The 135,802-nt window shown below is 32.4% G+C and overlaps 2 protein-coding genes across 5 annotated transcripts; one reads left to right on the forward strand and one right to left on the reverse strand.

Annotated features, from left to right (window-relative positions):
* The first annotated feature begins 592 nt into the window (after nt 1-592).
* Nucleotides 593-10,760, forward strand: LOC124532453 (leucine-rich repeat-containing G-protein coupled receptor 4). Of its 4 annotated transcripts, none has more exons than XM_047107373.1 (4): nt 593-781; nt 2,169-2,347; nt 3,361-4,644; nt 5,995-6,059. In XM_047107373.1, exons 1-4 carry the CDS (start codon nt 778-780, stop codon nt 5,995-5,997), a joined length of 1,470 nt encoding a protein of 489 aa, XP_046963329.1. In that variant the 5' UTR covers nt 593-777; the 3' UTR covers nt 5,998-6,059. The 4 variants fall into 4 exon arrangements, with proteins under 4 accessions (XP_046963329.1, XP_046963322.1, XP_046963336.1 ...); XM_047107358.1 differs by lacking the exons at nt 593-781; nt 2,169-2,347; nt 3,361-4,644 and adding exons at nt 4,656-5,578; nt 7,140-7,338; nt 7,761-10,760; XM_047107366.1 differs by lacking the exon at nt 5,995-6,059 and having other exon boundaries at nt 3,361-5,118.
* On the reverse strand, nt 10,388-58,772 carry LOC124532477 (protein windpipe). Its single transcript, XM_047107387.1, has 3 exons — nt 58,486-58,772; nt 34,151-34,197; nt 10,388-13,427 (listed from the first exon to the last, which is right to left on the reverse strand). Exon 3 carries the CDS (start codon nt 13,405-13,407, stop codon nt 11,308-11,310), a length of 2,100 nt encoding a protein of 699 aa, XP_046963343.1. The 5' UTR covers nt 13,408-13,427; nt 34,151-34,197; nt 58,486-58,772; the 3' UTR covers nt 10,388-11,307.
* Between the last annotated feature and the right edge of the window lie 77,030 nt (nt 58,773-135,802).

Consider the following 135,802-nt stretch of genomic DNA (forward strand, 5'->3'; position numbering starts at 1 on the left):
GAGCATAATAGTATGATTGAATTCCGGTTTTAAGTGTAAGTAAGCCAGCGTCACTACAGGCAAAATGTCATAGCTTTGTTTACAAGGTATTTGATGATGGCGATGTAAAGTATGATTATTATTATTATTATTTCTCATAGTATCGATATTCATGGGCGGTGGTATACATTATATACCTACATGTACAAACGTTCTTCCCCTCATCCTTCCGTCTTTCCTACAACAACAGCCTGTAAATTCCCACTGCTGGGCTAAAGGCCTCCTCTCCCTTTGATGAGAAGGTTTGGAACATATTCTACCACGCTGTTCCAATGGGTTGGTGGAATACACATGTGGCAGAATTTCTATCAAATTTGTCAAATGCATCCTCACGATGTTTTCCTACACCGCTGAGCACGAGATGAATTATAAAGACAAATTAAGCACATGAATCAGCGGTGCTTGCCTGGGCAATCTCAACTCGGCCATCCGTCTTACCTATATAACAATAATTAAAAAATAAATTCAATGAAATATCAATGTTATCAATGTATCGAAATCGTATCAGCCTGTATAAAGTAGTTGCTCTTTACACGGTGGTGCCCATCCGTTGACGTTTATAGATATGTATTCCAATGACGAATTAGTCAGGCACCTTCATACATGAAAATATTGCAAGGAAACGCTTGAAACATTAATGTAGACACCGAATAGTGTAGTTTGTGATTTCATCGTATTTGTGGTGATTTGTGATCATATGCGGAGCATGGGATGACATAATATGAAATAACTTCGCTAATGGGTAAGTACTCGATGTTAAGTTTATATATCGATTATATATCGTTACGCATTCGCTTCGTTTTAATCGATTATACATTCGAACGTCTAAATAGTTTACGTTTTATTAAATGTTTATGTAATGCGAATAGCTACTTGGATTAGAAAATGTTTTCGTGATTTTTATTATCTTATCAAGTTTCACGCATGTTTAAACAGTTTCAATTCGCTTTTTGTATATTTAATTTGATTTGTATTTTTGAGGAATTTTCTTTAATTTATTCTTGTTACCTATCATTACTGTTTAGGTTTTTCCATTATAATGTTACGATTAAAATTATAAGAAAGTGTTCATACTAAAATTTCACAACTTTTTGTGAAAATTTCCAAATCATTTTGATTTGATAATTAATACAATATTACTTATTTTCTACCAATGGTGATATTAAACAGTAAACGCTTTGTGTCAGTTTCCAAATAATCCACTGATTGTTCCACCGAGTTGGTCCACTGCAGTGTATTTAATGCAACACGAGACAAAGACGATGTTTTGCTTCACGGCCGAGTACGAGATTATTTATAAACACAAATTAAGTTCATGAAAATTAGTGTCTGAGTTTGGACTTCAAACCATTTACATCGGAAAAATGCGCCAAGCCAGGGCTTTCATTTTGGTAATGGTTTTATAGAAAAAATATTCCCATAGGATACACGGCGCGTTTACTAAATACAAAAATGTGTATACTTTTGAATACACAGTGTTCTAGACACTGTGTGTCAAAAAGACACACATAGCGCCTAAGGTGTTAAAATTCTTCAAATCAAACCAATCAACAATCTTAGCTCTTACTTTATATGGAAAGCAGAAGAATATTAATAGTATAAAACAAAGTCACTTACTGCTGTCTGTCCCTATGTATGATTAGATCATACATAGAGAATTGATTTTTTTTTTTAATTGATATTGATTGATTCGAGAGGAAAGTTTTTGTATATAATACATGGACAATACAGTAAAGAAAAACTGATAATTTTAGAAGTACATAATGTGTTGTCGTAAATAAACAAATTCTATAGTATATTTAGTAGCAGTTTTACACCCGTGCGAAGCCAGGCTGTCGCCAGTTATTTTACAACACAGTAGAAGCTCTATAAAAGAAACGTACTAACGTAATAATCAAAATAAGTCTTAGGACTTAAGGTACTAAAACTTATTTTAAGCATATAGTAAATATAATACTTTTTTGAAAATTATATTAATTTTTAATTCGATGTAAAATGGGTGTAATACATTCGTCGTTACGATGATATATTTAAGAATAAACAATATAAGACAATAACAAAATAATTTGTATTTTTCGTCTTAAAATTTGAAAAAAAAAATTAAGAATATTATTAATTTATGGTTGCAGGTCTATTAATAGTGTCGCTGTGGTTATGGCTGCTGCCAGCGATGGTTTTATCTGGAGTATCTCGGGAGATGGAGGAAGAGACGGAGGATTCTTGCAGGAGCTATATTCACGAGAACCTACTCCATATAGACTGTTCTGAGAGAGGTCTTAATGACCTGCCAGAGGGACTTGATATAAACGTAAGCCTATATAACTACATATACATATATTTAAAAAGAACTACCAACAAATTGTATTTTACAAATAGTACTACTCAACGCATATTGAGGAGTGTTGGTTTTCATGTTTTAGGCAAAAAAGTAGCCTTTGTCCTTTATTGGAGTTTATTATGTATAATTTGGGGGATAGAACAAGGTATCATAGTAGATCTAATCTTTAAATTCAGTTCAATCAGTCGAAAATCTAAGAAGATTTATACTAACTTTCATCTATTATATTTCATCGCCCTTTGGAATATATCAAAATTTGTTGCCTAAATCATAACAGCTGTGATTTCAGCCCGATCCTTCCACTGGTTTGGGCTGTGATATATATGTATTTAGATATGAATATTGACGATGACATGGAATTTATAGTACCGTACAAGAGGCTACATGTTAAATTTTTATGGTGTGCTCTAGTATGAGTGAATGATGTTCGTACAAGATGTCTTAATTGCGAGACGACTAAGAGTAAAACTGCAAAAGTAAGGACTTTATCTCTTACTTATATTTTATTAACGAATTTGAAATCAAATGCTTACTCGTGTAGATTAAAAATGCAGATATTTAGGGCTTTGTGCAAGCCCATCTGGGTAGGTACCACCCACACATAAGATATTCAACCACCAAACAACAATCCTCTATATTGTTGTGTCAAGGGGATAAGGGACATAACATCTTAGTTCCCTATTTTGGCGGTGCATTAGCTATGTAAGGAATGGTTAATATTTCTTGCAGCGCCAGTGTCTATGGGCGTTGGTGACCACTTAGCAATATGCACGGTCACTAACATACGCCATAAAAAATAGAAATAAATAAATAATAATAATGATAGGCAATTGTCAAAGCACATGAAAAGTAACTACAGGCCCTCTTATAACTTATAATATAATAAATAAGGCAACAGAAGAATAATATATGTAATTCCAATACTTAATTTTTGGGTTAAAGATATTTTTCTAAAACTGACGTTATATAATTCTCTGTTTCAGGCTCAAGTCTTGCTTCTGTCGAACAATAATTTCATTACGTACCCATCTCAGCTTGAGAAATTCACGAAAGTTGAAATTATGGATCTTTCTGGAAACCGTTTAACGGGTCCTTTGCCTCCTTATTACGAAAATTTTAAGGAATTGAAGATTCTTAACCTATCAAATAATAATTATGACTCTTGGTTAAGCAGCGATTACTCGCTCAGTATTAAGAAATTAGATCTATCCAAAAATAAGATAAATGCTATCGACGAAGATACTTTCTCAAAATTTCCACGATTGGCGATCTTGGATTTATCTGAGAATCGTATATATGATCTTCCCACTGGTTTATTTGAAAAGGCAACCAGTCTTGAAGTCTTAACGTTATGCAGGAACTATTTTTCTGAAGTGCCCAAGTTTCGGTCATCATCATTAAAAAATTTACGCCTAAGCAGTTGTCAGATAACGAATTTCGAAGCCGATTCATTGAGTGGAATGCAGTCTTTGCTCGAAATCAATTTATCTATAAATCAGATCGAATCGATTCCAGATAATTTGGCATCGAACTCTTTACAAGAATTAGATTTGAGCTACAACGAAATCGAGACGCTCACGGACTTGACGTTCTCGTCTCTACCGCACTTAGCGGTACTAGATTTGAGGTGTAACGAATTCAAAGAAGTATGGTCTACGTCACACTTCGCCTCAAACCCATTTTTGAGAGAAGTTCATGTGAAGGGAAACCGATGGAGCTGTGAGGGCTTTAACGTGAATCTACTTTTGACATATGAATATCTAACTAAAGAACCGCCAAAGGTTTATGATAAAGGTTCATTGATATGCTACTCGCCCTCGAACGTTACTCAAATGAGCTGGCAACAAGCTTACATAAGAACGTGGCATGCGGATGAAAAGACAATGTCTTCGTATACATTTATGGCTGTAGTCATCGGCATGATTATTGGCGTTATACTGACCTCGGTCGTATGCAGATTTCTTATATCTTCAAACAGACCTACTCCTCCACGCCCTACCCCTGAAACGACAGTTTTGAACGGTAATGCAACACAGGCAAGTACGGAATCTGTGGTTATGAGAATTCCACTTACAGAAGATTTGCCTCCAACGTATGATGAAGCTCTTTTAATGCCAAGACTGAATTCTTCCTTCCATTCACTTCCGGACTTCGTTGACGAGGATGAAGATGCTGATAGAAGAAATCGCAGATCTAGGTCAATTGGAGATTTAACCGAGACTAGACCAAGAGCTGGCGATAGACGATCAGTACGGCGAACAATAGAAGTTCGTATACACTGATTTTGTATTATTTCTTATATTTATTGTAAATTATATTCGTTAAATGTGTGTTAAGTACATAGTCGGCTTGGTTGAGTTAAATGATATTTTATAAATGACAATAATTCATTTAATTAAGACACTTATGTTAAGTATCTTAATAAATTAAAAGAAATATTAAAAAATTGTATTGCATTATTATTTCCTTATAGCCCATCTGAGTAATTATTGTTTTTGCAAGCAACTTTGCAAAATGTGTAAAATGTTTAATACTAGTAGCGCCATCTAGCGGATTATAGTGAAAATACTTTGCCCATTTATGAAATTGAATACGCATTTGAGCGCTTGTATTAGTTAAAGTGTCTGATCATAGATGTCGCTCATAATATGTTTGGAAAAATGTTTACTTAAATTTTAATTATGAATGTATATTGGTCATTAGATTTAAAGACTAGAATAGACTGTATTGTAATTTACGTAGTTAGTGTTTTTTATTTTATTAAAAGCCATTTTAATTTTATCATATAAAACAAACATGAAAATTAATTTGTCATAATATATAACACAATACTTATTGCACTAAACAATATAATCATCAATATCTAAGCTCACCATGCCTCATATTACAGACTCATATACTTATCATTATCAATGATAACACGTCATGTGTTTAATTCGGCTCATACAAGCTTATCTAACGGCTGAAGACACACGTACAATACTATTGTATTTGTTTTATTTATAAAATAGTTTTATAGTATCATATCTAGATTAAAGGTTTTTATTTATGTAATAGATTTGAAAGTGAAGTGGTTAATAAAAAAACTTAAAATATTTTTAAATTTCAGCAAGTTGCTCAAATTAAATTATGTACTAAATTATTATTAGTAATTAAATTTCATATAGATTTTTGACTTTGAAAACCACGTGACATATTATGGTAAGGACTATATTATTACTTTCTATTATAGTATATACATTACTTATATATGTGTTCATTAAGAGGTATTTTTATTTTGCTGATTCACACATCACATTTAAAATATTATAACATTTAATTAATATCCGTTTGAAGTGGTATTTACGTAACTATGTACCGAAATGTGTGTTGCAAATATATTTTTGACCAAATCAGTAAAGTAATCGATAGTAACCAAGGGAACGAACAAATCTATTACAAAATCTCTCGTCTTATAAATAACGAAATAGTTGTACAAACTGGAATTGAATACATTTCAACACCAAATAGAAGCTTACTTTACAAATATCGCTAGAAAATAATTCAAATAATACAAAATCGATATGATTTATCAGCATCTCTTAAGATAGTGACTCATGCTTTGTTATTTATTTCAGTGAAGATTTTCATTATCAATGGCCAGTGAGCGGGCGTTTCTTAAATTTGCAGTTTCAAACAGCAGGTATGTGCTAGATCGACCTAAATTAAAGTATTCCAGCACGTTTATCACGTAGATAACGATGATAAAATTGTTATATGTGTATACAGTACTATAACTGTTGATATTTGTTCTATAAAACTAGATTCACTAAACCAAAGGACGAACCTTTTTGGGTAATGCGATACGTGAGAGGAAAATTCGAGTGTCATTACTTACGAAATTAGTGCAGGTGTTCGATTCTGATTCATCAGTAGTGGTCATAGAATTGACCAATCAGATCCTTGCAAGATATTCCATTTTTAAAATCAACAACAATTAATAATTAAATCGTGTAAGAAACAAAGGAACAGTAACAGAAAAGGTTAGATTAGAATTCAGAAGAACATCAGTTTATTTGTTCACTCAACTAGTATTCGATAGAAATCATTGCGAAAGAACCTACATGTGTCAATAATATTCTGGCACATGTACGTAGAGAGCACGTAACTCCACTTATGTTGTTCTAGTGTCCTGCTTATAGGTTCAGCAATGAAACATACAGAGGTTTAGAAATTTTAAAAATTCTGTTATATTGTCCAAACGAAAAGATAAATCTAAGTACTTGTTACTCCACTAATATCTTCAGAATATCCTCTTACAGAACCATTTATAATACCACAAGGTTTTCGTTTTATTTTTAATTAAGTAAAATAATGGGAAAGGAAATAGGAAATATTATAAGCTTTTTAATTAACCCTTTGTGATTTTAAAGGAGCGGAGGTGAAGGAAAACATCGTGAGGAAACGGAATATGTCTTATTTCATATAAATTCTGGCACATGTGTATTCCACCATCCCGCATTGGGACAGCGTGGACAGGTGGAATATGTCCCAAACCTTTTCCTCAAAGGGAGTAGAGGCCTTAGCCCAGCAGTGGGAAATTTGTAGGCTGTTGTTGATTTTGATATTTTTTGTGAATTGTGGTATAAAATTCTCCTATATGCGTCCAAAGATATTCAAGATCATTCTTGTATAGCTGTTAGCTTTGCTACTCTCATTATGTAGATATTTCCAGAAGTAACTAATAAATGTATAAAATAATGTAAATAAAAAAAAATTACAGGCAGTTATGATAAAAAGTGATGATTCTGTCACGGATTTGGAGTCTACTCCTGCTGTTCTTAATAACAGAAGCCGAAATATTGGATTTTGATGACCACACAAATGAAGCTTGTTACACTTGCCACTGCAGCTCGGATTTGACGAGCGTGGATTGTTCACATAGAGGTTTAACCAATATTCCTAATGGCATCAGTTTGAAGGTTTGTAAAAATCTATCCTATCAATCTTAAATATCCAGCTATATTCTGCGATATTAGTATATATTAATGTCTTAGTACTTTTTGGTGAAAATTAAGACCACTACAATGTCTGTAACTAAAATTATACGAGAATCTTAAAGCAAGTTTGTTTTTGGAAATTGTTTACCGACCTAAGTTAGTTGGTACTATTAATTTTGGAAGTCACCTTTTTTTATAATAGTAGTACTAATTTAGTGATGATACTCTATAATAATCAGGAATAATGTAGTTTTCTACCGAGACGTTTTAAGAACCTTAAGATTTCAATCATGAGGTTCAGAGATTACCTCCTACAAAGAAAAAAAAAATATCTTTTTATAATATTTGTACAGATTATTTTATTTTTATACTTTCACTTAAATTCTCTTTACATTGAATTTCAGGTGACAAAACTCAACGTTTCAAACAATGATATTTCATCTTTTCCAAACAACCTAAGTAACCTCTACAATTTAAAATCGTTGGACCTAAGTGGGAACCAGTTAAATAGCCTACCAGAAAATGCATTACAGAACCTCACAGCATTGGAAGTATTAAATTTATCAAGAAATTATTTTGAATCATGGCTAAGCATAAATCCCAACGAAGTATTAAAACCAGCGACCAGTCTAAAAATTTTAGATTTGTCGAAGAATAAATTCACAACTTTGGCAAATCTTGCAAATCAAGAGCTTCTTATTAGCCCCTCGTTAGAAACATTGATATTGAACAGCTGTGAAATTAACTCTATTCATGGCAGATCGCCTCTTAGCGGACTAATTAGTATAAGAGTTCTGAAATTAAATAACAACCCTCTTTTAAGAATTCAAAATTTAATATCATCCACGCTGAAGAGTCTCTATGTAAGTAATTGTCAGTTGAGCTATATAAGTCACAATGAATTTGCTTATTTGCCTTCATTGGTGTATTTACAAATGTCTTATAACTACCGGTTAGAGTTATCATCAACAACGAATGCATTGTTTTCCAATTCTTTAAGATTTTTAGACATTTCATACTGCAATATATTTAGGCCCAACTTATACGGTTTTCCAAATTTAAGAAAAGCTATTATTAAAAACAACATGATACGATTCTTGAAGAGTATTGAATTTATAAACAATACGAAATTGGAATATTTAGATCTATCATATAATAATATAGGGTCCTTCAAAAGTGATACTTTTCGGGGGCTAAGTATGCTCAGATATTTGGATTTGTCTTGGAACGAGATAGCTCAAATACCTGAAGAAAGTTTTATAGAAACGCCATCATTGACGCAACTCAAGCTTGCTAGAAATTATCTGAATAGAGTGGGACACCTTAAATCTACGTCATTATCAATACTTGATATGAGTTCTTGTGAAATAAGCACAATCGGTAAAGATTCCTTAGAAGGACTTCCATCGCTTATAGATATAGACTTATCACACAATCTTTTATCATATATCCCGGATAGTATTTCATCGAATACGCTAAAATATTTAAATTTAAATTACAATAGAATTAGTTCTATCAGTAATGTGACCTTTTTTATGCTACCTCGATTGAGTGGATTGAGTGTAATTGGGAATAGGTTTACTAATATTTGGAGCAAAACCTATTTCAATTCAAATCTTTATTTGGAAAGACTCGATCTCAGCGACAATATGTGGAGATGTGACTGTATCGACGATAATATGTATGACTTTTATGAATTTGTTACCTTAGAACCAAATAAGAAAGAAGAATCTTTTAATTTAGTATGCAACAGTCCAATGAATGTTATTGGTCAAACATGGTTAGAGGCATGTTATTTTCATTGGAACCCCACCGAGAAAGCTAGAAACGTCGATAACTTGATTTGGTTCTTAATAGTCATGATTGTTGGATTAGCTCTGTGTATCTTACTAGTCAATACTATTAGAAGATCAATGAAACGACGTTTAGGAGCAATTCAAGCAGAAAGGGAAAGACAAGTCGAGGAAGCTAGAGACAGACTGAGACAGTTAAGAATACGAGCTGAACAAGAAGCGTTATGCAACACACCTGATCCAAGAGACTTAATTGCACCACCGTCCTATGATGAAGCTCTCTCAATGCCGAAGCTAAATGCTTCTTGTCACTCTCTAAATGAAACCGGAACAGGAAAAACCAAGCGAAGAAGAGGTAGAAGGAAAACGAAGTCGAGTGGAGATCTATTAGAGGAAACGGAAAGGAATGGTGATGCGCGTGTCTTCGATGATATAGAGCTTACAGAAACACCTAATGATAATAGTAGACAAAGACGTCGCCGAAATCGAAGATACGGTAGCCATGAAATAAATGAACTAGAGCAAAGTCCAGGTGCGAGAAGAAGAAGAATGTCAGAATATAACACCTTAGATGATAGTGTGACAGTTGAAATCGAAACGGAGTTAGAACGGCCTCTACGTCCAAGAAATCGAAGATATTCAGATGAAAATCAACCTAGGGAAAGCGATTTTTAAGTTATGTAGTTCTTGTTTAGTTTAAGTTAATATAAAATTTAGATAAAGTAGGTATGTTTTATATAATTTAATTTATAAAAAATGTAAATATCAAATAACATTTTTCTTTTTATAATATTTGTATTTTGTTGTACTATATTAGTCTTCTTTTGGTGATTTTCCAATGCAACTCAAGTATTTTTTTATGCATTTTCCAATAGTAGTTTTTTTGTAAATATTTTTATTTACCACCGAACTAAACCAATGTTTAATATAAAGATGAAATTGACAATTAAATAATATTAATGGATGGATTCATTTGCTAGACTCATAATAAGTTCATTTAATATAATAATTTTACAATCATCATGTAGCCAAAGTAAAGAAAAACTCTAGAAGATTAACTTTATATGTACCACCTAACAATGCTTATTAGTGTTCATTATTTAGTAAAATTTATTTTATTTTCAGTCTAATAAATAGCAAATAGGTATAAATATTGATTCAAATTATGACATATTTTTGATGATTTTATTATTCTGTGTGTATGTGTGGGTTTATAAAAGTTTGAAGAAGAAATAAAACAAGTTCAAACAAGGCTTTATATCGTTCGAAATAAAATACACGAATTATAAATCTCTTTACATTGAAATACTTTATTGTTCTATATTTTGATTCATAATATTGAAGAATGTTCGTTTCTAAAAAAATATATAAGTCGATAAATTATGGAAACATGAATTATAAGTCAGCAAAAGCAGAGTGATACAGCAATTAAAACATCTAATTACAATGTAAAATAATTTCAAATAAAACTAACTAAACAAATATACAATGAATTAATTATTTTCTGCATACATATTACCTTAATAGCATGGTTACTTAATATAAATGGTATCACAATCTTAGATAACTAATAATTTAATATAATTACTCATAAGGAACTTATGCATAGACCAAGAATGTATCTCTCTAAAGTAGGATGTTATAATATGATGGACGACAATCAGTAAAACCATTCTTTGTTCTACATTTCCGTTCGCATGCGATATTCAGAGTGATATAGGTAAGTACACAACCATTGACAACTCAAGAATTGTACCCAAAGTAACCAAAAACCTAGTAAAGAATACAATACAAGATTGTACAATTTGTGTTACCATAAAATGTTTTAAACGAGACGATTTTTTGTAACCATTTTAACAAATTTTATATCTATAATGAACATGGCAACATTTTTACACGTATAAAAATATTTTTACTTATCGCACAATATGCTCTCATAAATATATTTATACCACTAACAAAATTACAATAAAGGCACTGTCGACTACAAACACACTTTGGCAGTACTTAATACAGTCAAAATCTTCAGACCCTCAAAAACAAGAGTTCCCTCACTTACACATACGGAATAATCACAGAATTTCGCCAATAGTGAAAACTTTGCTAATTGACACTGATATCTACAAATTGTTCTTATCCTGTTCAATGAGGCAAAATTTCAAGTAGTTGATTTTGGCGCGTTTCCGTCCTGTGAAGGTGTAATAATTATATCTCCGGCATTTGACCTACTTCTGGTGACTAGCACTGGTGTTTTAGGCTTGGGAGTTTCTGTTATTTTTATACGAACGCGTCCCATGTCTGGAGAATATACTGGAACATATTCACGTGATGGTGACAAATAATCACAGTCGACTGTAGGATCTCCGTTTATAAGTGGTTGGGATACGTCTGAATCTCGATTGCGATTCAACCTTGGATTGTCATCATCATTTATAGGTACAAATATATCCTCACTGGACAAAGAATTAGTATCTTTTCTAGAATTCGCTCCTACGTCAGATTCAAATGACGTTTCTTGTTGTGGTATTTGGTGTTCATGAGCTAAATTATTATCAATTGAACTGCTCTTGTTCTGGTTTGTATCACGGGGGCTATCTGTTCTAAGAGCATCGGTTTCATTGCGTTTTATACCGTTGGCAACATCGCCATTTTCACTTTTTTTCTGATGTGTTTCATGTGTAGGTACAAGCTCATATTTCCCATTCACTTTCTTTTCCACAGGATTTTCTATTGGAGCAGGTTTTCCTAATAAAGATTTATTCATGTCTACCATTTCTTTAGAGGCCTTTTCTACGTCTCTCTTTTGCTGTCTTAAAAGTCTTCTGTCTCTTCGTTTCCTCATTTGCCCTTTAGTTATTGCGAATCCAATTAAACCGACAAGTAAAACAATAATTAACGCAATACAAACATAAGTTCCAGTCTTGTGTGGAACAACATTCTCCTCATTAGACGGTGCTTGACCCAGAACTTCTGATGCTTGAGTTACTCGAATTTGTTCAGATACAGTCGTATCTCTTGTAACTTCGGGAGTAGCTGATCTCACTGTAACTACTTCAGGATCAGTTTTGCTGTGCCAGTCTGGACCACCCTGATATATCGTTGGTGGTACGTGCATTGGAAATTCTAATTCTGTAGAATTTTCATCATCGTTAAATATTCTTTCAACTGGATCAGGGCTTAATTCGCTAATTATAGGTGTAGTCGTTTCCACATTCTTTTCACTTATTTCTTCATAGTCGGGTATGAAGAAACCTGATCCTTCCCCAGATCCTTCCATAGGGTCATCTGTCGTATGAGTATTCTCTGCAGGTAAAATTTCCTCATTAGCGAATAAGTTACCAAGCATTTTACGTTCTTGCACAGGCTCTATTATATCACTAATTGTAGTACTTTCAGCTTCACCCGATCCTTCGATCTCACTAATGGGTGATGGCGTTGAAAAACGACCGACTTTCATAAACTGTAAACTGTCATCATCCTCCACTACATCCGCACCGTGGATAATTTTCCCTTCATCGAGATCACTACCAGCTACTAAAGACATAGATTTTAACGCCGTCGTTTCTTCTCCAATTCGAACAGCATCGATAGGCTGATCGCCCATCATCATATCCATGAAATCTAGTTTCGCAACTTTGCAAATGTCTTTCGTCTTTAATTCCAGCCAAGAACGTCCTTTTAAGTGTGCTGGTGCGTGACATTTCACGTTATCGATATATACATTCGCAGCCAGTAAATGATTCCGAGCAACAATATTATCGCAAGAACATTCCAAAGGATTTCCATTTAATTCCAAATGTTCTAAGCTAGGTAAATGAGCCAAGTCTGAAGGCACATCTTTTAAAAGATTACCAGATAAATCCAAAGAACTAACACTTGTTGGCAGATGCGTCAATGAGAGTTTTTGAATTCTGTTGTGAGCTAGATTTAGGTGAACTAATTTTTTTGCATTGTGCAAAAATTTGTTAAGTTCAGTGAGACCGTTGGTAGACAAATCTAGCGTTACCACCTCAGTCAACCTGTCTAGCTCATGAGTGATTTTTGTGATATTATTATGTGAGAGATCAAGAATATTTATATTATGATGTTTCTGTCGGAGAGAATATTTGTAGAGCTCGGCGAGGTTACTGCAAGTGACCCGGTGAAGACCATCCCTTGTTGTACTGCAAACGCAGCCATCGGGGCAGACAGCCGCCAATGATGATGATAGAAGCAAGGATGCCGCAAGAAGGTAGACATAAATAGAAGGCCACGCCATCTTAGTCACTCAGACGCCACCTGGAATAGACAAAAAAAAACTCATAAATATTATTGGTATACACTATACTAAAATGGAAGGGATTTGAACTAGTTATCTCATCTGTAATTTAGTTTGACTTTATCGTTTTATGGTAGGGAAATTTGTGAAACCTAAATAATTTGTAACTCGTATCTACTTGTAAATCTTTATAAGGATATAGTTAATCAAGAAATTTATGTGAGTGATAGAGATATGATATTAGTGACATTGAACAGTTTTGATAAATTAATTTTAGCATAATTTGATCTTCTTCCGATCAATATTAAATTTAACATAGCGACCTGGGAAATAGACAGTCGACGGTAAAATAATAATTTCGATTATTTTCGGATCGCATCTCTCATTCTACTAGTCAAATAAAAAAATAAAAAATAAACCTCAGAACACTTTCTGCGGTTTGTTTTTATTTTTATTTTTTGAGGTCATTTACATATCCACGTCAAAAAATTTCTATATGAAAAGGCTAAAAATAAATAAATTTTGTAAGAACAGATTATTTTAACATAATGTGTCTCGAAGTCACAACAATATTCTATATAGTAAACTGTTATTAAACCAAGACACATTTAATTGTTAAATATGTACAAAAAAAACAAATGCTTAAATTTTATTTTTAAATAAATAAGATCAACGCTAAGCCTGCGAATGATCTATGATAATGACTTTGTATAGAAATTAAAAAAAGGTATTAAAGTCTAATAATGTTTGCTCAAAGTATCACAATACATCGTTAAACTTTGTCGGATAAAATAAACAGCTTGAATGAAATCGCACAATACGTAGGAGTACAATTTGAAATCAGTATCTATTTGTAGCAACGTAATAACATCCTCGGTGCACTTGGCCGGCGCTCGACCAGAAGTAGTTCAATGTTAGAGACAGGAAGAGGATTGTTAACCGTTTGTGCAAATGTCGTCACATCGTCTTCGAGGGAGGCATACGTTTGGGCGTCGAAAATATTACGCAACACCGCATCTTAACATTTTCGCAATCATACTAACAAGCACTGACCGTCTTGTTTGCAACTAAAATACCACAAGTTACACAAGATATGCAAGGAACATTTTCTGACACGTGTACTTTAACGAGAATATATCAACTTATATTAATTTTCACTGTAAACATAGTATTTGACTTTAGGCTTGTAGGTTGAAGAAATTAGAAGTCTGATTATAAACGTAAAATGTGCTATGTAGCATCTCTATGTAGACATTGTCAGAGTAACTCTTACTTTCGGTTCTAACTTTTGACCGAATGTCGCGCGTGTACTAATAAATGATCTTAAACTTTTTAAAACAGTCGCAAGAAACAAAAACGCCATTAATCAAAGCTACGTTCAAAGCCTTATAGTTGAGATAACATTAGTATTATAATCGAGTAGTATATGTTACATACAAGATTATGGAAAAACATATATTTAGTTTAAAATCACGTCATTGGGTAATGTCTAGAAACTGGTAAATTAAGTAATTAAATGAGAATTTGTGTTAAAGTAATTAAAGAAACGTTCAAGACGCGCTACTTGATTTTTGGAATTGTAGCGATTAATAGTCGTTTAACTACGTTTCGCCTGTAATTACTACGCTTTCTTTTAAAAGCTTTTATTTATCTCCACCTGTTAGTATGTGTGTCAGATCTTGCATCAATTGTAACCTGGTTACACTTTTATTCTTGCTATTGTACGTTGCTAGTAAGGACTAACGTTTTTTTAAAGTATACGTATAAGGTTAATACAATTAATAAATGAAGTATTTTTTTTTCATGTATGTAAAATAAGTTTCGTAATTCAAATTAAAACAAATGAGATATTAAAATGAATTATAAAATGAGTATAATAAGTCTCAGACACTATTACGACAAAAAATTCAATTTTGTTAGTTTAAAAAAAAGCAAGCGTAAAACTTTGTGTTTCCTCAAACAATTCTCGTAAACCTAGGTTATTAGCTGGAAAACGGTTTTGTTTATCGTAAAACACGTGCTATAAACAGATTGGGCAATGGGAGTGCTTACGTCATTCTACTAATGCTGCAAAGCCATTGTATTACTCCTGAAGCCGTTGTCAAATAAAATACAAATTATGAAATAAATGTATCAAGTATTCTTCAAAATAAATTGATGTTAAATACATAACCTATTGGGTAATAATATCGAAGAAATTTGTAATATAATTCTTATATACATTATGTTAAAAATAATTAAAACGCAGCCAGATAAAATGAATATTTACTGGATAGATCTCTAGTTTTTCTCCTGTGAGGAAGGATTTCAAATTATTGGCATATTTCTGTACCTTATTTTACTACCATTTTTTTCTGTTATTTAAATTACATTTATTTTTTAAATATGCATCTTTTTTTAATATAACAATTAAAAAGATAAATTATTTTATAATAAAAACTGTTTGCAACTCTTGCATTGACTGTATTTGTCAAGGTACGTTTTGACTGACTGCAATACACAAACAATTCTTTAAAACGTCTTAATGCGGAAAATAAACAAGGTTATTATATTTTTTTCACTTAAAGGTAAAACCTTTGAAATCGCAAAACGATCTTTTAAACGTTTGTGAAACACAATTATAAAAAAAAAAAACGAAAACATTAAAAAGGTTTCGTAACAAAAAGTATTTATGCAATCATTTCAAAAATCGATTATTTCACGAACGTATGAATAGCCCAATATATATTTATAATGTGATGTATATTAAAAGGGGAATTTATAGTCCCATATCGCAGTCTATCTCATCAAGTGGTCGGTATTAGACTCTTCCGCGTCTGGATTATCAAATAGACCACTTTTGACCTTGGTATTACATTAAGCCGGAAAATATACATTATGTAACTTATCTAACCACTTCGACAGATTCGACTCGACGGTAATCATGTCATAATGACACTGCATTTAGAGAATTTACTATAATTATTGGACAGGAGTGAAATAATGACACAGAGATAATTAAATAATAATATATTGATTTTAATAATATATAAACATATTCAATCGTAAACATTGAATGTTTTTCTCGATGTTTTCGATACATTTTATATTCTGAAACGATAATGATTATACATTTGGTACATCTTGTATAACGTTTCATCATTCTCTTCATAAAGAGCACAGGTTTATATCATTTTTTATATCATAGAGACGGACTTGGAAATAAATGGACTGGATTTGCGCTTTGGTAATTATATATATGTATAGTAAATGTTCGCAAGAAATAATAATCATTCCTCGTATCACTATGCGTCTACTTGGGATGATATCCTTTGTACTTATACTGACTAATTTACCCTTCAAACTGGAATACAACAATACTAAGCAGCAATATTGCTATTTGGAGGTAGATATATGATGAGTAGGTAGTGCCACTACGGCGTACAAACAACTGAATAAATATTTTTTTTTAATTCATTAAATCCAGACAAATTATGATTTTGATTTCTAAAAAGAACAAATTTATAGCTATGTGTTATAGGTTTGTAATATGATCAGAGTCATTATCTGCGATATGTCTGTCTATATATAATCATAGCACTTTTAAAGTTTATAATTAATAGCATAGTAAAATATATTATAACGAATTTATTATAATTTGATTCTTAATTTTTATTTAAATCGTCCCAACAACTAGTTCGTTTGACGTGAAAAATTACGTTTTATAACATTTAAATAGTTATGTTAATATAATTGGTTAAAACTAATTATGTAAAAAAAGCCACAGATAATATCGTCGACTTAGTAGGTTTTCTGACAAACGTGAATTAAATCAAAATATATACATTAATTAAGTAGGCTCGTATATGAACATTTGTAGGAATAACAATCGTTTATGTAGATTCTTCTACCAAGAAGGATTCGTAATTACTCTTCTCATAATTAAAAACACAGATTATATAGTAATCTATTTGATACTTGGCTCCATTGACTTATTATTATCAATTAAAATAATATGGCTGTATTCTATGTAATAATTCTCAGACGTTTTATTTTTGCTATACAACTGTTTATTTGACGAATGTTAACATAAAATACATGTATATATATTTAAGTATAGATATAAATAAATGTAACCAATAAAGGCTGTCCTGATAATGATGAAATATTATGACTCACTAAGGTCGATGCAACGGATATGCAAAATATTACTCGACGACCGTGGGGCCTGAAACGATCGTACCATATTATGAAACATTAAAATAATGATAAAGTCCCTTGAAACTTATTATCGTTAAATAATGTCATATAAAATATATTAAAACGTTGCAATAAAAAACGCTAATTAGCTGTTATAATATTAAACTAAAATTTCCTCATTATTTTGACATTGGACTTAAAGATAGTTAATTTTGAATCGATTTAAAATTGGAATCGATATCGAATCGATATAAAAATACAAGTATCTCAAGAAGCACTATATTAATATTCTTTTATTATCTCTATTGTTTCAATAAATGTATCTATAATGTAGTGTGTTTTGTCACTTTTTTATTCAGTGAAAACTAAAACTTGCGTTTGCTTGTTATTGTTGACTATATCATTTCATGTTTTCTTTTACGTTAATTACGTCATAAATCCTCTGTTCATTGGGTAGACTTCAAAACTGCTTCTTAGTATGGTCTGTAAATAAATACCTACATAAAGAAAAGGTGTATTTTACCGACGTAATTTCATAGAATCTAGCTTGCAACTTAAAAGATCAAGTTAAAACATCAGCGTGAATCGATCGTACATGTAACATAAATGTTTTTTTTTTCTGAATCTATTCGATCACCTGTTACTTAATCAACACTTGCTTGACTTGTTGCAATAAAACAAGTCTCTACAAGTAAAGGTCACGTGAGCAGACAATCCGACGCCTTAATGTCACATCTTAAAACAAAAACCTGTTGTTTTATTTATTCACGAACACTTAATTTTATATTTATGGTGAAGCGTCGTTCAAGCGCCGGTTTCATAATATTACATCGGATCTGTGCGTCACAACTAATTGGTAATACCAACAGAGATTTGAGAGATCTGTGTTGATATCATCTGAAAATATTTGTACTACTTTCATTATCAATATTATTTATGTATATTAGGTTGTGGTAACTTCATCTTCTTCATCTTCAGACAATATTTATTTTTATGTTAGATAGAAATCATGAAAATGTCAGGAAGTAAAACCTTTATTCGCGATTAACGTCACATTATGTACAGAGAAATTGCTTCATAATTTTCCCAATATATTTAATATCTTCTCAAGGATATTTTTAGGAAGTGAATGTAAGTAGTAATAGTAATATTAATAATGTATTAAACTGTGCGTAAGTGACATCATACCACGTCCCCAAAGGACAGAGCTGTACCTATTAATTTTATTTTATTTAACAATCGTTATGAACTATGAGGCATGTATAATTCAAAATACGAGTAGTACCAGGACACAACACTTGTAACTCAAACTCAAATTGCTTTATTCAATATAGAAGTATTACACTTTCTTATTAATGGTCAATTGAAACAGTACCACCGGTTCGGAAAAGAAAATACCCTGTCCTGTATTTGGAAATTGAAATACCTACCAAGAGTAACAAAATTTGGTCAAATAAGAAATCATGTAAGAAATGCTATTCCATAAAGATCATATAATATTAGACAACCTTACTTCAAAATGAAAATAATATTGTTTTTATGAAAAAGTAAGTTATAAATGTTTGTTACTTTAACTTGATATAAATATAGTTTTCTTGTAAAGTGAAATCCGTTACAACGCTCTATTTGACGTTTCCATTTGCAATGTAACTGGATCCTGGAATGTTCGATGCACAAATTCACTCAACTGCAAACTTGGGAACTAGATATCGAGCTCATTTATACACACACGCACACACATATAAATTGCAGTCTTGAACCCAATTCACACACACTATCCAAACTTTGGTTCAGCTCGTATACATGGCTGTAAAACCTGTTAATTGTCTGTTTTCCATTTGGCAGCCGCTGTGGAATTTATTTAACTTAAAATTTATTCGCTACCGAAGGTTATGAACTTTAATAGCTTAATTAAATTGAATGTTAATAACTCTGAGACACCATTAAACATTACATAAATTTATATGTAAGTTCTTGTAGTAGAAAGTATACTAATTAGTATATATGTCTCTTCATTAAAAGGTTTGTTTTGTAGCTGCAGATTAATGACCAAAATATATCATCCATCCCAAATATGTTTTCCAAATAACTTCTCTGGAAGGCTAATTTATCAACACAAATTATCAACGTGTCAACTCAGTTATGCCTATTGAATCAGTGATCTTCGAGATTCTTTGACATACTCCGAGCATCTTGGCGTCAACGAAATATATCACCAGCTCGATTCTTAATTGTACAAAGTTCGTTATTAACGCTGCTAATGGAAACCTTAACCTACTCCTGAATTGGCAGTAAACATTGACCATTAAGACTGATACGCTGGCAACATTAATAAATCTCTTCAGTACATTAACTGTCAATCTCCTGAGACAGACGTTCTGTTTTCGTATGTTAAAACCTTGACAGGGAGTCGTTACGGTGAACGTATTAAGAGCAGCTGATGTCTTATCTCATAAGAAACTCAATAATTGCATCTTATTACAGTCGATACGAAATAAAGTGTTTACGGTTTTTATTTTATAAATATGGTTTACGGTACTTTAACGGTTTATTTTAATCTTGGTACCAATATGTCGTTTCAGTAGAAGATATTGCGCTATTCTAGTCTGTACTGATATTTGAATGCAAAAGTAATTCTGTTGCCTGTCCCAATTTAATGGCCAAACTACTTTGATGAAATTTTCTATGATACTCAAACAAGACCTCTAAAAAAATCTAAAATTCTCTAAAAAAATTAATACTAGCTATACATGATTATCGGTAATATCTCTTCGTACATCTTTTCCATAGTAGTGATCTAGGGTCTAATTCCCCGTTCTAAACGCCTGGACTCCTGAAACGGGTGTTCTCTTTTGCCAACATTCACGCAGATTCTATTCAACACTTCACTTCAACTTCTTCTTTACATAAATATTTAAGAGTACCAATTTTTATGTCTTTATTACTTCCGTTTTGTTCATGGACTTTTGTTTTATTTTTCAGTTGTTTATTTTTTTTTAAATTAGCACTTCCATATAAAGATTTGATTTAATTATTCTGCAAAATTAGGTAAGATGATTAAAGTAAAACAAATAAATTAAATTAAAAACGATTAACGTCGAAAATTATTGCCTTCAATATGCCTTATGCATTTCGGATAATACTGTAGAAATTATATTTATAAAATCTACAAAGTCTACTAAGTGTATGTTACGGATAAACACATCATTGTAAGAACCTAGTTTAGTTTTATCACAAATCTATTTATCGTTCGCACTTGAACTTCATTATTAAATAGATATTCACTCCACAAACGCGTGGGCGTGATGGACCATAAATTCTGACTCGTAGCAGTTTCATTCCTACTTCCTGGGCTATTAAGCATATATTTAGACTAAAACATTTTTTTTTTACACTTACATAAAATCTTTCGTTTAATATAACATTACATCACATTACTCTTTCATGTTGAAAATCAAAACATTTAGAATGTTTTATATAAATATTTTCCTGTGTGAAGTTCGCAACGAAAAAGCATCTTATGATCCAAAGCGAATCGAACTTCAATGAGATTATTTTTCTTCTTTGATGCTTTGGAACATAATACCCGATCGGTCTCGAGTTAGTATTGGTCGCTCTATGCGCGTGCACATCGCGTCGTAATCCTGAGTATTACAAAGGTTTTGCGAAACCCTTCTGAAGATATAACTGACTATATATCGTTATTATTTTCAAGCAAACGTGGGTATATTTATTGGCTTCATTTAAAAGGTTGAAGGAATCAATAATTCTTTATTATGATGTTTTTTTTTTTTTTTTTTTGTATAAGCTGAGATGGTCCAATGGCTAAGATGTTTAAGTCGAAGACTACGGATCAACTTTCCGGATTTCTTAACGTTATATTTATCTCATTCTGGTAATGGCTGACATCGTGAGAAAACAAGTGGAATACCAATTTATTTGAGCAGCATCGTGGGATATGCTCTATAAACCTCCAAACTTTTCCAAGAAAATAACAGCAGTGATCCTCGAGATGTTTATGTATATGTATATGTTTTATAACCTTGAAACAAATTCAATGAACAATGAATCCCTATTTGTAAATGTTTTTCATATGACTAAGTACTTCATCATATTATGGTTGTGGATTTATTAATTGGGGCCAATAGATTATGATGTCACCCGTAAAAGTTATTCGAATTAATCTAATACTCAAATAACAAGACAAAATTACATCCAACAGCTGTAGAGAAATGTTAAAAGAAATGTTTGAAATACAGATAAGAAAATCAACAAGTTTGTATAGGCAATAAATAATGAGACAATTTATTTAAAAATAAAAGTTTCAACAGCATATATTAATAATGGGTTGCAGCGGTTAATTTACTGACATTTATTGAATAGTTCCGTTATCCGAAAGTTCGAAATTTAAACGGGGCCATTTCAGAATAAACCTCTTTCGAATAAAAAAAAAAACAATTTTGCAAATCCGCTTGCATATGACGGAACTGTGCCCGAAAAAAAAGTAGATACACATCCAATAAATGAGAGCCTCCGTCTTTATTTAAGTTTATAATTGTAGCTATATTAATATTATAAGTGTGTAACTCTGTCTGTCGGTCTACCTGTCGCTCTTTCACGACCAAAACGCTGTACCGAGTTTGATGAAATTTGGTATGAAGCAAACTTGAACTCCAAGAAAGGACATATGTATGTAACACTAAAGCGCGAGCCAAGTTGCGGGCATCTACTGGTTAGTTACATATAAAAATATTACATTTGTGACGTCATTATTTACGTTCGCGGGTCGCGGTCAGGTAATTATCACGAGGGCGTGTCGTATTCAATAGAACGCTTACGTGTTTTACGTTAACAATTAGACTTTGATACTGCAATCATAAAAGCGAATACATTTAATCAAGTATCGAAGACGTCAATGGATGCAAAACTATTGTAAGAAGAAAATTATACACCAATAAAAAAGTTAAGTGTAACGATTCTTATCGAATACCTACTTGGAGATTTATTTGACACGCTTTTGATTTTTAGTAATTTATCCGACCAGACCGATTATGGTAACTCATCGCTAGATGGCACTGCAAAATATCAAGTTATTGTAAAAATTTCAAATGCCTTTTAGTAGGTGGTATAATGTCTCGCATTGATATTTCACAATGTCTTAACTTGCTGTAGGGCTGTATGCAAGCACGTCTGGGTAGGTACCACCCGCTCATCAGATATTCTACCGCCGAACAACAGTACTTGGTATTGTTAAATTCTGGTTTGAAGGGTGTAACTACGACACGAGGGACATAACATCTTAGTTCCGAAGGTTGGTGGCGCATTGGCGATGAAAGGAATGGTTAATGTTCCTTACAACGCCTTTGTCTATGGGCGGTAGTGACACTTCCCATCAGGTGGCCGATATGCTCGTCCACCAAACAATAGTATAAAAAAAAATTATTTCATTTTTACTCTCCAGTTCTTCATTTCTAAATCTATTCATTGAACCTACAAGCTACAATTAATGCAAAAAACAATTGCTAAATGATAATCTTTATTTTATAATGATATAAGATTATCATGGAATTATCTTTATAAATAACAAGACCAAAAGAAACGGTAAGAAAACCTACAAGGAATATGACCTGGTCGTAGTGACACTGAACGGAAATCGAACTCGTCAAAATCAGCGGTAACAGATCTATGTTGCTGATTTAAAAGACTAGCTGTTTGCCTATACTAAGAAGAGAAATGTATCTCGAACTAAAATCAAACAACAACAAAATTTACAACAATATAATTGATCATTAAATCAACAGTCGATCGCTTCCTGCAGCTAACAAAGAGATAGCACTTGTTGCTACAAACATATTTCTTGAAACAAGCAGTTTTTACAAACAATGGTTTTTCTGTTTTTTTCAATAAAAAGAGTTTTTGGTGTCTTTCTTTTTATTTTATGATTATCACTACATATAATTTATTTGGATTTGTTTTATTAATTATCAGCAATGGTGGAATAAGGGTCTACATATGCATGCATGCATTTCACCAATATTTCATCACCAGCGGATGAATGGTTTAAAATCGTATAAAAGACAAACATTCAGTTTCATTTTTATATAAATTATAAAAAGATACATAATTATTAGACGGGTCTTAAAAAAAAATATCTTTCAAATAATTTATATACAAATCATTGTTTTGACGATATACATATTATATATATAATTATATGTAATTCAAGGTCACGTTATCGTCTCTGGACAGTTTCCAAGTACAACGCTTCTGAAATCTAGACATTACTGTTATTCAGATTTTTACATGAACATACATACGTCATTGCACTAAAATGCAAGAAAATATTCTAGTATATAATTATAGAATTCGTACTGTTGTTGTTTTTGTCTGTTTTTGTTGTTTAAACATGCTTTTGTAAACAAATATTATTTATAATATTCAACTCAACTGAAAAAGAATAAGATGAACATAATATTGTTAATAACTTATTTTAATTCAATTTTTATACTAATTAATTTTTTTTCAGTATTTTATGTTATATACATAAAAAAATATATGAATATAAATATATGATAAGTAAGAATAGGATAGGTCAATCTTGAAAAAAAAATTCAATGATTTGTAAATATACTAATTAAAAAAGTACATAAAATTAAGACTATATTTAAAAACAGATTCACATGATAATCGGTTTTTAAATTCATTTTTTTTAAATGCAGTTCTAAAGAAAATAAATATCTATAATTACTTTCTTTAAGTGAAACTAAAACTAAGGCTAACCGAAATGAAGCGTCAATCCTAAGAAATAAAACCGTAAAATGAAATTTAAATTTGGAAAAAATATTAAATCGAAGCAGTGTTGCCATTGGGAATTTATTTACAAGAAAACGGTAAAACTCATATTGCAACAATTTGCATATCGAACTCGAAAAATTTGCAACCGAACAAACTAGATAATAGACCAATGTGATCGTTACAGGTATGATTATATAAAATGTTTGTAAAAACAAAAACCTATGTAATATAAGTTTCGCGAAGTCTCAAACAAAATGCTCACATTATTATAATTCATACCTAATAACTGTTGGCGCACTAACGTCAATTTACGTCATCGTTTTTTGCGAGAGCATTTTTTTTAATCTGTATTCATACATTTTAGATTCAAAAACAATTTAATTTTTTTTTACAAACATAATACCCCGTGATTAATATCACGCGATATCACGCTGTCAGCGTACGTATTATACAATAACGTAGTAATTTTGTTTAATCATTTGTAATTGATATACGAAATATAAAAAAAAAAAAATGTATACAACATAGATTGTAAACGGATCAATTTAAGACAGATTTATACATCAAATCAAAGTCGTCCTATTTCCAACATTGTTAATATTTATTAGGACTTTTATACGATTTATCAGACATTGATGTATGCATTATTAATACGTAAAGGTCAAATTACAATTTATAATCTTTACATAATATATTTTAAAACTATTTTCGACCGTTTATTTTATTTATTTAACCTTAACAGTGAAATGTGTTGCTTTATTAATAAGGTTACCCGTGAACGCACATTACACTCTGAAGCCGAACAAACACACTATTTAATCTAATATCACTCAATCTAATTTATCTCATTGCTTATGCTAAAAATAAACCTTTTTTTCTGTCTGTGACGCAACGATTTACCTAATCATTATAAAACAATATCGTTCGAATAATTAAACGAATTCGCGGAACTATATCTAATTATAAAACGTATAACATCGATACAAGTTTAGAGTAGAAACAATTGATAAAAGAATATAGTTGTTGTTTTGACTCTTTGCCAAATTTTTGTCAGGTTGATAGACACAAAGTCGCCCGGATAATTGCAGGCACCTCAAACATTTCACGAATATATTCGATAATTATATAAAATCCGTTCACGTATATTTTAATAGCATTCTGCAATGATGTCGTACTAAACATATATGTTATTAACGCGCAAAAAGTGAAGACTAGAAAACGTCCTAATTGGGACGATTGCCTTTAGTTGTTTTACATAGTAATACGTTATAATACATCATAATTACATAGTAATACGTTTTGCGTAATCAAAACATCTAGTTATCCCTTTTATTTATTGTTTTTATCAAGCTATCCTTTTTACTTTTAACGAAATGTAAAAATAAACTAAAATAAACGGTCCCCGGCGTTGCACACTTTTTTCTTTTGTTTAGTATGGATATAACATATCTGTTTATTAGAATATCATTGGCATTCTGTGTTTTCTCTAAGAACAAGTCTCCCGTGTAATATAAAGACGGTGAAAATCGATACATTCGATTAAAGTAATTGGATTAGCGGCGTAAGGACGTACCTATGACAATGTTGCCAAACGCGTTCGTAAAACAACACACGTGTTAACATTTCGTTTGTAATATTTTGTCCTCATTATTTAAATCCAATAATAATTGTGTTCCGTGATCTCGAACTCGCTTATATACCTATGCCTAATACCTTGCAATACCGTGCTGATATAATCTTTGAAGACTATCTAACTAAGATTATCTATCTTTATATAATATATTTAGACAATGTTAATAATTATAGAACAATAAGAACGAAATAAATAACATATACTATGATAGTATAGTCCTTGGTTCGGCCACACGTACCTGTGGTTATGTACTTTGCATAATATACATAGTAATTGTGGTTTTGTACTTTGCGATTTTTCTAATTCGTATGACAATTCGCCAAACCAAAATGCATTCATACATGTGGAACTGTGACTTTTTACAATTTCTTGTGTCTGTGGACCGATTTTGACAGGGCATAGGCTATTTTTCATGCCCGATACCAACCAAACCCCCTCCCCCCAAAACTGATGCCTATCGTACACAGATGGTACCAACTATTAGACAAGAAACCATGAGGTATTTACTATATCATATGAGCTATCTAGAAACGCTTATTCATTCCTATAAGAACAATTAATTATTTAATTTAAGTATTTTTTGAATTTTTTTTTGTATTCATAAAAAACACAAAAGATATTTTTTTGTGTTTCGAACAAAAAATATTCTATTGTAATGAAACTTGACATTGAGACTGCAATTAACGTAGTCTGGTCACCAAATGGAATCTTCGTCGTGAAATTAATGATTTGAGAGAAAGCTAGACAAATATATATTTTTATGCATAATAGTCTCTGTAAGTGACCGTGTAACTGCCACAGTTTTTCACAAAATATTATTCGTTGTCCAATGATGGTCCACAACTATTTCCAAAATCGATAGATTGCACCGTAATTATTAACAAATGTTATAGTTTTAAACAGCAAATAATATTTACAATATATGAAGTTTAGATTTCATTTTAAATCGCCATCTTAACAATACTATTAAGAGTAGTATAAGAATGGTAATTTTTTTGCGACTCAACTCACTGCTTGGTTTGCTAGTATAATTTAGTTTCTAGTAAAACAATATTATATTTTTAGTAAGTTTATACGATAAAAATCGCACAATAATATAGCTAATTATAACGTAAAAACATTTGTTTTCAAATACAGTTCTCACATTATATGTTAAGTGCATGTTCTATCAGGATTTGATTCAGATTAATTACTTACGTGCACTTTGATCTTATTTTATCTCGGCTTTGGAAGGTGAAGTGCTGCGTTATCTCGATATAATTAATTGAATGCATGAACAGATCTTTATGATTTAATTAATCGTCAGAGTCGTTTGAAATATCCGCCAATAAATTATGATAAAACTTAGCTTCGGGAGACACATATGATGATATAGCAAGTGCAAAATTGCATTGAATTAAAACAAATTACTAAGGAACTCGTTATGGTTATAGGAATAACCTTTTGTTGACAGCGTATTCTTCTAGCAAACGAATACTTATAGGTATATATAATAATTTCTTTATGAATATATGACGAGTGAGTACCCAGAGTAGGTAGCTATCCAAATAAATTTGCTCAAAACCCAAACCCAAGTCAACTAAATCAATAGAATAAAAATAATTCACTAACTGTAATACTTCAACTAAACTTGTAAGCCTCTGTATCGGACACTGATCTTATTTAAACTATTATCAAAAATGATTTATGAAAGCGAAAGTAATCACTTTCATAATTATATGTACATAAAAAATAATTTGGTTTATAATATGTTCATAGTTTTAGATAATTGCAAGCAGTAATTTAACGTTGTATCATGATCAAAATATAATGAATAGATAAGCCTACATAATTTAAATGTATTTTAATAATTAAGTGCTCCGTTCGCAATTTTTCTACAACATATAATCTTTGCTTTATTTATTACAACCTTACGGTATTCTAGACTATTGAGTGAGATGAATTGCTACAAACACACAGCTATATATTTTCTAAAGTAAAATATTCGTCATGAATTATGCTAACTATTTGGTTACATATTCTTTTTCAAAATATGTTTTTTTATTCACAATAGACTGTAAATGTCCCACAGCTCGGCTAAGACCAAGTTTCCTTTGGGGAGAAGGATTGTACCTTACTCCAACACGATGCTTCACTCCGGGCTCGAAGACCCAAATAAGACAGAATTTTATTTAAATTAGACACATGCAGGTTTCCTCACGTTGTTCAACAATGAACAAAAGATGTTACTATCCGCAATCATAGGTTTAGATGCACGTGTTCTAACCATTTCATAGCCGTGGGTCACCTTTTCTCGGTTTCCAAGTGAATATTGTTATAGTTAAATTTCAGGCTTTTCAAAAACTACAATATTTACTGACACTCAAAAATTTATCGACGGAAGCAACTAAAATATTTTCACAGACTGATAGATAGAAGATATGGTAGATACGGTATAAAACTTTACTGTTATCCTGTCTACTGAAAGATACATAAAATAAATAAATAACATCACTACATTGTATTTACGAATAACAGTATATTTAATTACTTAATACCTGTTTATAATTTATTACGTAATAACTTTTACGAAGATAGTATGATCGGGTCAAGACTACTTTATAAGTATATATTGACATAATCAATTAAACGATCGTTTAAGACAAGTTAAAAACTATGCTATTAAAGAACATACATCCCTTTACAAACTTTACATATTTCACTACTAATAATGTCTATATAAAAATAAATCTAAGAAATCGTTTTCAATTCAATCTATTTATATTCTGTATAACTGCTTTTATCTGGTTATTGATACGATGAAGCCAAAATATTGATATGTTTTTACAAGTTAAATAGAAAGATAGATAGATAATGTAACTATACCTTAAATTAAAAACATTAAACTTAAAACATAAATATAACATAACAATATCACATTATATTTTAAACACAGACGTTTGTTTTTGAATTAAAAATCACACCTGTGTACAGTGCTTTTTATTCTTAACTAGCTTTACCCGCCCGCTTCGCTGGGCATTACATTAATGGTACATTAACAGCCTGTAAATTTCCCACTGCTGAGCCTATATGACCTTTCTTAGAGTTTAAGTTGGCTTCACACCAAATTTCATCAAATTTAGTTCAGCGGTTTGGTCATGAAAGAGCGACAAACAGACAGACAGACAGACACACGTTCACATTTATAATATTAGTATATATAGTAAGTATCATGTTTAATATATTAATTTCAACTTGGATATTTGTCGCGTGAGTCGAGATGGCCCAGTTGTTAACGCGTGCATCTTAACCGATGATTGCGGGTTCAAACCCAGGCACCGCTGTTTCATGTGCTTAATTTGTCTTTATAATTCATCTCGTGCTTAGCGGTGAAGGAAAACATCGTGAGGAAAACCTGCATGTGACAAATTTAATAGAAATTCTGCCATGTGCCACATGTGTATTCCACCAACCTGCTCTGGAACAGCGTGGTGAAATATGTTCCAAACCTTCTCCTCAAAGGGAGAGGGGGCCTTTAGCCCAGCAGTGGGAATTTACTGGCTGTTGTTGTTGTTGTTGTTGTTGTATTTGTCGCGTAATACCGATGTACAGAATATAATTAATGATTCTGTATAGTGTAAATTATTAATGTGGATTGTGTGCCGATGCGTGTCAAAACAGGTAATAAGAGAATAATTAAAACACGCGTGTAATACACGTAGTGTTACGTGCTAGTTTATTTTGAAATTACAATTTTATACAACTGTTGAATGCGAATATTATATAATATAAGACCATTAATGCTAGAATATTTTTTTCAATAGTTTAACTTCGGTGATATGGCAAAGTGGTTAGAACGAGTGCATCTTAACCGATGATTGTGGGTTCAAACTCAGCCAAGCACAACTACATACTACATACATGTCCTGAATTTGTGTTTATAATTCATCTCGTGCTCGGCGGTGAAGGGAAAATATCGTGAGGAAACCTTCATGTGTCTAATTTCATCGTAATTCTGTCATGTGTGTGTATTACCCACATTGAATCAGCTTGGTGGAATATGTTCCAAACCTTCTCCTCAAAGGAGAGGAGGCCATAGCCCAACGGTGTGATTTTTTAGGCTGTTAATGTATCAAAAGTTGTGAACAGCGTGTATTTTTTAAAAGTCGTGTGTCAGAAATTTATTTTGAAGTCATGAACGCGAACGCGATTGGTGAACGGTACACTGAAATACAATAACCGGTAATGTGATACAGTTCAATGCATAAGTTAAAATCCATATTCTAGACCCTTAAAAGGCATACCCAATGTAATACAGAGAAAAGCAATTTATTATAAATATATATACATAATATTACAAATATAATTATATTTACGTATCAGATACCTTATCGATTATTTACTTGAACGGTCGACCTCGACTGATAAATTTATTAATAACCTTTATCTGTCAGATGTAAAAAGCGGAGTGTTTGATTGAACGCTGAATAAAACTGATTTGTAAGACCTATTTACAGAACTTATTGTGTTAAGGTCCTTTTATAATCAGCCAGTGCATAAAGTAAACAGTTGTATTACAGACCATAACTGTAACGCCTTTGCAGATACAAAAGAAAAAAAAGAATTGTGCTTGTATATAATAGACGTAAATTTGTTCGTGGCACGAATTTTAAAAATGACACGGTTTTCAAGATTTCTAATAAATAAGATTTATTTTTTGAATTGAAACGTTATATGAATATTATACTTTTGTTGATATTCGCTTTTATTTTAATTGTATTTTTTTATACGGCCACTCTTAACCTTTGATCGAAACTGGTTTGACAATTTATCAATGACATGTGGAAACAAAATGGCGGATAAAATTAAATCTAAAGTTAAATTTGATGAAAGAGTTTTTTTATAGATATGTTCATTTATCAAAATTAATTCAACTTAAATGTTTTCTAAATTGTGAACAAAAAGATAAATTAACAATAACTGAATATAATAAAACAATGATACTTCTAATTTTTTCTCAGTGTTTACAATGAAAAAACTTAACCACAGATGCAAATTAACAACTTTGACCCAAACATTTCCAAGTAACGTCAACATTTTTTGCATTGCTTAAAAACTTAGCTAGCTTTCATGGTAGTCTGATAAAATTTGACAGTTTACGGAGTGTCACAAAAAATATAGAAACTGTTATGTAGAAAACGATATTTTTTTTCTGTAATTTAAACATGTGGGTTGTGGAACGTTGGTTTTCGAAAAAAAAATATTGGATTTCGTTCAGTCGCTTAGCGTTATCTCCAGATAACATATTATAATCTGTATGACGTCAAACTTACGAATATCCTGCTTCGCGAGGTTATATGAACTCACCATTTATTCCTCGAAATATTTCAAAATATGTGCATCTTTAAAAAAATATACGTAATACTTTTTCACATAAATATAACTGAATCATGTATTTACATAAGATTGTTATGGTGACATTTTTTGAACTTTATTTTAGTAATCTTTCAAGGTTTCATTTTAATAAAACGTCTTTGACAAAACTTTAAATTAGGAACTATCGGTGATCTTGTTCCGAGAAGCCCTTTTCGTTTGGCATTACAAAATAATAACAATAATAAATAAGTACTATTATTTAAAATTATTTTATAATTTACTCCTCTTTTTTAAATCACTTAAACAAACTTTAATTTTAGCGTTAGGCAATCTTTTTTTTTGTAGAAATTGTTGCTTTTTAGTTTGATGATTTTATTTTAAGAAAAAAAAAAGAAAGAACATCGTCAAGCAATTCATCGTAACAGATAATAATTGGTCGTCGTTTGATGTGATGCAGTTTAATTAAAGCCAATTGCTTTATCCCTTTTCGAACTGCCTTCGACATTTCATTGAACCTAAATGTTAGCGTCTGTGTGCGCCTATATTTATTGTATTGTAGAATTTAAAAGGTAATACTAATAAAGAAATCAAGTTGTTTACGACATTAAAAAATAAACAAGCAATGTCATATTATGAATGTTAAGTGGTCAGATTTGGAAATAGATATTGGTAATGAGCACAAATCACATAATTCACCAACATTGCAAGGGATGATATACCCTTCATGTATATACTTGCATTAGCTCATTACACCCCACCCCTGCGTTTTACAAATGCGTTATACTAATATAAACATTCCAATTTTTCTTCGATGTAGACGCAGTTTTATAAAAAAAAAAAAACACTAATAATGTTATCATGTCTTTTTCATCTCTTTTAATATCTATCCTGTCTATTTTTAAATACCCTTTGTTTGACTTGATCTACAGAATACGCCCTCAGGGTGTACGTGATTCAGAACTGGAATTATTTCAATGGCAGTAGGGCGAACGGCATTGACACAAAAAAAGCATTATACCTAATTATAAAAAAATAATAAATTTACTTATTACGCAATAGACTTAAAGCAATGCTGATACGATATAACCTTATCTTTAAACATATGCTAACAAAATCAATGACTTTCAAGTCGCTTTAAAGCGCTTACTATCAACGATAACGGTTTGTATATTTTTCATGATAACGTGTAAAAAGGTCTTTAGCGTCTCAAATTGATATGCGATTTTTTTCAACAATTATATTATACATAAATACATTACAAACAATTATTGCACGAAGTTAACGAATGTTAGTCACATTCATACATTATTGTGAACTTTAGAATTGAACTGTGAACCTATTGATTCATTAGAAATATCATTCAGCGGTACATTTTAGCATATCGCTGTCAATTCGTAAACAAAGTACATATAAAGCGGATTTAATGTTAATTGTGTAACAAGTTGAGTATAAAAATCTTTTGTTATGCTCTTGCCTTTCTCTCATTGGCCTAATCACCATTTATTCCTAGTAGCTTTACAAAGTATATGCTTCTACAACAGGATCCCAGAAAGCGTTCAAAATGCTTCTGTTGCCAAATTTAAAAAAAATGTTAAGGAACGCTTGTGTGCAAAAGGTTACTATACAAATAGCGAGTTTATGTTTGATAGCATACTTTGGGAATGACACGATCGCCTCCTGGCTATTTCTAATCATATACTACTATATCTAATCTGTATCTTATTAATTTGACAAAAAAAAAAATAACAAAAAAAAAGACCCGCTGAGTTTCTTTCGCCGGTTCTTCTCAGGTCAGGGTGTTCCTTTTTCCGAACCGGTGGTAGTGTTTATTTGACAATCAATAAGTTAGTGTAATACTTCTATATTGAATAAAGGAATTTGAGTTTGAGTTTAAAGACGCACAGGATTCCTCAGTTGACTTACCAGCCATCTAATTAAAACAGTGGGGAGGAAATGTCCCTGTGATTACAGACCCGTGGCCATTACAATATCTGTTGAGAAGTTTGCTAGGCAGGACATCCTCATCATCACACACCCTTTAACTACGTCCCTTACAGCGATCTCATAACATATATAAGAGTTGCGTTGGATAAAAAGTATATATTGGCAAATAATGACGTCAAATCTAATCATGATAATTGATTATTTATTGAATGCATTAATTCGACGAAAATGTTTTGATTACGTAACGATGATATAATAAACAATTTAATTAAATTACAAACATATGAGTTAACGTGCGTTTATTGGATATGTATGACAAATAGAAACTTGTATTACGCAGTTATACGTGAATGCAAATATTTTTAAATCACATTCGTCTATAACAACAAATAGCACCAGTTTTGTCTGTATATTATTAGTTGTTCTACGAGACTGCTCAACCCTCTTGAGTCATTGCTCGATCTTGTATGCATCTATAAATTTATCTCAAAAAATAGACGAACGCAGTTTTTTTGAAACATAATAAATAGAAACATTGGATCTTGAGATAAATTTCGCATTCAAAGACATATGTTCTACAGTATAATAAGATTTTAGAATTTCAGGTTTTATTTATGTAAGAATAATTTGCAATCTGATTAAAGTTTACAATCTAATATAATATCCAAAATATCCAAAGTAGCTATTACAAACGAATACGTTCTTGATTTTCATATACGAAGTGTGTCCAATTCCCAGACCACATTTGTCAAATTTCACGACGATCCGTTTATTTAAAATAAGAAAAATGATACAATTTTAAAATGGTACATGAATAAATTCGAGTGTCTTACTCACCATACAATATTAACTCCAACAATCAAGACATCCCACGTATTGCACTTCTGTAACAAGAAATATAATATAAGTCGACGAATGTACAAAAATATCAATGAAATAAAAAAAAATATTCAAGGAATCGTATGATCAGCCTTAACCGTTAAAATGTCTTGCAGCTGCACACATCCCGTAATGTTGGACACAATAAAAAGTACGCCTAAATGATCGTTTTGAAGGTATACGAATTTTAAATAACAATTATTAGACCCGAGCAGATGTTACGAAGGTATTATTAAAGCAGGTAAAGCTGATATATAATTTATAGCATCTTGTCATTTGGAATGTATCCACTACTTTCAACTATTAGCTTATAGCTCCAAGCCCGAGGTGTGCGAATCTTTCATCTTGCATTTACCTTACCTAGTTTGATTGTCAAAAAATTAATATAAGTACTACGAGTGTTTTTAATTTTAGAATAAGTATTCTGGCAAATGTACAATCTGATGATAAGTACTGAATATTAATCATTCCGTACGTATAAATGCGGTACCGATTCGAAAAGAGATGTTATGTCTCTTGTTACTCTTCGCTTCGTGTAGCAGGGTAAGGCAGCGTGCACCTAACCACTGCTCAGTGGGATTGGATCTGATCGGACTATATAGGAACAGAGAGCGTTAAAATTGGTTATGATGATATCATCATCATCACTATAATATTATATTACTTATATACTATAAGGTTAATAAGCAGGTTGATTACAATAGTTTCGTGTATGTTATAATTGAACTGAGATGCATAAAATTTTACATTACCTACATTACACATTAGTTTATTGGTTTATAATGTAAAACAAACTCATTCATTATTCAAATAATTTAAATCTGGTGATGCCTAAGGAATTTCAGAATGTTCCATAATATTCCTTAAGTGCTCACAGTGTATAGGTACTTAATGATTTTATCATGAATACTTACAATTCATGAAGTAATCTAGAAATATCGCAGAACATTGAAAGATAAACTACAGTCGTGATCATTTCGGCCTCATTATTGGATCATAGGTTATCGGAGAGATTGCGGAATTCTGCTACATATGTGAAACCGACGCGGTAAGCCACGGACTAAATGACCGTCAGATAAACAATACATTAAATAATGTTTTTTTGTTGGCCAGTCATTTGAACAAAAAGGTTTTATGCAAAAAAAAATGAATAATTACTTTATCGTAATAGAACACTGTCATGGTTTTCAAACATTTACTATTGCGAAAATAAACACCATTACTCGACTCCGGCTTAGGTTACCGGTTTTTTGAGTGTGGCGTAAATTTGAGCGAGCTAGTATGACGTACTTATTATTCACAGATAACACAAGGTTAGTGGAATTTGTAATGACAAATTCTAACTGATTGAATAACGTATGGCATATTAATCATTTACAATACGTTTGTGATATGTTATCAACTTACAATTTTTAATTTTTTATTCCTGAATAAATTCTAAAATGCTTCTAGTATGATTTTTTATCGTTGTTATAATAATCGGCGGTCAATTCGTTTCCCGATAGCGAACATGCCTTCATCAGCGATATTCGCTTGTTTCGTTGGTTACTGGTTTATAAGTGAATGAATTGAATGAAATAAGTCATGATTAACTAGTCGATAAGTATTACTCTACCATTTGGTTTTCATATTATTTTAAACGATTGATAATAATCGTTGATTTTGTAATTTATTTTTAAATAACTATCGTGTTTCGAATTTTCCATCTTTGTATTATATAATGGCATTTCTACAAATACTTAAGTAGTGGAAACTTTGTTTATAGTTCGAAATTCGAAATATGTAAATAGATAAAAAAATCCATAAAAAAGAAAATTGCGAATATTTTCATATTATGGCTATTTTTTACTCTTTCACTCCAACCGACCAAATTAGTTAGCGCGTATTGCACAATGTAAAATGTCAAAAAATCATAGGTGTTTGATACGATTTAGCCAATACAGTTCATAATTATAAAGCTTACGTGAGTTCCAAATACCTACGTAAATATTCAGACTGTGCGCGTAAAAAGGAAGATCAGTGTTTTAAATTATAATACCGATGTCACACCGTCACTTGTTTTTAAAGACGCTGACTTCACTCTCGCGGCCTTATTATGCGACAACACTTTATTTAAACTATGAGTTTATTGTATTAACTGATACAAACGAACTAAGATTATATATCTGTGTCATTTTCTTGTTTGAAACCAGTAAACATCCCACGACGGTACTACATATTCTCTTTTTTATTAAATTAAGGTTTGGAACTTTTCCATCATCCTCCAATGTGAGTTGATAGACATGTATAAGATTCGAGACCTGAATTATAAACACAAATTAAACAAATGAAAAATCATTTGTACTTTTTTATTTTTATTTCATTTGGGTGGTTCGTTTTTGGCCAAAGGATCGGAATTGCGATTCAACGGGGAAATGCTGCTAGCATTCTTGCCACCATTCCACGCGGTCAAGATTTGTACAGTAACTTGTTTTAGTTCATATTTGTATATATTTAAGCATTTAATGTTATTAATTATTATATTAATAAAGAGATTATTTGTGCTTGGGTTCCACATAAGTAATGATTCACATGTTCTAGCCACGTGGCCATCTCATTAACGTTTTCTAATTAGTAATAACTTCTAGGTACAATTGATTTGTTACAAAGTTTAACGCTATTTGACCCACGAAGATAGTCTTAATGGACTAATCATCTAAATTACAGTCAGAACTAATTGTTAGCTTTTCAAGTCTACAACAGTCAGAAGTCTATCAACATAATGTACCAACAATTGCCGGTACCTTATGATAGAATATACTACCCGAAGCGATGTTAGCCCCGATTCCCGTAATATCAAATGAAGATGTACTTTACTATTTATTTTTGAAACTCTTAAAAAATTGTTCCCTTGGCAATCTAGTTGAAAAAACATCTTAGTTTAACATCGCAAACTCAAATCGGGGCAGACTTGAACCCGCAGTCTTCTATTAAAGCTGTACAGACCATTAAACGGGCTTAACAGTGTAAACGCTCATAAGAATGACTTCATATATTGTCTTCGTAAGCTAAATTAATACAGATATGAAATTTTCAAAAAGTTTTCCTTTTCAATGAGAGATAACGTCAAAAAGATTACTCCTTAGCTACACAGATGCTCATTGTTAAATTTCCAATCAATCCTATATTATCTACGATCTCGCGATGAGTATTTTTCTCGTAGTATAAATCCTAGTATAGACTACTTCTATTGTTATTTCTACATTTATTTGCTGATGTTGTGAATAAAGTATAATCAAATCATGAAAGTATTTGTAACATCTGACTGCGCGGTAGTTAAAGTAACGGTCAACATAAACCGCTGCGAATACCGTACGATAAAACCAAAAATGGCTCGAAACTACACCGGTCTTTTATTGCCAATTTCGGACTTATTAGATTAACTTTTATATAAATTAAATGCCTTATTTAATAATGTACAGTTTGCTTAGCAGGCGTGTTGTCAAAACAGTGATCTCCATTTCTTTCATATGTCATAGAATTGTTTGACATTTCTTTCCCAAAATAATAAGGACTTAAGGAGCCGAACAATATTAATATAATAACAATTTACACTAATTGGTGTATAAATTGTTCGTATATATCAACCGTTCGATATATTTTATACGGATAATAAGGATGATATCGCTTGATAAATTTTGGTCGGAGTTTAAAAAGAGTTGCATCTGCCGCGGTTACAGCTGCCAGGTACATTAAAAAAAAAGATATGATAATATTAATATAATAACAATTCACACTAATTGGTGTATAAATTGTTCGTATATATCATCCGTTCGATATATTTTATACGGATAATAAGGATGATATCGTTTGATAAATTTTGGTAGAAGTTTAAAAAGAGTTGCATCTGCCGCGGTTACAGCTGTCAGGTTCAATAAAAAAAAGATATGATCTCCTTTATAACTCACAATTATATGTATGATAATATATGATTTTATTTGAATTATGCGAACGCTACTTAATATAGGTATACAATAAATAAGTTTTGTTTTTTATCAATAGGTCGGCTAAATGTGCCATCTCATGGTACACGGTCAAGGTCACGGTCGTCACAGCCCGTAATCATTGCCACAGCCTTAGCACTATGAGAAATATTCATCATTTCTTACATCACCAATGTGCCACTAACCATACCGTTATATTGGCTCCTTCATCCTTAAAAAGGAACACAACTATTCTAACTAATCCTGTTTGAGGGGAGAATATATCGTGCTTCCTATCCTATATGGATGAAATAAACACAGTTAATTTTTTTTCAAAAAAAACCCCAAAAATAACTTCTTTCATCACATATCTGTATGTCATCGAGCTCTTGTTCTTATCTTAAATATGAAATCAAAACCGCACTCTCATAACCATAGTAAGTATAGATAATAATCAAGCTCGCCTTGACTAAAGTCATGTAACCTAAAAAGCAATGATGATTCACAGACGAACTTTACTATATGCAAATGAGGTCTTCAAAGAATCCAAAGCAACGTAAAACATTGCAAATTCAAATTGGAATTATTAAAACAACAAAAAAAAGTTACAGAGAAAGGAGGTTTTAATCGATTTTACACATGTCATGATATAAAAATACAATTATATTTGTTTGACGATTACTAATAATATTTATGTAACTCATATGTTTGGATGATTCACATAATCACGCCTAAAGACTGGAAAGATTCAAATGATTGTATTTATTCTGAGTGGCAATAGGTCATTTAATACTCATTTGCTCAATGACTAATTTTAAGATAATCGAATAGGGCTTCTATCAAACTAATTAATTTATAAAGATAACTGTCCTGGGTTATTCCTACCCATGTATATACAATTCTAATTTCAATTTAATTCAAATAATTTTAACCAAACCACAAACTATAACGGCAACTATTTCTAAACAAAAAACGAATAATTTTTGTCACGTTGTCAAGTAAAATAGAAAAATTAAAGGCGTCTTGGAAAACCCAGTTGGGACGAAGTTGTATCGTGTTTCGTTTTTCTATTTACTTGTAAATAATATACACAATAAAATAACTGTTTAATTCTTATTAAAATACAGTTTGAATTAATATAATTACAAAAAATTTATAAGAATATATCGAATATAAAGCAAAGAGGCAAATCGGAAGAAAGAGGAAATGGGACTCATAACTCGTTTTCCTCAAGCAGCCTCAAAGAACTTCGTGCCAAAAAAAGGCTGAGGATTACTAATTGACATGAGATGATCCGAGAGTCGAGTTTGCCAACCATTGTACGCAAGTGAAAGTCTAGTCACAGACGTGGGTGTAAAAGTAAATGGTTGGTGCAGAACAGATCATACGACTATCATTTTCATCTTGCATGAATTATTTCACAGACACATATATTATTTATACAAACGAGCTATTACAAACACTGTAGAATCGTCACTGTACAAAGTGTTTTATACTAGTTGTCGCTGGCGGCTTCACCCGCGTTGTCATGTATCAGCAAAAAAGTAGCCGAAGTCATTTGTCGATGTTAAGTTTGCTTCCTACCGAATTTCATCACATGAGGTTCATTAGTTTGGCCGTGAAGAAACGACAGACAGAGTTATTTTCACATATATAATATTAATATAGATTAAGCATACATACCGAAGAATAACCTAGAAAGTTATAATTAAATATTTTCAGATAATTAAAATAGTGTACCTATTCAATTCAATACAATTGAATTATTTTTTTATACTGTAGGGAAATCATGAAAAGTTAACGCCACGCTTTTAATAGTATCCATTATTAACGAGTTCTCTATCGAGTTACAACGCCATTCGTAATATTTTATAATAATACATTTCAATTTATTAATTATAAAAGATAAAACTATTTGTGTAACATGTGTATCGATTACTATATTAACAAAATTGGCTTAACGAAATTAACTACTTAGATTAAAGTCAAGGTCAAAAACACTTATACGATAAGTGCTGGTAATAACATTAAAACTATATATATTTATATAAAAACAGTATCGTAAATAAAACCTGATTACCGTATTAGGGAAGATTTATTACATTTAAAACAACACAACGTTTACGACCTTTTAAAGTTTACATATGACGTTGACAAATAAAGTATCATAACGAATTGCAGTTTACGGAAAGTAAATTTACTTAATAAAAATTAAAACTCGAATTAATTCTTCAAATATAGCAATACAACAAACAGCCTGTAATTTTCCCGCTGTTGGGCTAAGGCCTCCTCTTCCCTTTGAGGAGAAGATTTTGGAACATATTCTACCACGCTGTTCCAATGCGGGTTGCTGGAATACACATGTGGCAGAATTTCAATGAAATTGGACACATGCAGGTTTCCTCACGATGTTCTCCTTCACCGCCGAGCACGAGATGAGTTGTAAACACAAATTAAGCACATGAATATTGAGTGCTGCTGGCCTGGGTTTGAACCCGCAATCAACGGTTAAGATTCACGTTTTCTAACCACTGGGCCATCTCGGTTCTTAGGAAAAGCAATATGTAGGAAAAATGCAATACTAAGCTGCGTCATAGTCGAGTAATAAATAATCAATGTTATGCAAATAAGTCGTCCGATTCCAAAGACGTAATAAAATATTACAACACCTCGTTCCGGGAGATTCGAATCTTGCAAATAAGAAACATTTGCGGTCGTTGGTACGCATTAGTGCGTAAATTGCATGCGAGAAGTAATCTCATATAGCGATTATTCATTAGAAATATATGTAACTAACTTTAAGATATCGTGGGAATCAACAAAACACATGTGACTAATTATAAAAAAGGTTAATGTTTTTAAATAGACGATGTACTCCTTTCGCGAATGTTAATTTTTAGAACAACCTTAGTTCATATCTCGTACTCCAAAAGTTATCTGATAACTATAGATTCAGATCCAATAAAACAGTGCCGTTTAAAGAGCAGACGAATCTACATGATGATAGGTAAAACATTTTCTTTAAATCTAACTGTCAAAACATTAAAGACATTGGTCCTGTGTTTAAACCTTTGTTGTTTTTCCCTATCGTATCATAAGAGAGAAGAACTGTAATTCTGCTATCACTATTGAGAATAGTTGTGAGCCTTGCCGAAATCAAGAAGACAAGACCCCGACACAATTAGTAAACTCGTATTATTAAACAAAAATTAACGACGATTGGCGAAGAGATTTAGCGACGATTTACAAGAATTGGTCACGTCGTTAAACTAATGTTATTCAATAATTAATTACCGTTCTAATCATTAGCTCCGTGAACATATTTATAGCACTATAATATAAATGTTTGCAACCGAATGAAAGTTCTTACAAACTGATAAATATGTTTGCGACAACAAGGTCAGGAGGAACTCTGTGTTGACACATCGGACAGATTACATAGTTAATATTGCTTCTATGAATTTCCGTTATCACTTGGGAAATATATATTAATATGTGAATATTGAAAAATTTTGATATTTATTATTAAAGGGGAACGAAACCGTTATCAGTAGATATGTGCCATTGAGGGTAAAAAAAAGGTCGAATGGGAATATATCAGCCACAAATCATCACTAAAATATTTGAGATTTGACACCACAAAGGAAAACTGAACTAAAGCTTGTGTATTTTAAATAGTTCTAGTCTAAAAATATTCAACGAATATTGTTTAAATCGAGTAGCGTGCAAGAGACACCTTTCAAACGCTCGTGGGTGTGATTGATTCATCGTATTCGTAACGAACGCCCTCTACCAACTGACATCGGTGACAATACACATCTCATATAGTTCAGTTTCCTTGAAAAACGTGATACGCTGACGAAAGGTGTACTGTGTGAATTAACCATGTAAAAATGTGATATCATTTATGCAAATAGGCGTGGCACTGATGACTATCCTGTGTTGCGTAACAATATTTAAATAGCGAATCGGAGCAACGTGTAAAATATACAACCAGTATCAGTTTAAATTGAATTAAAATATTTGCACGATATATTCTCAGTATCTGAGCAAAAAGTTAATAGCCATTAAAATTCCTTATGATGTAACGGGGATTATCTCTAATTAGCTTGAAACGCGCAAACCGAAAAGATTTTTGACTAAAACGCTGACAAAAAAAGGTCGTTAGGCCGCATCGGACGGAAGAGAGTACAAAGGGCCCTCGGTGTCGGAGGTCTTGTAAATAAAATGTAAAGGAAACGATTTTCAACCGACTTCCAAAAGGAGGAGGTTATCAATTCGTCTGTATTTTTTTTTTTTTTTTGTAGACGATTTAGAATCGGGCGTCAGCAAGACGGGTTCAGGTAGGAATTCCTAGCGGTTAGTTCACGTTACTTCCATTCGATATTATCTCGGTATTCGTGGTTACATTTAAGTGCAAACGTTGCTATCTCGAGTCGTCTGTTTGCACAAATAAGGACGACCTTACAGCCGGCATACGTGACTGTTATTGTATAAAACATTACCTTTGTAAAACGACATTCTATCTCTATATTCTGTTTAATATTATTGAGAAAACATAAATCTTTAGAGAAGTATATAATGACAAAAGACAAATCTAAATAAATCAACGCAAATTTTAAGTACAATACTATTTATATGATGTTTTATTTGAACTTTTGTCTCTTAGTAATTATAAAAATCTTACTAACACTCCAAGATATTTAGTCCATTTATATTACTGTGCTGATACATGAGATGCAGGAATAAATCATATTATGTATTTAGGAATTAAAATGGGTTTCTAAAGGTAATATAATATTATGTCTTTTTTTTTCAAAATTAACCTAAGCTTGCCTATTGAGTCGTTACATAAAGTCCTTTGCAGATCGCTAGATCTGCAAAGGACTTTATTATACTTTATTATATATTATAACGATCTTCGATTATTCTCATTGAAAATTTATATTATTTAACAGGAAAAAATAAAAACAAATTAATCTTCTCAAGTTTTACGAATTCAAATATAAATGTATGTCGTTACGGAGAATTAGATACAATACGATATGCAAAAAGTCATTGACACTAATTTGTATCTAGTCAAGTTTCTTTGAAATATTCGCTTAAAAGATTAAAGGAATTCGGTCTTAAAACGAGTCTGATTATATTCAAACAAACCGTTAGGAACGACTAAATTCAAGTTTTTTTTAATCTATAGTAATTAATAAAATATAAACACTCAGATATTAAGATTAGAAACGTTTTTGAAGAAACCGATTTTATCATTGACATTTTAAAGGAATTAAGGATCTACTTATAGATTGGCTTGTATAAGCAATGAATCGCGGTTTCACTTCAAGTAAAGCGTGATCTGTCAATTTCAAGCACAGCTGTCAACAAACGGTCATTCCGATCACAAGAACAACACTTGTTGTGTCACCAGGTCTAAGATATTGAAGGCAAAGGCTCAGTGAATCATGTCCAAAATATGTATTACCCATGTAACAAGTGAGGACATTGTCTAGCTTACATCAAAGCCAGTACCTAGATCGGTCCACGAATAGGGCATACACAAATAAGTTTTTATGAGAATCAGAGAAGTTCAGTTACATACAGAGGTATTATAATGATAAAATGTTTGAAAGAATATAAAAGAAAACATTTACTTTAACAAAATGTAAATCCGATACAAGTCGAAACAATATTAAATTTATGTAAGCGAGGGGTACCTTTGGCACCTTGGATTTGAATACACTTAGATCCAGACGGGTCAAAACCATTCATATTCCACCTCCTAAATATTTATCACGTCAGACGAATAGTAATTTTTTTTCAATATCCGTTTGTTATGTTCCAACATTTATATTAAAATACATGGGAAGTCAAACGTTGCTTTTTATAAATAGAATATTAGGTAGCGTAACTTTTATCTTTGAAATATTTTTAAACGCATTTTTATTTCAATAAATATTATTGCAACGCCAGATAATAATTACCTGTGCCACCAAATGGTAAGTGGTCACCGTCACCCAAAGACATAGGGGCTGTCAGAAATACCATTCCTAATATCGCTGTGCCACAACCTTGGAAACTAAAATGGAATTTGTGTTATCAATTGTGAGCCTAAATTATCTATACGAAGGCTACCAAAATTAAAGATGAGTTTTGAATTATAATTAAACAATCCAAATTTATTATTGACATCATCTGCGTACACCAAGTTAAGCTTCAGTGGTCAATTAAGACGTAGTTATATTTGTTTTAGTACACAATGATGGCAATCCCGAACAAATAAAGCGACGCGAATCATTATGATCGATTCAATGCAACCAAGTGTTACGTTGTAATTGAATCGTGAAATGCAATTGATATTCAATGGACAACAGATGTTGTTAATTCTAACGTCGTGTATGATCAACATTATACATTTAAGAGTTTGAATTTGATGCCGTTGAAAAATTGTATGAAGTTCTTCTGATGTAATTCGAACAAGTATTCATTATAAAAATAATACTCAATTTATGACGAACTCTGCGGCCGAGCGGTGTGTATGGCCGGTTTTTTCAAGGGATCGACGTAGAAAAAAGTTATTACTTTTCTATGTTGTCTTGGGTCTTGATGTTTGTGATATCGTCGTTACTTCTGATTTTTCATAAAACAAGTGTTTTAGCTACTTGCATTGGGATCAGACTAACGTATATGATGTTGTGCATTATTTATTTAAATTTTCTTTTTTATCTATTTACATATATTTAAGTCTGTCTGACATCTACTGAAAGTAGCATAAGTATGGTTTCTTTATTAAATATAGTATTTTTATCTATATTTTTTAATGCAGAAAGAAGTAATTGAAATTTATACAGTCAGCTAAATTCTAAATCATTGCAATCTGCACTGTAATCCCAACAAAACTCGTTGTCATTACCACTGCCTACGTCGTAACGGCATTCCTTCAATGTACATAAACATATCCTACCATTTGCGGAGACGGGTAATCTAGTCTACATTAATGGCTGTTTTATGGTCTTGGAAGCGAAGAATCGTTGAGAAACCTGAGGTGATACGAACCATTCGTGTGATGAAGCCAATACGTTTTCGCCGCGGCCCGTTTGACTGCCTAATTAGTTGAGGCAAACATTTTAAGTGCACTTTTTCTCGCATTCGTCTTGTTTAGGGAAACTGTTACTCGGTTTCATTAAATTTCTTCAAACACCCTTCGTTTCTCTTTTTTATTCACACGCACATTAATAACACGTGTAGTGGTTCCTAGCTAGCACAGAATAAGTTCCAAGTTTTCTCGATGAAGAAGAAATCATTAGTCCAGTAATGGGAAATTTACAGGCAATTATTTTTCAATTGAACTATGCAATATATTAACTGTATTTCTATATGACTAACTAAATGCCTCTTTAGTGAGTGGATGTGCACTATACTAGTGATTCTAGAGTTTGGTACCCTTAAAACTTTTAGTTTCCCCTTAACGATACCCACGGGTACTGCCGGTGAGACTGCCTAGCCATTTTACTGAGCCACACGGCAGTCAAATAACGACTCTACAGCAATAAAATACGATAACATTATCTAGTAATATCCGTTTGAAGTGCATTCGGACTATAAAAGGCGTTGAATTTCGCGTTATCGTTTTCTAATACAAGGAAGTGCGGGCTATATAATATATAAGTAATAAATAAGGAGGTAAATTTACGTGTAAAATATCAACGTCGCGAAATCCATTACTGGATGTTTTACAATCTGATCGATTTATTGTTCTTGAACTTCCTGGCGATGGAAAATCGAAACGCGTGGGCGAATGACTATTACTTTGAGATGGTATAAACATTATTTTATTGAACGGTGATTAATTTGTAATATTATGTTTTTATACCAATCTATATACTGTGACCGGTACCTGAGGGCTTTAGCGGTACCTGATTGTTATCATATATCTTACAAACATGCAATTTTAAGGGTTTGGAGCGAAGGTGTCTCTAGAAGGTTGATATTATTTCAATAATAGTAGTACTACTTATTTATTCGGTTATCGTTGTTAATGACAGTTACGATGTATCACACTGAATGTAATTGTTATTTAATTCGATATTTAATATATGGCAATGATATTTCTTAAGATTATTTAAGCTTAAGATTTCCGTACGGATTTATCAACGTTTATATGTTAATATGTATATCAGAGCCGGAAAAAATAGAACAAATTACATTTCTTTTTGTTTATTCTTCAATTTATAGTTATACATTTTATATATGATTATATTGAAGCCTGAACGAATAGCTAGTCAATAAATAATACAAAAAATAAGTTATTGCCTTTTGACTAACCACGAGACATATACTAACTAATCATATATAAATTTGACAGAAACGGTCTATTATATTTTTACATATTAATTAAAATGTGAACGACAACCTTTTCCAAATATTTAATTGAAAGGGGCCGTCCCTTTGCGTTGTATTAAAAGTAAAATTTAAATAAAATGAGATATCAGATGGTAAACGAAACTAGCACGTTCGATTAAAACATTTGATAAAATATTAACATGTAAACAGGGTTTATACAACCCACGTTATTTAATACGATTGTTTAAACAATACATTTACATATAATACACTTAACAAACAATGCTCATGACATAACGTGTGTTTAATCAAGGTTTAATTTAATTAAGTCATGTCATATATTTTGGCAAATTTAATATGAAATTATTTTATTTTTGTATATTCACAGTATATGATCGCGCCAATGATTCTAGGTGGAGAAATGAGAATAGTATTTTGCTCTTGAATAATGAATTTAATCAGATAATATTTTATGTATAATAATTTTTAGTATTGTTTGACGTTCAAGTCTCCAAGCGCAATCTCTTTTCTTCTAAAATGACGTCTCGCCTCAATTAATGTTATACATGGCAAGGAGGTTTTAGTCGGCTCGAACAGTATATCATCAAACATTTCATTCATACTCAGCTGAAGATAAGTTTAAACCAGAAATAAAAGTTACAAGTATATAAATATTTGTAATTTTTTGGTTTGGCGAGGGAATATTTTGTTATATTCAAAACGGAACTACACGTCCTTTTTTTTTTGAAGCCTCGCTAAGATTTTACAGATATGTTCGATTTCAAAGAGGAATAAAGTAATTGATAAAATCATAATGTAAAATAAAATTGAGAGAAATCATAATTACTTTAGGTGTTTGGATTTTGCATTGATACAAATATTTTTTTCTCAGTATCCATAACTGTATTACATATAAGCAATTTTACGTAACGTTAAAGGTAAGATAGGCGGAATGAACCCATTTCCTTAGCTTTTATAAATAAGCGCTACCTTTTAAGCAACAATTTATTTACATTTTTACTCGCTACTACAGTTTGTACATTGTAGTTTACCAAGATACACTTCTGTCATCTATATTAATATTACAAATGTGAAAGTGACTCTGTCTGTCTGTGGCTCTTTCACGTCCAAACCGTTGAACCGATTTTGATGAAATTTAGTATGAAGCAAAATTGAATTCCACGAAAGGACATATGCTACTTTTTGCCTAACACATGACAACCTACACTCTAAAACACGAGCGAATCCGCAGACGACTACTAGTATTATATATACCTATGAAGTACGTGAGTTCAATGAACTACTTATGTTTTATGTTATTTCTAACAAGTTTAAAGAAAATTGTTTAAGTGGAATTTGTTTAAGTGGAATTTGTTTAAGGTTATTACCTTAAATTCGTCAAACATTGAATATATATTGTACTGTAAAAAAAACCTTTACATTTTATAGTTCAGAAAGTTTACAAACAACAATAATATATAACATACAATGTCCTACGACCATAAAATAAAATATATGTGTGTAACTGATAGCCATAAATACTAAAACCTTTTTAAACATTGACAAGGGCGCAACCCTTCCATAGACGTGACCATAAATAAAGATAAAATAAAACTCCATTAAATACAATGCCTTCAGTTATCTATTACGAAGTTCCTTTTTAAAAATGACAGAATTTTAATTGAATTTGCCCGCATTCGAACATAGCATCCTGTTTTGCCAATTCAAGTTATAAGTGGGACTAAATTAGCCATTCTTTGTAAGAGAAAGAAAATACTGTTAGAGGCCTTGCTTTATGCCGATTAAAGGAATATCAGTACATAAAAGTACATGACGATTATTTCTGCGGTACATAATGCGGACTTTATTTACTTATTAAATTATAAAACGAATTGCCGGGTATTGAATACCACCAGTAGGTATGTTTTAATTGAACTATCGTTAGGTTTTGGAATGGTTTTTTTTTCACAATAATTTGGAACATATTCCACCACACTGCTCCAATTCGTGTTGGTAGATTTACATGTGCCAGAATTTATTTGAAGTGATCCACATGCAGGACACCTCCATGTGTCTAATTTTTTTACGATATTTTCCATCGCCGCCGAACACGAGATTAACTATAAACACAAATTAAGCACATGAAAATTCAGTGGTGGCCTGGTATTGAAACCGCTATTATCGGTTAAGATGTACACGTTCTAACCACTGGGCCATATGAGTTCCAAGAATACACAATACGAATACATAATTTGTTTATATTTATAAGCGACATGACGCAGACAGGTATACCACCTGTAGAAAAGTAATCACAATTGTACATAGCGCATGCCAATTAAATACATATAATAATACTAGTTACACCTTACATTATAACGCTTTGCTTTTTGGCAGTAGCAATGAGCACTAAGTACATATAAATGCAGTGGCGGATTGACAAATCTGACCCTATTAGGCTAGTAGGCTATTCAATTTTTGCCGCCCCTACGTTTTTTTTTTTTTTGCAACATTTATGATTTGTGTTATATCGTCCTCATTACATCGGTTATTCCCGTTATTAGTGTGATTATAAACTAGGTGATATTTCTGTCAGTTACTAGATTATTTTTCCACCCCGCTATGTAGTGACGAGTTTACGGATTACAGACGTGATGTATATACATATAAGTATAAGTTTTTTTTTTTCTGTAAGATAATAACAAATTTAGGCTAAATTTGCCGCCCCTCTAAATATGCCGCCCCAGGGTCCAGCCTACTTAGCCTATTGGTAAATCCGCCACTGTATAAATGTATATGAATGGACAAAATATAAATTCGAGAATGTTTATCTATTAAACATCGATTATTAATAATGACATTCCTTAATAATGTTTATAGAACATAAATATACTTAAAGGTTAGTATATTTGCAACGGAAATACAAAAAAAAATACAAGCACCATTAGCAATTGATGGCAAAATAATGTAATAAATTAAACCTAAGTACATTTTAAGACTAATTTCAATAAAAGCCAAGTCAATTAATTGATTTAATGACAGGCGATATTTTTTAAGGTAAAATTAAATTAAATATATCAATATTCATTTTTAATAAATTTTCTACATAATATAACCTGAAAGTATCTCTGACATAAATGCTTTTTACTCAGGACAACTCTGTACTGATCGTAATAAAATTAGATATTAAGATATAACCATATTAATTATCAGTTTTTAGTATAGAACTTCAATTAGTATTAGTTTATTAATGATGTGTCATATAAAAAATATTCAACTGAATCTCATCACAAAGCTAAATAATGACCAAATTAAGTACATAAAAAACTATTTTATAATTTAAATAAAATAATAATAAAAACTATCAGACGGTTTTCATTATTTATACTCTGTATTTCATTAAACTATATTGTTAGAGTTATCGTAATCATGAAATCCCGATAAGTTATCTGTTGAGTATTAGTGGCGGCGATATTTTTTTAGTACCTACATAGTACTAACGTAACTATTACTATAACAATTGCCTATCGACCTAATTTAGTGAACCAAATCAATTTTTAATAGTGCTAGTGTAATATAATTATTTTAAATTTAGAATTAGCACTTTCATTTAATCATTTAACAGGGCACTTTTTATAGTTTTTTATGTCCTCGATAGGATGCCATATTGAATTTGTGGTGACGTCACAAAGCCTTAGTCTACTCTGGTAGTATAACGCTTTATGAGAACGCGCTTCTAACAAATAATAATAAACAATAATAACGCCACTTGTCAAATCATGATGGAAACTTTAGAAAATATCATATCAAAAAAGTATGCTTAAATTATAACCCGTAAATGCCTATTGGAAAGTAAAGTATGTTTTGATTTTGATGAAGAGATTATTTGAATAAATATAAATATATACGATGACGAAATTATCAGTAATATTAGAACACGTATAAGGGGTATTGTTCAACAATAGGTCGAGAAGTTACGAGTTGAATGCACAATTATGAGGACTTTAGTCAGTTATTCAATAATCAATGAAGACGTAGGTATATACAACGTTTTATAATCGTATACATAATTGTAGTAATATTTAATTACTATTAAGTAAAAGTATAATGTATAAATTAATTGTAGATTTATGTAAATGTGTATATTAACTTTGAATTCGTAAATAACTGAGTCAGATGACAAAAAGGCGGAGACTTAAGAAACGCGAGGTATTTATTTAAGCAGGGCCGTATCGGCGTGTACCAACCGCGAAAATTCAATTGCTCTGTATTGCTGCATTCCAATATCAATGGTGAGTGAGCCAGTGTAAATAAAATAAAGATTGTAACATCGGATATCTCTTGTATGAGGCACATTATCGGCGTACTGAGTGATTAACGTTTCTTATACTGCAAATGTGTTGCCATTGCAATTAAATTTTCTTTGCTTTAAAAATCATAACACTCACAACTCACATATAATAAAAATAACACTATTTATTTATATAAAAAAATTTAATTCAATTTTCGAATTTGAATTTAAGAATATTTATAACTGTTTTAAAAATACAGATAGAAGTTTTTTATCGTCGACAGTCATGAAACGACTGACACAATGAAACAGTAAAATTAGTGTGTGGTCCGGAACCGAAATACGAAAGAACCAAACCTGAATATTTAAACACACCTCTCAATCTATTACCAAACAATGGGATGTATTTGTTCTATGCGACGGACACGCGGTGCATTTCGTCTCATTTAGCATAGTCGTATGGTAATATTGTTTATTGTTACTGTGACACAATAGACAATTACAATGGCTTCTGGCGCTCAATCAGCTCATAATGGCCTCTGACCTATTTGTTACACACCTAGTCAAGTGACCTGATTATACACCTCAGTTAATGTCCACTGTATTATTGTTAATTCCTTTGTTGTGAAGTTTCTTATTTTGGAGTTTCTTGCATAAATTATAAAACAATATTAAAGCTTTTCTAAAGATAATAACGTTTGTTTCGTTACTGTTTTTTTTTTCTACAATTAATAATGAAAATTTATGGCAATATAAATTTATAAAAAACTTTAAACAACCTTCATACTCTTCTATTTTACAGAATAGTTCATAGATGTAAAAATTCAGCATCAGAAAAAATCGAATGACCAAATCAGGAATCGATTAAGTGTTACGATATTTTAATCGATTGCGTTCATTAATATAAAAAAAAAGTTTAAGAACCTCATTAAAGTAATCGAGTAGTCGATCAATAAAATTAATTGTATTTTAAATCACAATTCAAACGTGAGAACATTTGCAGAGCCGTATGTAAAAATTGACAACATCTGAGCTAGCGCTTAGCTAATTAGCGTGGATGTTCGCATCAGATAAGAGAATACGTTAAGAGAAAGCAGCTGAAAGCTAGAACCGCAATGACCCGAGGTTGATATGATTGTAACCTAAAACTTCCTCGTTACAAGACAATATATTGGTTGCGCGATTACATACATATGCACTCATTACAACGTCGATATTACGTAAAGTGTGAAATGAATGTTATGACGTTTCTTTTCACGGTGCGTTTAATCAAATTCCTTTTGTAATTCTGTATATTAGATGGATAAAATATCGAAAAAAAAATAAAATATCACAATAAATACGTTTTTACAAGTATAAAGATTATTATTTAAACAATTTCGAAAGGTTAAAAACCGACCTCAAATGGTAGTGAGATGCGATCAACGTTTCACCGTTGAATCGAAAAATAATTTATTAGCATAGATATTCAAATTAAACATTTAAAATAATAATATGTAGACACGATGCACTTATAAAAAAAGAGATCACTAGTCGTTATATTTCTTCAAGCATATTAAGATAAGATCAATTTAAAACGTCAGTATAAAATGCTTTTGTAAATTGCATACACAACGATATTCATCGGGAAAGGCCCAATAGCACACTTTTTTTGCACGCGCAAAACTTGATACAGTTCAACGTGCTAATTATTAACTGACTTTCACTTCGAATGATAAAAGAGCGTGTTTAATATCTCTGCATTTTTCAGCGCCGTTTCATACTCTTTTCAAATCTGAGACGTGAGACTAGAAACGTTCAAAAGGCAGGTTTATATTTAGTTTCTTTCTGAAGCAAAAAAACTCTAAGTCATTCTGAAATGTATGTGATGTTTTATCATCTATGTTTCATTGCATTATTACATAATATATGCAAATCTGAATGCAAATATATGTAATCTTATAAACTGTATAATAACATAATAATAACTGTATAACTGTGTAAAATGTAATGTCGTTGCTAAGTCACGAAAAAACATCTGCTGTTTATTATATTATAAATTTTATTGAATGTCATCTGAGCAATATTATTTTCCTAGACTTGCATATAATTTTTATCTTTGACATTTTAAAGTATTCCACGATATATACAGGATGTCAGAAAAAAAATGGTATGATGTTCGTTAACGAGTTTTTGGAATTAATGTTATTTTACATTACCGTGAATTAAGTATATCTTTTTCCTAAATTAATCATCCTGTTTTAACGACCAATACTTATTTGTATTTTAATTATTCTTTAGTTTTTAAATGGGTATAACTAATTAGAGCAATTAAACATAAATACTATTTATTACATATACATTACTACATATTAGAACTATTAGAACGATTTCCTCCCATAAGAACATTTTTTAAAATATCTTTAATTTTATCAAGCCACTATGATGATGAAATATGCTCAAATGAATAAAATATTTATAAGAAGCCACATTATCATATGTATATAATGAAGTGTTTTTAGTGAAATATTTTATTCAGGTACATATATTATTTATAAATTCAAATCATTTGTAAAATGGCACATTATAATATAGAGAAGATAATACAGATGATAAAAAAGCGTGAAGTTAATACTTGTGACTCGTTGTATTTTCCTAACATGACTTTGTATTTTTAAATGCTGAAAAAAAAATCTACTGAGTTTCATGCCTCGGTAGAATCTACATTCCGAACCGGTGCAAGCTTCACTAATACAAATATAGTTGTTAAATGACGATTCAAAAATGCTTAAACCTATATTTTGATATTTGTTTTTTATTTGAAATTCTCTTGTTTATTATTTGATTAATTAATCTTTATTTAAACAAATACTGAGGTCCTTGATTTAAATCTTGAGAGAGCGGGCTATAAATTGTTTATAAGGAAATAATTTCAGTATTTCCCCGAAGCAACGTCTTCCTTCCGTTTTTCTCCGATCAAACAAATTATGTCACCGTCTCACCTAATTATGGAAATGAATCTGCATTTGGCAATTGGCATGTCATTGAAATTAATGAGGCTGTCATAAACAATACAGAAAAAAATAGTGCAATAACAATAAATATTTTAGTAAAATCCTTGAAACGCCCGGATCAAATTTACGATTAAATACCGTCTGACGTTCGTGTAATGTAGTTATTATTATCAAACGTACATAAGCAAATGCATCGAATGTTTGCCGAGCGTAAATTTACTATTGTTAATGTTATGTTTAAATAGTACTATCTAACTCTCACGCGCCAGTTTCTGTATGTCATCGTTATCAACTTGTGTGTACTGAACCACATCTGTGTAATATTGCACGTTTTATTCGATTCTAGATTTAGTCCGTTAGCTTGTTAGCTTGTTATGAATATAATATTAACAGTTTTTGATCTTTATATATACTTGGTGGTAGGGCTTTGTGCAAGCCCGTCTGGGTAGGTACCACCCACTCATCAGTTATTCTACCGCCAAATAACAGTACTCAGTATTGTTGTGTTCCGGTTTGAAGGGTGAGTGAGCCAGTGTAACTACGTGCACAATGGACATAACATCTTAGTTCCCAAGGTTGGTGGCACATTGACAATGTAAGGAATAGTTAATATTTCTTACAGCGTCATTGTCTATGGGCGATGGTGACCACTAACCATCAGGTGGCCCATAGGCTCGTCCGCCAACCTATAACATTAAAAAAAAAACTAAGAGCCTACACTACTACAAGCCTAATTATGATTTTTTTGTTTCTAAAAAAGAGGTTTTATTCCAAAAAAAATATTATGCGATATTTATGTTTATTACTTAGTATCTATTAAAGTTGGTAAAATATAAAAACAAATGAAGCGCTAATCCAACCTTTTTCGTAATAATAAAGCCAGTGTGAGTTGCAACGTATTCCCAGTATTAACAAGGCATTAAGATCATTATTTAGATAAAACACGTGCTTGGTTCTCGCGAGATGAAAAATGTTATTTTTCTTATTTTTGCAACCTCAAAACTACTTGATAAAAAAAATCATTTAAAAATCTTTATTTAAATAAGGTAATATTAAATATTTCTTTTATATTTGTCACTGCAACTGTTATCTAATTTGTCGTTTAGATCTTATTCAAATACAACCTCCTGGCGACGTGACGCGATGAACAAAAAAAAAGAAAAAAAAGTGACTAAGACCTTCGTACATAAATCTTGTACAAATGTTAGGTATTTCACTTTACCTAGAAGTCTTTAAAGGAAAACGCAACGGAATTCACGAAGGGCATCGTCATGAGTATGGCTGACGTCAAGAACGTAATGTTTTCTCCCTTTTTGAGCCAAGAATTAAAAAAAGCAATATCGTCATTCAAATATGTAAATGATATAATACGGAACCCTTCATAGCAGACCGGCTTGAGTTTGACGTGCTATTGGAATAATTGTCTGGTGTATAAGAAATACTAGTCAACAAGACGTGTACAGGGTCAATGCCAAGGGGATCGAGGTTTTAATCTTACAAGTTACAGAGTCACTCAATTTGTATACATTTATCTTGTTTTTGTTTACAACGAGATTTCATGCGCTTTTGAATTTAATATAAAGATTATTGTTGGAGCCCAAGTGACTATTTTTTACACCAGCTTTCTGCCAGTAAAAGTGCCGTCAAAATCTGTCCATCTGTTAAAGAGATTAGTTGGAACAACCGACAATGTTAGTATAGTAAAGCGGTTATTTTTATATTACAAACAGACAATTTTAATATTAGTATAAGAAAGACCGGTGGAGAAATATTAAGCATACTTTAGGTCACCAATGTGCCACCAACTTTGGCTACTAAGTTGTTATATGTTTTCTTAGTGAATCTCTCGCCATAGTGGTCGCAAAGCTTGTCTACCAAGGCAAGTTTGGTAAAATCATTTGGCAAACATTCGATGTTTATGAAAGTGAAGAATAGGAAATAGTAACTATTATCATTAACATGGCAACACTCTTTTATCGGTTGTTTACGGTTTTTAATTTGTTGTGAAACATAAAATTTATCACAACGATGTACAGGCACAATAAAATGTGTAATAAATTAATATTTGTGCGTTTATGTGCATATTTTTATACCGGCTGATAGCTTCTGCGCTATACTTTCGTGCTAATAAGCAAGTAATTATAATGAGATGTATTTTATAGACGTTGTTATGTTCTTATATGTGTAATAAATAAATAAAAAAACAAATGCGGTAAATCCGAGACAATTATAAGAGTAAATAAATTGTACTGTAATTAAAAACAAACTGCTTCGTCCAGGGATGGGAAAAGATTAAAAGGGCATAAGTAGTAAATATTTTTGGCTTTAGAATGACATTTCGGAACTGAGACTAATCGTTCATTAACCAATAAATATGGCCGACGTTTATATTTAAAAAAATAAATGTGAATAGAAATAAATATTATCAAATAGGATTAGCAGTAAATGTATAGCAAGAAACTCTGTAAGAAATTCATATTTTACTAAAATCATACGATAAATGTGACAGTCACGACTGTGGCAAATTACACAAAACGAAGTAAAGAGGAATATGCAGAGATCACATGTCGTCGAGCGTGGCGTGATCCTACCTCACGACATCACATCGTACATTATAGAAATTTACAATAACCAATTACACATTTTTTTTACAAGAATACATAATTACGTATAAACCATGATGAGATCTATCCAGTTCAAGCCCTGGCAAGTGCCAATGAATATTCATGTGCTTAATTTGTGTTTATAATTCATCTCGTGCTCAGCGGTGAAATAAAACATCCTGAGGAAACCTGCATGTGTCTAATTTCATAGAAATTCTTCCACATGTGTATTCCTCAACCCGCATTGGTACAGCGTGGTGGAATATGCTACTTTGCTTTTGGTATACTAATGCGTCGCGAAAACTAAAAACACTTAACAGTTTCCACGCAAGAATTTCCTTCTCCGGCGAACACTAGATAAATATATAAACGTGTCACAACTCCCAACCATGAAGCCCCCTCACGGCTCTGTTGTCATTGCAATAATATATATAAAATGTATATCGTATAGTATATATGTTGAAAGCTTAAATGTATAATTAGTTATAGTATAAAATACGTCTTATACTTAAACTCAATTAAGAATGATAGTATTTTCTTTTTTAAATATATTTCGCCTAAAAACCTATTAAAAACTACCGCTTCGTAATTTATTAAAATAAATTTGCAAGAAACAGCCAGCCATTTCTATTTAAGCTTCCGTTAGGAATTAATTAATTAATAGCTTAATAAGCTAAATAAATAACTTCATCATAATTTACATAAATTAATCATTATTATTAAAGGCGATGATTTTTTAAATTTGGAATTAACGAGGATTCGAGCGAAGGTAAAATATTTTACGAAATGCTTTTGCCATTAGAATTTAAAAAAAAGGTAGCTCTTTAAAAAAGTTTGAACGGCAGCGTAGTGGCGATCGACGCGTTAATCGAAAACGTTCACTAATCGCTCGACTATTACGGTAATAGCGCTGCAGCTTGCAGACTCCAAGCCGTCTCGGTAATACCGGCCAATGCCTTGCAAGTCTAGCCTTGAAACAAGAAAATAAGTAAAATAAGCGTATCACAAGGGCAAAGACCTCATGGTAATAACGTTTTTTATAATATTCCTGTGATTGTATGTAAAACAATTATAAATAGATAATTCGTTTTTTTTTTTATTGTCAACTCTCAGAGTCATTATCCAAACAAGTGAATTATATTATTAAATTTTATTTTATAATACGCATAAACACTCTTGTAATTGTAACGTCAGCAAAATAGGATTTCGCGGAACGTATTTTTTTTTTTGATAATTAATTTTCGATTTGAATAAAAAATATCCAATTACGTCACATATATTTTTAGCTTTTAATTAGTTTATATCTTTATAACAAATTAGCGGTTGCGTTCGAAATATATTATTTTCCTTAAACGAAAATTAGCATTTTTTCTGTATGATGTAGTAAACCGTTAAACATGCGTTTTAATATCCTTATAAAATAATGAATACTAAAAATGCATGTTAACATTTATCATTTATGCATGTTTTCATTTATTATCACGTATTCGGTCTGTAAAAAAAATATCTCGTGTACAGAATCTAAAAACGAACCTCAATGTCAAATGTGACTCGCAAGAATTAGTACTTTGACAAAAATAGTAAGAAATAGTTCGAATATCTCACTTTCATTCATTTAAAATACATTCCCACTGTTCATTTAAAAGTAATAACATTTTTAACTTCAAACAACTTTTTAAATTTGGAACGTTTAAATATTTCGTAAAAGTGTGAAAATCGATTAAATACCACAAGTTTGTAAATGCAAATTTTAATTGAATGATCGCTAAATATTCGTGTGGGTACATTTATGCATGATTAAAATCTTCACTGCCATTTCAAATATTCGATATCCACACAAATATTGACGTCAAAAGTACAAAAACTATAGGTACATAAATATTAATTAATAATAGCTAATTTAAATTTATTGCTAACTGAACATCATATTGGAAAACCTTGAAAACTCGTTTCGATGTCGAAACCGTACTTCGATTTTGACTGTTTTAATTTTAATGTAATATATTAACACGAATATAAATTAAATACACGAGAAACTATATTTAATATAACTATAATAATATTGAAAGTATTTTATATCTAATAAAAATAATTAATAATACTAAAAACTTACCGAAATAATGTTGTGCAAACTGAAAAAAAAAATTGTATACGTTGATTTCGTTTTCGTAATAGCGGATTAAAAAGTTACGAAGTCCTATTTAAAAATCCCGACACAAAATCTTCTCACTGACGCACTGTCACTTTTCAATGGTTGCACGGCCGGCTTTTTTAATCTGTGGACATCACGCCACGTCGGTGCGGCTTCAGCACGTAGTGGCGTGTTGGCTAGTCGGTAGTTCGGTGCGGACTGGCGGCTAAAGTCTAACTAAACGCATGTTACTCGCTTCGGGTCGTCCGACTGCACTGCTCAATTGCGTCCCTACTAGATACGATACCGAATACGTATGCCTTCACATCCACTGGCCCCTATCGTCAAAAGGACCCTAAATGTATGGCATTCTTTTCGACTTACGAAATTTGCAAAATATAACAAAGAGACCACGACCTTATCGTATTTTTTTTTTCATTTTAACTTAAATTGATAAAAATCCTTTTAGTCGCTTGTAAATAGTAGAATGTTAATCATGCCTTTTATTGCTTAGTTTGTTTCTATAGTTTAAGTGATTTTAAATAACGTTTAAAAAATATTTTACTCATATGATACAATTACATAAATTAGCAAATCGCGTCATGAGAAATATGAAAGTAACTCGTTCTGGATTTAAGTAGGATATCTACGAAAACCAGTTACCGCCCCTGAACACTGTGGTCTGTTGTGACCCCAAAAGGTGTACAGATATACAACTAACTGAGAGCACTGTGTCTCTAACTGAAATACCGGTCCAGACACGGCGGATCAGCATCGTACGACAATCGCACCACTTGAGCTATTTGAATTATTATTATCCGTTTTTTTTTATTAATAATTCAATTCTCAGCGGTCACGGCTTGCGTGACTTGATATTATTTTTAATAAATATTATTATTCTCGCGTTCGTTTCTGCTATCATTGTATAATAATGTGTTTTGTGTGTTTAAGTATAAGATAAAGAATTAATATAAATAGTTAACCTATTAAAAAGTTACCTATTAAAAGTTCAATAACCTGAGATTGTTTTATAATCTTACATAATAACAACGTAATAAGTTACTACACGTATTATTTACTTCTTCAAATAATTAAATAGACATGCAATATTAAAATAAATATCAACACTAATGTACAATTTTGAAGTATAATTTATTAATCTCTTTAAATAATATAAAAAAAAATAAAGTTATATTTTCGTAATATCAAATACTTAAATGATATTATATTAAAATTAAATTGTATAGGTACTGTAAGTTTATTACAATAAAGAGTATTCTTAATCAAAAAATTGCATAGCTTAAGTGAAGGTATCTTACCTATAACTTTAACTGAATTATAAAGTAATATATAAAATATTCGTTACAGAGTATTCAAATAACTAATGTTCTGCTGTCAGCTTCAGAATATCTGTATATAAATAATAACACACGATTTTCTTCGTTCTTTTTCGTATTTCAGTTAGTATCAAGTTATTGCGCTGTTTTGTCGTTATTTATGAATTCACAAATATAACACACATGGACATATCCCACAAATAACTCATCATATCAAAATATTTACTGAGTAACCAAAACAATGAACGCAAGACCGGTATGCTGTCGAGAATACGGGGTGCGTGAACGGTCAACGCAAAACTCTATTTACGAGTTACAAAAATCCAGCAAACGTATAGAATGATTTGTTTTTCGTTTTTGACGTTCGAAATTAACTATGAACCAAATCAAATCGGTTGTCTACACTTTTTGAGTGAGAACAATTATGGTAAACTAGTTATCGCTTAGGGTTTGATTATGATATCATAGGCAAACAGTAGACAATGTCTTTTTTTGGAGTTCAAGTTTGCTTTAAAGTATATTTCATCAAATACGATTCATTGGTTTGGTTCTGAAACAGTGACAGATAGACAGAGTTACTTTCACATTTAAAAATATTAGTATATATAAAACTCATAATGCATTTACGAATTTCAAATATCGAACAAAGAAATTGTGAACTCAGAATCAGAAAGATAAAAAAAAAGTTTATTACTGTATGTTGACAATCAGCATGTCCGTGTACTGAGTGTACCTTCAATCGGCGCCTGTACTGTATCTGATGTATCACCGACCTTGACCAACTCTGATATTGTAAATAAATACTGTTTGCCTTGATATTTTTTGTTGTTTTTATATGCTTAATTAAATATATCAACACGAGCAACTTAGCAGAACACCTTGGAAAGGCGCAGGTCCAATTCCTGCTGAGCGAGACCTTTTTGTATGATTATCTTTTAAATTCATTTGAATGATTACTTTAGTGTTAATAAATCAATAAGTAAACTGCTTTGATAATCATTAGTTATAAAGAATTTCAGCTCTTATTATTAGTGCATTAGTGATCGACTTGGCTTGGCAGTATTTTACGGGCAGATGCTGATATAATGGCCTTTACAGGTTATTTTATGCTATTGGTTAGCGGACGAGCACATGGGCCACCTGATGCTAGATGGTCACCACCGTCCTTTGATAATGGTGGTTTAAGAAACATTAACCATTTCTTTCATCGCCAATACACCACCAACCTTGGGAATTAAGATGTTATGTCCTTTGTGCCTGTCACACTGGCTCACTCACCCTTCAAACCGGAACACGAGAATACCAAGTACTGTTGTTTGGCGATAGAATATCTGACGAGTGGGTGGTACCTAAATAGACGGGCTTGCATAAGGCCCTACCAAGTGGTAAAGAAAGGGTGGTTGAGATACATAGTTGAACTTGCTCCATTTTAGCTCAACAAAAATCACTCTAAAATACCTAACGACACTTAAGACGAGATGTCTCTGCTTCCATGGTAAACACAAATATTAGATGGCAGACACTCTTTGTATGAAGACGCTAATTATTGATTACTGATATATTCATATACGTTCATGAATATAATGTTTGTTCAAATACGTAAAATCCGAACAAGGTGTTAAAAAGTAATGCCCTTGGATAAGGAATAATCACATAAAATACTCGAAACTGCAAAACAATTTTGAGCATTGGACTTTGAAGAAAAATGTTGAGAGATTAATCACAGATATTATCGGACATTTTACATAACATAAAATAATAGCCTGTAAATTCTCCACTGCTGGGCTAAGGCCTCGTCACCCTTTGAGGAGGTTTGGAGCACGCTGCCCCAATGCGATTTGTGGATACACATGTGACGGAAATTCGTTGAAATGCACAGTTCACATGCAGGTCTCCTCACGATGTAATGTTTTCCTCCACCCCCGAGCACGAGATGAATTATAAACACGAATTACAAAACCACTGGGCCATCTCGGCACCAGACATATTTTGTCAATAGAATTGAATAACACCTGGTAATAAAATACTGAGAAAATTTGTTACAAGTTGGCCTGAAATTTAAATGTTCGATGTAAACTAACAAATATATGTTAAAGATCTATTTACTCAAGAAGGCCCTCCCTATTATAATATTGTCGTAATAGTATCGAGTTATGCTCGTGCGTACAATATGTATTAGTGTGCGTGAGACGATTAACGCAAGAGTAAAAACAGCAATAAAAACACAAATTAGATTACATGATTACCTTCATTTTTAAGTTTGACGTCTAGTTTAACGCGAAGGGACACGATATTGTAATGATCTGAGATCTAATCACTACACTATAGTGATTAGATATTTACTTAGAACTAAGTTTGGACGGTATTTAGACAGCGGTGGTAGGTTTTGGGTATAAAACGTAGCCTATATTATTTTTTCGGAATTCCAGTTTGATTTACCGAATGTAATTAAAGTATAACAAACAGACAGACAAAGTTTCTCTTGTATAATATTAATATAGATAAGACAACACCAACATTATGTTTAAAGTGAATAGACTTACACTATATCTATGATGATATAAACGCTAATACGATCAAGAAACATAACGCCAATGGAACATGACACCTCGTGAACTAATTACCTCTAATGGATGTCACAGGAGGAAAGTTAAAATAACCTGAGTAATCGTGTAAAATACAATGAGTGCTTGAACAGTGTCGTCGTACGATAACGAAGACAATTGCCGCATTTGCAAGATAATGGAAGTGGATGGAAACGGTTAATCTATTAGATGCTCTGTTACCGTAGAAAATGCCGGCCTAGTTCGCTAATTGAGAGTATATGGACAAAAGATCCGCTGATTGGAGTTTTAATATCTATATATGAAATGCGTTTATTTAATGTGGTTAACAATGTCACGCTGAATGTGGATTATATGCAAGTAAGGCTGTTTTTATGTGAATCTCAGAAACCTCAATGTTTGTATAAATAGAGGCTTTAAAACTATTAATGTTATCAAAATCGCGTGAAATGGTTGCTAGAATTTTAACAATAATAATCAAGATTTAACACTAATATAATAATTTTTTGGATCCAGATGTAGGTTCAATCCACAGAATCCGACAAAGAAAGTACTTTCAGTTTTCTACCTTTAAATTACGAAAGTTTAAATAAATACAAAATTAATGATTATTCCAATAGAGTATATCAAAGTAACCATTCTTCGGAAATACCCAGTGTGGAATATTTGCCAGAGACGACTTATGTGATTAAGGCAGGCATTGTTAAAGTTATTAATAATTCATTATTAATAGGAAATTAACTTAAGATACCTAGATAATAATATAAAGTTACATAGTTAAGTTTCGTATTATACAGTTACCCCACTTGTATTCATTGATTGCAAAGGTATCTTGTTTTTTACACATTTTTTAGCGTTTTGAAGCAATCTTCTTAATCAATATACCATATATCGACGGTGGTAAATCGACCTACGTATACCATAAGGTGTATCTGTAATGCTGTATTCACAAGAATATCAATAAAATCAAAGGCTAACCAGCATTGATATTAATTATTAAATGTTATAAAGTTCAAATAAGCTACCCAACTGGTATCAATGCGTACCCAAAGATAGTTATCCGGTTCCATAACCATTAAAGTTGCCTGTAAATAGAAAATATCGTCAATAAACAGCAAATAATTACTATTGCGAAGCGAAAATATAAACGTCTGTTTTACTCATACAACGGCAATAGTAGTTACTGGTATCAAGATCTTGAGATTGTATTGCAGGAGAATTCGAAAATTGTTTATAGTATTGGTACACTAACCGACCGAAAACCAGTTTAATATCAGTGAAAAAGTTTATAATAATACGTTTCTAAGTTAATTTACAAAACCACCACCAGCAAGAAACTCAGTAGTTATTCAATTCCAACATTTAAAAAACCAAATTAAATACATATATATTATATACTTCTATGTATGTATATAATACATCGTGCCTGGAAATCAACAAGTATTAGCGCCGCTGTTTTTTGTCATCTTTATAATCTTGTTTCGAATAATATGCTTTTTTTATTAATTATTAATCGGCAAAGTTTTACCTTTTAGTTTGATACCTTACTTAACTAATATTAACATTACTATTAAAAAATAACCAGATAATACCTACAAATATTTACATTTTGATTCTGTCTGTTTATAAAAACATGCATTCAAATATAAATTAGAAGATATAACGCAGTTGGAACGCTTCCATCTTAACCGGTGATAATGAATATCATGTGCTTAATTTGTGTTTGTAATTCATCTTCTGTTTAAAAAAAAATCTGCCGTTCATGTATCCACACCAACTTACATTGAAGTAGCATGGTGGAATAACTCCAAACTTTCTTATCGAAGGTAGAAAAGCCATGAGCGCAGTAGTGGAATATTTAATTAGCTTCTCTTTTACTATATTTAATTTATCATTATATTATCCTTCATTATATTACCATAAGGTAAATTCGTAATACGTAATAGTGATGACGATTTAAAGATAGTTATAATTTTTCTCCAACTAAGTTGTACCAACCTCGTACAAACTCGGTTTGTATGAGGAATTGGGATAAGAAAAGGTCATCATCAAGTACATGACTTTCTCATTCCATATGAATGGCAAGAGAAATGTGGTCTTTTTAACATTTTACAGAAAATCGGGTAAATACTTACTATATAACGAACTTTTATATCATGTTCCCTAATTGGGAGTTACTTTGTACATAGGGTAGGACGAGTGAAATTATGGTCAAATCCTTAATACAAATCATTTCAGGTCCTATTCGAATATTTTTACAATTTAATAGAAGACAGTTACTGCCTGACAGTTTAAGTCAGCTTGTACAAAGAGACATGCTTAAATCTACTTTCACATTGTATATGAACGTATGATCACTATTAACCTTTTAACTATTTAATCCTATTAAGGAAAGGTTTTATTTGCTTCTAATTAAGAATCAGTTCGTATGAGAAGTAAGACAAGGAGAGGTCACGATCATGACTTTCACTGATAATATACCATTAAAATATTGAGGCTTAATTACATACAAGGGACATAATAATATAAGGATTCTGTATTCTTTCATGGGATATGAGTTACGACCCTAGGGCCTATAATAACACCTCATACCTTACCCATGTTTATGGGTAAAGGACCACTTATCACCAAGTCATCCAATTGCTCGTTTGACGTCCTACTTGCAACAAAAAACAGGTTTTACTACAAACAATAATTATTGCCCGCCATATTGGACTCCTGGTGACGTTGCTTTGCAGCAATTTTCTGATACATTGACAATTAAAATAATATTAAAATAGATGATTGTAATAAATATAAACTTATAAAAATAAGAAACTATACTATTACATTATTTAAGGATCCACTCGTAGTTTGCATTGGTCTGTTTTGTGTAGAAATATAATTAACTAATTGTCGCTAGAGACTCGCTCGCATTTTACTGGTCGATTGTCAGAAGTAAGGCACAAAAGTATCATACCAAATTTCATCAAAAGCAAGAAGCTACAGACAAAGCTACCTTCGCATTTATAATATTATAATAGACTAGCTGCTAGTGGTACCGCATGTATTTAATACTATATATTTTCAGTTCTTGTATATGTCAAGAAACTAATATTTCTATTGAAATTATTTGTGTGTGTTTAAGGGTCCAGGGGCCTTGACATGGACGTTCGGTCGCTCTATCAATGAGGTTCTTATTTACCCGCATAAGTCGGGACAGGAGGTTTTAGATAAAGAGTTTTTATAGTTTGTCTGAACGTTCTAATCTGGAAATCTACCAGTCCTATTTGAAATAGCGTTTTGCTGTAGACCGCCCATTTTAAATGTTTAGTTTTTTCGAAATATCCAATGTCAAATTACCTACTCTATAATTTGAACACCTCGTCTCCATTACAAGCGTCAGCAGAAAGGGAAATGAACCATTTTTGTTCTCTCGTGCGCAACTCAAGGATGTATCTCAAATTTTACATTCGTAAGCGGTTAAAATTACGCTGACATTCAAAAGGATGTTGTTTTGTGAATATACACGTTACTAGAACTGCGTAATAGTTTTTTTTTTTACAAAATACTGATCTAGAAATACCATCGCACTTTATTACATTACGAATTCACATTAATATTATAGTAAAGTTAAAAGTAAAGTAACAGCCTGTAAATTTCTGCTGGGATAAGGCCTCCTCTTCCATTAAGGAGAGAATTTGGAGCATATTCCCCCTCGCTGTTCCAATGCGGTTTGGTGGAATGCACATGTGGCAGAATTTCGATGAAATTAGACACATGCAGGTTTCCTCACGATGTTTTCCTTCGCCGCCGAGCATGAGATGAATTATAAACACAAATTAAGTCCGTACATATAGTGATGCTTGCCTGGATTTGAACCCGCAAGCATCGATTAAAATGCACGCGTTCTAACCACTGGGCCATCTCAGCTCATTCACATTGTACTTTTAGCTAATACATTCTTTCTGGGAAAAATATATTTACTATAGTATTTGCGAACTTTAATTCAATTGTGACCCTCATATTTATATATGTTAATGAATTATCGCTTCTATTATATAACGAACAAGATCTTAAATCGAATGCGTATGCTTTACTAGCAATAAATATTTTTTCCCTTAAAGTTGTACGCATTCAACTGTAAATACACTAATGAAATAAGTGTTCTCATCTGTCTGAATTACTGTCTCTCCGTTAATGATAAACACGGTATTAATTTTATATCATAAAATGATATACGAGATGTACGAGTACGTTCTATGATGGCAATAAGGAGTCAGGCAATGCCCAATGCTGTGCAAAGGCTTCCTTTTGATGAGACCACCATTACTATTACTTGGTGGCAGTGTTGGGCAAATTTTAATTGCAATTAAAATTAAAGATTAACAATTAATTAATTGTTAATTGTTACTACTACAGTTAACAATTAATCAATTGTAATTGTGGAAAATCACAACTAACAATTATTTAATTGTTAACTGTATTAGAAACAATTAACAATTAATTAATTTTTAATTGTTTTGTTAATTTTAATTAAAAATAACAATTAAAAATACTGCTGTATAATATAAAGACTTGAACGAAGACGACGACTTGAAATGTTTTTGTTTCATACCTACGCTGAAGAAATATTTATCAATGCAACTTTATATTATATAATATAAAAATAAACACTTTTTTTCTGTGGAAAGAGAGATTTAGAAAAAATAAGCTTAATACTTAGAGCCTTTGACCACATTTTTATTCGTCTGAAGTCTAATACTTATAGCTTAATTTTCCTAAATCTTTACTAATTTCATTTTGATATACAAAGTTAATTGTTAGTTTTAATTGTTTTAAAAAACAACTAAAAAAGTTAATCGCAATTATTTTAATTGTAAGCTGCAATTGACATACGTTAATCAAATTAATTTAATTGCAAGGTGCAATTAAAAGTGTAATTGCAATTAATTTAATTGTAATTAATTTAATTGCAATTACTTTTTTAGTCAATTAATAAGATAATTGACAATTACTTGATTAATGCCCAACTCTGCTTGGTGGTAGGTTGCATGCTCGTCTGGGTAGATGCAACTCATCCATCATATATTTTATCTAAGTTCCATTTCAAAAGATGAGTAAGTCAGTGTCTATGGAAGTAGTAACCACTTATCTTTAGATGCCCTAAATTACAAGGGCACCAACATTAAAATAATAGATGCTTATTTAACAAAGCTCAAAGTCAGATGTCATTTGATCACTTATAGGTCTCTTAAAGATGTCTCCGTATTCGTGGAGCCTGACATGGATTTTAAAGTAGGCTTGGATTCCTGTATATAATAAATAAAATACATTAATTCATTGAAATATCGTGCTAACTTTAAAAAAACACAAAAGGATCCTAACGCTCTTAATAGCACTTCTGAATTGTTCTGGTCTTTCATCCAAGCTCGTGACAAACTCGATTGCCCTTAACACACATATCGGAGAATACTTGACCCATCAAATGCTCAAGGCTATTCGGAGACAGTCTCAAGACGATTTATTCATATTGCTTTCTAATGGCTACATTTTTGCACAGATTATAAAAAAAAAATATTGTCAATGAAAATATCTTTGATGAAATGTTTGTGGTATCATTCCTCTTATAGCATAAAATCTATCGGCAAATTTAAAAAAAGAACAATATCAAATCAAAGTTTCTTAAAAACAAGACAGTCCATTATCTAGACTGGAGAGCCGTTACGGCCACACCGGCCGCAAAGCCATGTAAATTGTTCGTACCGTATCAAAGGCAGACAAGATATACTGCCGCTGTAAGCCGCAAGAGGCGAACCTAGTTGCAATTATTACCCGACTTGTTTTAAGCCTTTGAAAGGTTCTTGTATCAAACGAAACAATCATGTATAAAACATAGAATAACAAGTTTACATACATCGTTTAATTCTTAATGTTCACAGATGTGAACATTAAGAATCGCGTATCAGATTCGATAGATTTAAAACGAGGACGGTTTTGTATATCGGCAATTATTATTTGAATGATAGTACTTAATTTTATTTTAGATTTCGATTTTATTGACAAAATCTATTTTATTTTGCTTGATATTATATTATTAAATACATTTGAAAATACCATGATATATCAGAGTTGTGATTTTGGAAAAAATGTGTTCTACAGTGGAGACCCCGTCGCAGCAAATGTAGTGTAGGACGTCCTCAGGCACGGTGGAGTGACGATTTCCGCAAGACGACTGGCAGGAGTTGGATGCGAGTAGCCAAAGAAAGATGTCAGTGGCGTGTATTTGGAGAGGACTGTGTCCAGCGTTGCTGATGATGATGTGATTTTATTTAAGTAAAATTAATGATGTAGGTCATAATTGTCATCAATTCCTTTATAAGTAGACCACTGTTATATTATATACTATTGTCAATGTTTCATTTGAAATAGATTATGTCTTTTACCAAAAAAATATAGTTAATAGTTTACTTATACTTATAAACACCAACAGTGATCCTTGATAAAAGCTTCGAATGGTACAATTCGGTGCCATTAGAGAATGCTGATGTTTTTAAAAGGTAAACTCAAAATTTAAAAGTTATGACTCCTCGTTTGTGAGGCAGTCTTAAATCTTCCCGGCATTTAATGTCATTATTCTTACCGACAAACTATTGACCAATCAAAACGCGTTAGAGCGTCCTATTCTTTCTGCTGTTGATAATTACATTATGATTACAATGTAAGTGTTCAATTACATTACAGTTTAACTGAAATTAGTCAGCCGTTGCATGGAATTGAGACAATTGACATAATTCCATGAAAGTGTAATATAAAATAACAATGATTTGGCATTAATTGCTCAACGTACGAGTAATATTTAAAATGATCTGATTTGTACAAACGTACTTAGCTTAAATTCATTTCAAAACAACTGTTTTTGATGCAGTATTTATTAACAGATAGAGTGATTCGAGAGAAAGATTTTTATATATGATACATGGACACTATATATAGCAAAGGAACCAATGATGTTGTAGTAAACAGATATGTTATTAACGCGCAAATAGTGAAGTCTTTGCCTTTAGTTGTTTTACGTAGTAATACGTTATAATACATCATAATTACGTTGTAATACGTTTTGCGTAATTAAAACATCTAGTTATCCCTTTTACTTATTGTTTTTAGCAAGCTATCCTTTTTGCTTTTAACGTGATGTAAAAATAAACTAGAATAAACGGTCCCCGGCGCGGCACACTTTTTTCTGTTGTTTAGTATGGATATAACATATCTGTTTATTAGAATATCATTGAAAGGAACACTAATAATTCTCTACTATATTTAGTATCAGCATTGCACCCAAGATAAATTAGAACAGTAAAAACCATAATAATTGATAATGAAGCCATGTTCGATTGAATCTTGTTCACATTCATTATAAAACTATTTTCACATCGCAGTAAATAGCCATTTATATGCATTATTGATGAATCGACATGTTCAGTTCGGACAAGTTTCACTAGAATAAGTGAAAGGCACAAAGGGCATTTACTTGAAGATTAATTAATACCAGTTGCGTTCATTATTTTTGCTACGTTTCATGGAGAAAGTATTTTTATTATCTATACGTTTGTTGACTTCAAGTTTTTTTTTTTTTTAATTTCTTATTAGGAGTAAATGAAACAGCCAGTTTTCATTTGACTCAAATTTAATCTGTTCCTGGCCTGATTGATTGCTGATGTATATCGATTTGAAAGATTTAAAAATCATTGCAAATAATTCATCGTATTTGCATAAAATCCAGGCCAGTACAAACATGAGGCAGTGCATACGCAATGGTCTAAGTAAGGTCCTTGACCATTTAATTACACAAGTCTCGATCTGTATATCGAGGATCTGATTTTTTTTACATTTCATGACTTAGGAAATATACAGAAAATAAGCTACATTGAAATTTATAATTGCAGCGAAATATATTATTTGACTTTTATAAATAAATTAATAATTAAGAAATAAAAACTACTTTTTCAGATATAAAATAATAATTCAAGGTGTGTTCAATAAAAAATCCAATGAAATTTGTATATTTCTAAATTGTCTTTATCTGAAGTGACACGAATTATAAATTAAACGTCAAACTCTTTCTCAACTAATTAAAAATATTTCAATCTAAGCCTGCAATTTCGACAGTACCGTTCAATCCTATTGTGTCTTCTCCGGCGTGACATTGGCGAGATAATAGAATACGATCATTGGTGTATATTCTTATTTAGAACAACGCGTAGATCACTTGATTTTCAAGTACACCGGTGACTAGCATACCTAAGGTTGTAGGCTGGTTACCTACAGTGCCAGTTCGCCCACAGCAGGTGCTATAATTTACAGCCTGCTTTTGTAAGTTATAGGATTCTAGTGAATTGTTTTCGCATCAGGTTCGGCCGACGTTGTGAGTTAGGGTTAGCGTAGTTAATTATATATATTAAATACATTATATAATGATTAATCTTGGCATTCTTCAAAAAAATGTTTGTTGGCAATCAAGTTAGGCTTTCGAATCTAAAATATAGTCGCTTTCGAATCTACCACCTAAACTATTGTTAATCTAACGAATTGATTTAGTAAAATCAGCATGATTATAAAAGTATGAATCTTTATTTGGTACATAAATTGGGATGACCAATCACAATCAATCATCAATCTACATAGAATATTTCAACTAAAAATGACACAAGCTAACTATTTTAATGTAAATCTAAAAACGTTAAGGAAGAAGCCTTTACTTCACAAGACATTACTTTAAAACAAATTTACTACTTGAAATAACGAATTACTCAGATATTGTATTTTTTTTAAATAAATGAATGCAATAATTCATGAATACGTCTGTTTAATGGTTTTTGCCTGTATACTGTTACATTAAGAAAAAAAAAAGCATCAATTTGTTAACTAAATAAAGATTATATATTCCTTTTTCAAATAATTAAATTACTCATCCACGATGAAGTCGGAAAACAACAATACTAAGTGTTACGTGTTAATTGTGTTTTGTGCCCAATCCTATGTTTTCGCTTATAGACAGCGCGATCCGCGAACATTTGGCGAAATAATTATATAAGTAATTAGTGGTTCGATTCAATGGGTGAAATGCATATAAATCAGAGAGATAAAGCAAAATCGTTTTTACAAATATACCTTGCAATTAATTTCTGGACTAACGAGTATTTCGAACATTTAAATTTAAGTGCGAAATTATTTCATGTTGTTTTAATTAGGAGACTACTTTTTACGTTTAATTATTCGACTTACATTAATTTTATAGATTAAAACAAGTCAAACAACATTTCATCAATTTATCTGTTATTTTAAATTGAAGTGAATCTACAAATCTTTCGGTAATTATTGATAGTAATAGAAGCTCTGCTCTACTCCCTGTAACACTCACTTAAAAGATTAAGATATTCGCTGTGAAGGCAGATTTTAATCGAAACTATAAATCATATCTTCATAAACTGTCTACTACTAACTGTGATTATAGTTGATAGTGGGGGCTCTGGTCTGGCCTTATCCTCAAATTATTTAATGGGAAAAACATAGAAATACATTAAACGTTCATACTAGATAGAGTCGAGAAGGCTCGGTGGTTCGAACGCGAGAATCTTAACCGATGATTGCGGGTACAAACCCAGGCAAGCACCGCTGATTCATGTGCTTAATTTGTCTTTATAATTCATCTCGTGCTCGGCGGTGAAGGAAAACATCGTGAGAAAACCTGCATGTGGCTAATTTCATCGAAACTCTGCCACAAGTACATTCGTATTGAAACAACGTGGTGGAATATGTTCCACAACCCTCTTCCAAATGGGAGAGGATGCCTTAGCCCAGCACAGGTAATTTACAGGCTGTTACTTTTTTTTATAATATTTTTGTTAAACTATTTTCTGAAACACGTTAATCATCGCGCAAATTTAATGTAAAAATATTCAGCGTTTATAAAAACAGCGACCTTTCATTTAAGATATGTAGATGTTTATACAGTTCAAACCCTAATTGAAAGACAGTTTTATTCCACTCTATTTATTATCTGTTATTCTGTAACCTATGTAAAATGACAGTTCAGTATTTTGTTATCATGTGATTTTATATGAATTGTACATATATATTGGATTGGATGGATTGTGTGAAAGATGATGTTGCTCGAAAAATGATATTTGTCAGATGACGTCAAAAATAAAAGTGTGGAAGATGAAGATATGCTGCGCCAACTCCAAGTAAAATTGGAATAAGGACAGAAGGAAGAAATGAAGTCTTCCTATATATTTGCATAAATGAATGTTAATAATTAGTTTTTCTCTTGAATTATTCTTTTTTATTTTAGTTTCAAATTTCCTGGTAGAGAATGCATTCAGTATTAATTATACTTTTTACATTACATAGATGAATGAAATATACCCTCTCTTCGTCAATTGTTTAAATTAAAAGCCGTTGAAGCGCTGAGAAGCGCACCAGGTTATATAATAATATGATACACTAAAACCTTCTCAGTCGCTCACCTTCAGCTATAAGTTTTTTGTTAATTGATATCATAGATTTTTCAAGACATAACAAAAAACAGGGCTCATTTATCAAAACAAATATATTTTGAACTGCACGATAAAGTATTAAAAAACTAATCAATATTCACAAAATTCTTAATCCGCTTATTAGTGTCGTATGTTGATTTACAGCGGTCCGCCTTAATTGGCTATTATGTCATACAACGTTACTGCTATTATATAAGAAATAACACATTTTTTAGCGATGAAAAGTACTCTGTGAGCTATGAATATGACTATTGGAACCAGTCAAGACGTAACCTAACACTCAACTTTCGCATTTATAATATTAATAACTAATTAGTCGCCTCTCTCTGTGACTCTCGTTTACAGACTTTGTATTAGATCCAAACGTTTAATATACATACAACGTAACAAGCATATGCATAGAATCCCGTTAATGCAGAAGATAGATGTCAATGTATGCTGGAATCAGTCATTAATTGCCTACAAGTTAGAATACGTTATTCTCAACCAAGCAAACACAAGCAAAATCTCATTAAATTTTGACGTGCTTAATTTGTGTTTATAATTCTTTACAATCTTAGTGGTAAGGAAGAAAAATGTCGTGACTATACCCACATGTATGCGAAAGCCTTCCCTTCAAACTAAAATAGGCCTTATAGCACAGCCGTGTCTGATTTTCAGAACGTTACTTTCCTGTAAAAATGCAGCAGATGCAATTTTTCCGTCAGTAAAAATAAGATTTGCTTAAAACATCTAACTGATTCCTTAGCACTAACCAATCAAAATACAAAAAATCAAATACCCACTGTGCCTATAATTGTGCCATACTTGCCCAAGCCAAACATAACCATAAATTATTAGGTACTGTTTGTTCATAGGCGATGGATGGAGTTTCTATCCTCTTGCACCATCGAGCTACACAGAAGATCTATCTCGAGTTAAAATAGCTTTACATGTAGAACTTATACAAGTATATTCCACGTTATATATTATACTAAGCAGTTTAATTCTTGGCTTTAACTTCATCTAGGATCAATAAATATTACGTAAGTACATTTCATTATCATTGTGTATTACATACGAAGATTTTTGAATCTTTTAAATGAAATGTATAGTTACCACATCAATAAATGATGTATACATTATTTTTTTGCTTTATTGACCTTGGTTTTTTTAACATGATATCAATAAAACATTTTCAATTCCTTTATCAAATTAAAAAACAAATATTGAATGAACTTAAGAATCGGTTATGAACTTCAATCTATGTTAATATTATAAATAATGTGGAAGTAACTTTGTCTGTCTGTCTGTTTCACGACCAAACCGCTGCGCCGAATTTGGTATGAAGTAAACTTGAACTCCAAGACAGGACATAGACTACTTTTTTGCCTGACATATCACAACCAAGACCCTAAAAGCGAGCGAAACCGCAGACGACTACTAGTTCAATATATACCGCAATTAAAACCAATATGTATATAAAATATATGTTAAATCAATGTCATACAATAACAGAATACAATGCTTGATGAGCGCTAGAAATTCGCTAGCAGCCCTACGAGGTCACACCCACGTTCACGACGTATAGGAATTGTATTTGTTGTCGCCGACATCCGTTGATTTACTGCTCGCATCCTATACGATTTCCCTTCATGGAATCCCTCCAGCATTTTTAATTGTGTTAAGCAACTATTACCTGACAAATTTAAGACGGAAGTTCTTGTCGTGAGAAATAAATAATAGCTATTATAAAATCAGGTAAGGGATTAGGTTGTATCTAATTTATCGATGTAATCGCATCCAATATCAATATATAAGGATTGCATTTCATAACTTCAGATTGCACAGAATCACTCACTTTTATTTAGTTATGAAAACTAAACTCATAAAATATATAATTATCTAAATTATAGAGTGAAAATATGTATAGATTTGTGATTACGTAAACAATAATGGTGTTTTTAAATTTCAATTCAATGAATGCAAGTCATCTCCGTAAATGGGTACGAATTTCAATTACATATATAATATTATGTATAATGTCCTGCTGATTGAAAATCGGTGACAGCGACTAGCTACTTAATATAGTAGTATAGAAGTATATGCACAAACACAGGCGCACATATACTTCCTCAATTACCTGGGCTAGCGTTGATAGTCGTAGGGACTCATGTGTTTTTCCAGCAACGTGGTGTCACTATAAAAAAAATATTACTTTTAATTGCCCGAGATTCGAACCTCTGAATTTGCCGCCATTCAAACTAAGCTATAACACGAAGCAATATAGTAGAAAATTACTCGAATAAATTTAGACGTCACCTAAATCGATTTTTAAGTACTGAATATTTTAAAATACTATTGCTTTTAAACAGACAACATTATCGCAATTTAAGGTATTGAAAAAAATAGAAAACATTGTTACTAACATTTTATATGTAAAAGAAGGTACCCGTGTTTTAATTTACAGGAGCCAAATTGGCCCATTGAGCGTAAATAATAAATATTTATAAAGTTATTGTTTATTTGGGTTTAAAATTTATCACGTGTTTTGTGATGAAGAAAACATTACACGGAAACTGCATATAATATCGGATGAAACACAAACACGTGCTTATACACAAACCTGCAGCGTAGTGGACTGAAAACTAAAACATCCTCAAGAAATGGATGTATTTGTCTAGCAGAGCGATATTTATGGTTACTTTATTTAATTAATTTGAATAACGCCTCTTTTTTGAAGTTTACTATATTGGATTTTAAATTAACATGATTTTTTTCAAGTTATTTGATACGGGATATTTACCGTGTTTTATATTTCTGGTAGTTTACAAGAACAAAACATTCGTAGATAATGTCGAAATATCGAGCTCCATCAGTAAAGTATTAAAGTAAAGTAACAACCTGTACATTTCCCACTACTGAGATAAGGCCTCCTCTTCCATTAAGGAGAGGGTTTGGAACATATTCCACCACGCTGTTCCAACGAGGGTTGGTGGTTGTTTAGCTCCATCAACTAAAAATAAAAAACATGGTAAAATGGTCACTTAATGCTGTCTCTTTCCCCTGATCGTTTTTCAGCTTAGTAATTTAAATAGCGTATACATATAAATGTCTATTCATCAATGTAGAACTATGAATATTTATTAATACATCCGTATGCTAAGTCGAAACGACTTTTAGGTGACCTGCAGTCGAGTCGGAGAGAGGGCGGTTCGATTGTTTGTCCATATTTGGTTCTGGTGTTCCGTTTCGCTATTATTCAATTTCACTTGAAATGAGCATTAGAAAGTTGAGAAGATACTTGATCTCGTATCGAGGTACCATATTAGATATGTCCTTTTAAAACACATTGTTCATATTCATGGATACTATTAGTTTTAAATCTTACAAATATTCTACCATCAAGCGCAATGCTTAGTACTGTTGTGTTCCGGTTTAGAGGGTCAGTAAGCCAGTGTACGGGCGTAAAGGATGTAATATCTTATTTCCCAAGGTTAGTGGTGATGTAAAGACGATGTAACCTTGTCAATTTCTATGACCAGTGGTGCCTTACATTCAGGGCAGTGGCGTCATTTCATTTCGTTCCAATATACAATATATATTTCACGAATGGTACTTAACCAACTGAAAGTCAATTCCGGTAACTTCTATTGAATTGACCATGTTTTTTTTATTTTTGTTCGGTGGAGCTCGATATTTCAACATTATCTACGAACAAAAATAAAAATCATGGTAAATATCCCGAAACTAATACCTTTAGTAATAAAAATAACCATGTTAATTTAAAATCTTCTATTGAATTAAAAAAAACTAGCAGTAGTAGTAGTAGTAGTCGCCTGCAGCTTCGCCGCGTTGTAGGCTGTTAATTGATATGTGTTATGCAAAAAAGTAGCCTATGTCCTTTCTTCTTCTTCTTCATACCAAATTTCATGAAATCATTCGGTTCACCATATTCGTTCAGTTTGGTCGTGAAAAACCGACAGACAGACAGACTGAGTTATTTTCACATTTATCATATTAGTATTGATTATCATTTTTTTAATTGTGTATTACAACAACAACAAGAGCCTGTAAATTCCCATTGCTGGGTTAAAGGCCTCCTCTCCCTTTGAGGTTCTCCTCAAATTCTCCGGTTTGGAACATATTCCACCACGCTGTTCCAATGCGGGTTGGTGGAATACACATGTGGCAGAATTTCTATGAAATTTTTCACATGCAGGTTTCCTCACGATGTTTTCCTTCACCGCAGAGCACGAGATGAATTATAAAAACAAATTAACCACATGAAACAGCGGTGCTTGTCTGGGTTTGAACCCGCAATCATCGGTTAAGATGCACGCGTTCTAACCACTGGGCCATCTCGACTCCTTAAGTATGTATTATTGGTTAATAATTTGCCTCACGGCTTTAAGATATGAAAAACCGCTGGTAATCGTTGTCACTAAAATAATTCTTGTCAGTGATAATACACCGCATTGGTCAGAAGGCTACAAGCGTTTGACATTGATAACACATTATCAACCGTGATACATACGATGTCACGTCTGTTGTGTGCACTCAAGTGGCTTGTGGTATGTCATCGTCTATGTACTCACGAGAATGTGGTTCCACCAAAACTATTCACTTATGCACTTATAACTTAGGATCAATTTTGGGTGTGTGTGTGTTTTTTTTAAGAAAGCCTAATAATCTTCATGATATGTTTTTAAAGTTGAAACGCACAGTTGTTATTTATAACGATTATTTTTTCCTTTCATTCATTGTACAACTAAAAATCTAAAAATTATCATTGAATAATATGTACATGTATTAGTCTAGTATTTTAAATATCAATATCATGTCGGAAAATCTATATAGAGTAAAATCGCTGGTTCAGTTAGTATATATAAATCAACCCCACTTAGTAACAAACTTAGATTCAAAAGAATATAATCGCCATATATCTGAAGACGAGTCCGAACTGTTTCGACGACCGTTTTAATAATTGGCGGGAAGTCCTTACCGAATTGTTTGATTAAATAATCGTGAGAAACATTTCTGCAAAGAGTCGGTCTGTTTTGTATTGCATCTATTTGTAATGTACCTAAAGGAACTACTTTCTTGATGAAGCTTTTTATTTTTGACTAAGATTATTCATACTTAGTTTACGAAGCGATTTGATTGAATGTATTTGGTTGTATAATACATTGGTGGGCCAATTTAAATATCAATATTTTTTAAGAGTAAAATAAGACTTTTAATTTAACCTCTTTTTAATTATTAAAATTGATTTGAAACTAGATCGGTTATAACTTATTATCAGCTGTTTCATTCAGAAACTTAAATGTACCGCAGTATGCCAACCAGGCTATTTCTCGTAAACTTAGTTACACGCTTTGTATGGACTTTACGTCACAAAGTTGGTTTGAATAGCCGTATAGCTTTGAGACACTGGAAATAATAAATCGAATGGCAAATCAATAATTTGGAAAAAATAATCGTGATCTGATGTTGGAATCAGGGTATAATAAAGAAACAACTTTGGAGAAAAAATTTGTCTACAAAATCACGTTATCAATTTACTTATCACTAAAGTGTCATTTAAATAATTTTCATATATTTTTTTTTATTTTTTATCGAGTGTAAACAAACTTCTAGATAAACGTTAATTTCGTTTATTCAATAACTAACTGTACGTTAAAGTTTTTATTATGCGATAATTGCGACCTCAAACAAACAAGACTTCTGCAAATGTTCGCTTGTATAAATAGACACTGTTTTTATGATAGAAATATGAATGTAATTATATGTACCCTATTAATAATTTATCACGTTGTATGGGCATCGTAAAATTAGAAAAACAGTACCAATATAAATAATTAATTTTCAACGACTTTGGTAAAATTACTACATAGACCGACTTCTTTTACTTTTTTTTTCTTATGTCAATTTATAATGGTCAGTGGAAGCTTTTATTATAATGGCTGTTTAGTTGGCAAAATGTAAATAAAATAAAATTAACAATATCAAAATTTTAACAATTCACTATAACTATAATAATAGTTCACTGTTTATTTTTTTTATTTTTCATTGATTCTTATCTGGTAATTTTAATCCTTGACATGAATTCCAAAATAAAATAAAAAAAACCATTTTCACAGAACGTTAAAAGAAAGTAGTAACTCCCGTGATAATTAAGTTAATTATGAGAAATAGATAATTGGTAAAAGGACATATTGATCATTTGTCTCAATAAACAATAAATAAACAGAAATAATTCTTCAGTTCTCAAATGCTCAATTATATAATTAGCTATTGTTCTAGAGATAACATACACTTCAATTAGGTAATCACCGTCTATTGTAACTGAAATTACGCCTTTGAAAACAAACATACGAATTTAATTGTAGTGATAAGGCTTTATATGAGTCTAGGTAGGTTAACCCGCTCATAACGACTACCATCAAACAACATTACTCAGTATTGTTGTTTCATTTCGAACGGTGAGTGAGCTAGTGTAATTAGCACGCTGGATACTTTAGTTCCAATATTTATGAACGGTGACGACCAGTTACCAACAGGTAGCAAATTTGCCAGCCTACCTAATCATATAAAAATAAAATGTCATAAAATTAATAAATTCTCAGAAAGACTATCATTATTAAACTATTATCAACACATGATGCAGGTAATAAAGAAAGCTATGTCTTAATATTGGACATTATAACTTTGATATATGACACTTAATTAAATAAAGTTAATTATGTCTATTGAGTTAGAGAGAAAATTGCCAGCCCGGGCGCTTTCGTAACGCCGTTAAAACTATTAACTGCAAACACATTAAAACATTTTATGGAGAAATTCAAAATGTTAAAGATGCCTTAATTAGACTTAAAATCCTGTCGAGTTATATAACTGAAAAATATAAGATGTTTATCTTATTTATATTAATTAATTAATTATCAAAGATTTATCAAATCAAATCAAAAGTAACTTCATTCAAGTAGGCTTTTACAAGAACTTTTGAATCGTCATCAAGTGAAGCTACCAATGATTCGGAAAGTAGATTCTACCGAGAAGGACCGACAAGAAACTCAATAATTACTCTTTTTAAAACAAGATATTCTTTAGCACATGATGGCAAGGATATGCCGCCCTTTTCTGTAGGCCTTTTAAGAGAGATATTACGATACAGTGGCGCATTAATTTCGTGTATCATTATTTCGCCATACACGCGACTCTTAATGACTTGATTTGAATGACGAAAGACCATAAACATTTATGTATCCATAAGTATGTCTTGAAAAATAAAAACTTATAAACGTCCTAACAGTTTGATTACCTATTGTGTCGAGTGTAATGTCCTATTATTTTTTTTTGTAATAGGCATACGATATTATGCCGAGATGGCCCCATGGCTAGAACGCGAGAATCTTAACCGATGATTGCGGGTACAAACCCAGGCAAGCACCGCTGATTCATGTGCTTAATTTATCTTTATAATTCATCTCGTGTCGGCGGCGAACAAAAACATCGTGAGGCAACCAGCATGTGTCTAATTTCATAAAAATTCTGCCACATGTGTATTCCATCACATTCCATTCCAACTCATTGGTAAAATATGTTCCAAACCTTCTCTTTAAGGGAAGAGGAGGCCTTAACCCAACAGTGGCAAATTTACAGGCTGTTGTTGACTGCTGATTGATACGATATTGACCTAAGTTATATATTATATAAGAAACAGTTTTTAATTTATATATTTTTATCTATTATAATACTAAATACTACTTTACCGAATTAAAAATATTCAATGCTTAAATAATCCACAATTATTGAATTGCTTTGGATCTTGACCAATCTGACGTATATTCAAGGATAAAGTTTTATGTTGTCTGCTCCTGCCATTGAAACATACATCATTGATGAATGCTAAGTTAAACATGCTGGGGTTAGAAAGGGAGAGGGTGATAAATTGATTATAATAATTGTATTACAAAGAACATTTAACTAAAATACTTTCATGTATTACTAGCGACCCACCCAGCTTGACCCTAAAAGTAAAGTAAAGTAACCTGTAAATTTCCCACTGCTGAGATAAGGCCTCCTCTTCCATTAAGGAGAGAGATTGGAACATATTCCACCACGCTGTTCCAATGCGGGTTGGTGGAATGCACATGTGACAGAATTTCGATGAAATTAGACACATGCAGGTTTCCTCACGATGTTTTCCTTCACCGCCGAGCACGAGATGAATTATAAACACAATTAAGTACATATATATAGTGGTGCTTGCCTAGGTTTGAACCCGTAATCATCGGTTAAGATGCACGCGTTCTAACCACTGGGCCATCTCATGCTTGCTCCTATGCAATTTAATAATAAAGTAATCGAAAAGTGCGTTTGTCGAGAAAATATTGTTCTTCCTAGTCGTTTCCTCATTACTGAGGGTCGTGACCATGGCTATACTGACCACTTCGTACCACCTTCCTCCAGCCATTCCTATTCTTTGCCATTCGTAGGCAAGCCTGGGCACAAGATCCTATGGCTGTCATTACCGTGTCCATCCAGGACGGCGCTCTTTCTCTACCTCTCTTCCCCTCCACGTGACCAACCATTATAAGTTTTTCCAGGCTGTCCTCCCGAGTTGACCTTAAAAGATAGACACTTGCATTACCTTGAAAAACTGTTTTTCGTTTACCAAAACAATAAAATACTTACATACTATACTATATATACAAACCTTCCTCATTTCTGTCCTATCTATTATTGGAAGCCATATCAAAATCCTTTGAACGTTTTTAAGAAGAATAATTAGATAGAAAGAGAATGTGTGTGTGAGAGAGAGAGATTATATTCTTTATTATAGACGTTACTTAAATGATAATACGCACACAATTTAAAGTAAAGCAACGATATGAAATATTTATAAACATATTATCAATTACTAAAATTCAGATTGAACAATTTAAATCAATAAAACAATCTTGCTGTATTAAGTTTATATTTGACACATGAATACGTAATATCAATCAATGTCGTTGACACATACGATGAAGGTTAAAGTTAATAAGAACATTGACAGCTGAAACGACACGTACAGTACGACACAGCTCAGATGTAGCATCGGCAAAATTCCTAAAACCGATCACATCAACAACAACAACAACAAAGGTCTGTAAATTCCCACTGCTGGGCCAATGGCCTCCTCTCCCTTTGAGAAGAAGGTTTGCGACATATTCCACCACGCAGTTCCAATGCGGGTTGGTGGAATACATATGTGGCAGAATTTCTATGATATTTGTCACATGCAGGTTTCCTCGCGATATGAATTATAAAGACAAATTAAGCACATGAAACAGCGGTGCTTGCCTGGGTTTGAACCCGCAATCATCGGTTAAGATGCACGCGTTCTAACCACTGGGCTGAGAATTAAGTAAGTTATCCCAAATTATCAAAATTTATTTCTTTTGACAATATGATCTTTACACAAACGTTATAACTTGTAATATCATATGACCTTATATACTCGTCAATTTGACACGTCGATTTACATGCACTTGCTTTCTCGGGTTAAACTGACGCGATAATCTATAACGACGAAAAGCGTGGAATGGCGCGATAGGGATCTATTTCTATTGGTTGTATAAATCGGCAGTAATCGGTTTTATTAAATTTGCTGATACTACATCTAAGTTGTGTCATACTATATGCTCGTAAACATGCCGAGATCTGACATACGAATTCGGGATGTAATGAATCTCTTCAATATGTGTAATGTGCGACCTTTATTGGTGCATATGACGATACTATATGGATAAACATACTATATGAATATTCAGTAAGGTAAATTTAAAAACGTTACTTATTATATGGTAATATTATGACAAGTGTATTACGTTTTGAGGTCACGGCCAATCACAAAGAATGCTTGTCTTCTACGCAGAAGATATTTAAGTGTTACACAAAACATACAACATATTCAACCGACTTAAAAAATTAGGAGGTTTTCAATTCGTCTGTATTTTTTTTATTATCTCAATGTCGTTTTCCAATTGGACGGTAACCCGACACGATTTTTTCTCCGTGAGATATTATACAAAAAGGAAACATCAAAATATAAGACGTCGGTACATGTAACTCGGTAATACCGATGGTATAGTGATGTGATTAATAGCTCATAATTTCTGTAAATATGTTAATTTAGAAATCTTTATAACTCATTTGTATATTATAAATTGTTCTTAATAAAAATAAATGTTATTTTGTAAGAAATATTCTTTGAAAAATGTTGTAGAAATTATTCAACAATTATAACAGTAAACGGTAAAATTAAACTTAACTCAGATTTCTTTTATATAATGGCACATCTAAATATTGTGATGTCTATATCTAGTAACACATCCTGTCACTAATACCCCAGACAGCATGCGCTAAAATATTTGACTCAATTTTTATTATTATAATGTACGTAATTACGTTATAAACGCTTTGCACTGACATTGACGTAACATTTGAATGACGTGCATTAAAACGAAGTACAGTGAAGAAAACAACGTTATTAGTGTTTTTTTATTTAAAAGCCTTGACTGGTGAATGACACTGCTAATAATCAGAATAAGGAAGTTCTGACAACAATGTAACGTCATCAGCTCGGTAGGGAGTTTGTTGTGAAGACAATATAACCTGAGACGCGATCAATCTTCATTCGCGAACCGAAATAAGTCCTTTCTATTAGTGTAGAGTTGACAGCAACCGAAAAATGTTAAAAATTAAATCTTATTAATCCAAACACATTAATGTCCTTTATGAAGAATCAATTTAAAGTTTTATATAATTAAATGCATCGAATTTATCTTTAATTATAAATTATACGTAATCGACGATATATTTTATTGACATTTCCGTTAATATTATGTGGTAATAAAATTAATTGATCGGTAAAAAACTTAAAAAAGAGATTCTGAATTTAAAATGTTCAAAACAACTATACATCAATTTCTTAATAGTTACTAAGCACGTGCACTAAACTTGGTCGTTTCCTGTAAATAAACGTAAATAATCTTATACTTTTTTCCGTAAACCCCTCAGAAAGCCCGCATTTTAATAACCTTTGCCTTGTACCGTTATTGGCATGATAAAATCAAATCAGAGCTGCAAGTTTATTCAGGGGAAAAACAACCTTAATGACTAAAGAAAAATGAATAATTTACGTCATATATTTGAATGTACTGGATTATATAAAAAGTTCATACACTTTTTCCTCAGACGGTCCTCTTGCAGCCCGCATCACGACAATCTTCACATTATACACTTAGCGATCGCGTCCTTGCCATAGGAGTCAGGACACAATTAGTGTTCCGCCGAGACAGGTTCTTAAGTGCATCCTTACACTAGACTCGCTCGAAATAAACCCAGGGTATCGATATCCGAATGTCAGTATTCGTTAATACGTACCAGTTTTCACTTATCTGAGTAATCTGCTCTCATTAAACTGACGCAAAAAAATATATGTAGCTTAATAATACGTATTAACATTTTATAGTAATAAAGAAAGCAAGTTTAAGAAATTCTGACCAATTATTATATTTAAATGTATTGGCTGATGAAATTTAAAATGTAACTGTTCTATCTACATTTATATAGTTGAGGATTTAAATAAATATATAATTAAAAATATCATAGACGTGTGGAATGTTGCCAATAATTCTAGAAGGATTTCATCGTTGAATTGTAATTTTATAACTCTGTATGAGAAGTTATTTCGGTATATAAATACCTCTTTAGGAAGGGGAAGCAATAAAACATAGTTGAGGAGATACAATAGGGCAAAAGTGCACTTTTTATTCCTCTCATACTGAAATGCGATGACAATAAACAAGACTGTAGAATGGTCTCACTTCAACGCAGAACTAACTACTTAACCTGCATTCCAGTGTGCTAAGAGTCCTACTCAGCACAGCCAAATTCCAAACTCCGGCTGGAAAATTCAATAACATGTTATCGGCAAGAAACGTAGTCTGAAGTTAAGACCGTGTGTTTTGGAGCTAATAAGCTAACCTCTACACACCTAAGAAGCAGACCTCATTCCTTGATCATTATTTCACACTCATTAAGAAAGAAACGATAATTAGTACTTCTATTTCTATATTTGGGGTTAAGATTGTTCTTTACTTGGTGGTAGGGCTTTGAGCAAGCCCGTCTGGGTAGGTACCACCCACTCATCAGTTATTCTACCGCCAAATAACAGTACTCAGTATTGTTGTGTTCCGGTCTGAAGGGTGAGTGAGCCAGGATAACTACAGGCATATACAAGGGACATAACATCTTAGTTCCCAAGGTTGGTGGCACATTAACGATGTAAGGAATAGTTATTTCTTACAGCGTCATTGTCTATGGGCGATGGTGACCACTTACCATCATGTGGCCCATATGCTCGTCCGCCAAGCTATACCATAAAAAATAACTCTATAAATGATATATAACACCCATAAAGATCACATAAAAAGATCTTATAGAAAATTAGCCATTCATGTTCAACGAGCAACAAGATACAAGTACATCATAATTAAATTAACTTTGTATGATAATCATTACAAATTCGAAACAAGTATCCATCAAAGGGTAGTCGATTAATTCGATTGAATACTGGATTGATTGTGAACATCGACATTACCATCTCATTTACGAACAAAAAATTTGCATAATGGCTATCTCCCATCACCCTGATCTCCGTATAACTAAGCCGCGTCTCGAGAACGACTGCGGGCAAAAGGAAATTGCCTCACGATCGTAAACAGTAATTACTGTTATCAAGTAAACCAACTTCAAGCCTGATTTCTAAAGCGTATCCTGAGTTCTTTTAACGGTTTCAAATTAGTTCATTACGACCCATTGGCCTAAGATATATTAACCTCGACGCGGGTCGTGATAATATCGTTCTGGTAATTATTATAATAGGTATGAAAGAAATTAAATTATGAGTAATAAATCGCTGATTTAATGAATGGTGGGCTCAATTTTCGAGCAATGTTTATACTATAGATAATTATCCAAATTTAATATGCTATCGTTTTTAACTGTTGTGGTCAATGATGTTTTAGTAAACAGATATGTTATTAACGCGCAAAAAGTGAAGACTAGAAAACGTCCCAATTGGGACGTTTGCCTTTAGTCGTTTTACGTAGTAATACGTTATAATACATCATAATTATATAGTAATACGTTTTGCGTAATTAAAACATCTAGTTATCCCTTTTACTTATTGTTTTTATCAAGCTATCCTTTTTACTTGTAACGAAATGTAAAAATAAACTTTTTTCTGTTGTTTAGTATGGATATAACATATCTGTTTATTAGAAAAGCTTCATCAAAAGTATAACACCTCGCCTCATAGCCTCCACTGGTGACAGGAGGGCTGGTTCGTTTTTTGCCCAGAGGATCGGAATTGCGATTCAACGGGGAAATGCTGCTAGCATTCTTGCCACCATTCCACGGGGTCAAGATTTATACAGTAACTAGTTTTAGTTCATATTTGTATATATATATTTAAGCATTTAATGTTGTTAATTCTTATGTTAATAAAGAATCCGTTTATTAGAATATCATTGGTTATGGTGTAGATATGTAGCATTTCCATCATTAAGTCAATACGAGGAAGTTGTTTTGGATTCGTATGTCATATATGTAATGTCCGTGCCTAAACCGATTTTGATGATGCGTTCAGTTCAGCTTCAAGGTGGTCCCATTACGGTTTCATTGATTTAACTAACAATAAAAAAATATATCATTGGATAACATTCAGACTACTTTCTGATGTCGATTTTAATTTTAATTTTATTATTATGATATTTAAATTTGTTATAATTAATAAAATACGATAAAATAAAGATATTAAACTAATTTGTCGACAAAAGACACAGCACTAAACGTTCTGTAATTCTTAATTTTCTATATATTATTATTAGAGCTGAGATGGTCCAGTGGTTAGAACGCGTGCATTTTAATCGATGACTGCGGCTTCAAACCCAGGCAAGCACCGCTGATTCATGTGCCTAATTTGTATTATAATTCATCTCGTGCTCGGCGGTGAAGGAAAACATCGTGAAGAAACCTGCATGTGTCAAATTTCATTGAAATTCTGCCACATGTGTATTCTACCAACCCGCATTGGAACAGCGTGGTGGAATATGTTCCGAACCCTCTTCTAAATGGGAGAGGAGGCCTTAGCCCAGCAGTGGGAAATTTATGGGCTGTTACTTAGAGATGAGAAAGAATACCCGTATATTAAAGGTAGTAGAAATCCTTGACATTTCATTTATGTATTTAATTTTGTTGAAGGAAAACATCAAGAGGACTTAATGGATTTAGTTTATTTGAAAAAGAGCCTATAAATTCTTAGGATAAATCTATGCCGTTTGTAAAACATATTACAAGTTTGTTTAAGGTATCGTCCATTTCCTGACTAATTAAGATTATTCACGGTTGACGACTTACAATTCCGGCCATTATAGACTACTTACCGCATTGTATTTTAGGTATAGTACGACATAACATAGATGTAGCATCGGCAAATTCAATAAAACCGATTACTGCCGGTTTGTACGACCAATAGAAATAGCTCCCTATTGCGCCATTCGACGCTATTCGTCGCTAAAGTTTTTCGCGTCAGTTCAATCCGAGAAAGCATGTGCATGTAAATCGACGTGTCAAATTGACATATATATCAGATCATATGATATTACAAGTTATTACGTTTGCATAAAGATCATATTCACATAAGAATTAAATATCGATAATTTGGGATGGCGAATTAAGTAAATTCGGATATGATCATACTACATCTAAGTTGTGGCATACTTTACCTTTTTATTTGTTTATTCTTAAACATTATTTCACTGACCTTCAGTAAATGTACACGATGTATAAACGGAAGTTAAAACATTCAAGTATTTTGCAATGCTTCGGTAATGCACTTTAATAATAATCTTTGTACATTAACATTTTAATGGGCAAAAGTGTTGCATTATTATACCGAAATATGAATAAAATATTAATATAAGTATAATTTTAAAATAAAATAAACTGAAAAATTTTAAAACGAATCGAGCCAAGATGCTTAAAGTATAGAACTCAACGATTTCAATGAAAGATCGCTGGTTTAAATCTAAGCAAGAAATACTGAGTTTTCTTATTTAAAATTGTTTGTATTTCCTTTTGGCGGAAAAAATTATACATGCATGTGTTTGACAAATCGCAGTAGAACAACGTGTTGTTCGCGTCGTATCAACAGCATCATCAGTATATCAGCATCGGCAAAGTAGTAAAGGCTTTTGACCTGAAGTATGAAATATCTCTAATGGCTAAGCTGAGAAGTTCCTTACGTTGTGACAAAAATTCAATATACATATTTGTTAATCATGCATTAAAACACTAGCTGGTAATAAATACAAAAGAGGTTTATATATAAGAAAAAAAGAAATACTTATAAAGATTTTAATGCTACTTTTCTAAACGAATCCATCGCTACACTATGCCTAAGTAAGCGGCGCCCTCGAGGTTTCAATGACGTAAGAATAGGCCGATTATGACAGCACTAGTCTCATTAGTTCGCAGGATTAAGTTTTTAGTCTGTATTGAAGCCGCAATTGTAATTACCGACGTCTATTTTTCGACATTTATTTTATCCATATAAGTTATTCTGCAAAATTGATAAAAATATAGACGAAAGATTTGTACGACGTGACAAGACGTGACAAACATAGTCACGTTTTAATCTTATTTATAGGTACCTACACCCACTCATCAGAACAGTGCACCAAACACCGCCAAACAACAGTGCTTGGTATTGTTGTATTCCAGTTTGAAGGGTGTGTGAGCCAGTGTAAGTTCAGGCACAAGGGCCGTAACATCTTTGTTTCCAAAGTTGGTGACGCATTGTCGATGAAAAAAATGCTTAATGTTTCTTACAGTGTCATTGTGTATGGGCGGTGGTGACCACTTACCATCAGGTCCATACGCTCGACCGCAACCAATAGCATAATAAATTTATAGTATGAAAACTTCACTATTAAGTAGCGACTATTACGATTTTGTAATCAAATTAATTAGTTGGTCGATAAAAAGAGATTGCGATTTCGGAGATATTTCAAAGTCGCTTAAACAAGAGCTTATATTTTATTTTAAGTAACTGTATTTTATTTTCAATAATTATTACAAATTATTTTTATTTTATTATTATATTATTTTTTTTAAATAAAAAAGTATATTATTTTTACAATTGTGACGATATATTTCATAGGTAATTATTATTATTAACTATTGCCTCGAGTCAATATTACTAGTCATTATCTTATTAACTGGGATTATAACCTGACCTCAGAAACTACTATACTTACTATTAACACAACAGCTAATTATTAGGTATATTTAAGACATTATTTAGTCATTTTTTGTTACTAACTCTTTCGCTTGTAAGAAATTCATTTTTTCTTTTTATTTATATCTTTATTTAGGATATTTGTTACTTGTCTATTTTCGTATTATAATGTAACTAAATAGTTTGTTCGTATACGCAATAAATAGCAGCAAAATTATCTACTTTTTTTAACTTTTTCAATGGTTGTCTCGCCGTCTGCAAGCTATATAACCTTTGTGCTGCACATGTTTTTATACTTTTTTGCCTTTTTTATATTTAATTTGTGACTTACAATAACGAGTGCAATTAAGTAATAACGTTACATTAACTATGGTTCTGGTGCTTAATTTGGAATCCGTTAAGTGTTATATTTTAAACAATGCATGAAAACTGTAAACTGTAAGAGATATTACCCATTCCTTACGTCACGACTGAGCTAAGATGTTATTTTTCTTGTGTCTGCGACTACACTGGCTAAACTTGCTCTAAAAATATAGCTTTAGCGATATATTGATGGTTCTGTTGCCCGCCACCATACTTATGGTTAATTCCTTAAAACCTTCGATGGTATTGGAAGATGCGCTTGGCAACATATTTTAGTCTATACCGTATGAACGACTCGCTATAAAAAACGTATTTATATATTTACATATTAATCAGAATCTAAACTAATGTGGCTATTTTTCGCTCAAAAAATGCAATGAATATGGCTGATTTTTATTTGACAAACGCATAAAATTTCTCTAGTGACCGTAACCAATTATTATATATAAGTTGAAGCCATTGCTTCAACTTATATATATATATATATATATATATATATAAATAGATCCCGCATTCGACACGGGACCCCGTTTTTAATAAATAGTTTTAAAGTTGATTATTTCTTAATTATTTTTATAAATGATCAATTTAAAAAATACAAGACAAGTCAATTTCTTATCGCGCCAACAACATTAGCTGTACATTTTAGAAAATAACAAGTTTGCAATTGGCCATTACAACATGAAAATAACATATTCTTTACTTAATATATATTTACATAAAATACTTGTTGATAATTAAGAAAATTGTTATCAGTCCATTACTCTCACAAACGTACAACATCAAAAATACTTAAATGTAGGTTGTATGACTTTTAAATTAAACTCGAAGAGAAAAAAAATAAGAGCGTTTATGAAACATTTAGTTCATCATACATCGAAGACTAAAATTAAAATTAAAATGATTGTAATACAAGAATAGACAGAGTTCAAACTAAAATATGAAATTATCACTCATCAGCAATGCTTAAGGGTATTATAGTTTGAAAAGTTAGTAAGCCAAACAGCTGGCCCAGAAGCTTATATGTATTATGTGAAACCCCGTATGGTAGATCTATATGACATAGACTTGGCACAACAGATATTAGCGCGACAGACAAAAGTCGGTGTGTTGGAAAATTTGGAGCTTTGTATGAAAAATTCGGAGCTATTAATGAAAGTTAAAGGTATGTACATATGTCTACGTATCATTTGAAGAAAAATAATTGATCAGTGAATAATTATTAATTGATTAAATTTTAATTGAAAAATAAAAGCATTACCCGAAGCGATGCAAAGTCTGAAGACTGTGCAGGTGTTTGTACGACAAAAGTCTGCTATGTCTGTGTTGTGTTGACTTATTACAACACGCAATAGATGACCAATGAGCATTCAGTACTTATTCAGATTAGTGAATGTATATTCAATAAGCATTTCTGAAACACAGACAGACACAAGAAGAAATAACAAGCACATATTTCAACTTAGAACGAATGGCTGTTTAATAGCCGAGTTGATTTATATAAATCATAGCTATATATACCAATCAAATTAAAAAGTTAAAATAGCAAAATCGAAATTGTTACAATTGATTTGGGCTACGATGCCACATACTCGTTAATAGACAAAGGCTAGAATGACGTGCTGTTCACAAGTTCTAAGACTAAGCTGATTTTCATCCAACATAGCTAAGAGCGTATCAGATTAAACCTGTTTTCAAATATAAAAAATCTGAATCGGTCCAGCGGTTTTGGGTTAAGGTGCTAAATACAGAAAGCAAATGGCTTGAAAATTATAACGTTGATGTTATTGTTACCGAAGAGCTAAAAATAGTTAGACATGGCATTAATTTATTTTTACTAACACTATATGGATCTATGTAAATTATGGTCTGAAATAAAATGATTATTATTATTATTATTATTATTAAAAATAGATTTCTATAACAGTAAACAGTAGTAAAAAGTTATAATATTTTCATTACAAGATGAAGCAAACAAGAAGTATAATATTATATTTTAAAACTTTACATGCTTACATAAATCTTTATGTTATGGAATAGTTAAGAGTACGAAAAAATATTTGACCTTTTGTTAAGTGATCATCACACCCCATAAATATTAGCACTGTTAGGAATATTAACCTATTCCTTTATCCTAAGTTATATCCCTTGTGCCTGGAGTTGTTCTCACTCACCCTTCATAACGGAACACATCGAAATATTGCTATTTAAGGTAAAATGGTTGATGAATGGGTAATCTAGACTTTGGCACAAAACACTGAAGCCCAATGTATACCAGTTCCTTTTATATTATCTTAGAACCACCTTCAGAGTAAATTCCGCATAGATTCGTTCAATGTTTTCCAGTCAAAAAGTGCTTAGTTGCTTGAAAAATTTCGTATTGTTGATATTTATAATATCCATAATTGGATTGTTTCAGCCCACTCACTTGTGGCCTTATATATTGCTGATACCCTAGTCTTTGAAATTTACCGCCGTCACCGCAATTCCACCAAAAATATATTAACATTTAACAAATATAATAAATGAAAGTTACTTTACAAACAGCTGATACATTGCTGTACCAAACAGCTGAACAGATGGATTATGTGTAAAAAAGCATCGAGGTATGAACATTAAATAGGTATAACCATATCTTAAACACAACAAGCGTCGGGGTGCTAGAAGTATAGTCGAACATGTCATGTCCCCTCAATAAATATTTTCATTAATTCTAACCTAACCTAACCCTTTAAACCCAGAGGGAGTTTTTAACGATCCCTGTACTAGGTCTGGTCTGGTCTGGATATAAGTAAAAAAAACAATTCATCGTTACTTTAATAGTTAATATTTGCATAAGAGAACTGGAGCCCTTTTTAAAATTAGTATAACAATGATAATTAGAAGAAAGTATGCCGTTAAAATAATACGCAACAGAAAATAACAATGTAGAATTGATTTATATAAACTTCATGCAAAACAAAACACCTCAAGCGGTAACATTGATTCTAAGATAAATTACAACAGTCCAAATAATTGAAGTGTCGGTTCCCTATAATCACAATGGCTGTCCAGTTATTGTAACGGCCAAAAAAATTACACGACGTCTGAGAAAGTAGGACTTACTCTGACTAGACTGCCACTAGACGGCGAACTGAAGGTATTGTAAAAAATACTTGTATATCGTAATGATACCTACTTCATTGCTGTATTTATTGCGTTATTATTCTTTGTATCAGTATATGAACAGCGATGGATTATATGTGTTGATTTAAACACACCACTTCGGTTTACCGTTAAATGATCCGATAGACAAGTTTTTATTTGTACAAAAAGTGCTTTTAGTACGCGGGTTGGTGGTAATGGTTGCCAGTGTAACTACAGGCACAAGAGACATAACATCTTAGTTCCCAAGGTTAGTGGGGCGTTGATGAAGTAAATAAAAAAATATTTAAGCATACTATCCTTTGAAGGCTTTGTTTAAACCAGTGCTTAAACCCTCACTTGCCCGATCTATTTACAATTTTAGTTTCATCATCATCATCACCAACAGCCTTTAAATTCCACCACGCTGTTCCAATGCAGGTTGGAGGAATACACATGTGGTAGAATTTCTATGAAATTAGACACATGCAGGTTTCCTCACGATGTTTTCATCACCGCCGAGCTCGAGATGAATTATAAATACAAATTAAGCACATGAGTATTCAGTGGTGCTTGCCTGGGTTTGAACCCGCAATCATCTGTTAAGATGCACGCTTTCTAATCACTGGGCAATCTCAGCTGTTTCTTCAAACCAGCCCTCAAACCCTCACTTGCCCAATCTATTCACAATTTTAGTTTACTAACCATATAAAGCATTTTTATTCTATGTAATCTCCAGAACTATTTAAATTCAACATTTCGTAGAAATCTTTAAACGTAATGTTATAAGTATCTCGACATCTAGTTGAGTACTTAAAACTAGTACTTAATTTTAATTGCTAGTAGATCGTTAATTTTAATAACCAGAGTTATAAATGTCAATTTGAAAATATGATATATTAACATTATAATATTTACGTGGTGTGTTTACTACAATGAGCATTGCGTGTATGTTACTTAAATGTTAAAATATAGAATTATTCTGTATATATTTCACTAGTCTCTTCCTAAACGTTGAACCGAATTGTACTGGCTTTAATATTGAACCTTTTAGGTGACGCTGTCATTAGGTAACAGGATTCTTAAACACAATAACGATCTCAGCTGTTTTGTTATCAATTCACCTTTTGAAACTAAAACTGTATTTTTTAAATGTTCAAAAAGAGTAACTACTGAGTTTCTTGCCGGTTCTTCTTGGTAGAATCTTCTTTTCGAACCTGTGGTAGCTTCACTTTAGTGTCAAATGACGATTCAAAAGTGCCTGTAAAAGCCTACTTGAATAAAGTTTATTTTGATTTTTTTTTATGGGATAATAATTATGGAATTTGCACGAGAGATTCTTTCGTTCCCATAATAAACTATTTGCAAATTAAATATACATAACATATTATATAACATGGTTGGTTGCTCATTGACGGATTTAAACGCTTCATTATTTTATTTTCATTACTATTGGATATGGACGACGAACTCTTGCTAAAAAAAAACACGGTAAAAAGAAAATCTTTCTATAAACCAATGAACCAATAAATTTTTTAAAGAAAAAGGTCATTATTATTAAGTAAAGCAACAAGCGAAAGCTAGTTATATAACATAATAGATTATATCGTATCGACATTCAGGTGTCCACGGCTAACGAGTGTGGCGACCCCGCAACGACTTGTAATTTCTTATTCAATTTAAATTGATTTCAGTTTGGTTTTCATTTTATCATTCGACCATAAGTTACTTTGTGTCAGCTACGTAATGTCTTTAGAAATATAAACACAATTAAGCGTCTATAGCTCATTGGTTTTGGGGATGTAAAAAGTCGCAGATTCGATTCTAACCGCTTGGAGTATTGGCATTCCCACTCCTAGCATATACGCGTAAAATATACATAAGTGTTATATATACATTATGTTAATGTAATTTATTAAATTGTAATAAACATTCTCTAATTTGTTTCTAGCTTCACGCGACTTTAGAGGTGGGCAAGGTCACATAGACTCAGCCTTTATTTTGTACCGTTGAAAATTTGTGTATAAAATTTCATGACGTTTTATTGAGTTCAAAATAAACTGACATTAACAAAATTAATTAAGAAAAAGATGAGCGGCATTCGAACGAGCTACCGTTGACACCTAAATAATCCTGATACCACTGTCTCCTATTTTTTAATACATTTAAGATTAATGAATGAATAAGAAGATGGTGGTTTCGAATTCGGGCAAAAATCACTGTATTTTCACTTATTTATGAATTCTGCAAATGACGAGTTAAAGTCTGTGTATCCAGCATCCCACATTGAAGCGTGTTAGAAAATGTTCCTTACTGGAAAAGGAGGCAGGAAAAGGTTTTAATTGCATTGTTGTAAATAACTGATGGCGGTGAATGAAAACATCGTGAGGAAACCTGCGTGTGTCTTATTTCATCGAAATTCTGCCACATCTGCATTCCACCAACGCCCGCATTAGAACAGCGTGGTGGAATATCTTCCAAACACTCTCGTTAACGGAAGAGGAGGCCTTATCTCAGCAGTGGGAAATGTACAGGCTGTTACTTTACTTCACTTTTTACTTTAAATAACTTTTAACATTGAAAATGAACATCGTCGGATATACGAGCACAAAGTTATAAGTCAGCGTTTCGAAATAATTTTGCAAAAGAAATCGCAAATGCTGAAGATACGCTAACGTAACAAGCCAATTATACGAAACAGTTGAATGGCTGCTCCAAAAATTCGTTTACACGAATTATGTCCTTTATAATACGATATAATTTAATAAATTCTGTTTCGTAATAAGTGTATAAACCAGGCTTCGACAGTCGCTCGTGCGCAGCATTTATCACTTTGGCGTGTGTGAATGTGAAATGGAGCAAAGTGTTATTATCACTTTAAGGAGTGGTTTCACTGTGATGCGATAGATGTACCAGATCTTGATATATATCGCGTACAATGAAATGGAGGATCGTACAGCTTTTTTGTACGAATTGACTCAAAATTATCAAAAATTATAAGTGATATTGTCTAAATAATTCTGATATTTAAATGATACTAGCATCAAAATTAATTATCTGTAGTTCAAGAATCAAGCACCACTATATATATGTGCTTAATATGCGTTTATAATTCTCGTGTCATCTCGTGTTTGGCGGTGAAGGAAAACACCATGAGGAAACCTTCATGTGTCTCATTTCATCGAAATTTTGCCAACCCGCATTGGAACAACGTGGTGGAATGTGTTCCAAAACCCTCTCCTTAATAGGAGAGTAGGCCTTAGCCCTTGGGAAATTTACGAGCTGTTACTTACTTTATGTGAATAGTTTTAAATAACGCATGGAAGCGGTAACCTTATGTCTTGTTGCGTCATGCGGGGAAAAGTGTTCGTTTTTGACCGCTTATCACATGATCGCTGATTATACTGATATTATTTCATTTATCGTGAAAACTGTCATAGTTATTTATATCGCATTATTTTTTACTTTTTGTATGTCATTAAAAACTTTACCGTTAAATTGTTCGCGTATATCAAAATAATTGCTTTGAGATTTATTTTTACACTTTATGATTAAAATTTTACTGAATGATTCCAGAAACCTTTATAAGACATTGTTTTTAAACAAAACTGTGAACATCTAAGAGATTATTAACTGGTTAATTGAAATCAAAATAAAATCAAATATATTTTATTCAGTACAATTTTGTGTATAATACTAGAGCAGTCTCTTCAGACGATCGTAAAGAGTTCAGACGCAGAAGCAACAGCTTTACGTTTCTAAAGGAGCGCCACCTAGCAGTGTTTGGACTGCAAATTAACTGAGAATTACACTATTTATAGGCCTGACACGGAGTTTGAACTCAGGACCTCGTAAACTAATAATTATAATTAGCGAGTAATTTATTTTTCAGGCTATGGAACTCTTCTTAAAAGTAAAGGGTGACCGGGTTATGTATGCTTCTTACCAACTAAGACCCCTGCGATTGTCTTCAACACTGATTGAATATATAATAGGCGGGATCATGAGTTAGGCACTAAACCGACGCGGCAGTCAAAGGCTATCAAAAACTCAATAGGTTCCTACACGATACAATTGCAACACACGTATAATATGATAACAATATTGCAGGGTAATAAGATTACGCTTTCGCACGGTATTCCAAACCACCGACCCAACCGCATACGCATTGGGCTATTTTAGATTGTATATTGAAATGTGTGTTATAATACATCTACACACACATTGATATTTTTTGTAAATTTACTTATATATTTAACTAGCGAACCACCCCGCCTTCGCAGCGGTGCAATACTGCTGAATTATATTGTTTATTTACGACATTACATTAGAAACTTCTAAAATTGACAGTGTTTTCAACCGACTTCCAAAAGGAGGAGGTTATCAATTCGTCGTCGTCGTATTTTTTTTTTTTTTTATGTTTGTTACCTCATAACTTTTCACTGGGTGGACCCATTTTGATAATTTTTTTTTTTGTTTGAAGGGTAGTGCTTCCCGTGGGGTCCCATTTTTTTTATTTTTTATTCCGATGATGGTATCCATGTGAAAACGACATAAGTCTTAAATTTGCATTACGTATATGCGCGACAAATAGGTGAATAACTGAAAATCACGTTAACCAATTTTGATAATTCTTTTTTTATTATAAAATATATACTTCAAGGGTAATTTGGTGAAAGTTTGATAAGGTTCTGAGCACAGGATCCATGACAAAGTAACGGAACGGAAGGGAACGGAACAATTCTGAGGAGCACGTTAGCGATACTCGGTCGAATCTTTTATTTATAGGTTATTTGGATATTTGAGTCACCTTCCGTAATGTGGTTATGTTTATGTAATTATCATAGTCGAATATTATAATCAACTAGCTACCCACCCCGGCTTCGCACGGGTGCAATACTGATACTAAATATACTACAGAATTTGTTTATATACGACATCACATCGCAAACTTCTAAAATTATCAGTGTTTCTTTACTATATTGTTCATGTATTATATACACAAACCTTCCCCTTGAATCACACTATCTTTTAAAAAAATCGCATCAAAATCCGTTGCGTAGATTTAAAAGATATAGGGACAGAGAAAGCGACTTTGTTTTATACTATGTAGTGATGGAACTCCTATACGGCTCGCAGTTAGGGTGCGATATGGGGCAGAATTTCTTACTATCTTTAATCAAATTTTGTGTATGTGATGTGATGTCATATGATGTACGAAATATAGTTGGTCTTTTTCAAAGTTTTTTTGCTGAGTTCGATTACAGCTCTTTCGAGGGATCCTTGTAGCTTACGCCGCGTGACGTATTAAATCCGCATTTTCAGTAGTTCAGACTTTTAAGTAGTCTAATATTTTTCATTTCATTTAACTTAGGAAGACTCTAAAAAATATGTTGAATACGCAATTATTTTTCTTACTTTTTCGTGCATATTCATTTGTTTTAAAATAGTGTTTTGTTTGAAGTCGGTTTTTCTTTTTGTTAAAATTTTATTTATTATTTATACTGTTCATGTATTATATACAACTTCCTCTCGTACTTCTCTTTCTTTTAAAAAAAACCGCATCAAAATCCGTTGCATAATTGAAAGATCTAAGCATATATAAGGACAGACACCGATAAGCAACATTTTTATACTATGTAATGATAATGAAGCTTATGTTTTAAAGGTATGTATATTATATCCAGTGAATAGCTATACCAAAAGTCAGCATTTCACATATACCTGTAAAAAGAAACTTCTATATTTATAGGTACATTATTTGATATTTTATAGATTATAAAAACGAGAGAGAGAGAGTAGTAGAGTTAGCAATATACTCCAACATATAATCAAATACTTATAATATGTGCATAATTTCGAAACAGAGTAATTGCTGATTTCCCGGTTCTTCGTGTAAGCACCGGTAATTGATTGACATTACATTTAATCTTGTAAAATTACATTTCAAATTACTTGTTTCAATGTACATTAATAAAGTTTATTCAGATTCCGATTTAATTATTTATCATGAAATATGAATGACTAAAAGAAAGCGTTTATTACAGCGTCATGTTTACCTAAATTAATTCAAAACTTATAATTGACATTAATTGTACAATTCGATAAATTGTATGAATATTTATCTTAAAATTTTAATTCGATAAAATGCGAATTTTGATTCCAGGAGCGATTGTTCTGCTCTTGTATCTTATTTATAGACTTATTATATTTTTTATTCTAAAACTAAACTAAACTGTATACAATTAATATATATTACGCTTATGATTTCCTCGTTAACTTAACAAAGTTTAATCTGTTTAATAATAATATAATAGATTGGGGAAAAAGTTTCTTCGTATTTTATATGAAAATTCAAAAAGTTTCTTTTATAGTTTATTTACATTTGACTGAAGTATGTAGGTGCCATTTTGTTCCATTACTTTTTGCCATCTTGTTGGTAGTGACATGATCCCATTGCTGTAAAAATTTTGGGGCTTCTGATCGAAAAACTGCAACAAGTGGTTTTGGCAGTCCTCTCGTGATGTTAACCTGACGCAGTGTCAGGAATAAGGAATTCTGCAGAGACCGAAACAGATGAAAATCTGAAGGTGCAAGGTCAGGACTATACGGCGGATGCATTAATACCTCCCAGCCAAACTCTCGTAATTTTTGTTGAGTGGCGAAAGATGTGTGAGGTCTAGCGTTGTCATGGTGAAAAACCACACCCCTTCTGTTGATCAATTCTGGCCGCTTTCTCTCAATTTCTTGCTTCAATCTCATCAATTGTTCGCAATACAGTTCTGAATCGATGGTCCTGCCGGGCGGTAACAGCTCATAATGAATGATGCCCTTCCAATCCCACCGTACCCACAGCATTACCTTGTTGCGAGTTAATCCGAGTTTTGCCACAGTCTCTGAAGCTTGACCGGCCTTTGACCACGATCTTTTTCGCACGTTCTTGTCGTATGTGATCCACTTTTCATCACCAGTTATCAGCTTCTTCAAAAATGGTTCGGTTTCATTACGTCGTAATAAAAAATCAAAAATGAGTACACGGTTCATTACCCAGTACCCAGTACCCAGTACCCAGCTTTATTCAAATGAGTCAAAACCGTTTTGTGGTCAATTGCCAGTTCTTCAGCTACATCGTAACTACTAATATGCCGATCTTGCTCCACTTTTTCAAAAATGGCATCAATTTTGTCCGTAACAGGGCGACCAGAGCGAGATGCATCTTTGATATCAAAATTTCCGGCTTGAAAACGCTTAAACCAAACTTGCGCTACTCTCACAGATACTGCATTAGGTCCATAAACATCACAAATTTTTTTCGCGGCTTGAGTTGCATTTTTACCTTTTTTATAGTAAAATTTTAAAATGTATCGAATTTCTTCTTTAGATTCACTCATTTTAACAACAACAAAAACAAATGAAAATCACACAAATTCCTAATTTGAATTTGGAAGTGCCTTCTTTAAAATTAAAACTTTTTAATGATACCAAAAAGAGAAAGAGATGAAGGATGTAAGGGGGCGCAAACTACACCTTAGTGCCCCAAGCCAACCTCACCTGCCCGTGGTACATCCTGCCGACCAGCAAACGAGGCTCTGGCGACCGACTGATGGCGGTATAGCCATCAAGTAAAATAGGCGTAGCTAAATACCACAGGCCGGTGACGGGCAGCAGCGTCACCGGTGCAAGTAGCTACGTTCTGCGATCGCCAACACGCCTGCCCAGCGTGGCGATTATGGGCAATATCCTCTATATGCAGCACTCACACAAGCCACGGCCCCCAGTTCCCGGCAGCCCCGCTATTCCTCGTCATGGTGGCGATGATGGTAACGGCGGGACGGGGGGTGCTAAGAATCACCGGGCTACGGGAGGCCACCACAACCGACTGATCCTTGCGACGTACAACGAACGCACGCTACGGCTCGACTCGCATCTGGCGCAACTTGAGGTAGAACTTGGGAAAATTAGGTGGCACATATTAGGGTTATGTGAAGTCCGGAGAGAGGGAGAGGACACCGTAACCCTCGATTCGGGCCACCTAATGTACTTCCGAGAGGGAGACCAACAATCCCAAGGTGGCGTTGGGTTTCTGGTAAATAAGTCCCTAGCTGACAACGTTGTGGAAATCTCCAGTGTGTCGAACAGGGTTGCGTACCTCATAATAAAGCTCACCGAGAGGCACAGCCTCAAGGTAGTGCAAGCGTACGCACCGACCTCGACACACTCGGACGATGAAGTGGAAGAATTGTTCGATGATATATCGAAGGCCCTCCACTTCACCACGAAAACCCACTACAACGTTGTCATGGGGGACTTTAACGCTAAAGTGGGAGTACAGAATTGCAGCGAATCGGTAGTAGGACCCCATGGATTTGGATGTAGGAATCATAGGGGGCAAATGCTTGTCAACTTCCTCGAACGGGAAAAGAAGAGCCCCTCTTGATGAACTCCTTCTTCAAGAAGTAGCCGCAAAGGAAGTGGACGTGGCAAAGCCCTGACACTATGACAAAAAATGAGATCGACTTTATAATGACGGACAAGAGGCATATATTCAGAGACGTCTGTCAGTGATTAATAGGTTCAATACCGGTAGTGATCATCGACTCCTCCGAGGCTCTCTGAATATCAATTTTAAGGCCGAGCGCGTCCGTCTGATGAAGTCCACGCTCCGACCAAAGCTGTTCCAAACCATTGCGGGATCTGAAACATTCCAGTCAATCCTGGAGAACCGATTCGCTGCTGTGGAAACCACAACTGACGTAAACCAGAACCTCGAAAATGTAGTTCGAATTCTCAGGGAAGAAGGCACGAGATATTGTGGCATGCAACGTAAGGGCAGGAAGTCCAACCTTTCGGAAGAGACTTTGGGGCTCATGAAGAAACGACGTGAAAACCCACCTGTCACTTCGTCAGAGAAACGGCAATTAAACCAAGAGATCAGCCGGCGCGTACGACACGACCTCCGGTGCTCCAATACTCTTGCAATAGAAAGAGCTATTGAGCAGAATCGGGGGTCTAAGGTGTTCGTACTATCTCTTGGAAGGAGCCACCTGACGAAGTTGACCACAGCAAGTGTAGAAGTCGTTTCTTCTAAGCCGGCAGTACTTTCGGAAGTAGAGGACTTCTACGGCCGGTTATACGCATCGCATGCATCTCGACCTGATCCCGAAAATGAGGATCCTAATGAGGATCCTAGAGCTACATTAACACGCCATTTCTCCGAAGACCTGCCTGAAGTCAGTATTGGCGAAATCGAGACTGCTCTTGGACAGCTTAAAAATGGAAAAGCCCCTGGAGAGGACGGCGTTACCACAGAGCTATTAAAAGCGGGAGGTAAACCGGTACTTAGGGAACTTCAGACGCTTTTTAACTCTGTCCTCTTCGAAGGGAGAACTCCGGAGGCGTGGAGTAGGAGTGTGGTCGTCCTGTTATCGTCCCATATCCCTACTGAGCCACGTCTATAAGCTGTTTTCAAGAGTGATCACGAACCGTCTTGCGCGAAGATTCGACGAATTCCAACCCCTGGAGCAGGCCGGGTTTCGGACCGGATACGGCACCATAGACCACATCCATACAGTGCGGCAGATTATACATAAGTCCCATGAGTATAATCGGCCCCTGTGTCTTGCATTCGTGGACTATGAGAAGGCCTTTGACTCGGTTGAAATCTGGGCTGTTCTGGAGTCCCTGCAGCGTTGCCAAGTTGATTGGCGATACATCCAAGTGATGAGATGTATCTACGAAGCTGCCACCATGTCCGTCCGAGTACAGAATCAGCAAACAAATCCCATACCATTGCATCGAGGAGTGAGACAAGGGGACGTTATTTCCCCCAAACTGTTCACTAATGCAATGGATATGTTCAAAACGCTGAACTGGAAAGGACGTGGCATTAACATCAATGGCGAATACATCTCTCACTTGAGATTCGCAGACGACATCGTCATCGTGGCAGAAACGCTGCAGGACCTACAACAAATGCTGAACGAGCTGGCTGATTCTTCTATGCGTATCGGCCTACGGATGAACTTGGATAAAACCAAGGTCATGTTCAATGAACATGTTCTACCGGAACCGACTACGATACACGGTACCGTCCTCGGAGTTGTTCAAAAATATGTCTACCTCGGGCAGACTCTGCGATTAGGTAGAAACAACCTTGAGGATGAGGTGAATAGAAGAATTCAGCTGGGTTGGGCAGCGTTTGGGAAGTTTCGTCGAATCTTAACATCGTCGATCCCACAGTGCCTTAAGACGAAAGTCTTCAATCAGTGCGTCCTACCCGTCATGACATACGGAGCCGAAACGTGGACACTCACGACAAGGCTGGTCCACCAGCTTAAAGTCGCTCAGCGTGCTATGGAAAGGGCTATGCTCGGCGTTTCTTTGAGGGATCGCATCAGAAATGAGGTGATCCGTCAAAGAACCAAAGTCATCGACATAGCCCACCGGATTAGTAAGCTGAAGTGACAGTGGGCTGGTCATATTTGTCGTAGAACCGACAACCGTTGGGGAAAACGTGTTCTAGAGTGGAGACCGCGTCTAGGCAAACGTAGTGTAGGACGTCCTCAGGCACGGTGGAGTGACGATATACGCAAGGCGGCAGGCAGGAGCTGGATGCGAGTAGCCGGAGAAAGACCACAGTGGCGTGCACTGGGAGAGGCCTATGTCCAGCAGTGAACCAAAATAGGCTGATGATGATGATGATGAATGATACCAAAACCAGCCAGATACAAATGGTATAGCCAAAGAGATTTTATTACAAGTTCATACATACTATATGCGAAAAGACTTTTTCCCCAACCTAATATTATAGATTACATAAACATGAAATTCAAACTTGGACGTCATTATTTTTGTAAACAGAAGAACTGCGAAGCACCGCTTCTTAAGTTTAATGTTATATACTAGAACTTTCACCGAAATGCTACATCATCAAGCATATGTTTTATGTTTATCAGTTAGGGAATCGTATCGAAAAAACTAACAATTTTACATCTAACAAATTCGATAAGAGTGCAACATACGGAACCCTACAAACATTAATATTAAATATTCCATGTATATCACATACGAAGTGATCAGTCATCTAGCTATCATTTATCCGAGTAATACAATTTTCTTTTTAACTTGACAAAATCCCTGACAGCAATATTCGTACGTAACAGTTGTAACTTTCACGGCTTAAATCGAAATCGAATTGCTGACGTTAATTGGTACATTGGCACTTAAAAGATTTTTAATCCGATCTCATGACTTCCAATTTCAAATTGTAATTGATACTTAATATTCGTTACTATTTAGTAACACCGAAATCGGTTGGTTGAAATTGTTTTTTTTTGTTTGTTGTTTTTAAAAAACAAGGATTAACTGAGATGGTGGATTTATTTATTTAATTTATTAGATCACCAACAAAGTACACACTGATCATGATAGCACACAGTTCGTAAAATAGAAAATAAAAGAAGTGGTACCTCAACTATATATAATATAATATACGTAGTTATTAATTTCGTTATAAGTTAAATTAATCTATATAAAATAAAATTGGAGTGTCTGTTTGTATTATTAAAATAACCACTTTTTACTAAATGTATAAACGGTAAATATACATAATGTAACATTTTTTTACAATTTTTGTCTGTCTGTCTATCTGCTTGTTCCGTTCAAATATTTCAGTCCAATTCAAACGCGCGAAGTCGCGGGCTTAGCTAGTACTAAATGTAAACAAACAAATTATTATAGTATCGACTAGTTTTACGTAATATGTAGTTTTACTATATCCGAAGAGGAAAGTGAGCTTTAATAAAACACTTTATAGGCTGTGACCATATGCTGTGGTCTAAGGTTTCATCACACTGACCCAGTTATAAATAACACGCTGTATATTTTTAACATATTGTTTCCTAAGACATCGTATTTCCCGGTTATAAAGTGATAGCGAATTAGACATGCCATTTTTAATTAATTCACTCGTTAAGTAGATATAAGAAATATCAAAAAAAATGTTGATAGAAGTACTATCAACATTTTTTTTATAGGTAGGTAGGTAAAAAACCAAATTATTTTGTAATACGGACAGTAAATTTAGAGATTTTTAAAAAGTAAAAATATGAAAATGTTTAATAATCATGTGCAGTCTAATAAGCATTATGTACGCATAAATTTAAATAAACGTACTGATCTGAGAATATTTTTGCAAGGTGTAACAGTACTACAAATATATTTTTTTATACGTTTAAACTTACGTGATCTTAATTAATCTTAATTAGAATTATGGTACCAACCTTGAAAGATGGATTTCACTAACGGGGTCAAAATCGCTTTAAAAAAGCGATCTTGACCCTTAAATTTGTTTATTGACGTACTAAGTACCAAGACTACGTGGGGTGTGATCTTGAGGAGAGTTTATATGAATCCTACATATCCCGCTTCTCCTATAACGGAGCGGTTATTTTCAAAGAATATCTCAGAATATATTTTTTTGGGAAAAACTCGATCTCCTATTTCTATTAAACTGTTTGACAGTAGTATCAGAAATAATTTTAATAAAATATTAAATGTCGAACCGAATACAAAGTAATCGTTTACATACAATAATTGTTTCATCAAATTATAATATTCAATTAGCATTTCTTAAAGAAAGAATATCAGCCTGGGATCCTCTCTTTTTTGAGAGGATTGGAACCTTAGTCCACACTTTTACAATGTTGGTTCATGGATATGATGGACGTTAGGGATTTTTATCCAACAAATACAATACCTCCCATATTTTCCTTCGACACTCTTCGCCATCCAGTGCGATTATAAACACACATTAAACACATCAAACATCGCTCTTGCCCGGCTTTCAACCTCCAATCACGCTCGATTCTCATTACCAGTTAATTAAAATTCATATTTATAGATATGTTTATAAGGTTGAAAATTCTATCAAATTATTAAGTTTATTTTAACGAAGTGACAAATTATGTTTAGTACCGCCACTGCGGGTGGTCTTATTAACAATTTTACGTGACTATTTATCACTTAGATTTTACTCAAAGACATAAGGCATAGATGGTCTTATGATATCGACAAATCAATTTTGACGTTATTGTTAATTAATAAGATTTAAAATCGTTTGTTGCCCGAATACATATGTTTATACACAGGTTAACAGATGTAAGTTTAATCTTTCTAATTCGTGACCGTGTCGTTTCGTATTACATCCTTATAGCGAGGCCTTTATAATAACCTTTCTCTCTTTTTAATGGCACAAAGCGCGAATTATACTTAGCGTCGTATAAAATTCAATACCTACTCCTTACTTCCAAACTAATATTATAAATGCGAAAGTAGCTCTGTCTGTATGTCTGTCTCGCTTTCACGCCAAAAGTACGGGACCGATTTAATCAAAATTTGGTACGAAAATAGTCTAAACCCTGTGACATAGGCTACTTTTTTGGAAAGAAAGAGGTACCTATTTGTACACCAATCTTCAACGTAATATTTTAAGTTAATTTTTAAATATATGCATATATTCCATGCAAGCAATGCCGCGGGTAACAGCTAGTTCTATATGCAAAAAAAAAGATAAGTCGTTGTTCCATAGTTCTGTTTATTTATTTTATATTAAATTTTAATTCATATCGATCGCGACATTTGGATGTGATTGTTACTGAATGTCACATTTCTCAGTTTCAAATGCCAATACATTCAAGTTGTCAATGTAGGTGCTAAAGACCATGGGTATATTCGTTAGTCTAATACCTTCTAAATGTGTCTATCTGTTTATTAAAGACTATAGTCGCTCACTAGTCCGTTTCGTGATGATTTATAATCTAAACAAACAACTGAATCTGTTTTATATATATACTTATTATTATGCATGTTATGATTAGTTTCCGAGCCGAGATCGTCCAGTGGTTAAAACGCGTGCATCTTACCAATTATTGCTGGCAAACTCAGGCAAGCACCACTGAATTTTCATGTTCTTAATTTGTGTTTACAATTCATTTCGTGCTCGGCGGTGAAGGAAAACATAGTGAGGAAACCTGCATGTGACTAATTTCAACGAAATTCTGCCACATGTGTAATCCACCAACCCGCATTGGAGCAGCTTCTTGGAACATGCTCTAAACCATCTCCTCAAAGATAGAGGAGGCTTTAGGCCAGCAGTGGGAAATTTACAGGCTGTTGATGATATTGATTAATTTCCGCCTGCCGTTTCACTCGTGTCCACTGTTAAGTACGTTCATTATCCATTTTGTTCCTCTCACAAAGTCATTGCAAAATTTAATGGTGATACCTAAAAAAAAACAAAACACTATCGCACTTATAATATTAAGATGAATTTGAAAAAAGAACATTCAGATTTGAAATACCCGCACGCGGTGGTCCCGTTGCATTCTGATTTGTATTCCAAACAAAACACGAACACGCGTTTCCCATTACACGTGTTTAGTTCCACCTCTTCCGAGAACCGTACAAGCGTGCCAACGAACTGCAATAGGTTTTAAAGATACGTTAGAACTTCCCGATATTCAATTCATAGTTTGCGAGGAAATCGTTTAAAACAATTTTCGTTACCGTTGTACAACTTGAACGGTGAAAGATCATTACATCGGCTACATTTGTGACTAGCTTGCATAATGGTACTCGAAAAAATTATTGCTATCTTTTTCATCTAGACCTCGATATGCTGTAACAAGGCTTCGTGAGAGGCACAAATAATATTACAACGACGTCACTTTATATTACTGTTCAACTTTGACCTTTTAATTTTTTTATTATCAATTGTTGAAATAATAATTGAAATATCAAATCATATCGGAAGAATGATATATCATACTTTAAACAAATTTTATTTTTATTTAAAAGTGCGGCCCCTCTCGGTGTGTACTATACACTCAAAATCAAAATATGCTTTACTCAAATAGGCAATTTGAATCGTCATTTAACAACTATATTAAGTGAAGCTACAACCTCTTCGGAAAGAAGATTCTGCTGAGAAGAACCGGCAAGACATTCAGTACCTACTCTTTTTCAATATTTAAAAATACAGTCATAGTAGTTTAATACAATAATATATGGTTGTAATATATCCTGCCTCGAAGTCAGCAAGTGTTACACTTTTTTAACACTTATCATGTCTTCTACCACCAAACAATAAAAAGGTATTGTTACTCATACTTTAAACCGGAACACAACAATACCTTAGTAAAGTATGAGTGAGCCAGTGTCACTTTAAGCACTCTTATAGTTCCCAAATAGTTCATATATTTAATATATTTTACATAAATAATTTCTCTGGGAGGTGGTTAGCGCTTACCGTCAAGTGAGTTACTTTTTTATAGCATATGTCGAATGTCGGAAGGCGAACGAGCATATGGCCCTGATGATAGGCAGTCACCTTCACCTTCTTCATCCATAGACTAAGGCGTTTTTATAAATATTATTCATTCCTGAAATCGCCAATGCGCCATCAACTTTGGAAACTAAGATGTTATGTTCGTTGTGCCTATAGGACACTTATTTATTTCTTATAAAATAATAATAACATTTTGAGCATCTCTTAAAAAAAACAAACATAAGACCAGACAGCGGAGAAATTATGACGATCGATGAGGTCACATCGCAGACGAGGCAACAAAAACAGAATCAATCGAAGTCTTCCAACGCATCACTGATTCCGATACAGCGATTAACTTTCGATGGTAGACTGAATTGAATTTATACAAATTACATAGAACTGCATAAAGTTCTTTGGCACTGATGCAAAATTTTCAGACGTTGCCCACTGATTTAGATAATACGACAAAATTGAAATGCCAATCCTGATTATGATATAAAATATTTCATTCAATTGTTTTGAATTTTATTACGTTGTAATAAAGACGAAATTGTCTCACTGTTAGTTATTCGAGTGTAAAATAATTTAAGTGTAGTGGTGTCTTGGTGTCATTGCGATCGGCTGTCGTTACGGTCCGACGCCGGATTCGTCTCTTGTCGCCGTGAAAACTTCACGGTTTGTACCCAAAATGATTAGGCGTGGTTATATGTAAGCACGACTTAGCATAATCTGTTAGGAAATCTACTAAAAGTATCTAAGTTATTAATTAACTGTGATCTAGAAACAGTCACGACGTACAAAAAGTTTGAAAGTTAACCGACGAACTATATAATATGTATGTATATATAGTTACTAAATAAGACATGTTAACGTTCATAATTATAGCCGTTACTTTTAGATTGTTTCGAACTCAAATACTGACCCAGTTAGTATGATTTATTTATGAAGTGCAATGAAACTCTTTCCTTAAACTCAAAACGAGGTGAAAATTATAGAGGAATTTGGAATACCAATGATGCAATAAATTAACACATTTCACGACTTTTGCTCTATATTGAAATAAGTAACATAGATTGTATAGTAATGATTTTTTAATCTATATTAATATAATAAATGTGAAAGTAACTTGAACTGTCTGTCTCTCGCTCTTTCACGACCAAACCGCTGAACCGAATTTGATAAAATTTGGTATGGAGCAAACTCTTAAACTCCCAAGACATAGGCTACTTTTTTGCCTAACACATAATAACCAAAACCCTAAAAAGCGAGCCAAGCCGCGGGCCACTAGTAGCACTATATATTAAAAAGAAATAAATATTTAAATAGAAACAAACCAAATACTGTCAATAGAGAACTGAGTTTTTAGCACATTTTTCAATAACACACTTAGTACGAAAGGTTGATACGTACAATCAAACATTTTCAGAATTACAATTTGCAGTGTTAAACCTGTGGTACCATTAATCTGTTTCAAAAACACATTTTTGTTTCCTTTTACATTGGAAATTTACGTTAAAGACAAAGACCGTTATACCCAATTAAATTAAAATTAATTCGATTTTTTTTTTAATTAACCAATAAAAATAATTATATTCCAGTTTTAAAATTTAATAATTTTATAATGTTTTATTACAAATTGCATTCTAAACTTGCAACGGACGTTTAAATAAAATTGATGTGAAAGGAAGGTTGATCAGAAAAACCAATAAGTTTTATTATTATTAGTTTCAAACCGCAAATGAGTGTAATTATTACAATATATTTTCTAGAACTCACTGCTTTACCTCGTACATTAAGTGTTTATTTAAAAAAAAATCTTCAAAAATAAATAAAACACGAGTTTAACTAAATATGAACTATTTACATCAGTAGTTTGGTCCCAAAAACCTATGTATACACGATCTTCAGACACAATTTAGGGCACGATAATTGTGAACACGTAGTTATCATTGGCTATTTGTTGTTAAACTATCAATGACTGTCTTCAAAGATCTTTATCACATCCTGATATAAAGTAAAATGCAAAGTAGCAATCAATATATATCCCACTGTTGGACTAGGCATCCTCTCCCTTTAAGAAGACGTTTTAGAGAGGCGTGGAATTCCACCACGCTGCCCCAATGCGGGTTGGTTGATCTTTATATACCTGTTTTATACACTAAAACGCCATGTTTCTAAAATAAATACATATTCAATAACGAAAAGCCCATTCAAAACAGTACTAAAATATTTGTATATATTTAACCATTTAATATTATTAATTTTTATGTTAATTAAAACTCAAACATTTAAAAAAAGAACTAATCCGTTTATGAAAGAACCAGGGTCGTACAAACATATCTCCCTTTTAAAGATTAAAAAGCAGGCTCCGGCCATGTTGTGGACAATAGCATGGACTCATGAGCGGAGTCTTAAAGTTTTTGGTTCTGTTGTGTCAAAAAAAATTGGGTACTTTCGATATCACGTGTTTTTGTAGTATTTAATATATATTTTCCTATTTACGACTGTATTTATTGTTATACTGATAGATTAAAACTTATTAATTTTACTTTTGAACACCTTATAATGGTTTCTGCATTTGCTATGCATATCTGATTGATGTGCATTAAATATTCAGTACGATAACAAACAATAAATCCATCTGGTATGTTCGTTACATTCAAACATTTCAAGCGCGTTGCAAGCTTTAACTCAATTACGCTAACTGTTTACAAGGTGCAGGAGATAATGCATTGTATAACAAAGCTTACATCACAACGCAACGGGAACATGTGCTCAATATCTGAATGGACGCGTTGAGATGGAGAGTAAGTATAAAAAACAAACAATGCGAAGACGCATGTGCGAAACACACGTGCGCTCCACGTTCCGACGGCCAGGAGAGGGTAAGACTTCCTTTTGTTTTGTTCTCTAGACCTTTGGCACGTCGTTCGAGACGCGATGGAGATATGCCCATTGAAACATCGGTTTATATATGTCGGAAACCAAGAATTTAAGAAAAGCACGTGTCCAGAAATGATTAGTAATTTAAAACTGTTTGATTATTAAATTATTAATTTTTATAAAATGTTACATCAGTCTGAAATATTTTAGCGTCCGTAAAACGGTGTTACATTGAGTGAATAGTCTACCCATCGATTTTTCCCGGTATCGACAGGCTAGTTCGAGCCGTCGGAGCGATCGTTCCTCAGTTTGGAATAAATCAGAGAAGAATATTTCTTGAATTTAATTTCGTACCTCCGCGGATGGATTGAGATCGAAAACCATTTAATATTATTAATTTTTATGTTAATTAAAACTCTTGACGTCAGCAATGCCGACGTACGTATGAAACACGTACACTTGAAAATTAAGCGAGTTTGCGAGTTTTATACCAAGCTGGCACTAGTGTATTTTCACGTACTCCATGTATACGAGTATGTCCATGAACCCGTATTGGAATAATCCATACGTACTTGGTATTGTTGTGTTCCGGTTTGAAAGGTGAATGAGCAGGTGTAACTACAGGCACAAGGACATAACTTAGCTCCCAAGGTTGGTGGCGCAGTGGCGATATGAGGAATGATTAATATTTCTTACAGCGCTGATGTCTATGAGCGATAGCGACCAGCTATCATACTATCAGTCGTATTGTCCACTTACATATTACATATTAAAAAACTTACTTTTGTAAGTCGTGAAACTGTTACAGTCTGTCAAATTTTTTATCTAGTGCTTACATTATAGCAAATAAACCCTATATTATAATTAACAGAACCCAGATTAATAATAATTATTATTATTAGACCAGAAGAATAATTAACGCGTAAGTTAAATGCGTAATTACCTTATTACTTGATTACACTCTTTATTGTATGTCACAATCACAAAGATACAGAAATCACTGCCAACTTTGCACGTTGCATCACTATATCGTAAAAAAAAATAGTACATTAAAAAATATTCTATTTGCTATTTACTTACTACTATTTATATCCTTGTAAATATTTTTAATGATATTGTGTTCGAATTTTCAAAATCCACATTATGACAATGTTTCACACTTTATGTTTTGAGATTTTCTTAAATCGATTTTATATTTTTAGAAGGTTCTTTTTGCGTTAGATAGCCCGTTTATTGAAGAAGTTATAGGCTATATAACTTCACGCTACGACTCCAAGAAGGGAGCTGTGTTATAAATGTCAGCCAATCTGGCGACAGTAAGCAAGAACACGAGTCACATGGAAACAGGCTTGTACTTATAATCACAATAAAAACGCAAATGAATCGCCCGACACTATAGCCATACATGACTGAATATAGTTCCTTTAATAAAATATAGACTTCGAGTGCGTTTGAATGTTACAAAAAAGTTTTTATTGCAGCCTTATTTACTACTTATCACGTCAGCTATCTACCAGTGAAAGACCCGTCAAAATATTTCCAACTGTTCCAGAGATTATCTGGAACAATCAGACAGACAAATAGACCAAAATTTTAAAAACTTTATTATTGACTTACGTATCGTGTAACATATATGTATATGCATTAGAAACAGACACTCCAATTTTATATAATAGTGTTTAGATAATAGTATCCTTTCTCCTCAATGGGAGATGAGGCCTTAACATAGTAGGAAATTTACAGGCTGTTATTGTTGTTGTATGATTTAATATTTGTTTTCTATGTTCCTAAACATTTCATCTCATTGCGATGAAACTTTAGGGAGTTTCCTGTGTTATCGTTATCCGCGAAGGTTTCTGACCGCTAAAAACTAAGATTTATCTTTGTATGCTTTTATATTCCCTTTTGCCAGTGCCACACAGCATTGGGTTGCTATTTATAACTAGACTTGTAATGATTATTTTATCACTGAATTTTCTCAATTTCCTAAAATCTTTCTAACGTATCTTTTGCATTAAAATTAACTAATAAATCATTAACTTACTAGGCTATTTCTTTACTCTTAAACGTCCGGATCTTTTCCCGGAATTTGTAAATTGTATTGTATTTAAATGTAATATTAAAGTATTATTTTAATTAAATTATCAAATTCACATGTATTTATATGACATTTTCTTTCGAAGAATGTCAAGCTTATTTGTTTGATTATCTTAGAACCATTATAAAATACATTAAATGTATATTAGCAAATTGCTATGTAAGTTATACTGATGCTGAGTGAAATTAGTCGCTTAAGATAAGTGTAGAAAATGAAGATACGCTAACTAGTTAAACACAGTTTCACATTACGAAAATTAACTAGAGAGAATAGCCCGCGGCGCAAGAAAGACATATTAAGTCGGTAACACAACATACCGTCACATTATCGTAATGATGATGAAAACGTATAATTGCACGGCTCGGATTATTATAATAACATTCAAGTACATTTTACATATTAAGTCACATGTTTAATTACATTAGTGATATTAGTTGCCCTGGATTTTGTCAATCGCTTTCAATTAATTCATTTTTTATGTCTTCACCAAATAATCACCGTATATATATTTTTTTATGGCTTTTCTTTGTGCCAAGAGGGCACAGATTATTTCGCCAATGTCACGTGCGATGGAGAAGACACGATGGAGATTAAACGGTGCAGTCGAGATTGCAGGCTTAAATTAATTTTAAGGGCACAATACGTAGAAATGGACTCTCTGTTAACCCATAACCTAAAGCAATACAATAATATGTACATACTTAGATAAACATATAAAATAATCACCGTATATAAAATGGTTGCTGCTGATTGGTTCGCAAACTGTCAACTGTCACTGTCATAAATCAACCAATCACAGCATGCCAAGCTTTCTGCCAAATAATACTATGGCAATCATTGAATACTAGATATCGCTCGAGGCTTCCTCATGCTTTAGGAGGTTGGTTGTCATGTGTTAGGCAATAAGAGTAGCCTATGATTTTCCTTGGACTTCAAGATTGCTTCATATTACATTTCATCAAATTCGTTACAGCGGTTTGGTCGTGAAAGAGTGACAGGCAGACATAGTTACTTTCACATTTATAATATTTATATAGATTACTACATATATTTTTAACGAAGTTATGTTATTGATAGAATTTTATCAAATTACAATGCTACTTATTAAATTAATTTGAAAAAAAGCGATATATCTAGAGGCAATTAGTCTGCACATATGACTAAAAGGACCATGTATTTAAGTTATTCTTGTTTTTTTCTATGTTACGCGTGCACAGGATGACATGAAACCTACGTGATTAAGTTGCTCGCTAAACCGTAAGTATACAACTTCACACCTTATATTACAATGTTTATTTTATTTCAAATTCAAATTGTGAATGTTAAATTAGTGAGTGTGCTTTATAAATTTAATTACCTTAATAATAATGAATAACAGTAATAAAGAATTATTATTATCTTCTTTTATTAAATCATTCTATTCAATTATATTAATATAATATAATTTTATTTATTTATTTAATATTATATTAATATTAATTTTAATAATTATATTAACTAACATGACTTTGTATTTTTTAAATGTTGAAAAAAAGAGAAAAGAGTAACTACTGAGTTTCTTACCGACTCTTCTCGGTAGACTCTACTTTCCGAACCGGTGGTAGCTTCACTTAATTGTTAAATGACATTCAAAAGTGCTTGTAAAAAGCCCACTTGAATAACGTTTATTTTGATTGATTTAATTAAAAACTATTTTTATTAACGCCAAATAAGCTTCTCACAAGCTTAAATAAGTACACGCACTTTTCTTAAATTTGAAAGTTTCTTGTGTATGAAGTTTCTATTGAAAAAGTCTCCATCATTATTTATCTATATTTTATCTATCTATTATTTAACATTTTGTTTATTTGTTAATAAAATCGTTTTTTAGTTATTACAATCAATCAAGACACTAAATATACAACACGAATAAAACAATCAGTGTAGAATAACCTCCAAATCTTTTCCTTAAAAAGAATAACCCCTGATAAGCAGAGAGACAGTAAGACTGTTTTTTTTTTGTTTTTATGGTATAGGTTGGTGGACGAGCATATGGGCCACCTGATGGAAAGTGGTCACCATCACCCATAGACAATGACGCTGTAAGAAATATTACCTTACATCGTCAATGTGCCACCAACCTTGGGAACTAAGATGTTATGTCCCTTGTGCCTGTAGTTACACTGACTCACTCACCCTTCAAACCGGAACACAGCAATACTGAGTACTGTTATTTGGCGGTAGAATAGCTGATGAGTGGGTAGTACCTACCCAGGCGGGCTTGCACAAAGCCCTACCACCAAGTAAAGAAACGGCAATTTTACGAAATATATAAAAATATAATTTATAAAGTCGGTGCTAGGTATCAAATGTGATTAATTGAACTTCCGACTACATCTATGCGAAATCTAATAATGATCGGTTCTGTAGTAAAGCGTAATAAACATACTCCCTTTCGCGTACATAGCTTTCGTTAGGATATGCAATTCCTCACACCAGTGTGAAGGCAACGACTCATAAATGACACGAGTATTTTTTCTTACGAACGAGTTAAACTCGTATAGTACGACACAACTTAGATGTAGCATCGACAAATTCAACAAAACCGATTACTGCCGATTTAAACAACCAACAGAAATAGCTCCCTATAGCGCCATTCGACTCTATTCGTCGCTATAGATTCTCGCGTCAGTTCAACCCGAGAAAGCAAGTGCATGTAAATCGACGTGTAAAATTGACGAATATATTAGGTCATATAATATTACAAGTAATATTCACATCAAAAATAAATATGTATTGATAATGTGGTAGAGCGTACTTAATTAGGATGTGATAGGTTTTACGAATTTTGCCGATGCTACAACTGAGTTGTGTCGAACTACCTAGCTATACCTACTCTTGGTTACGCGATCCTCACACATGCTGTCTTGTAAACTATTTCATTATAAAATCACTTTCATTACCTTTCTCTGATGGAACTCTGGCGCGATTCATATTAATCATTTATATTTATTTATTACTAGCGATTTGCCCGCGGCTCTGAACGTTGAAAATTCTAAATCAATTTCGATTGGACTGTACAGCGAATGCAATCTGATCGAATTATTTGTTACGTGATTCTGCCCTATGGCAATATTCTATTCAATTTTCCTTCAAACACATGATAGATCATATATTTCATGTTATATTCAATGAATAAAATCACAAATTGTTCTAAAAATATACAAAACCTTTAACTTAACCTTATAAGTATGTACATTCAATTAAATTCAGAATAATTGAAAAATGTTTATTCACAAGCTATTAAGCGTCTCTCAAACCTTCGCTATGATATGGAACAACGATATGGAATCTACTGTACAGTCACATCTGCGTCACAAGAACTGATATTAATTCCTTGCTTTGACATATGTTTGGCAGTAGCTTTACAAGTGATATCGCGTCGGAATGTGTTTTTTTTAATTCGATGCTTTTGTATATAGCCTGTATGTATTATGTATACGTTATATATTCTGACTTTTTTTTTAAATTGAAACCAATTTTTAAATTTGTATTTAATATGGGAATTATTCTTGCACCAATAATCGTACTTATCAAAAGTTGAATTAAACATCAGCTTACTTACTGAAAAAGGGACAATAAGCTGATCAGTTTCACACATTTCGACTGCTACTAAACATATTACAAATTTAAGGTAGGTATTTTAAAATACAATACACACTATTCGTTAGTATTAATAGTAAACAGACAGCCTTTGCAGCTTATAATAAATATAAAGAGAATAGTTCATTATGAAAAAGTAGCAAGTTATTGAATAGCAACTTTCTCAGCGCTCATAATCGCCGAAGCGAATTGTTAGTGTTGTACTTACATAGCTCCTGATCACTTTCTGTGTAAAGCCGCTGCTACACATACACACAATCTGATAGTAGAATCCAGTAGTGAAGACCGTGTGTAGTCGCAACAAAAAAATTACGATATTACCCAAGGGGGCAATAAATTACTCCCTGAGTTTAGTGGAGCAACAGGATGCTCTTATCATAAAAAGTTAAAATAAAATAATCAGTAAATATAAAAGTAACAATTATAATGTACTCTATATAATAAGTCGAGAAAATTAAAGCTATGTCTTTCGTTCATTCGTCCATGTGCATTGGAACAATGTTTAGAGTTAAGTTCCTAATTTTTTTTTTCTAAAGGATAAGATGAGAGTTACTATTAAAGCCGGACTACTATTTAGCCTACTAAAAATCCAGCCTTTTTTTATTTAATTTACTACACTCACGGGCTCGTAGATGCCCATGGATGCCCTTTTTTACATTTTATATTAAACGTTTTGGCGTTTTATATTTTATACTAAACAACAGCTGATCTTCGCTGGAAATCATTCTTGTCGTCTTCGTGGGAGACGTGGCCCACACTGACAATTTTTTTTTAAATATTTTTTTCATATTTTAAAATAATATAATAATAATAATAATTTAAATTATTTTAAAATCCAGCGTAACCCAGTCTGTCTGGTGACAAAATCACTTGCGACGCGTCGCGACGTCCCGACGAAGGATAAATAATCCAGCCCAACAATGGAATATTTACAAGCAGTTATTTTTTATACTTATACTTCATCCTCAAAAGTGACATCTTTATTCTTGACTCAACTGTATTACATTTTATTTTTATATTTACGGACCTTAAAGCGCTCAAAGCGCTTTAAGTATTAAGCTTAAATTATTACAATTTCAACAAGCATTGAAATGCATAACTGCATTTTAAAAAATAATACTTAGAAATAATGGTTGACTCACTCACTCAGGGTTCCGTAGCAATACTGTCTGGAGCAATAACAGACGGTTATATCCGGTCAAACTGTTTTTTATTTCTTTTTTCGATTTAGTTTTTTGATATAATGTGTGTAGTAGCTACTCTTGTTGTTCCCAATTAGTAAGCTTTTAAGATGAATAGAAAAGGAGTTTTGAGGTCCAAATCTAGTTTATGTAATAGGTAAGGGAATTCTTACATAATATTTTAGTTTCGTCTTTTTATGGTCACAGGTCCATAATCACACATATGGTTTTACAGTCATGAAGTAATTGATTGAGGGTCTTGAGACACCATATCGTGATAGACAAACGCACATATTATGTTATAAGTTTATTAATAGAAAACTTTTTGATTACGGAACCCTAAAAATAATATATTCAACGTCCATCCTTAAATAAGACAATATCGCTCGTACAGAAATAGTTAATTATAATATAAATTACGAATCATTTATATTTTAATCATTTATTTATTCATAAGTAGCGGACACACTATCTAATATAACAAATTCTGAGTTTGAAGTCAAATTAAAATTGCACGAGTTATATAATAACTTAGTTCCCGAGGTTATAGCATGCGTGATGGTTAATATTTCTTACAGCTAAAAAGTCCATTGACCGTACTGATCAGTTTCTTTTTTTTTAAATTAAGTCTACATCCACGGGCTCATAATTGCCCGTGCCTTTTTTCACAACTTAATTTTAGGCATACACGGATTTACGGTAGTTACTAATCTTACATTACTATTAACTACTGTAGATTGAAGAGCAGACAAGATCTCCTCCGCCTCCGAAATCTTCTTACCGGAGGGCCTCGCCCGTACTGACATTTTAATATTATATGCTATATTAATATAATTGTTTTTTAATTTTTTTTTCTTAATACTGCGTTAGTTATGTTATTAATACATATACATTTCTTAGTTTACTTACGTTTAACGGATCTTGCACCGTCCCGAATCAAAGTGAGCACAACAGTGACGGTGTTATTTCGCTGGTGTATAGCCATTTTTAAGCTGCGTACTGATCAATTAACATCAGATAGGCATTCACCCGTCCGCCTATGTATATCATTTTCTTATTAAAAAGGTAATAATACATATTGATAGTTCTAATTTTTTCGGTTTTATGTCTATTAATACAAAATTTTGCTGAATTATAAACCTAAATCTTCGTATGTAAAAACTGCATAGACAACCATTTTTTTAGTTTTTACTTTATCGTATTCATATAGATTGACGCAGCGGTTTTACTTTTATAATCGTATTACCTATTAGTAACACTATCCTTATACCAACTAACAAAAAATATTACATATTTGGGCTAAATTAATATAAAATAAATATATTTTTAAGCCATACAACACAGTTAAAATTAATTTATATTTTGATAGGGTATCAACGTATGTATCTCTTACCAACACTGGTCTTATCAATACATATAATAAAATTGGAGTGTCTGTTTGTAATATTAAAATAGCCCTTTTTTACTTAATGCATAAGTATGTATACGCGGTACATAAACAAAAATAATATTTTTTACAATTTTTGTCTGTCTGTCTATTTGATCCGGCTAATCTCTGGAACGGCTGGACCGATTTTGACGGGCCTTTCCCTTACAGGTAACTGATATAATGATTAAGTAAGGCTACAATAATATTTTTTTGTTACATTCAAACGCGTACAAGGTCGCAGGTATAGCTAGTAAATAAATAAAGCTCATTCAATAAAAATAAGTAATAAAATTGCGAAAGTAAAAATACGAGTGAAATCGTTCACTGAGATATTAAATGGCGGCAAACGTTTGCAATCCTGAGTTAACACTTATGTTTTACGATTCTACGAAATGCAGCATTTCAAGCGGCTAAGTGCTTCGAAAGCGAGATAATTGAATTATTTGAAAGCATTATGGGTTTAAGGTACCAAGTCGACGAATAGGCTTCTTTAATAACAGGATAACTTCATTTTTTTTTGAGTCATCGAAATTCGAATTTCAATTTTTTTATTAATTATTTTTTTTTATGTATCATGACAAAGACTTGCTATTTATAATCCATACATATTTAAAAAAGAAAAAATATTAGATAAAAAACAAAGTTGTTCGAAAAATTAACAATGATCTGTATGATCTTTAATAATTAATAATTGTTATATTTCAATTTTATATATATTGATATTATAAAATAATTTACTTAGTAATTTCATCATCGTCTCAAAAAATATTACATACGATTAAGGTAATTGATTGATGATTATATAAGTATTCTTATGTAACTAAAATATATATAATAAGGAAGTTAATATGGAGGCTGTATAAAATTTGAATACATATAATTTTCTATGTCTTATTATTGCATAGTAAAAAACAAAGTCGTAGTATGTAAGCTCAGATCATAAAATTTACGCGACGGATTTTGATGCGGTTTCTTTTTTATAGATAAAGTGATACATAAAAAAGAAGTTTTTTGTATTTAATACATGAAAAATATATTAAAGAAACTTAACTAAGAAGTTTCTAAAGTGATAACGTAAATAAAAGAATAATTATAATACGTATATAATATTTTTTTATTGTTTTTAAATTATTCGATTATTCTACTGAAAATATTTTGGCTACGACAGCCTTACCAATCGACAACTATCCACCCGCAAGAAATATTATAATGCAAACGTTTGAGCGAAAACAGCGTCATCTACTCCTTTACCAAAAAAACCAGCGGGCAGCCGAGATGACTGAAGAGATTCTAGCGCAGAATCAACGGCTTTACACGTGCGGTTTAACACCAGTGACGGTCATTGTCAGCTTTCAAACACAAGGCTAAATATGAATTGCTTGAGGGGAAATCTCAATAATTTATCTGATAATTTCAGTTTGAAACCGAGACTTTGAGCTGCAGTGACATTGGCTAGTACTATCGCCCGTGATGACTGCGTATAATGATAACAACATATTACCTACTCTATATTACCCTAGTAAAAATTTTGTCTAAATTCTAAATTTAATTTTCACATTATTTTTTATTCTTTTTGTTTATTTTATTTTTAGTTTTCGATCATTGATATTTTAAACGTTTTTCACAAAAGGGCCTTTGGCATTTCTATAACATCAGCAATACTCAACAGACAATGAGTTGGCTTTCCTTCACATTCATGGTAGAGTTTTGGGTCTGACGTCACAAAAGTCTATCACCACCCATTTATAAGTTTTTCGATCGTTAAACATCAATATTTATCATTCTCTTTTTCTTCTATCTTCTAAATATCTTAGATAGTGTTTTAAGTCTATGTAACATTCATCAACCGCCTCAAGTATTTAGTTTATTTCAAATAAAAACTTCTTAAAAAATTACAGATAAAAAATCAACATCCACAACTTACGGTTATTCTAAACAACGCAAGCTATTTCTTATTTTAAACCTTCAATAAGAAAACGCTACTAAATCATATAACATTATGTAATTAAAATTAAACAAATGAGGCATCAGTCTAACGGTCTAGCTCTAATTATTAATACTTATCAATTAATTAACTATCCCAACGACTTGTAATTATAAATATTGATAAACACTATCAGCTCTCTCATTATATTACCGTATTATGACTATCGGTAAGAGTATACAAACAAAAAATATGCAATACACGACATAACTGTTTATTTTAATTATATATATCAGTCGTGATAACTGAATATATAATCTCTATTAATATTATAAATGTGAAAGTAATTCTGTCTCTCTCTGTCTGTCTATCGTTCTTTCACGAACAAACCGCTGAACTGAATTTGATGACATTTGGTATGAAGCAAACATGGACTCCGAGAAAAGAGATAGGCTACTTTGTTGCCTGACACATAACAACCAACACCCTAAAACACTAGCAAACGAGCGAACGGCTACTAGTTATTATATAAATTAAATAAAATTTCTGAAGTGAAATAAATTTTATAAAACGTCTTTTTATGTACTTCATTGCTTATGTGAAAGAGATAAAGAATACAAGTATTAACGAAAAAATGAGATGCACGTATAATTCAAAATTAGAACGATTTCTTTTACTCGAATTTTATGCCTTTTCCTTTTAACTTGAATGGAAAATTCTTGCTTTGTACAAGTTTCTGTTTGAAAGAACGTGTCTAAGGGTCGACACATATCTACTGATAGAGCGCAGTTCCGCAGCTTGGAAGTCGAGCCGCAATAATAAGCAGAAATCATTATAATATCTATCTACATTATATAATATTATAGTTAGTAGTATATATAGTTAGCTTAGACAAAATTGCGATTACGGAAATCCGTTTTCATATCAACTCATACGTGTTTATATACTTCACTAAGAACTGCTCTGGAACTGAAAGAATTAAGGTTAGTTTTTTAAACGAAATGCTCTTGCAATTAAATTGAACAATTACAATCAGTACAATTATATCGTCATCATATGTATGCTGAAGATAAAGTCTTGTAAATTGAAATTAAATATGATTTCTGATAAATCTTTCTTTCATAGCAGTAGAACATTTAATAAAACAATGAAATAAATCAAAAGATTGAGCGTTGATGCACTTGACTAAATCTCCCTCAACGTGAGCTCTTAATTTTTAATGAGACATCCATCTTCTCAACCACCCGTAACTTCAAATGGTTTAGTTTTTATGTCCGTACAGTAAAAACTTTTTACGTAACTTTCGAGGAAAATATTCAATTACATACATGTTATAAATCACTATTGGACCGAAAACACAACTAATATCAATAACTTATTGTAACAAATTGTACTATAAAATATTTTAATGATGAGAACAACTCCTTTTTATAGTAGGGGTTTGTGCCAGCCCGAGTAGGTACCTACTTATAAGATATTCTATAGCCATACAGTAATACTTAGGACTGCTTTAAAGTAACAGTAACACTTAGCTGGATAAATAAGCCAGGTGGGCAATGATCAGGTGGGCAATGATCAGATGGTCATATACTCGTACGAGACTAACTTATTATTTCGTAAAATATTTATCTAAATATTGATGTGACCGCAAATCCAAAACAATTGAATAGAGTTCAGACAGGGGGACCAAAGACTTTAAAATACGTGCTTTTTTATGATATAGTTTGGCGGACGAGCATATGGGCCATCTGATGGTAAGTGGTCACCATCACCCATAGACTATGACGCTGTAAGAAATATTAACTATTCCTTACATCGTCAATGTGCCACCAACCATGGGAACTAAGATGTCCCTTGTGCCTGTAGTTACACTGGCTCACTCACCCTTCAAACCGGAACACAACAATACTGAGTACTGTTATTTGGATGTGGAATAACTGATGTGTGGGTGATACCTACCCAGACGGGCTTGCACAAAGCCCTACCACCAAGTAAACAAAGCTTTACAAAGAGTATAAATAATATAAATTTTATGACTGCAGGCCTATACTGGCAATTTCTCGCCAAACAATCGTTTCTAGGATTTGATTATTACCTTGCGATCTGCAGCTCATCATGATATTCACATAACGTAACAATAATGTTTATATCTTTCCCTGTAAATGTAGTCATAAAGTATGAAATGACTATTAATTAGTACTAGTATCATAAAGTTACCATAAATCTTATAAAATCGACCGTGACATACAAATGACTCATTCCAATATCAGGGCATATCAGTGATCTTAATAATAATAATAATAATAATAATCTTTATTTGAAAATATAAGCATTACAGTTTTTACACCAAGTCGCTTATATTTACACTAATTACTAAACATTTTTTTTTTTTTTATTTTAAACATTCTTACTAATTTTAATTAAACATACTACAAAGACAAATGAAATAAAATTTAGTAAAAAAAAAAAAATAAAATTTATAAACAAAATAAGCTTAAATCTATTTAGGAACTACAAAATTATTAATTAAAATTTAGGAATATGTAAATTTGTTTAAATATATTAAAATAGGATCATAAAATATGTCTACATCTCGATAACGTATAAAGTTATTCAAAAGTTTAACAGCCCTAGCAGTGGGGCTGTTGCTAGCTTGGGCTGAATGCCACATAGGTGGGTAGCAAAACAATCCACGAGTATGTTGCCGTCTTCCAACACCACGCATATATTTGTCGGGAACATATAAATATATTGCTTCGCGTACAGCAGTGCTATCCACCCTATGCACTAAAATTAAATAATAAAATTTTATATGTGCGGAGTCTCGCCTAAGCTGAAGTGAATCTAGACCAACCATACCTGCCACAAACATTGAAGGGTATAGAAAAGTACTTATTAGGACGATATCAAGAACAATATTTTAATTTTAATTAAGTTAAAAAATAATGTCGTGATAAAATAATCACCACTAATATTATAAATAAAAGTACAGTAGCCTCTTTTCGCTTACACTCTGAACCGTTTTAGATAGAGTTTCGTATGGAAATACTTAGAATCCCTGGGTAGGACTTACTTTTTCAATCATCCTTAAATGGTGTGAAAAGGGCTTAAAATGGATTTTTATATGAAGACAGATGAAACGCGGGTTCAACTCGTATAGTTAATTAATAGGACAATCACAGCCTATGTTAACGTTAAATAATACAATTAATATATATTATTACGTTCCATTTCAATAAACGATAAAATCGTTTTAAGTACATACATTACGATTATCATGCGATTCGTTTCAGATGATATTTTAACATCTGATCTTGGTTATATAATAATAAATGAAGTTCCATATTTACTTCAATTGTAGCTAAGAAATATCAGTGCGATGACGCGAGTACAACACTTACTACAACAACAACAACAGCCTGTAAATTCCCACTGCTGGGCTAAAGGCCAGAGGAGGTTTGGAACATATTCCACCATGCTGTTCCAATGCGGGTTGGTGGAATACACATGTGGCAGAATTTCTATGAAATTTGTCACAGGTTTCCTCACGATGTTTTCCTTCACCGCTGAGCACGAGATGAATTATAAAGACAAATTAAGCACATGAATCAGCGGTGCTTGCCTGGGTTTGAACCCGCAATCATCGGTTAAGATGCACGCGTTCTAACCACTGGGCCATCTCGACTCAACACTTACTATTACCATTTAATCCCATACGTAAGAATGAGATAGCAATATTATAGTCCTGTCAAATGAATCCTTAGATTTAAGACTACTATTTTTTGTCACTATTACTGAGTGACTTTTTTATTACTAATATTTGACATAAATCCCTTAATGTTAGGTAAGTAAACTGGCTAGTTTGAGTCAATGGTTTTTTATAGTTCCATTTTCAAATCGATTAGAAAAGATTATCAAAGTATGGTACAGCGTGAGAGCCGAGATGGCTCGGTGGTTAGAACACGTACATTATAACCGATGGTTGAGAGTTTCAAGTGCTATATTTCATTCGTGCTCATTGGTGAAGGAAAACATCGCGAGGAAACCTGCATGTGTCTAATATCGAGGAAATTGTGTCACATGTGAATTCACCAGCCTACAATCCGCATTTGAGCAGTGTGGTAAAATATACTAATAACTTTCTTCTCCAAGGGAGAAAGAGAAAACATTAGCTCAGCAGTGGCAAATTTACAGGCTATTTATTCATGTTCGAACAAAGTAAAACCGTATAGTACGACACAATTTAGATGTAGCATCGGCAAAATTCGTTTAACCGATCACATCCGAATTAAGTACGCTATCCCAAATTATCAATATCTACTTCTTATGTGAATATGATCTTCAAACAAAGGAACTAATATATTCGTCAATTAGTGGCGTCGATTTACATGCACTTGCTTTCTCGGGTTGAACTGACGCTGGAATCTATAGCGACGAATAGAGTCTAATGGCGCGATAGGGAGCTGTTTCTATTGGTTTTATGAATCGGTAGTAATCGGTTTTATTGAATTGTATTGTCGTACTGTACATATAGTCTGTATATTTAATGACATTTATGTTTGACACGCTTTTTTATAAATTACTTATTAGGAGGAGCATCTCAAAGTCAAATTTCATTAGTACGTAAGTGATGCTGACATTATGTATTAGCTAGATATGCGATAATACGTCTACCACTGACACAGCGATGATGTCGTCCAGACGATTCCGGTTATGGCTTCCAACATGAAGGAAAACCAGCTCATTACACAGGACATATTATAATACCAATTTAAGTAGAATTTATTTATTTTTTATCGTTCATGCAGGGGAATTAGTACAACGTAAAACACATGACAACAGAAAAGTCATATTTGAGGAAATATCGAAAAAGAGATTTAGGTGCCTAACTCTTCGTTATATATATTTATTTGCGCAAACGCTTGTGCAGTGCAAACCCAGCTGCATTTTCGATTGCCTCAACTCTTAAAAGATTTTTTTCATGCTTTCAAATTCAGGACTCCGAGCTGGTACCTACTAAGAAATTTTCGACAAAAAAAAACTTTATAACCTCGACCTGGGATTTGAACCTAGTACATCGGAATCTATCGTTTTATATGTAACCACTAAACCAACAAGGTAGATATAGATTTTGAATCAACACTAATTATATAATAAGAATTGCTTACATCTCATTTAAGAAATATTATGTGGCAAGGACCGTGATAAGTTAAAACGGGTATCTATTTATCTACCTTACTTTAAACATTTATATTTTAGAAATTTTCGTTTACACTTTAAATTCTAATCCGTATTAGAAAGGATCGCGATCTCTCAATACCGAGTCGAGGAATGTTAATGGTACAGTAAAACTTTAAATACTTTTAAAATAACTTAATAAAACTATCCACCAAACTTTGTTACAGGAATATGACCCGTAAGTTTAAATGTGTAATTGTCATTATAGCTTAAACACACAGCTTAATACATTTGTTTTACAATTTCGAACGCTGCAGTGCAGCGTGACATTTTGATACTTGAAATTAATTTGATTTATGGATTCTTTGATGTTAGTTTTTTAAGCTATGACAGTTGTGGGATTTAAACTATTTGCTTTCTTCTTTGGAGATTTATGAGTACGACTTTTGAAGAAAAATAAATTATCCATGGGTAGTTAGCATAGGAGATATTTATTTTAAATATACCGCAGTAGCATTACTTGATATTATTGTTCACTTGGTGGCAGGGCCTTGTGCAAGCCCGTCTGGGTAGGCATCACCCACTCATCAGTTATTCTACCGCCAAATAACAGAACTCAGTATTGTTGTGATCCGGTTTGAAGGGTGAGTGAGCCAGTGTAACTATATGCACATGGGACATAACATCTTAGTTCCCAAAATGGTAGCACATTGACGATGTAAGGAATAGTTAATATTTCTTACAGCGTCATTGTCTATGGGTGATGGTGACCACTTACTATCAGGGCCATATGCTCGTGCGCGAACCTATACCATAAAAAAACTGCAATCGTTGATAATAATTGCTTGACGTATAAAATCTTATCATATGAGTCCCGCAATTATGATGTCATGACCGATTTTGTCCGCATTGGAGATGATAACATACGAGTGCATATGTACACAGTTGCTTTCTCTATAATCAATGTCATAATTCGATGAAATTACAATTAATGAACGGAGAAAATTCAGGATTATACAGAATAGATTAGCGTGCTTTCCAAGATACTGGGTTTAAACGAAGCCAACCTCCAGACTCCGAATTACTTATACTTTCTGGAAAAATAACAATACGTTTTGTGATCTAAGATTTATCAACAACATTTGTTTGCTGAATTGGAGTTGATTAAATTGAGTATTAGTATTATAACGAAGAAAACCGCGGGCAAAAACTATACGAAACAGTTTTACAATTTACAAAGTTAGTTAACGTAAGCTATATTTTTAAATACAATAATACTAAAATTTTGAAGACTAGGCACTAGTCTAGTGCTAAGTGCTAATTTCACGCGGATAAATTAGTAAAAGCTACACTTCCGATTTGCTTTTGAATATATATTTCCAAAACTGCTTGCATTGTAAAATAAATCAATTCCAAAATTTATAATTCTAGAATTAACAGTTTTGTCTTAATCAATCATCAGTCATATATGTTTATGAGTTTGTATTATTTAGTCAGTTTAACTTTAAAGAGCCGAGATGGCCCACTGGTTAGAACGCGTGCATCTTAACCGATGATTTCGGGTTGAAACCCAGGCAAGCACCACTATATATGTTTAATTTGTATTTATAATTCATCTCGAGCTCGGCGGTAAAGGAAAGCGTCGTGAGGAAGCATGTGTCTAATTTCATCGAAATTCTGCAACATGTGCATTCCACCAACCCCGTTGGAACAGCGTGGTGGAATATGTTCCAAGCCTTCTCCTTAATGGGAGCCTTAGCCCAGTGGGAAATTTTCAGGCTGTTACTTTTAACTCAGTTTGATTACAGACTTATATACTAAAGAATGCATATTATCATATCTAGTGAAATTTTGATAGTCGTTTATTTTTTATGCGATTTTCCTTTATTTGTTTCATTTATTAATTATCATCAAAGTCAATATTGCATATCTCTGATATTTCACGATACTGAGTCTCAAATGTGTTCTTAAAATATCTCTACATAAAGCACTTTTGATATTCACTCGTCTAAAAGTAACAATAAGATGCACGTGAATTTTATCTAACAGGATTATAGTATCAAATACTATTAAATGTAAGAGATACTCACCTTGTCTCACCTTGTGCATCTGCATGAATGTCTAGAAATAAAATGACATAAGTACCGCAGTAGGTAAACAACAAATACAATGAAAGCGTCACAACATCATTATTGTTAACAATTTCAACACTATATAATAATATATTACATATACATACACTAAATTATATTTTATTTTGTTAAGTTCCACTTATTTTATATATAAAGTATATAACCGCCTCTGTTCTCCTTCTTAGAGGAAAATGAGAGGAAAGGAGGAGATTATAAGGCGGGTTAGTTGATCTAAAATTATTTTTATTCAACTAATTTTAGAACTTATTATGTAGCATGAAATAAACATCAATTAACCCAGTAAAATTTAACATAGCTTGGCCAGATTTGAAGTCACGACCTTCTATTATAATTCATGTGAAACAATGAAATAACAGTACTTCTATATCAAAATAAATTCATGATTTTGTAATTATGATCAATTTCTGTCAGTAAAAGCGAGCGTGGTGAATTGCATTCATAATACATAATAATCTGATTTGGCAGCTTGGTTCGTTTTAAAAAAAGTTCCTGTTTTTGTCCGAGAATACAAAAACAGACTGAAATGCAATCTCATGCGTCATAATTGTTGTTTACTTACAGACTTCCATCTTATAAACAAGTTATCTTTAAACAAATATACATATTAGAATAATAATATAATTATATACATTGTAACAGTATATAGCCTTATATGTATAATTCATTTATATTTGTTATGATAAAAAAAATAAACAACTACGGTTTTAACTTTATTTATTTTTGTGTGTATATTAAAATATAGCGTTCAATACATACAAATTATTTGCACGTATATTAAACTTTCCCTTCAAACCATGACGCTGCAAAATCACAAGGTAAGTATACCTTCCTAAACAAACCCCCAAAATTTCGCCGAGTTACGAATTTGTTACGGATTTTGGGCCTTATTGACTGGACTAAATTGCCAAGAAATTTGCTATAGCCTAGAATTATTCGCTAAACGTACTGATCTGGTAAGTTGCTCAAAGTGGAACTAATGTTGAGTTAAATTAGAGTTTAATTGTGTAGGCTGTTAGTTAAATGGAGCAGTTTTATACAGATAAGATACTATAGTCTATAGAGTGTGATATTTTATCATCAAATGCTGCAAGGTTATGGTATTTTAGCTATTACGACCCTTATGCATATTATAATACAGGCTCACTCAAATTTTAATCCAAAATAAGCGAAAATATTGAGATTCATCTGTTTAAAGACTGATGTTATGATATCATTTCAAAATTACGACGAATTTAGTGTCCTAATCGTAAGTAGCTACAATAGCCATGACAATAACACAAATTGTATTTTTTTTTAATTAGTAAATAGTGGACAAACTGCACCACCTGACGATCGAATGATCAACACCAAAAGTAATATTTATCTTACCTTACGTTGATAATGTGCTGCACATCTTGGGAACTATGATGTTCGAGGATTCTTCATTGCTGGAAATTTTTGACTAGTTAAGTTAGTAAGATTATTTCAGGACCGATAAAATAACGAGACTGATAAATAACGTTAATTAATCTTATGCACAAGGCTTCTCTTCCTCATCTCAATATTGTTTCGGTGTGGGCAGGCAATCTGACCAAAACACCCTGAGATCCTTCCATAACAATGATTCAATAGATTAATTAATTCGGAATAGTTATAAGATAGATTGCTTGTTATTTTGAAAGACCTATAAGGAAGTGAAAAAGTTATAGATAATTTAATTACTATACTAGAAAAAACATTGTGGAATTGATCCTTGGTATAGGATTTTTAAAATGTAAGTCTATCGAAAAAATCTTACAGCTAGATAAAAACTTCGTACCTAATTTACCGAGTAGGTACTTCCCAATATTATATAATCAACTTAACAATGAAATTTCATTAAATTTATGTCAGCATTTACTTTTTATTGTTACAGAACGTATCGTATTGTTTGGATTTCAAAACATCTGGTTTGGTTTTGTCCGGCAGATTGGATTTGATTTTTAAATGCAAGCCATAATTGGCAATGAATATACATTTTATTATATAATTAAATTTTTAAAGGAGATAATTATTTTTCTCAAAAGACGAGAAAAATAATAAGATAGTCCAGTGGTTAGAACGCGTGTATGTCAACGAATGATTCCGAGTTCAAAACCTGACCAGCGCCACTAAATTTTCATAGGTATCATTTGTGTTTATAATGCATCTCGTGTTCTTTGGTGAAGACAAAAATGTAGGGAAAGCGCACATGTTTAATTTCAGTGAAATTTAGATACTTGTATTGTATTTTCCCCTGAAAGGGAGAACAGGTCCAGATCCATATCCTCCCAGCGACATTTCTCACAGCGCCAGAACCAAGAGCAGTACTCTTTACATAATATAATAATAATAAAGGAACTCAGATAAAGTTTACCAAATGTGTGCTGTGTCAAAATTCATCACAATTCATCTTGTTGTTTATTAACCATTATTATGTTCGCCTGACCAAATTTCGGACACATTGACGGCGGCAATATCAAAGGCTAGCCAACTGCGCACGAAATATTAATATGCAAATGTCTTCACAAACATATGTACTGTTTTTTTTCTTCCCTTATTAACCATCTGCTCCAGAGAAGGCAACGCCAGTATCCTTAAAAATATAAAATCAAAATCAAAACTCTTTATTCAGTATGAAAGTGTTATACATGTTTATTTACAGTCAAAAATCTACCAATGGTTCGAAAATAAATACCTTGGACCTGAGAAGAACTGGCGAAAGAAACTTAGCCCTAATATTTAGTCTTATTACAATTGGTTCATTTTATTTTATTGACACCTATGTTGTAGTATATATTTTTTATATATTCCCAACAATGTAATCGTTATTCGAGTATGTGTCAGTTTGCGTCAAAACAATATTATCAATGAGCCACATGCCCACATAATGTGAATCATTCTATGCGATGCAGCCGTCGGTGTCCATCACAGGAAAGCCGGTGTCAATGCGATCACTGTCATTTTCATTGACCAGCCGTTGATAGGGTTGTCACTACTCATATTAATAGATGAACAGGTAAAATTTATAAAAATACAGTGAAAAAATATAATAGGTTCTAATAATGTTTGTAAAAATTAACTATCACGCCAAAATTCAATCAAAATAAACTTTATTCAAGTAGGCTTTTACAAGCACATAGAATCGTCATTTTAAAATTAAATGAAGCTACCACCGGTTCGGAAAGTAGATTATATTGAGAAGAACCGGCAAGAAATTCAGTAGTGACTCTTTTTCAACAATTAAAAAATACAAAGGCATGTTAGTTATTACAATTATTTAAATTAATATATCCTGCTTGGAAGTCAACAGGTATTAACTCCACGCTTTTTTATCATCTATAAAATCATGTATCGAATAATATGCTTTTTTTACCAATGTATTTTTTACAATACGATTTGAATTTACGAAACGGCAAAGGTAAAAATATCTAAATGAATTTACATATATGGTCAGATATGGTCAATGATCGAAACCTAAATATTGGTGTCAAAACCGAGCCTAACTGGTGAAGGGACGATAGGTGGGTTGTAATAACCGAAAGCAGGTGATTACTTCCGGTAGTAACAATATATGAAATAGTTTTTATTATACAGTATTTAATACACGGATATATGTATGTACTTTATCGTATAAATAGATTGTGCAGATATTAGATAATAAACTAATAATAGCGAATAGATAACGATTTTCCAGTGTTTATAGATTAATTAACTTATTTTGTTTAAAAAATAATAATTGTAATTTACTTTTTTTCTCTACTTGATAATCACTACCCACATAATGTTGAACGGTGGTAACATATATACTGTCTGCCAACTTATATAAATCTCGATAATTATTAATAATTTTCCTTAACAATATCCAATAAAAGTTAATAGGTCTGTAAAATTATATTATAATACATGTACACGGTTAGTAAAATTAAACACCATTATACATTTCATGTCCTTCATATGTATTCATAGATATATTAATTGGCATAAATATAATATTAATTATTTATTAAACCTATTTTTTGTATTGAACATTAATATTTATATTTATTTCTTTTAACAAAATTAAATTTTAGTTAATGTTAAGAACAAAATGTAGATTAAATATAAATAATATTATTGAGTGACAACCCTAATGAGGTCATTCAATCGTTCCACGCTTGATGACCATTATCCCGCGTTGACTACCGTGACCATCGATGACCTCGCTCGTGTCATAACCGAATCATTATATAATTTTACATAATTCATGAAGGTATTAACGTTATGTATTACATAATTATAAAACATGAATATAAGGGACAATTTATATGTATCCCACGATCATTGTCTCTTGAATGTTTTGTTAAAATGGGTCTGTCCAATTTCATTATAAATTTAGTATATGAAACTGTTTTACATGACGAGTTATAAAAAAAATCAATTTTGCATGTAGTGAATAAATGTAATAAAAAAAATCTCATGATAAAATTTATTGAATAACAAAATCTTAACATAACAAGTCACTATGTTAATATTATTATTAAAATATAAAAGCTATACTCGTTTCCGAATTGGGATGTTTTTGTTTTAGATAAATGCTAAGTGCTCCCCTTAGGCCTTCTTATATGCCCTAAATCCGTTTAAATAGGAAATCTGTAAAAACTTCTTCTAATGTATTATTTTGAATTTAGAACGTGTTTTATTTCTTGGTATCACAAATAAGAACCCTATCACAATAACTAACAGATCATAATCATAATAATTATGAATTGACACAAATAATACAAGCCATTCAACCAAACATATTTATTTTAAGCATTCGAGAATTCGAATGAATCGCGACACTATTTGACATAAAAGAATGTCAAAAAAACCGCAAATATTTCTCGGTACGCAAAAACTAAAGGATAAACGTTAATATAACGACGACGTGAGTCAATATTTAAAGCAACAATTGTTCTGTTAATTATAAAGAACGACCATAAGTTGAAGCGGATATTAGTCATAGCGATAACGCTATCAGAAGCGACTTTCCCGAATTGAATTTTTTTTAGACGAATAAAAACTTCTGTGTAGTCTTGATAACAGAAAGGGTCATGCGATAGGGCTACAGTCATGTCTATATTGATATTACCTGCTCTGCTTCTAGTACTAGATTATTTTAAGGCATAACGCACAGTCATAATATGCCTAAAAAATCATCCCAAACATTCAGTCGCATAATTTCGCAATCTCGTTGTTAGACAAACGCCAGTTGAATCTAAAATCTAAAATTAAAGCTTATCCCGTCATTATTTTTTTTCTGGTATAGTTTGGTAGACGAGCATGTGGGCCACCTGATAGTAAGTGGTCACCATCACCAATGACGCTGTAAGAAATATTAACTATTCCTTACATCGTCAATGTGCCACCAACCTTGGGAACTAAGATGTTATGTCCCTTGTGCCTGTAGTTACACTGGCTAACTCACCCTTCAAGCCGGAACACAACAATACTGAGTACTGTTATTTGGCGGGAGAAAAACTGATGAGTGGGTGGTACTTACCCAGACGTGCTTGCACAAAGCCCTACCACCAAGTAAATTCTACTTCAATATAGTAAATAAATTTAGTGAGGTTTCCGTGATGGATAAAGTCTTTTAAATGTCACGCGGGTAAAGCTGCAGGTTCCAGACTTCCGGTTCTAATTAAATTGACATATATGGTTAATATATTATAAATATGACAATTCCAAACAATTATTCCTTATATATTATAGCAACCGTATCTTACCTGTACCCACTTCGTAAGGGAAAAATGAGATTTACATTTATTTTTAATCCTGAATCGCTCCCTACTGGGTCAATTCTAAACCATAGAAGAACTCATTGATATATAGAAAAAATCAGTAATATACAATTACAGAATAATAACATATTTCCTTTAAAATATAACTAAGATTAGATTGAACAAAAAAAAACTTTGGACGTATAAGTTATGTTTTCAAAAGCAAAGAAATAAAATACGATATACATGACAATGATATCACAAAACGAAAACATTGAAAGATAACGTTATATTCTGAACAGGGATGTGGGACCATTCGTTCTCTCAAACGAAACAAAAGACAAAAAGACTGTCTACAGGAAGCAGTCTAACAATGATTGTTAATGAATAGTAACAGTTGTGTTCATACAAATTAAATGACTGCACAACACCACTTATGAAACTTCCTGAAAACGTACTAATTAAACGCGTTTAAGACTAAATCATACACTGTTTCTCTGTATAGGAAATTATTACCTCAATTCAAAGCGTTCTATTTTTCAAGGAAAACCGCAAACCATTTCAATGATTACTTACTAAATAATAAATGCTCTTACATTGTCAACGTGAATATACAGAAACAGCCTGTAATTTTCCCACAGCAGGTCTAAGACCTGATCTCCCTTTATATATAAGGAGGAGTATATTACACCACGCTGCTCCAATACCAGTTGGTAAATTCACAGGTGGTAGAATTTCGAAATCAGACACATACAGATTTCCTCAAAGCACTTGAAAATTCAGTGGTGCTGGTCTGGGCTTGAACCCGCAATCATCGGTTAAAATGCATGCGTTCCAACCACTTGGCTTCAGCTCAACATGACCGCTAAGTTTTTAATATCAAAAAACAACATCGAAACAACAATTGGAGTCAACAAATAATAACGAAACTTGACTGTAATCAAGTATGTAGAGAAAATAAAAGTATATTCTCCAAATGCTATTTCAATAATCTGTTACATTATGGCAAGTAATTGGGTGTTTTAATATTTATGTATTTGTTATTCTTCTTCAATGCATTAGACTGATTATATTGTTTTGCGTTCGATTCGAGTATTTTCTTTGTATGAAATTCACTATTTAAGTTTAAAAACAATTTTATAGTACAATCCGTTTTAGTTCAATGAGTTTCTTATTGAATTTCTTTATTACTATTACAAAGAAAATAATCCTCAATTATATTTCTTCAAATTCACGAAATAATTTTCTGCTCTATGATTATTGACATTTTGTGCCTCGCACAACCATTTTGTGGAACCGATACGACTTGGGAACCTTCAAGAAAAGAGCGTACACCTTCCTTAAAGGCCGGCAACGCACCTAAGCCCCCCAGTGTTACGTATGTCCATGGGCAGTGGTAATCACTTTCCATCAGGTGAGCCTCCTGTTTTGCCATCTGTCACATAAAAGAAGAACTCTCTGATCTTGTCTAACCAACTTTT

This window comes from Vanessa cardui, chromosome 1 (genome assembly GCF_905220365.1).
Source record: "Vanessa cardui chromosome 1, ilVanCard2.1, whole genome shotgun sequence".
Classification (NCBI taxonomy): Eukaryota; Metazoa; Arthropoda; class Insecta; order Lepidoptera; family Nymphalidae; genus Vanessa; species Vanessa cardui.

Excerpts from the sequence above, each read along its gene's own strand:
- LOC124532453 (XM_047107358.1), top strand. The coding sequence starts at position 7,159 with ATGATTCTGTCACGGATTTGGAGTCTACTCCTGCTGTTCTTAATAACA. Across the intron at positions 7,339-7,760 it reads CTAATGGCATCAGTTTGAAG|GTGACAAAACTCAACGTTTC; the intron begins GTTTGTAAAAAT and ends ATTGAATTTCAG.
- LOC124532477 (XM_047107387.1), bottom strand. The coding sequence starts at position 13,407 with ATGGCGTGGCCTTCTATTTATGTCTACCTTCTTGCGGCATCCTTGCTT.